Below are 113,894 nucleotides of genomic sequence, written 5' to 3'. Positions count from 1 at the left end.
AAGCACACCTGTGAATGTGCAGGAGCTCCGCCTCCATTCTCCAATCACAATCCCTCCATCCCTCAGGGGAGAAGGTGTTGCAGTGGCAGAGAGACAAAGGGAGGAGAGAAAGGCAGAGGAAGGAAGAGATTGAAGGGGAGATTTACATGCAACAGTTGACTGGAGTTTGAGTTAACCTTTTATTAATCACAGCCACACTAAACAAACTAGACTGATGGTGCGGGGAGGCTCCGAGAGAGTCTTCCAAAGGTGACTTCCTGTGAGAGCAAACACACCACTGCCTATCTACCTTAATGACACAGGACTATTTCTGTCTGACGGCCGCATGGGGTGTGGGTGGGGGGTGAGCAGCAGCGGAAATCTGTGCTGTAACACCGCACAGACAGACGGCTGGGCGGACGAACCCAGGAACAGCACACACACACATGCACACACAAAGGCTAGTGGATACAAATCAGCTGAGACCTAACACTTAAAGACAGATTGTCAATACTCCACTTGCCGCCATGGCGATTGCTGCGAGGATCACAGTTTGTTAAAGGACTGTTTATTCATCGCTGTTGCTCTTGGTGCATTATTAACTCGGATATGTCTACTTATTCTGTATCTCATGTCACATCTACAGACCTATGCTTGGTATTGTTTTAAATCACAGCCAAAAACCGAGAGAAAGTGTAAAAAAAGTAAAATGTAGAGTTTCTTGCAAAACCTTTTCTGGTCTTTTCACATTTTGTCATGTTACAATCACACACTTGAGAGCATTTTAGTAGCATTTTGTATAAAACACAAACACAAAGTACACCATAATTGTAAAGTGGAAGGAAAATAGTATGTGGTTTCAAGTTTGTTTTTTTACAGTCTACAAAGTGTAGCATCCAGTTATAATCACCCTGAGTCAATAGTTTGTAGGACCAAGTCTTTTGGGGCTCTTCCTACAATCACGGAGTATTAGTCATAATATTAAAACAAAAAAATTATAGAATTATGATTATAAAGTCATAACATTATGAAAATAAAGTCATAATATTAGGTCTACTTGAATAAAGGTGTAAAATTTTGCGAATAAAGTCATAATATTACGAGAATTAAGTAATAATTTTTTGAGAGCTCGAACAAGAAAGTCTTCCCCTTACGTTAAAATGAGGAATATTGAGCATTTTGTGAAGTTATACTTTTGTATCGGTTTAACAAAAAAGGAAATAAACTTTAGCACATCAGCATCAAACTATTACCAGTATCAGGACTTTTAAACAATTGTGCAAACAACTGTCTATTTCAAAGGAAAAACAAAAATTCTAATAATAATTTATCTAAGTCTGGCCCTAATACTCTGTAGTACTTTCTAGCTTTGCTAGCCAGATCCTGGCTTTTCTTGTACAGGATAGCCCTTTATTCATCTATCTTAACATCAACTCGGCCCCTGGTACAGAAAAGCATCCCCACAGCATGATGCTGTCAACCCCATGTTACACAGTTGAAATGGTGTGCTCAGGGTGATTTTCTGCCACAACCAGAGCACTTTCTTCCAGATGTTTGCTGTGTCCCCTACATGACTTGTGGCTGTCTAATGTGTTCCTTTGTCTCCCTGATGTGGTGTTTGTTCACAGATGTTCTCTAACAAACCTCTGAGACCTTCATAAAACAGCTGGATTATTATTATTTATACTGAGAGTCAATTACACATCATTTATGTAACTTCAGAAAGTATTTTCTTGCACTGGGTTTCAATTAGCGGAATCATTTTAAAGGGGAGGAGAATAAAAATGCACGCCACACTTTTCAGTTTTTAATTTGTACAAAATTATGGAAACCATGCATAATTCCACTTTGCATTTGCTCTGTCATGTAAAATCTTGCTAAAATTCATCGAAGTCTGTGATTGCAATGTGCTAAAATGTGAACAATTTCAAAGGGAATACCTTTGCAAGCCACTGCATGACCTAACATAGTTTACACTGTGCTTGAAAAGGGTAGTTGCGATCATGAATGAGGTATTATTTTTCACTTCGAGACCGATGCTTACTCATATTTACAGTAGATGCCTCATCCGACCTCCTCCACGGGGGAGAGAGATAAAGTCACAGGACGATTGTCGGGAATCACACCACTGCACACAGAGATGGAATCACGACCATCCCTGAGACCATCGTCGTGCTGACCTAGAAGACAAGACTGCACGGTGACTCATCGGTTCTGTTGCGGGTGATGTCGTTGTAACACATGATGGATCTCACACCAGGGTGCCGGTGCAGTGTATGAGCTAGGCAGAAGGAAAGGAAAATCAAAAAAAAGAGGAGGATGTAAGCAACTGGAGAAGCTTAGGTGGATGAATGGATGGATGGAGGGATGGATGGATAGCCCGAGGAGGGGGGGTTAACAAGAAGTCCATACAAGCTGCTTCTAAACACACTCGTGAGGAGTCTGTGTATCTCTTTTAATCCTTTTTCCACTCCCCCCTCCATTTCTTTTCATGGGACCTCTCATCACCATTCCTAGCTTCTATTTATAGGACACCAATGCCCCCCCCCATCCCCCCCGTCCCCCAGTCTATGTGTAGTGTGTGTGTGAATGTGAGAGAAAGTGTGCGTCTGTTTTAAGGGAAACCTCAAGAAAGCATTGTCTCTAACTCTTAATACCAGCCTGATTTGATCCATTGAACAGAATCTAGGCGGAAGCCAGGTGTGTTTGTGTGTATATAAAGGAAAGGCTAAATGAGCTTGATTTATCCCACCTTTGCTGTTGTTTCCGGCATGTGAGTGTGTGTGTTGATTCCCAACTGACTGCTGAAATGTAAACCACAAAGGCCTGAGAATGCACAAATCATTCCTGGAAAGTGCTTTTTTGTTTTGTTTTGGCTGGAGATGTGCCTGTACTTGTGCATATGCTAATTGTGAGGAGTCAAACGGGATATGTTGAGATTCTTTTTTTACCCACACACAGTTCAGTGCTGTACAGCAGTTTAAACGTGTGTGCTGCGGCATGGAGGCCCGGCGAGCCTGATGGAAGGCTGTGGTTATTGATTTATGAGCCCTGGTTTGTGGTCTAATCACCAACTGACACATTTGGTCATCAAACTATAAACTATTAGCTAAGACAGACATGCCGTTAGCACTTGCAGTGAATAATGGACAACTTAAATATATATCTAGGTTTTTCAAATAGGTGCATTTCAGCTATAGGTACAGTCGAAATCTTATATTTACATACACTGCATAAAAAAGACACATAACTATTGCTCTGACATTTAACAAGACAGGATTATCAAAATGATTTCTATATAAAAAAAGACATGTTTTTCAGATGTATTACTTTCTTCAAATTTAGAAGTTTACATAGACTACAAACATTTTGGGAAAGGATAAATTATGATGTTATGACTTTGTAAGCTTCTGACAGGATAAATAGAGGCACGCCAGTTGAAGTATTTTAAGGAAACCCTTCAAGCAAACTGCTTCCTTGTGTTTCAGCACTGGAAAATCAATAAAAGGGGTTCTGTGCAGTTTTGGTGTGAAATGTGTAAATCAGAACCCGTAGAACAAAAGTAAAACATTTTGTGAAGATGCCGGCTAAAGATGCACTGTGAAAACAAGTCCTGTACCATCATAGACTGAAAGATCACTCAGAGAGGATGAAGCCATTACTCTAAAAGCAACTTAAAATGCTGCACTGCGAATGGTCTCAGCGGCAAGGATCTTCATTTTGTAGACATGGCACATGGCCTGATGAAACTAAAATTGACACAAATTGGTCTTCCAAATGGACAATGACCTTAATCATACCAAGTTAGTTGCAAAATGGTTTAAGGACAACAAAGCCAATGCTTTGGTATGGCCATCACAAGGTACTGATCATACTCAGTCCCATAGAAAATGTATTGCCAGAGCTGAAAAGGTGTGTGTGAGCAAGGCAGCCTGCAAACCTGACTCAGTTACACCAGTCCTGTCAGGTTGAATGGGCCAAAATTCCAGCAAACTACTGTGAAAAACTAAGGATCACTGAGAGATTCGCTTTCTCATTCAATTCAACTGATTTTATTTACAAAATACTAACTAAAAGTCAGTATTTAGGAATTATAAGTTACAATAAAAATAATTTACAGCCGCTTGATCTACCCATGTTCTAAAATTATTATAACATAACTTCAAGTCCAAGATTTTTTTTACTGAACCAAGTACATCCCAAAAACCTAACATATTTAAAAATAGTACTGTAATTTAAAGGCTGAGCATTCTTTTTACCATGAAAGTACAATGTTATTTCTTGTAACATCTAGAAATGTAATCTCTTCAACTGCTACCCCCCGCAGCCTTTTGGCATGCAGCCCATATAATCAGACTTCCGCTACCGTGTGCCTTCCTGTTCAGAGCATGTGTTTGCTGGTTTTACACCCAATACTCCCAACTGATTTAGTAGGAACCTTTCCTCCAAGCTAAATATGTTAGTGAATATATCTTACACTAACAAGTATATTAATTATCTTGCAGTTGTAGTTGTTTTCCTTCTTGAACGCCATTATGTAATATCATTCACACTGTGAACTGTTGCAGAAATTCAGATTTCAGATTTGATTCCTCTGTTCATTCAGTTCAGTGTGGAACCCAAAGCTACATTAAAACAAAGAGATAGCACATGGGTTTTATAACCATGGCCACTCAATTAGCCAACTACAACACAGGAGTATGAGACATCAGTTTTATTTGAATGATTACAGTATATGAAGACTGTGTGTCAGTAAGTGCAGGTTTGTTCACTTCTATAGGAGATGGATTTTTAATATTGAAATATTTACACTATTTAATATATGCATTAAAATATTATATGGTGTTGCACACAATAAGGAATTATAAGATTTTTATGTGGATTGCTTGCTAAAAATGACTGCTTACTGCTTTGATTTTACTCTGAATATCTATGATTTGTGGTTCATCACAGTTTTGTGGTCAAGAAACAAACAAGAATCATAGTGAAGTTAGTGGCAAAAGAAGCATATTTTTTTCGGTATATGTCAAAAAGCACAACGTTTGATGTTGGAAATAGAATCCAAATTGTGCCTTAAACAGGATTTCTTGAACCTGTTATTTTTTAGTGCTGTGACATCGTGCGTGTCAGTTCAAGTCCAAAAATCACTTATTTCTGCTGTAAAATTGAAAACTTTGTCCACTTCCTGCTTGCATAACCTCACAGCCACAGCTGCAACAACACACTCACAGTCTGGGACATCCCAGTGGGTCATCAGCAGGTTTCTTTTATCTTTAAGCCCAAATTTGATAGAATAATAGATTGTATGGGTTCTGTAAAGGAACGGGAAAAGGTGAGAGCTGGACACAGTGCCCACGAGGACCCGTTATAGGGAGATAGTGAGGATTTAGATGAAGAAGAGATGAAGAAAAACATCGCACAGAGAGGAGCCATAGGAATCGAATGAGGAAGAAAGAGCAAATAAAAACAGAGGGTGTGTGTATCCTCATTGTGTGTGTCTGTATGTGTGTGCAGCTGTGCAGTGTCGGAGCGAAGGAAGGCGTGAGCAGAGGGGGTCCATTGTGGGTCTTTGTGTGGCTCAGATTATCCTCTTCTCTGGGAAAGTGGAAACTCAACACTTCTCTCCAGAGGTCTGGTTACCAGGTGAGAGAAGAGGAAAGAAAAGAGAGAGAGAGAGAGAGAAAAAACAGAGTGAGCGCGAGAGCTGCATAGGTGTGGAGAGAAACAGACACAGAGAAGGGCAGAGGAGATTCAAAGATTTGGAGCATGGGAGCAAGAAATAAAGGAAAAAAGGAAATTAAGGTAAAACAACAAGAATAAACATAGAAAGATTGGATTTTAATCTGAAAAAGCCCCCCCCCCCCCCCCCCCCCCAAAAAAAATAAAAAAACTCCAATTATGTTTATATTAGAATGTAGCAAGTTAAAATAAATGTCGGATTGCATTTAATGTTGTGCTTCCTATTTATGAAATAAGCATAAAAATCTTGTATTCTGCTAGAGTGAAACATAGCCATCAATTAACATTAAAACATCTGATTGTGTTCCTGCCTTACAATAATTACGAAAAGAAATGTTATTTATTACATTATCAATAACACATATTAAAGAAATGTATGTAAAAGGAAGTAAAAACTAATCCTTAAAACATTTTTTTCTCAGCAGTATTTTAGCAAATAGAAGGAATTTAACCCAGAGAAACCCACAGAATAGGTTTAGTCTGATTTATTATTTTGTTTCAGTGGTCTCCTCTGCACTAAGTGTAAATTGTAACTGTTGTCAAATAGCTCCTCTTAGTGGCGATTTGAGAAACGTCAATGACCCTTCAATAAAGCCCATTTTCCTTTCCAGGAAAAGATGTTCATAAAACCTCGTATCGAAGCAGAAAAAGAATAAAAATCCTATAAATCTTAAAAATGTCAGCTTTTGCTACAAATTATCTATTAATATGCAAAGCTGACCATATAATTGGTTGTGTGTGTTGATAAAGTAGATGTGGCAGAAGCTCATCTGTATGTTCAAGATGTGAAAAGCAAAGTATGTTGAGATGCTGCTGGTTTAACTTCTCCCCATATGGTAAAATGAAACAATCAGGACACAGTTTGTATCTGAAAATGTCCATTTATTGACTCTGTTCTTTTTTATTTTTACAAACTATATGTATTTATTTATATATGTATATATTATACAAACAGCTTCAACTCTGAACACTAACATTTTCACAAAGTATAAAGAGGAAATACACCAGTTCACTTGGAATAAAACAGAAAACAAATTCATATTCCAGACATTTATCAACTTCAAAAACATAAAGTTACAATTAGAGATGAAGTAATATCTGATTTAGGATCACTAGGAGAAAAAGGTTTAATAAGGAAGTAGTTTTGTTTATTTACTTGCAACAAAAGGACAAGAAAAAAGTCAAAGTGTTGAGAACAAAGTTAAAATACTGTAAAAACAACTCTTCAAGAAAAAAATGAATAGACAAGAAATATAACAAAATTTGAGATAATTAAACCAATAGCAAAAAAAATGCAAGAAAAGGAAAAAATGAGAAAAAATTGAAAACAGGAGAAAAAGGACAAATATGCAGAAAAGAAGAAAAGAAAAAGAAAAAACATTTATGTATTTCTGTAAATGAGCTGCTTTGATAAAACAGCAGTTTCACAATTTTGCCTTTTTTTCTTCATTTCCACTTTACGTTCAACATTTCGACTCATCATGAAATGAATATTTGACTTTATCAGCTTTTCAAGTTTTTTTAAAGATTATTATGCTATTTGGTGTAACTGATGTCCTGTGTCTCCAGGTCTCTCTTGTAAATGAGACCACCAGAGATTACCTGTCTAAATAAAAGTCAAAAAATAAATCAAAACATTCTTGAATGGGAAGGAATTTTCTTTAACACTTTATTACATTAAAACAAAAAACGCTCCAAAGTTTACTTATTTGTTAAAATTATATATATATATATATATATATATATATTTATATAATGATATATATATATATATATATTTATTAATCATATCAACACATGCATAATGATCAACACGCTCTGAAATAGGAAGGATTTTCTATTTCAAACTGGTGTTTCACCAGTTACCACTGGTCGTCATATGAATTAAAGCAGAGTTAGCTGTTACCTGATCTTGTTTCATGTTGCAATCAAACAGGCTCAAATTTAAAAGGAAAAAAAAAAAACCCTTTGATGAGGCTCAGTACTCGTGCGGACATGTCTTTTTGTGTAGAAATGAAAGGGATACAGAGAGGAGAATGCAGGGCTAACCATGTGTATTTGACATGCGTGTTTTTTTGTGGATGGTTTCTCTCCCCCCCCCCCCCCCCCCCCCCCCCCCCCGTCTCCCGTGATGTTGTCTGGAGTAGATTCTGGAGGCGGTAGCTCTGAGAACAGCTGCTTCTGACAAACACTATGGGTGCCACTTGGGGATTGAGCGTGTGTGTGTGTTCAGATATGTGTGTGTGTGTGTGATTTTAATAGTAGCTAGGAAACTTGAAAGGAGTCTGATCATCCGTCCAATTGCTATTTGACCTGTTTTAAACACATGTTACACAGCCACTAGTGATTAGCCCTCTTTTTAAGAATCAAAGAGATCTGTCAATGCTTAAAACTAGATAAATTAAGCAATGTGGAGCTTCTTCCTGTTTGTGTGTCAGTGTGAAGACTACCATCATCTTCCAGCAAAGTAAAACACACTGAAAATGAAACAAACAAATGGCATTAAAGCTTGACAAACACGAGCGGCAGCTCAAACAGCTGTGGGAGCGTGTGTATGTGTGAACGTTTGAGCTGAATGTTGTGCAGTATGCATGCATGTGTGTCAACAGATGAGAGCAGCGGATGCAACATCCAAGGCTGCCACCATCATTGTCCTCCATTGTAGGCGTAGTTTGCCTTGTTGTGCATGACCAGTCTATTGTCGACAAAATAGAAACTGTCCGACTGCGTTTCATAAGGACACTCCACCATCTGAAGCACTGCAAAACAGACAATACATGCATGTTAGCAAACCAGAAGTGGTGCTTCTGAACTTAAATGTAATGCAGATATTTCTGCTGTGGTCAGGCTTTAAATAGAAAAACTGCAAAAACCAGAGCGTGGATGGATGGATGGATTTGGACAAAGGGACAACAGTAACGTCTAGCAATCAAAAAATTTTCTTGAAACTATGTGGCTTTCCATACTTATCTAGATCCATAAAATTCTTAGATCAAATCCCATGTTTTTCCACCCTGCGTAGGAAATCTGTCTTTGTGCAGTGGGTTATAAGTCAAATTCAAAAACAAAAGCCTTAAGAAAGCTTTATTTTATTATTTTGTGTTTTATTTGTTTTTCAGTTGAACTGTAAAACATAGATGTCACATAAAAGCTGGAAAAAGTGATAAATTATTTATCACGGTCTCGTGTTATACATCACAAAGACCTGAGGAGACTTTTTTGATCTTCTGTCTGTCTGCACTTCTATTGTTTGCTTAAATGTCTAGTTAAAGGGGATTTAGCACCTCCTGTGGTGGGAGCTAAAATGTTGTAGTTATCTGATTCGGTGCTGAATTGAAGGACTATTTCACATTTTTTAGAACTCTGGACTACTTTTGATTATCTCTACTTAAATATCTACTTGGTCAGTTCTGAACTGTATAATTCTACACTTAACAGAGTTTCTGCAAAATATAATTTGAGATTTATTTCAACTTTATTCTATAGCTGAAAACACACAAAAAATAGTTTGTTTCGTGGATTAGAACCACATTGGATTGAGGGATGCATGAAAACCACAATACATAGACTGGTCAAACCTGGATTTAAATATTCTACACTTCTCATAGATTCCTTAAAATCTGTGATCAGTGATTAAATTTTTTTAAAAGCTTTCCAATAATTAGTGACAACAATAGAATAGAAAAGTATCATTCGCTGAAAGGGCAATCATGCGAGAACAGCCGCTGCGCTTGATTCGGGGAAGATCAGCTGTTCAACACACAACGGCTGCACAACATCAGGAAAACATGTTATTGCGATACTATTCCTGAATATTGATAGCAATCAACACACATTTTTCTGACTCTTTCCCTTCTTTATTTCACTGTAGCATCTCGGCCCAGGCGAATAAACATCAAGTGTGGACACTGAGTAAATGTCTATCCAGCAGGTCAAATATAATCTTAGCGTGCAGAATTTGCATGCATGGCATTCGAAATAATGTCCTTTTGCTTTGCAATATTGCACAGATTAATATTGTGATTACATTTGCTTACACCACTACATTGCTGTAGTACACCTTTTAGTTAAGACGTATAAAAAGAGGCATAGGGTGAACATCATACTACAAGAAGGGCAGAAAATGATCTTATCTAATATGACATAACTGATTGATGTGGTGCATTTTATGTAAGCCTAATATAAGCTCCAGTGTATGATCTGATGCACAGATATGGTTTGACTGGTTCCCCATACCAGCCTGGCTTGGTTACAACCCCAACGGAGAGCCGAAAACCAAAACAAGCGCGTACATGTCCACTAAATCAGATAGTTTAGGATTTTCCACGTTCACCTATTAATTATCGGGGGGGGGGGGGGGGGGTTCAACAGCAGGACTCACCCAGGCTGTCAGAAAGCTGGGGGAACTCGTAGATATGTTCACATGTGTTACGGCTGCTTGGGATGCAGAAGCCAAAGTCAAAGTCGAAGCTCTTGAGCAGGTGATCACGAAAGTAGTGCCTCTCGATCATGCGGAAGTTGTTCAGGGGCCGGTTCCCAACCGTGAATTCCACCCTGATCGAATGAAGAAAAGTGAAGCTGAGTCTTTAGCTGTATTTCTTTTAATATGACATTTTTTATTATTATTATTATCAGTGTACACAGAATAAAAATAAGGAATACAACACTTCACTGCTTTCAAGCTGCATGTGTGAGTCACTCACGTAGCTCCCACGGTCCTCAGTCGCAGGAAAGCCGGTGTAAACTGGTAGCGAACAAATCGGCCCGCGGTGCCATCTCCATCTCTGTGCTCCTCATCATCATCTGACAGCAGAACAATGATTTACAGCATAATAAACACGTTTTCGGTTAAATTTACAAACAAGCAAACGGCTTTGACCCATATTTATAAAGCTATGAACATAATGTTGTCAGAGAAGCCAGTGCATCTATTTTTAAGTGAAACAGAACAGAAATAGAACAGTGGAAACTTGCACCTGAATGCGGAGGTTTGGCAATCTCAAACAGGACAGTGTCGGTTTCCAGGTCTCTGATTTTAAAGCGTACAAAGTCAATGTTGTAAATATTGTCTTCAGGTTTACAGAGGTACCCTGCAACAGTAACACACAGAGGACACGGGTTAACAAACAACAACAACCATTATGAGAACAAATTAGACTGAACTGTCCTGTTTTAGGTCAGTTATTACAAAACATATTTGTGATTGCTTGATGTTGCCATAATGAGAATTATTTATAACTGTCTTCTAATTCAGACGTTTACATACATGTCCTTAGTATTTGGTAGAAGGGATCTTTCAACTGTATGATGGGGGTCAAATGTTTCTACTATCCACAAGCTTCTCACAATAGTTTGATGGAATTTCGGCCCATTCGTCCTGACAGAACCGGTGTACCTGAGTCAGTTTTTATTGCCTTGCTCACACACACCTTTTCAGCTCTACCTACAAGTGTTCTGTGGTAATGAGATGAAGACTTTGTGATGGCCACTCCAAAACATTGACTTAGTTGTCCCTAAACCACTTTGTAACTACGCTGGTGGTACGATTAGAGTCACTGTCCATTCAACAGACCCATTCTGCCCAAGATTTCACTGATGGTTCAATATTTTAAACATGCTCTTTCCTATTGATGCCAACTATTCTGTGAAGGACGCCTGTCCCTCCTGCAGCAAAACTCCGCAACATCATGCCGCCACCTCCGTACTTTACAGTTCTAATGGCCTTCTAAGGCTTGCATGCTTCCCGTTTTTTCGGCCAAACATAAAATTGGTCGTTATGGCTGAACACTTTAATTTTAGCTTCACCAGACCACGGGACATGTCTGAAAAAAAAATGTAGATCTTTCTCACTGTGTGCCTTCACAAGCTGTAATCTGGCATTTTATGTTGCTTTTGGAGTAATGGCTTCTTCTTTTCTGAGTGGTGTTTTTAGCCCACATTAGAACGAAAATCCTTTCATCGTGGAACTTTGCGCTCTCTTACCAGCCTCAGTCGGCATTTTCAGAAGGTCTTTTTGCTTTTATTCTGGGGATGATAAACAGATTTCACACCAAAACACTATCATCTCTTAAACACAGCGCTTGTCTTATAATGAATACTTGCTGGACATTCATATTGTGTTTTTACTTGCATATAGTTGTTTGAATAGATGAACTGGCATGATACACAAGGATGAATCAGGCTTGTGGAGGTCCATAATTCTCTTCCTGATTATCTTGCCTGATTTGTTTGTATTTTCCCAGGTTGTCATACAAGGAAGCAGTGTGTTTGATGTAAGCAGTGTGTTTGATGTGTTAAAATATATTTACAGGTGGGCCGCCAGGCTTTGGTGTTACGGCATTGTAATTTAAAGTATGTAACCTGTACTGCACTGAAGCTCAAATAAAATCCTGTTTAAACCCAGACAGACAGACTGACATATGAACCTACGGTAATAAATCTATAAAACAAAGTTAATAAAACCCGTGAGGCAATGGTCTCATAATTATTGAGTTACAGTGGACAACAGGGACTGGACCGGGGGTCCAGGGCTGCATGTGGGTCTTAACACCGCTTTTAGTTATGATAGTAAGAACAGCATTTCAAAGACAATGTTTCACTAATGGGACAGGAAATATATATTTTCTTGAGTCTTTGTATGTCATTGGGGTTTATTTATTTATTCATTTAGTTTTTAATTCATTTTACATACATATCCAAAGGACCTCATTCTGCTGAAATTATTTATTTTTGTTCTATTTTTTTGTTGTTGTTCTTAAGCCTAAAAATACATAAATTGTTATTTATTTTGAACAGGAAACATTTGTGTTTAATGCAGGCTTGTTATTTGTAAAAATTCAATATTTTGTGTTTTTTCGAAGGTTTCCCGGCTTAAGATACATTTTATGTTTTGATTCCTTGGTCCCAGAAAAATCACTCAAACTGAAAACACACCTTGTAATTATGCAGCCATTCTTACATTAGAGCCCAACAATTTAATTCTGCCTCCACAGCTTTAATAGCTGTAAATGTAGGCCACGACACAGAAGGACTTCACTATGATGGTGTAGAGCACTGGGAAGGCCTTGCTGCTCCCAATACTGACTGCAATGCCACTGTTTTCATCTCTGAACAACATGACATTATCATATGATTTCATCTGAACCACACTGAACCACAGGGATGGTTATCAAACTGTCGTAATTGCTCCTATCAATACACACCTAGAGTCCTCTGAGCGGTTTAATTATAGAAACAACAATAATTACCTATGACGTAAAAGAGTTGTTGGTGTTTCTAATTATGCCATTGTAATAACATCATACAGGGCATCATAGCTCGTTAGCTTGTCTCTATTTTTAAATGAGAGGTATTTAAGCCCTGTTTTTCTGTAATTCAGCGGGTTTCGTCCGCAATAAAAAGCGACCCAAACCTCTCGTAGCAACTCGCAGTCCTAGCACATCCTCCGGAGAAATGTGTCCATTCTTCGTCCGTAGCTCTTCCTCCGTCCCGGGCCTGCTCTCCACCTGGCTTCTACGGGACTTGAGCCTCTTCAAGACGCCTCCGCTGGGCTTTCGGTCCCGCGGAGGGGCAGAAGAACCGTGCCCGCCGCTGGAGACATTTTCAGCAACAGGCGCGTCGCTGCGGGCATTGGCTCCGCTCATCGCTGCTGACTGAATCTACCTCGGCTTCACCTGCGTCTTCAAACCCTGCGAATACCTGCTCTTCACCACCTCTTCTGAAAAAGACGCTGGAAGAAGAAGCGGAGGACGAGGAAGATGGCGTCGCAGATGGCGAATGTCGGGAGAACTGTCGGTGAACGGTCAAGCTCTTGTTTTTGTAAACACATGCTGGACGGTTGCCATGACAACTGGCTCTATGAGCCTCAGGGTTCTAAGCGTTTGCAAAAATGTCCACCAGGGGACGAGAGAATGCTGCTTTTAAGACATGAGCAGGAACTAAATAAATCAGTCAATCAATCAATAAAGTCGAATTCACTTGTTCTTTTTCTGAACTTTCTTCTAATGCCTTCAAACTTTTACATTGATTTAAATAAACAGTAACTATATTTGATCCTTTACACCAGGGGTGTTCAAACTGTTCACCAGGTCAGGACAAAATGTCAAGTCAAAATTAGTCGCAGACCCAAAAAAAAAAAAACATTATATAGGGATTGTTTTTTTGTTTTTTTTTTACCGCTCAATGATAAGCTAAACAGTATTTTAATCAAACAAATAAACTAGACAAATTCTTTAGGGAATGGATGTGTTAATTATTGCAGATCCAAATCTTAAAAAGGATTTGTATGTTTGCCTTATTAAAATGAAGGAATCCAGTCTGTAAATTATGTTGGGCACAACTTGAAATAAAGAAGAAGAAAATTTAGTTTATTGTCAGCAAAAGGAATAGGATTTGGGTGACTCTTTAAAAATGCATGCTGTATTTAGGAAAGGTTAATAAATTTGTTAAAAGCAGATTTGGGTGCACCAAGGTTTGCTTTTGAGTAAAAGTCATGGGATTAATGTGGTACTATTTAATCTGAAATTAAAGATGAATACTATGTGTTGTACCGACCTTTTTTAGATAGATAGATAGATAGATAGATAGATAGATAGATAGATAGATAGATAGATAGATAGATAGATAGATAGATAGATAGATAGATAGATAGATAGATAGATAGATAGATAGATAGATAGATAGATAGATAGATAGATAGATAGATAGATAGATAGATAGATAGATAGATAGATAGATAGATAGATAGATAGATATTTTTTAGCTTTAGTGATTTCTAACTTAAGATTTAACTTGTCTGATATAGTATAATATGTACTTGATTGTAAAATTGTTACTTAACTATTAATTATAGTATGAAAAATAATTTTGTACATTTTTCATTGTATTTATTTATTTAGTCATTGCTAATTATAGATACATCAATCATGTTTCCTGACATGTAGCCTGGTTATAAAACGCAACCACAACTCTGGTCGGCGATCATTTCCTCCTACTTTGAATTACCTAAGAAGTCTCTGCTTTTAAGATTTGCTGAAAGCTCACTCTCCTGTTTCCTGGTCCCAGGCGCATGAAAGCAACGCAAATTAACGTTGTAAAGGCTCAGGTCTAATGCAAATTCGTGTTTGCTGTGCTGGCTGACGGGCAACTCCTGCTGTTCAAAAGCCGCAGGTAGCCTCAGCAACATCCACAAAAAAAGCAAGACAGATCCTATTCCTTTTCACTTCTGGTGAGTAAAGTAGCCTTTCTTTACAATCGGAACCCGTTTATCCAGTCAATTGAAAACCCAAACTACAGGGAAGCTGAACATTCATACATACAACTTTTGTTTAGGCTTTTCAAAATAAGAGTCGGAGCTCTTTTTTTTTTAATTCAGACTTTAGCAAGCATTATTTATTATTTGTTGTGATCAATCATGGTTCGTTTACACCAAACATGGATGGTAATAGACCAATTTTAAAGAAGTAATATTCTAAAAAGTAAAATTTTAAACACAAAGGGACATGTATGTCATTTTATGTAGCCCTATTATTTTCGTATTGTTATACACTAACCTTTAGAGACATTTTCCTTTACACACAAATGAATAATGACATAGGTTTTAGAATGGTGATTGCCCACAGTTTGCACCTTTAACTGTTATGATTCTACTGTTTATAGAAGTGTTTATAGAAATATTAGAGCATTACTTTTAGAGATCAATTGTAAGATCAGACACTGATGCGGGGCAAGATAGGCTAGATTTATGTATGCTAGAGCAAGACTTTATTTCACTGGAATTTCAGAGCCAAGGTAGTCCGCTGAAAAACAACCCAGAACAATAATCATCGCTTCTCCAAACTTTAGAAAAGGGACATTATAGTGAGGAAAGCACCATTGTCTAAGCAACCTCCAAACTCAGGTTCATCTATCAGATTGCCAGATAGTGAAGTGAATTTCTCACTCCAAAAAATACGTCTGCACTGCTCCATTGACAGTCTGCTTCACACCACTGTGTCCTATCCATTCCATGGAAACCCATTCTGTGAAGATCTATGTGCACTGTCCTTGTGCTAATCTAATGGTCCCATAAAGCCTGGTAGTCTTCCACACTGCGCATCTCAGCATGCGCTGTCCACGCTCTGTAAATTTACATGGCCGTTGTTGCTGTTGTTCCTACTTGCCTGCACATAATTATGATACCACTAACAGTCGACTGTATAATAAGGGAAGATGCATAACCAATGGATTTATTGTACAGGTGTTATCACGGTGCTACACTTCAATTCACTTATCTCCTGAGAGATTCTTTTACAGATGTTTAAAGAAGCAGTCCGCATGTCTAGGTGCTTGATTTTCTATACCTGTGGTCATGGATGTTATTGAAACACCTGAATTCAGTGATTTTCGGGGTACTTCAGGGCTTTTGGCAATACACTGAATGATTCTACAACAAGAGCTATCGTTTAACCTGTCTCCTGGCACTTAAATCAGGAAGCGATTCATATATTCCACTGAGAAATAGGACACTCCTTCAACAAGACACATCAGTTCTAACTAAATATGTTCTCATCAATATGTGCTGTAAAAAGCAGTTAGCAATCCTGTAGCACACATTTTTATGCTTTTTAAAGAAGGGACAAAAATATAACCTGTTGACAAATAAATCTATTTTAATGTATATTAATTTTTGAAAAGGCTTTACTAATATACTAGCATATATATATATATTGGTCCAAAATAGCTACATTTAATTAGCGTACTAATCTTCTAATATACTTGGAGTATACTTATGACTAATTTGACTGAAAATATACGTATACATGTCAAAACGTTATATACATTAGTACATCATGTTTCACTAGGATAATATATACAAATGCATGAAACTATAAACTAGAGTGTATTTGCTGTTTTTAGTCCTGAGACAATATATTTTAAATAGATATTTACTACTATTTCATTTAACTTTATTTTATTGTTTGTTTGTTTGCTTGTGGAAAAAGGCATGAAATAACCTACACTTTGTAATGCTTGTGGGTATGGTAAAATGTTTTAATGACAGAAATATCTTATGTTTGCATTTTCTTTTTTTTTTTTTTTGGTTAACAATAAATAACAATAGTGTCAAACATATCTCTGAACACTTCAAACTAATCATTACAGGGGATTTTGTGTCGTTACGAATATGTTGACAGATGAAATATTTGCATTTATCAGGGGATTTGCAAGAGCAGCTCCGATCCCTTTGTTTTCAAGTGTGGTTAGTAATAGTTCGCTACGAGGGGCTACTTTCACTTAACCTTCCCTGTAGTCCACAAAAACAACTGGGACACCTGGGGCTAAAGAATGAAGGGCGAAGGGGTGACAGAGTAACGAGGTTTCCGCACTTTTATTTTGAAGTCGGAACACACTACTTCCTGTTTTGTAGCCCTTTCCCTGTGCATCTTGACGTCAGAGACGCTCGAGCTGAGGCTGGCGGGGCGGAGGGAGTGTCCGCTGCTGGGTGGAGGTCTAGCAGCGGACGGACGTCTTCTTACTGTGAATGACTTGAAAGAAGACAACAAATACAGGCAGACAACAGCTCAGTGGACGAGGTGTTCTCACGGAAACACTTTGGTCCCTGAACTTCTTCACACTTTCCTCCCGCGTTCACCTGTAGACCTGCGTGAGGACACGAGGTAAATAAACAAACTTAATTCCTGTAGTGATGTTTTATTGAATGAATAGCATTACAATGACGGACAGGAGCGCATCTTTGCTGGTATTTAGGTTAAATCCGGTGGTAATAACTGTGTTATTGAGGCTTCTCTCAGCTGACCCGCTTGAATTAATGTTACATTGATTTTTCTCACGTTTTGGAGGACACAGCTGGTTCAACGACTGCTAGTTCATAGTTTGTATTAGGAACTTATTAACAACCTGTAACAGGACAGCAGCGATGCGCACACAAACTGTAACTTATTATATCGCGACGTTTGCGTGAAACGGAACCCTAAACAAATCGGGCTCTCACAAAGACGTGAGCCCAACGTAAACATGGAAACCTAAAGCAGCCGGAGCAACACAGCCTTGGCAGGGTGACAGGCACCAAAGACCAAGATAAAGCAACCCAAAGGCCTGGCAGCAAGAGAGGCTGCTGCAGAGGGCTTTCCTCTGACAAATCCATTAAATCAACTCTACAGCAGCTTTATCTGTTTGTTGCCTGGGAATTCAAGTGTAAGGAAAACTAATGAGGTGGGAGAAACAAACAGGGCACGTTATTCTTATTTACCCCCACTGTGTGGTGTTCACAGCTTTATCCCAGGCTGATCCCATTACACAATATCACGCACACCCAAAGTGGTGTTTTTTGTTAAAGCAACATAACGTGTATTATGACAAGCAGGAACTCCCTCGGCGCACATGTACACTGTTGTTTAGGATTAAAACAGCCGGTGCCACCCAGAGCATTTTTGCAGATATTGCAAAGTGTCAATGTGGAGTTAACGTGGATTTACCGGTTTGTGCAAAACGTCTTACAAGCCCAACCCGATGCTGCATACAACGTGCTGTGGTATTTAGTGTAATAGATTTAGAAACATTAAGTTACCGCTTTCACATTGTGTGTCACAATCTGATCATCTTCAAAGCGCTCCAGTGCCAATCACAGAGCGGTTTCTGTATCATTTCAGTGCTCTTGGTTCTGTGGGAGAATTTGATGTTGTGTATTTTGTACAGTAAAATTGATGTGATGACTCATTCGGACTGCCTGCTCCAGTTTTTGTCAGTGACCCCAGTGTGACTTTGCGCAGAACTCAACCAATCTCACCGGTTATCAAAAACTAGATCTGCCTTTTTTTTTAATCAACATTCATTGTATCTTATTCAGTATTCTTAACCACGTTGAATCTTAAACCGTACCTACAAAAGTGACGCAGGTGTAAAGCCAGCGAGCCCTGAGCAGTTCTAGACGCAGCCGTCATGGGTTCGAGTCCTGACCCGTTGACCTTTGCTGCATATCTTCCCCTCTCTCTCCACCCAATTCCTGCGGTCAGCTTTCAAAATAGAGCCCACTAGTGCCACCAAATAAGAATTAGAAAAATTCGGCAATTTACTCAGTAAGAAATATCCTGCATTATATAAAGAATCTTTATCTGCTTCTAGAGCCGTTCAACAAATTGAATTTCGATTGCTGTTGAAATATCATGTGCAATGGTGCATTGCTTGGATGCAATATTTGGTTGGTTTCTATATTTCAAGTGCATTGAGTAATATATTTGGAAAGTTGAAGGGACTTTCACTGCCATTAATGCCCATATCTGACATAGATTTTACAGCTTGCCATGCTGAAGCTCATGAAAAATAGTGGTAGCATCTTTTGAGAAGAAGTACATGTTATCAGTCAGGAATAAAGTGCAGTGTCTAAGAGTTATAATGGAAATGGGACTCCTTTAGTGAGCTGATCAAAACCGCTATCTAACAGAAGATTGTTTTAAGGGTCTGATCGAGATTTAGGACCAGTTTCTAATCTGAGAAAGAAGGCTAGGATGGACGAGGGGAAGAAGCTAAATTAACCTTTTAAAGTGACAAATCCCCAGAGAATCCAACCTCATTGTCAGCTCAGGACATTTGAGGAGTCCCGTTAGAACCAACACATATTAAGGTCTCCAGTTGATGAGATCAGGGGCTAAACAGGTCTATACAACCCTGTTAAAATTCCAGGTTTTTCTTTTCATTTCAGTTTTTTTCTAAAAATAATGTAACATTGATCTGGTATAATTCAGCTGAAAAACCTCTTAGAAGGAAGAACAAAAAATTGTGAAATAACCCAGTTGCAGTGTGCAGACCCTTAAACTAATATGTCGTTGAGGTAACCTTTCGATTCAATTTTAGCATTCAGTCTTTTTTGGTAGGAGTCAATCTGTGACCAACATCCTTACGTGACAGTGTTTGCCCATTCTTTACTGTACAGTTTCTCCTAATCTATCAGATTGTGTTGACATCTCTTGTCCCTGTAGATTTTTTGTTAAATTTACTTCTGAGTTATGTCTAGAACGTTTCACAGCTTATGGTTCCCTGTCACGCATTCATTCTTTTGGTGATTGAGATGTATGTTTGCACTCACAGTGATGCTGCAAATAAAAACCCCTGTTCATCTTCTGCTTTGCAGCAGACACCTGAATGTTTTGAGTCAAAACTGATTGGTATTTAGGAGTATTCACAACTTCATCCGCACTGTAGAAAACCTTAATTACATTTGAAGAAAAGTAACCCCAGAGCATGATGGTGCCATCACCATATTTCCCCATATTTCACTATGGCCATGATGTTCTGCTGGGACTGCAAAAGGTGTTAGCTAATTATTTTAGTGCCATGTGTTCAGACACTCTATGCCAGTAATACATTTTCTGAAGTTATATATTGAAGCATAAAACGTTTTAGAAGGAAAATAGCTATTTAGGTTGTAAAGTCATTAACAAACAACACCTAAGTTGTTTCAGTGCCATAACAACACACGTCGATTAGAAGCAACTTTTTCAAGAAAACCTTTTTGTTGAGATGAAACAAAATCCTGGTCGAAAGCCTCTCTGCATTTGTGGGTTCTCTCTCGGTACTCTGACTTTCTCCCACAGTCCAAAAACATTAGGTTAACTGGTCAATCTAAATTGCCCTTAGGTCTGAGTGTGTTCATGCATGGTTGGTGTGCTCTGTGATGGACTGGCAACCTGTCCAGGATGTACCCCTCCTCTCACCTAATGACAGCTGGGGATAGGCACCAAACCTCTGTTACCCAGTGTGGCTTAAGCGGCTGTAGAAAATGGATGGAAGGACGGATGGATGGATGGATGGATGGATGGATACACTTCTCCTGACTGATACCTTTATGCAATGAGATCATTTTTATGTCTTGTAACCTCTCAGCAAATTATTTAGCTGAAGGGTAAAAATGAAGAACAGCAGAAATTTATTTCAGGTTTAACAGATTAAAGTTGATGGCAGTGTGAACTTAAGAAAATTGAATGCTGAAACTGAATCAAAATGTGCTTCAGCAAAGTGTTAGCTTTAGGGTGTGCACATTTTATACAGCAGTGTTTTGTTGGTTTTTCACATGAATTGTACAGGATATAGGAACAGGTCAAAGTATAAGCGCTGGTTCACACTACAGTTGCGTTGTCTGTTTGTAATATTTTCCCAAAGAGTGCTGTGTTAAAATGGAAAACTGAAGAACAGCCTGCTTTCTTTGGACCCGTTCAGTTTTAATTATAGCATGATATCTGTTAATGTTGCCATCTACACATTTCACCGAGCATTACCTCATTTAGCCCCACTCTTTATAAAGCACCCAGTGATAACTGATTTTTCGTCAGGATATAAACTGACTCTCTATCAAGACATGGTTTTTCTGTTGTAAAGTAGAACACAATGTTATCAGTGGATGAAAAGATTGGTACTCAGCTTGCTGTTTAGAGTAAACAAACATCTGATAATATCGGTTTATTGTCTAGATGTATATTGTGATTATGTGGTTAGTATAGAGACACAACACAGGGTAAATTGCAGATTATGATTAAAGATGTTACAGCTATTTTAAAAGTAGCATAAAACACAATTCTATATCTGACTGAATTAACAGGTCTTACCACTTATTAAAGCCATGAAAAGCTGCTTGCAACATTACAGTGATCCTCAATCAGTGAAGTGTCATGTCTTATCTATAATGCAGATGCTTATCGTGAAGACCAGTTTATTTTGAGGTTTTCAGTAATGAACGTTTTTTTTTTTTTTGGTCTTTGAGAAAAACTAAACAGTTTACTGACACCTAAGGAACACCCAAACTGAAAATGAGACCGGTGTGAGACGCGAGCACTGAGACAGTTCAGTGTTTGTTCAGTGTGATTGAAATGTTTCACTTTGTCCTTTCGGTAGAAATGTACTTTTAAAAAAATCTGGACAGACCAGACCCATCCTGTCCTCGTAGTTCCAACATAACCAGTTTGTTTTGTTTTAACTGAGTATGATGAAGATTTTCAGTTTATTGCAGTGGCTCATACCGCTCGAAGTTATAAACACAAACTTCATTCTGTTTTCTTGGGATTTTAAATGATCAACATAAAGAAAAGTTAAATTGTAAAGTGGATGGAAAAGGATGCAAGATTGGATGGGATGAAAAGCAAATTTTTTGGCCCATGCACAAAGCATTATATCTAGCAACAAACTAACTCTGAACATCACCCTTTAAACACCATTCTGCTGGTTAAACATGGTAGTGGCCCCATCATGCCTTGGGGAAGCTGATCAGAGGTATCAGGAAGATGGATGGAGCTAAATACAGGGCAGCCTGAATATTAATATGCACTACATTTTTCAAATTGATCCCATGTATACATTTATAAAACTACTTTATTTTGGTCAATCAAATAAAATCCCAAGAAAATAGAATCCAGTTTGTGGTTTTATTGTAACAAAATGTAGAAAAGTTCAAGAGATATGAATACTTTTTCAAGGCACTGTGTGGATTCCTGTAAGTAAACTCTTCTTCTCTCCCTTTCTTTCTCAGAGACAAAACAATGGACAATACCACTCAGGCCTCCCAGAGCGGGGGCCTGCCTAAAGCAAAGCCGACTCTGCCCCCCAAACCCGGTCTCACTCCCAAACCTTTCTCCTTGCAAAAAAAAAGCACAATTCGCTCCGTCAGTGCTCCAAAAACTGCCACCAAAACCGCCCCTACACCTAAGTCACCAACACCTCTGACCGAAAAATCAGAGGCAAAAAGTTACCCGACCAATGCTGTGATCACCCCTGCTAAGAAACTGCCTCAACCCACTTCAGCCTCAGCTCCCAAAACCCAACCTGCCGGTGTGCCGCCTAAATCTCAGCCAGAAGCAACAAAAGCAAGTGAAGCACCTCCAGAGAATAAAAGTGGTCTTGGTTCTGAGATGGTTGCTCCAGATCCAACCACCAAAACAACTCCACCTATAGAGGAACTTAAGTCAGAATCGGTCCAGAAAGACAGTGTCATCCAAACAAATCACAAAACATCATCAGAAGCTGTTGCTAGCTCAGAGCAGAAGGATGGAGAGGAGAAACAAAGTGAAACTCCAGTTCCTGTTACCCAAATGACTGAAGAGTCAAGCAGCAACAGTTTCTCAGCAAACAGCTCAGTATACAAGTGTGGCAGCACAAGAAAGCGTCTCCCTAAAGAGCTTACCTCAAAGTTTGAGTCAGGTGGTGTCCCTTTGCCCCCTCAGCCTTCGAAGGCCACTTCCAAACCCATCACCAAAGATGATTCAGATAAACCAGAATATTCTGATACACAGCAAAGCCCTGCAACACCAGAGCCTCCGATCAGAGAGAGTGATGCACCTAATGAGGTTTTTACCAGGGGAAACAGCATTAAAAAGAGAATCAGTCGTCTGTTTGACTCTGTGTCACAGCCGGACGTCCCGACCAAGAGAGAGGACCCAGAAATTTTGAACGGAATTGGAGGTGTGAAGGAGCAGATCAAAAACTGGGCAGCAGAAACAGGTCCAGAGGATCAGAAGGTTGAGAAGAAACCTCAGGCTGTAGCCAGGGTTCTCTCCAAGGGGTGAGTGAGGCCTTCTGCTCTCTCTGCAAGATCAGGCATGAGTTAAAGGAAAAATAAATTTCTTCTGCAGGTGGAATAAAGCATCACATTTATTTCAAAGTGTTTACATAAAGATAGCAATCAGCTATTGTCTCTTTTTACCATATATATTTGATTAATGACCATAATTTAAAACCAAAAGTCAGACTGGACTCATTTCCTTTGACAGATTGAATAAATCTGAAAATATTTCAATGTTTATCTCCAGTTTGTGCCAGTAGGATTTTATTCAAACATCACTGCAGCAGGAAACAGTTTACTTTTGCCAGTCATTGGTTGTTATAACTGAATCTAAAGTCTAGCATCGCAGCTGTGTTTTTGTCTTATGTTGCTGTGAGGAGGGTGCGAGTCTGGAACTGTTTTGGCTGGAAAGTTTAAGAAGTTCTTCTCCTTCTTCAGCTGTGATGTGTTAGGACATTAAAAAGGGTGTGCTCACTGTGTAGTGTAGCTTGTTTCATTCTTGCTGTGTCTCCATTTCTGTCCTTAGTTTTTTAAAGTTGGATAGGAACCATGTAATATGTCAGCACTTGCACCATGCAAGTTAGGACATTACACTTCCAAATTAAACTTTGAGTCTACACAAAGAGGCAGCATGAGAAAAGCTGAGTATTTGTTTTTATATGTAGCCTCTCTCAGGTTTGATATTTTTGCTGGTATGGAAAAGAATAGAATATTTCTTCATTGTCATTGCATATTCAGGTATACATTGAAATTGCAGTTCGTCTCCAGCAATATATAGAACACGGCAAAAACAGTAAACCTAGGATAATCAAACAACTTTAAAGGAATATCTTTATTTACATCATTTACAATTAGCACACACTCTGTTAGGCCTGCTTTGAGGCACCTGCACCTCCTGCCAGAGGGCATGAGGGTCAACAGGTGCTGTCCCAGGTGAGGGGTCGGCAGTGATTGCCCACGCTCTCCTGAGACACCGCATGGTGGCAATATCTTCTAGCAAGGATAGGGGGCTGCCAGTATTATGTTGTGTGTTGTTAGAAACCCTCTGAAGGTTCCCTCTTTCTGTCGCAATGCAGTTTGCATACCAAGCGTAATGCAGTATGTCAAGACACTCTCAATGGTGCTCCGGTAAAGGCTAACAGTTTTTCCCTAGCTGGTTCCTTCTGAGTATTCTTAGGAATTGGAGTCTTTGTCGGGCCTTCTTTCCCACTATGGATGTGTTTGCAGTTCAAGAGAGGTCCTCGGCTATATGTGTCCCAAGGAATTTGAAGGAATGACACCCGCTAAACACAGACTCCATTGATGCTCAATGGGACTGGATCCCCCTTGTGTGTCCTGAAGAACACCAACCTGCCAGTTTGTCGATCTCGTCCCCTCCGCTAATGAGGCCGATGACCATGGTGTCATCCAAAAATGTAATGATGGTATTTACTAATAATTATTAAGATTTTTTTTTTTTTTTTTATGAGGGCTGCACGGTGGAGCAGTTGGTAGTACTGCTGCTTTGCAGCAAGAAGGTCCTGGGTTTGACTCTTTCTGCATGGAGTTTGCATGCTCTCAGAGTTTGTTGGAGACCTCACCTCAAGATCCCCTCTTTAAATCTCCTCAGTGCTCCTCTAGCAGCTCCCCTTCGCTCTCTATTTTCATCATATTTCAACCATATCCTACGTTTTATAATAACAACTCACCTCTTCTCCTCAGTTGGGGCAAATTCAGAAGCCTAATATGTGCCTGTTTTATCCATTTAAAACCAGTTTTGATGTGTTTTTGGTCAATGCTTTGGATTTTGTCTGTCCATTGCTGATGTGAATCTCCAACCAACCTGTTTGCATTCTGAACTGGTTGATTCTGGCTGTCACATCATTAGACATACGTGCTATGAATTTTGAGTTATCGAGTTAAATGTTTGACCTCTGTTCATTATTTGTCCTCACCTTAGCCTTGTGTGGTTCACAATATATCTCAGTGGTGCATCATGGTCCAAAACAGTACTTTATTGTCTGAGAATGTGTTTAGAATTTTGCACAAAGGGTAAAAGAGGTGAAAGCATTCTGGTTTTGCCAAAAAAAAAGTGATTAATCCAATACATGTGCTCACAAATTTGGGAATTTAGTTCAAAGAATGGGGTTTAGTGTTATGAATATTGTGAAATATAATTTAGTGTAATGAGCTAATGTAAATGGCTGCCACAATTCTTTGTTCATCATTGTTAATTTTTTTCTGCACTTAATGATTTCTGTCTCTTCTGCAGCTTTCAGCCTGTAGATGAGAAGTCACCTGAAACATCAAGATTGGAAGTTCCTCCAGCAGAAGAAACAGCCACCCAGCCTGTGGATGCACATTCGACTGTATCTTCACCTACAAGGAGTCAAATTGAACCACCAAAGGAGGTGAGAACAGAAGATAAATACTTAGAAAATGCAACAGAGACACATGCAGAGTTCGACAAACCAAAGGAAGATGTCCAGCCACAGAGGAACGACGTCGTTGCTGCTGATGAGAAAGACTTGACCACTGACGGTGCACTGAAGAAGAAGAGGAAAGCCAAACGTCGCTCTGTTCGCTTTGGAACCGTGGTGGCAGATGACGGTGGACCTCCATTGATGCTGAGCCTAGAGCCTGAATCCAGTGAAGATGAAAAGCAAAAAGAGGATGTTGAGGCTGAAAACAAGGAGGAGGCTGTCGCTCCGATGCCCATCTACAGAAGAGTTGGCATTCTCCAAAGGAAGGATGAAGAGACACAAATACAAGAAACACTCAAACACCAACAGTTTCAACAAAGGCAGAAGGAGGAGGAGAGCGAAGAGGCAAGACTTAAGATGGAAGAGGCGCAAAAACAAATAGAAGAGGAAGAAGCAAAGGAGAAAGAGAAAGCCAAACAGAAGGAGTTGGAGAAAAAACAGTTAGAAGAAGAAAGAAGAGAAATGGAAAGACTGAGAGAAGAAAAGATTGAAAAAGAAAGGCAAATGGAGCTGCTGAGACAGAGACAGATAGAAGAGGAAATAAATAAAGAAAGGTTGAGACTGGAGGAGGAGAAGAGAAACGAGGAAATAATGAGGGAAGAAAGAAAGAGGCAGAGGCAGAAAGAAGAGGAAGAAAGACTGATCCAGAAACAGAAACTGGAAGAACGAAGAGAAACGGAGTTGGAGCTGATGAGGCAAAGAAAGGAGGAGGAGAGACTCAGACAAGAACAAATAGAACAACAAAAGTTAAAACAAGAGGCTGAGGAGAAGGAGAAGCTCAAGAGGCTGGAAGAAGAGGAGAAGATAAAAGGAAGGGAACTTGAGGAGCAAAGAATGAAGGAGTTGGAGCTGCTGAGGCAGAGGAAGGAAGAGGAGGAGAGACTCAGGCAAGAACAGATGGAACAACAAAAGTTAAAACAAGAGGCTGAGGAGAAGCTCAGGAGGCTGGAAGAGGAGGAGAAGATAAAAAGAAAGGAACTTGAGGAGCAAAGAATGAAGGAGTTGGAGCTGCTGAGGCAGAGGAAGGAAGAGGAGGAGAGACTCAGGCAAGAACAGATGGAACAACAAAAGTTAAAACAAGAGGCTGAGGAGAAGCTCAGGAGGCTGGAAGAGGAGGAGAAGATAAAAAGAAGGGAACTTGAGGAGCAAAGAATGAAGGAGTTGGAGCTGCTGAGGCAGAGGAAGGAAGAGGAGGAGAGACTCAGGCAAGAACAGATGGAACAACAAAAGTTAAAACAAGAGGCTGAGGAGAAGCTCAGGAGGCTGGAAGAGGAGGAGAAGATAAAAAGAAAGGAACTTGAGGAGCAAAGAATGAAGGAGTTGGAGCTGCTGAGGCAGAGGAAGGCAGAGGAGGAGAGACTCAGGCAAGAACAGATGGAACAACAAAAGTTAAAACAAGAGGCTGAGGAGAAGCTCAGGAGGCTGGAAGAGGAGGAGAAGATAAAAAGAAGGGAACTTGAGGAGCAAAGAATGAAGGAGTTGGAGCTGCTGAGGCAGAGGAAGGCAGAGGAGGAGAGACTCAGGCAAGAACAGATGGAACAACAAAAGTTAAAACAAGAGGCTGAGGAGAAGCTCAGGAGGCTGGAAGAGGAGGAGAAGATAAAAAGAAAGGAACATGAGGAGCAAAGAATGAAGGAGTTGGAGCTGCTGAGGCAGAGGAAGGCAGAGGAGGAGAGACTCAGGCAAGAACAGATGGAACAACAAAAGTTAAAACAAGAGGCTGAAGAGGAGGAGAGGCTGAGACAGGAGGATGAGGAGAGAAAAAGGAAGGAGCTGGGTAGAATAATGCAGCAAGAAAAAGAGCAAGAGAAGGAGAGGAAGATGATAGAGAAAAGAAAGATACAGATGGAGAAAGAAAAAGCAGAAGAGCTGAAGAGAAAGATGCAGGAGGACCTGGAAAAACAGCGAGCTGAGGAACCAAGTAAAAAGCTTAGAACAGATGAAGAGAATGACAAAGCAGGGGAAAATCTCATCAATTTTGACACAGAAGATTACTCTCAGAAGTCTGAGCCCCTATTCTCCCCCTCATCAAACATCTCAGAGAACACAAAGAGTCCCATCGACACCATTTACGATGACTTCTCTGTCCAGAACCCTCTGCTGGACGTGGACTTTGACGACTTTTCTGTCAAACCCAGAAGATGGACTCCCCTACCTAGGCTGGAAACTGCTCCCATCAGCAGCAGCAAGACAGTCGAACCTGTAAACAAAGACAACTGGCTGGTGCCCTTCGACAGTGAACCTCGGAAATCTCAGCAACAAAAATTATCAGAGCAAGCAGGAAAAACGTTGGTGCCCACCCCAGCCCCAGATAGCCCAAAGAAAGAGAAGCTGGAGCAGTTGTTGATAGATCTTGGTGTGAAGGAGAAGGTGGAGGAACAGAGGCCAGTTGAAGACCAGTTTGAGTCTGCAGAGATGAAGATGGAGGTGGAGGATGAGGGGGATGAAGAGGAGGATGAGGAGAAGATGGAGAATGGCTCAGAAGTGGCGATGAAGGAAGATGAGGATGAAGAAGAGGACGAAAAAGAGGTAAAAAAATTTTTTATCTCATTTTAATCAGTTGCAGCTTAATTTCCTCAACAAGGTCCAGAGAAATTCACTCACTAACACCAATTCTGCCAGAAAATACTCATATTTATAGGTAGCGAGGAAATTTGCTGGTACCCCTGGTGAATATGTGCAAAAATCCTTAAATAAGTTCTGCTTTTATTCTAGGAGCATAACATCACACTGAAAAATGTAGAAAATATGATCTTTAATTTCAGGCTGTTTATACTAAGGGGGAAAAAATCTATTTCTAAAAAGTCTGTTGTTTAATTAAATCACCTGCAGCACAATAGTTGGTCCTTCTGACAATCTTTTTAAAAAATAAATATAACTAAGGATTTTTTTATATATTCAACTTTTTTAAGTTTATTAGACTTTAGTTAGTTATCAATGACCTTCTGTATTCATCTTGTGGTATAAATATGATTTCTTTTTGTGACTGGCCACTAGGCTGGATGGGGACCCACTATGAGCACGATAATAAACAGTGGCATCTTGGGGTCAGCAAATCACTATAGCAACCACTGGACACCATATCGATGCCAACTACTTGTTTGATAGGGATGTGTGGGAGGTAGAAGCTTTTTGTAACACACCATCACAAAAGTAAACATGAAAAGATAGGTCACCCCTGAAAGGGCTTTAAGTGGAACCATTCGCCTTGGTCAGATGAGACTTGGTAGGAGCATTTTAGTCTCAATCACTCCAGGTGGATTTGGCAGAAAAAAGAGCATAAATATTTGGATGTGATGCCTATTGTTATACATGGTGGAGGATGTGTGATGCTGTGGGACTGTTTCTTTTCCAAAGACCCTGGGTTGTTGTTGGAGTACATGGTTTCAGGAAGTCCTTGAAATCCCAGGAAAGTTTAGACAAAATTAAGGTAGTCTCTTCCATAAAACTGGAAGATGGATCATCACACAACCCAAGGGTTGCACAAGGCATTAACAGCAAGGGTATTAATACATGTGTTACTGGGGATTTTGTACTCAAATCAAAGATTGGATTTTTGTAAATTTTTTCATTGTGTGATTATGCTTCTTTTACCTTTTATTCATCTTTTACCTTTATACCTTCGAATGCATTTGTGTCTGTAAATGTGTAAATATGATCTCTGTGTGCAGGCTTGATTTTTATGTGTTTATATCCAGTGTAGAAGAAGAGATTTGGAAATAGAGCTTGTTTTTAGAGGCCCAAATGCAAGCTAGTATTATTATGACATGCATATAATAAAAACTAATAATAAAAGCTCAGTCCTCGTTTGGCTCTGGCTACAGGAAATTGAGAGCTTTACTGCATGGTGGCAATTTGTTTCCTTTCTGGAATGGATCGATATCAGCTGACTGATTTGTTTTCCTGAGGAATATCCTCTGTTTGGTTGTTGACACAACATTTTAGGGGTTTTTTTAACCTCTTTTTGTAAAGTGATGTTCAGTCTTTCTGTTATCCAAGCAGGATGGCTCAGTGCCACTGGGGGTCACGTAGCTTATTCCATCCTGAGATGATCTCACCTAGTGCCTTTCTACTTAGATTTGAATACAAAATCTCTTAGTTTGAGCAGTTCAAGAGTGGCTGGTTTGATTTGCTTCCATAGCTCCCTTGCATCCAGGTTAGCAGCAATAATATCCAAATGCACAAGAATAACCAAGACCTATTACAGGTTTATTGAAGAAGAAATAGAAAGTTGTTTCAAATCTGTCTATCTTGCCTTTAAAAAAGATGGTTCTACAGATTTAGGACCTATCATTCTTCTACGCACTTCTTCTGAGCAGTGCCAGTTTTTCTTTCTACTTGTGGGAAAAAAACTTCACAAAACAGCTTTAGAATCTAAAAAAAGGTCCTGGCCTGCAGCATGATTAATTGCTTAATTATGAAGAGAGGGTGAGGTTGAGAGCAGAGATAGGAGTGAACAAGCAGATGTGGATGTTTCACCGCTGAATAATGTCAGTTTGGCAGTCACACACACACCTTTACCTGCACAAACACTGCCATTCCTGTAGCACCAGAAAATAATACTCGTTATACTTGCTTGAGCATGACTGAGCGAAAGAACCTGCAACGCTTGTGTCTCTTTGTACTTATAATGTTAAGTTCAGGGATCAGTATTAGTCTTGCTTTATGGTTTTGATTAGTCTCTAGGATCTGAATAGCAATAAGTGGAATTTACCCTGAGGAGATGTGTTTGTGTCAGATTGTAAATGTGACAAAAGGTGGAAGCTGTGTGGCATGAAATTGTCTGAATTGTTATGTTCTCCTGTTGAAACAGTATCTATATTTAATAATGGAAAGAATGAAGGACGTCAAGGTTGACTGGAAATTTAAGGTTAAGTTTAGATGAGTGACTGTTTATGTATCCACCACTGATAGTTATATGACTTTCAAACTGAATTAATCCCCCAGAAATGCTAACATCTGTGAAATGTGGTGCTGAGCCAGCTCAGTAGTGAGCAGCTAATAACATTTAGATTGATTGTAATGTAGTAAGCAGGCACCATATTACCATGGTTAATAGCCTGACTGGCAATAGATCAGCTCAAACACTATATATATATTTACAACACTATAAAATGCATCATTAGATGCGAAGCATGGTGAGAACCAAACATATTTGGGATTTTTTTAATAGTAAAATAGGTTTCTATGGGTGAGGGGAAATTGAACCAGGAAGTTTTCCTCCTTTCAGAAGGGAAAATCCTTTTAACCTATATTTCTGTTACTAATATGTGGCTCATTCAAAGCTCCTTTATGTTGGAGATCTGTGGTGATGCATGAAGTTTGAGATCATTTTAATATTTGTAACTGAAAGGAACGACCAGGGGTTTGTTTTTGTACACTCTTAGCCAGCAAACCATGTCTAAACAACTATCTGGCTGGATCCATAAGTAAATTTCTGTATTTACCTAACTGTTGGGTTACATCTTGTACATATGCAAATAGAACATGTAATAATTACAGATACTTTTGATCACTGCTCTTCCTCAATAAGACCAGGCAGCAACTTGAATCTGTTCAAGTTCTCAAATAGCAAACAGTTGTAAGTATTAAGTTATAACAAGGTTTTAAAAATCTTAAATTCCTAAAGTGCCGGAGTTTTCTGGTGCTATATGGAATTTAATGTAACGCAATACTCCCTCTCTGCCATCTGTTGCTGCACACTACTATTCAGCTGGCTAAAAAAGGCTCTCACTAGAACAACTTGGTTTCTCGAATATATTTCCAGTCACCAAAGTCACTGACAGACAGGGGACGGAAAACAAAAGAGTTGGCAAGCAACAATTGGCGCTTGTGAAATTAAACAGTGTAGGCTTTACCTGAGCAGATAACCAGCTAATATCACCTTCTTAGACTCATAGTCATGTTCTTTAAAGAGCAGAACAAACAAACTGGGATAATTTTCTCCAAAACACTGGATAATGTTCTGAAGCAATAAGCACCAGAAAACTGTTTTTAAACCTTGCAGGTGTTTATTCAAAAATAATAGTTTAAATAGTTTAAATAGTACATGTTACAGATAACAATTTTAAAACTTTAGAAATCAACAAGGAGGAGGATTTTTAACCAACAGTGAAGTCAAGACAGATTGCTTTAGCACCTGTTTGCACATGCGACTTCTTAGCAGCAGTGATAAATCACCAAACCCAGGAACCCTTAACTATGTAGTTGAATGTGTGTGTCATTGTGTCACCCTGCAATAAACAAACAAACAAACTATAAATCAGCCAATTTGCAAGTCCACTGTCACTGTGCTTTGCATATAACCACCTGGGTGCTGTGTATCAGGCCTTCGGGTGAACTGCTTTGCTCACGCAATTCTTCTTTTCACCACAGAGTGGTGCCAGTGCACTTGGAAATTATACTTCCTTAATCTGCACCACAGAAATCATTATTTTTTATTTTCTATTTCCCTGCAGTGCTTTTCACTCTAAAACGTCAGCAGTGTGGTTTTAAAATACTAGGAGGCCTCCTTTTTATGCTGCAATATAAAATTTTGAACAACCATGAAGGGAAACGTTTCTTAGTTTGTAGCAGACTGAGTAATATGTCTACTGGGCAAACAGATGTTATGCAGCCGACCATGCATCCTTATTCAGGGTACTGACATAAAGATAGATGGATGGATAGACAGATGGCTCTTATCATAAGAAGGTGTTTTGTGGTCAATGTTTCCACATTTGGATGTGTCCAACAGGGCAGCATGCCATAATGTCCATACATGGTGTTCCTACATGCTCTCGTTTTTTCTGTCTGTCTCCCTTCTCAATCTCCCCAACCCTCCTTTCAGACAAGAGGATGGGCTTGTGTGCAAACAAAAAACTTCAGCAGGCAGACGTCCATTCTTTCACAAACTTTCCTTTCACTCAATGCTCCTGTTTTCTGCTTTCTTCCCTGTTCTTTTTCCCTCTCACAAAGACCCGGTTCATTCATTGGCTGCATTTACCTACAGCAAGAGAGCACCGGAGGGAGGTACAGAACACACCTAGCCCTGCCTGCCACACCTACCTTCTGTTTTTCTCCCTGCTGGAGTTCCCACGTCCGAGCGCAAAACTTTTCCTTACTTTTGTTGTTTCTTTGAACTCATTTAGCTCTGCTACAGATAAAGGGATCGTCTAATGCTCATTACTCGGCATTGGATGTTTTGGTGTTGCAGATATTTGCCACGCTGCTTTTTGGGATAATTTTACTTTGGAAGTTTTTATTAACCTCCAAATTTTCAAATGGGGATCCTTAATGCAGACTTCTTCCAGTGCCTTTTAAATCTATGAAGATGTGATAATGGGAAAAATCCTTTTTTTGCATGCTGCATGTTCAGGATGCTATAGCTAAAACAGCTACAGAAAAAAACAGGCACTGGGTCAAATTTGCTTTACTTTCAGCGCACTTTGACTGTCAGGAAGTTTGTTTATGTAAAATATGGACGAAAAAATGGACTTCATCTTGTATCATGCTGACTTCCTCTCTTTCTGAACTACCTGCAATACCTTTCCATCTTCAACAAAGCTGAGACGCATTTTGTCTGGTGACCCCGTTCCCATGGTGACCCTGTCTGCTTTGTGAGCAACCATGCAGTACTTAGGAGGAAAGCTGTCAGCAGCCCAGCATCAGGTCGCCGGCTGGGTGGGTAGCTTCCGCCGGTCCGTCCAAGGAGCTCTGGAGTTGGTCTGGGGCCCCACAAATGAGAAGCAGGAGGTCGACGAAGAGGAGGATGTTGATGATAAAGAAAAAGAGGAAGGTGGAGATGGAGAGGAAGAGGGAAGGTTTCAGAGAGCCGTGTCACCCCTTCGTAACTTTGCCAGACGTAGCCGGCGTTCCCTGCAACGCCTCTCCGACAGAAGTCGGCAGCCCTTGCAGAAGAGAGCCACTGAAACCTGCTCTGTGAGAACTGATATCAAATTGTGTTCTGAACCATGTTATCAAGCTAATGAATATAAACAGGATATAAGAGCTTGGCTGTTTTCAATCATATAGGATAAAAAGAGGAGTCTTTTAGAGTTGTTTCACAGTCAGTTTTGCTTCTTATATTCTTTTATCAGTGATCACCCAGTCTAAACGCCCACTCCTGTTTGTTAAAAACCAACCATGCAAATCATGCAAGGAGTGTTTCAGACAGCGGCAGTCTATTTCAGGAAGGATATCTGATGAAGTTGCCTGAACGTGTGCATGTGTTGCCCTTTCTGTGTGGTGTGCGTCACAGATGTCGCAGTCGTCTCAGACAACTTTATCTGACAGGATTTTTATTTCTTCATGCATCTGCCTTGTGTTGCTCATCACGTTTAGTTCACATCTCACTTCTTCCACCAGCAATCAAGTCAACACAGTACCTTGCAAACGTAATTACACCCCTCAAAACATTTTCAGATATTGGCTCGTAAGAACCACAAACGTCGATGAACTGCATTCTATTAGGGTTTATGTGATAGATCAACACAAAGTTGTACATAAATATGAAGGAAAATGATACATAGTTTGAGAATAATTTAACCAATTAAAATCTGAAAAGTGTGATGCACATTTGCTTTCTGCCTTCCTGTGTAAATACTTTGTAGAACCCTTTTTCGCTGTAATTGAAGCTGCAAGTATTTTGGGGTCTGTCTCTACCAGCTTTGACAGTCTAGAGACTGAAGTCGTTGGCCATTGCAGAATAACTCAGTCCCAGTCAGATTGGATGTTGGATCTGTGAACTTTTCGTCATGTGGACACATATGGATTCAGTTTTGGACTTTGACTGGACCATTGTGACAATGAATATGCTTTTAATCTACTCCAAGCCAGATCATTGTAGCTCTGGCTGTATGTTTAGGGTTGTTTCCAGCAAGAACATGAAACTCTGCCTCAGTCAATAATCTTTCCCTGCTTCTGACAGGTTTTACTTCCAGGATTACAGGGTTGTGTGCTTTGTTAGATTTCTGCCACATGTCCCTCATGTTACACACCGAGCCAAAAGGTTAGGTCTCATCTGGTTTCATTTGACCAAATCACCATCTACCATATGCTTGATGCATCCCTCACATGGTTTTGGGCAAACTGCAGACATGTTTTCATGACTTTCTGCTTGTCACTCTTCCACTAAGGACTAATTTGTGGAAGGCACAACTAATAGTCCTCTCAACAGTCTTTGTGCATGTTTTAAGCGTGGGATATTGTTTCATATTCTACTCCCACTTTATATTTCTCCACAAGGTTATCTCAAACCTGTCTTCTTTGTTTGTTGTTCATTAGGGGTGCTGTTTGTTCAGCAAACCTTTAAGGACTTTGCAGTACAGCTGTATTTATACTCAGATTCAATTGCTTACAGGTTGAATCCAATTAATAAATATTTATAGACAGTTTCCTTGCACTGGATTTTATTTAGGGGTATCAGCTTGAAGGGAACCAAAGAAAGGTGCATGTCACACTTTTTAGACTTTTATTTGTAAAAACTCTTGAATTTTCATTCTGCTTCATACTTTTACATGACTCAATGCTGTTCCCAATACAAAATGCCAATAAAATACTCTGGAGTTGGAGGTTGTGACACGAAAAAGCATGTTGTGGACCCCCTTTCTTGTAATATGCACTTAAGATGCTTGTGCTTGTGGCATCTTGAGCATGTTATCTTCTCCACTTAGCTCCAAACCAGCTTTTCAAACATTCCTTTGAGTGCCACAAAAAATTGACGTAGGTAAAACATAAAGATGCTCTGCCTGGACTTGCATTTCTTTCTCTGCCAGTCTCGCAATCACACAAGGAGGTAGCTTTTAACTCATACGATGGCTGTGTCTACACTTGTTCAGCTGGTTTTGAGCTGGTAAAATGTCTCAAAAAACATATTTTACAAGGGTTTGTCTTATTCTCTCTCCATATATTTAGATAAGGGCACATGTAGCCTCAAGATCATTTACTGTTAATGTGTAAATATTTTTAAAAGTAAACATTTTCTTTGGCACGTAGCGTTCACTGTGTTCAGTTGCAGCGTAATGGTCAGGAATTACTTCATGGAAAGAATTAATAAAGCTCATCTTTCAGCTGTTTTAACACATTGCATTTGCACATAACAATGCTAAGTGATGACATGAGTTTTGCAGATAGTTGCATCTTCCATTCCTGCTTTGAAGGGGTCATCTGTATGGGTACATTCATGTGGATTTGTGTGAAGTACTTCTAAGTACATACTGTATCTTCTGTAGACAGCAGTCAGAATATTCTTGGTTTGGAGAATCAGGGAAAGGTTCTCATGGAGAAGTAGATCTAATCACTGCTCAGAACACGGCTGATTTAAGAGCAGATTGCCCAAATTCTAAATAACTCAAACCTCAATAGTTGTTTTTCAAAAATAGGTCATAAATAGCATCACTGCAGCATCAGATGGTGACTGCGACTGGGTCAATTTCATGACACAAAAAGTGTAACAAACAATAGTCTATACAACAATAAGTAAAAAAATATTTTAAATGCTTTGACATTTTTCAGGTTTTAGTTATTTTGCTTTTCAATGGACCCTGCTTTATTGTTGTTTTACTTCCCATAAAACATTTCTGTCAGCTGCAAGCGTTCAGATTTTTGTGTGCTGCTGATAAGATACTGACTACCCAGTCATCAATAAAATGTAACCAACCCTTTCCAGCCAGTCTTGTTGAACAATCATCACTACTCAGTGTTTTATTACTCATCTCATTACCGTTTCAGTTTCACAAAAACAACAATGCAGTTTGATGGCATGAAAAACATAACAATCTAGTTTCTGTTGGTTTTTTAAATTAGTTAAATGCCATCAATAGCTCTGTTTTCTGTTTCCTTTTTATTTTTATTGAAGGAATGTTTTGAATTTTTAAGAAGGGTTTGGTGGAGAGGATATGTGCAGTGATTATGTAACCTGCAGTAGAGAGATCTCTGAACATTAAGGTACTGTATACTAGTGTTTCCGAAGCAAGAGCAATGATCTATCTTTAAATGCTGCAAATGTGATGTGGCCCTTGGAAAGAAGAGTTCAGATCTGTTATGTTATGTCTGTATGTTCATTTTTATATGTAAAGAATACTTTTTCTGTTAACTCTTCTTCTGCTGACATTCCTGGTTTGCTTCAGGATTATTTTCTGAATCGCAACACAGTGTGCTCAGTACAGTAACTGCAGTGACTGCAATTTACAGGTATAAACGACCAATAAATAGAGATAAAAATACTTTGTTGTGCCTTTCACCTAATAAAATAAATTAATAAAATCTATGAGCAAGTCACTAAATGCCATAAACTACATACATTACAAGTCTGTGTAGGCATTCGGCATTTTTTAGAAAGGCCTAATGTGATATTGACTGTTCACGATCACTATGCATAACCCCTACAGTACAATAACCCTACTGTACTTAACCCCTCCTGCAAAAATAAAACAAAAGGTCTCCCTCAAGTAACAGTATGTATTGATAATATTTGCCTTGTGTGTCAGTGGGGGTTAACACACACTTAAACTGTCAGTGTCTGTAAAATATCTGGGTGCCAAACTTGTTTCTGACTGTAAAACATTTTGATGTAGCTTGATGGATGTCTAATTCATCACGTTTTGTTAAGTTATTCTGCTGTAGTCAAACTAAATATTTTAGCTATTTTGAGGCAAAAAGGAGATTTTTGCAGAGTGTTACAAGTAAAAATAACTCCTCTTCCTATCTGGTGACCCAGTTTTTACCTCAATCTTCCATCAACAACAAATAAACAGCCTTGTCACTGGGCCTGTTCCTAAACCTTGTTTTAATTTTTTTTTCACTTAGGAGCTTTTGTTTTGATTCAGCAGAAGCTATTGCAAATTTTAGGAAAACCACTTGATGTCTTGCTAGAATTAATACAGGTTACATAAAAAATTGTCCACCTGTGTTCAGCCTCTCTGATCCTGTTTGCTGCATCTGAACACAGGCTGTGGTTATAGGAAAATCACCAGAAGCCTATTCATGTGTGTTGCTATGCTGCTAGATAACAGGCTTTGTGCAAATTAAGCTGCCCCATGAGCCCTGAGCAATAAACTGACCCATGAAGAAGATGAGACGTGGGTGCTGATGTTTACTCGAGTGTTGCCTTGTATCCAGGTGACGGTTTCAGCTAAAACAAAAAGTGGGATGTGTCTCTTGACAAGCCATGAGGTGAGCTTAAAGGAATGTTTGCACAGAAGTGCACAGAGTTGATTTGGTTTGGTAACATGCTTGCGTGTGTGTGTGTGTGTTCCTATTTTGGCATCACAGTGAGAACCAATTTTCCGATTTCACCATCAAATTGAGGACCATTTGTACCAAAGTGAGGACATTTTGCTGGTCCTCACGACCTATTTTGCTAACGGTTAGGTTTAGGACTAAGGTGTGAATTGAGTTTAGGTTAAGGTTAGGGTTAGGCATGCACTGGTAATGGTTAGTTTTAGGGTTATTGTCAGGGTTAGGGCTTAGAAAGGGTTGAAAATTACTGAAAATAAATGGAAGTCAATGGGAGCCTACACATGGTCCTCACTACATTTAGCAAAACAAGAGTGTGTGTGTGTGTTTGTCCATGCATTCCTGCATGTGGGCGTGACATCATGAGTGTGTGTGTACGTGTGTGTATGTGTGTGGCAGTTCATGTGCCTGGTGTTTATTTAGGACAGCTCAGCCTCTGTGACCAGCTCATTAAAAGACGTATGCTTGGCTGATCCTTAGTCTTCTCCTCCCCCTGTAGTTTGCGATGTTGGCTCAGCACACAGTCCCCCTGCTTTCGCTCCTCTGTAGAAAAACTCCAACTTACAGAGCAGAGACGAACTGTTCTTGTAGAGCATAGGCAGAGTTGAATTAGAGGGTACCTGCACGGTGTTAACAATATATGAGTTGAGTGTTGAGATCTTCCCTGCAGCCCGCCATGTTAAAAGCATCTTTTGAGTTATTACTGGTTCTGTTGCATCATATGTCACTAAATTTTTGTTTCTATTCCCCAGCCACATGTTTACAGTTACTCCATAAACAACGAGGACGAACCCATTGAGGCTTTGTTTCACAGTGAACCACCACAACAGGATGGGATTTCTGAACAAACGCTCAAACCTGACAGGTAGGTAAAGAAGTTTTATTCTAGAATAAAATACAGGTCAATGAGAAAATAGGTTTAACCCAAGGAGCCTGAAGGAGAAATGTCTCCTATAAGGAATAAAGCATGCAGAGTGACTACATGTTTTGTGTCCTACAGCAGCGAAAACAAGAGCAGCTGGACGCAAAATTGTCCTATCCAATGTTTTCGAGGCTTGCCATTAAATCTCCCCCTTGTGGTTAATCGAGCACATGGCACTTTTAAGATTTTAGATTGACAACTTCGATAAAGATATAAAAATTTATATAATTAACATAATAAAAATGTTATTCAAGGCAAGTTTATTTATATGAGACCTCTGGAATACATGGTAAAGGACTTTACTGGAAAAAAGCAATGAAAATAAATGAAATTCTATTAAAATAATAAATGTAATGAAAGAATAATTGTAAGCATTACATCACATAAAAAAAAAGAAACTGTGGAATGATAATTTAAAGCAAATAAATCGATGATACTAATACATGATTAAAAATTAATATATAAAAACAATATTTAAACTTGTTGATTAACCTGATATTAAACTGCAATGTTATCAGTGCTGGTTTGAAGGAGTCAGCAGTTTTTGCACATCACAGGTTTTTCAAAGAATTCGTTTCAGTGCTGAGGAGCCTTGAAAGTTAGGTGTGGATGCTAAAAATTTGTCATGATCCGCATTTGATTTGTGTTTTGTTATTTGCACCCACCTGATTTCCATGTAGTTCTTCACATCTCAGTTATATTTAAGTTCCTGGTTACGGTCCCTTTCTTGTCACTTTGTCTGTTGCTGTCTCACTGGCTCAATGTTCTGTTACCGCTTTGGTCCTTCACAACCGCATATTATGACAAAATTATGTCTAAGTCTATAAAAACAGCTGGATTTCTTGCATGCTGCATAGTTTTGGCCTCATTGGGTGTAATTGAGCACTGACCTCTAAAGCAGCATTTTTGGGACCAAAAACTATTTTGGTCATTTCTTGATGTGGCTGGAGGAAATTCTGACCCATCCATTCACTGATAATATAACACACTCACCAGGTCAAAGTAAGGTGCTGTAGTTATTCAGTGACACAGACATATAAAACTGTTATCAGCACATGTTTGGTGAGAGATCAGTTCATAATCTGAGCTGGGGGAGCATTTAGATATTGAAGAAAAGGATTTTTGGATTGGCATATTTCAATTTAGATAATGAATACAAATAAGACTACCTATATTCAGTCTGCATGCAAGAAAATTCCCACTCTTTATGGTGATAGAAAAGTCTCCTGATAAGAACCTCCAGTCAGGTTTGCTGAAAACATGTTAAAGAACATCCATTTGGAGGTTTTCCTTATCTGCCGTTGACATGTGATCTTTGCCTTTTACCAATGCAGCCTGAGGGCTGTGTTGTGGCCAAAAACCTGACTGGAAATCACAATCATTTGTTGCTAAATTGCCTTTACAATTATATTTGTCAAAAACATAAAAAGGAAAATATAACAGTGGTCTTTGTTATTTTTATTTGCCTACAATTTAGCCCTAAAGAGGTTTTATTCTTTTCAGTCCAACGCCCATCTCTGACCCAGTCCCTGATGTCTCCTCTGAAGATGTCGATTGTACCGATTCTCAAAGAGAGCCAGATTTAGCTCCATTCCCTGAGGTTGGTAACACCTTTTGTCTGTCATAAAGGATTTTCCTCTGCAACATAGACATTGAATTTAGTTAGGATTAAAAAAAAAAACTACCTGAGAAAATGTTTTCTTAAGGTTATATTGTGTGAAAGTACCCCTGGTATTTACTCATGTATTTATGTTGCCCTCCACAGATCTCTACTCCTCTACTTGACACCAGCACACAGAGATCCAAAGCAGTTCTAAGTAGGAGGCGAACACGATCGCGTCCTTCTCGCTCACTCCGATTAGGATCGATTAAAGCTGCCAGAGTAGAATTGAATATCCATGACGGTAATGGGCATTACATTATATTTCTTAATATTTCATCTGAAATGAAAGCTGGGACTCGTTTGAAGTTCTATTTCTCTGCATGGATCAACTGATCGGTTTTTGTTTTCAGCTGAAAAAGGTGCCGAATCAAACGAAAATGAATCTGACTCGGAAGAGGAACACCCTAAATCAAAACCAGCTTCTTCTCCTCCGACATCTACTCAGAAAGTTCCTATGTTTCCAGGTCTTAGCCCTGCAGCCCTACTTGTAAGTTAACTAAAATGTTCTCTATTTGTTACCATCTTTATAAAAAGTCAAAGATGGATACCATTATGTAAAATATACTTAATGTTTCAGGCTGGAATAAAAAAGAAAACAGGTGGAGGAGCAGCTGGACCAGGAGAGAGAACAGCAAAAGACAAAGGACCACAAGAGAAAGAAAGTCAAAATAAGGAAGTGGCTTCATCTCTGTCACAGATCTCAGGATCTCCTCGCTTGCCGGCTCATCTCGCAGGAGCTGCACGAGTGCTGCCCCCCAACGACAGTAAGGCTGGAAGGTATGCTCAAATAATGACTATATATTTAAAAAAGTTCAAAGTCTTGTAAAGGATAAACATTTGGAGAAACCTACTGAAACACTAATTCTCTGCCGTCAGCGCTGCCTCGTCTCCTGCATGGTTAAAAGAGCTGAAGTCTAAGAAGCGTATGAGTCAGCATAACGGTGAAACTTAGACACAAGTAAGTTACAGAGCCAGTCAGAACTTACATTCACTCATCTTGGGCATAAATCATATTCATTTTGTGAAGTGATCATACATAAACCTACTTCAATTTTGAAAAAAAAAAAAAAAAAAGTGGGTTCACAAGTTTCTTTGTAAATTTTCTCTAATCTAAAAAGTCAAAAAGTATACAAACAGGCTCAATTAGCATAGGTAATAGTGTAACTATTAGTTAAATGTCTCCTAAATGCTTGCACCACAGCCACACACTTTTTGTAACCTTCAACGAGCCTGTGACAGCTTTTAGATAGACATTTGCTAAAATTGGACTGGCAAGGCAAGTTTATTTATATAGCACACATTTTAGTAGCAAGACAAGTCAAAGTGCTATATAGGAGAAGTAGGCTACATTACAGTGGCATATAGGTAAAGAAAATTAAAAAGATGATAAAAAGATAGGAAAGTTGGACTGAAAGCGAGAGTTCCTCCTGATGGTGAATAGCATTGGAGGGTGGACAGGCAGGCCAGGTAAAGCGAGGAGTGATCTTGCAATCTGATCTTGTGAATCCAGAACAGTCCTTGGACTGAGGGAAAGTCATTGAGTATTTACCATTGGGCAGGAGGCTGAACCACAGCGGGTTCTTCTGGAAGCGGGTTTGCTGACAGCCAGCAGGGTAAAAGCCAGAACAACACAGGATTTATCCAGAGCAGGCTCGTGTTGACAGCAACCTTCAGGGAGGAACGGAGCTGGTAAACACAGAGCAGGGTCTGTGTTTACCTTGGTAGAGTAAACAATCCAACACCTCCTCCAAGGTCTTAGCAGCTTTTGAAGCTCCTCAGGTGATTTCTCCTGATGCGGAACAGCTGTGCGACTGCACCTGCCTGTCGCCCCCTAGTGGAGGAATAGAGACACAGCACTCACAGCACAACAAACCTGCACTCAGCTCCGTGGCCTGACAAGCATAAGAACTAAAAGCTGCTTCTCCATGTTTGGTTCTGGTTCTGGGTATGCAGAGTAGATTTGAGCCAGAAGACCTGAGAGGTCTGGCTGGTTGATACACTGACAACAAGTTTGTAATGTATTTTGGTGCTAAACCATTCAGTGATTTATAGACTAACAGAAGTATTTTAAAGTGTATTATTTGAGCTACAGGGAGCCAGTGTAGGGACTTTAGAACTGGGGTGATGTGCTCCACTTTCTTAGTTCTAGTGAGGATGCGGGCAGCAGCGATCTGGACCAACTGCAGCTGTCTGATCGACCTTTTGCACCGTTGCAGTAATCAATTCTACCAAAGATGAACGCATGAATTAGTTTTTTCTGCTGAGATATTAGTCCTTTAATCCTGGAGATGTTCTTTAGGCGATAGAAGGCCGACCTTCTTACTATCTTTATGTGCCTCTGAAGGTTCAGGTCTGAGTCCATCACTACACCCAGGTTCTGAGCCTGATTGTTGGTTTCTAGCTGTATTAACTGAAGCTGTGTGCTAACTATTAAACGCTCTTCCTTTTGTCCAAAAGTTATTACATCAGTTTTGTTTTGATTCGGTTGAAGAAGGTTTTGGCACATTCATCCACTGATTTCTTCTAAGCATTTACCCAGCGCTTGAATGGGTTCATAGTCATCTGGTGACATCGTAACGTATAGCTGTGTGTCATCTGCATAGTTATGATAACTTACGTTATTGTTTATTAAAATCTGAGTTAGGGGGAGCATGTAGATATTGAATAGGAGGAGCCCTAAGATGGATCCTTGGGGAACGCCACATGTGATTTTTGTGATCTCTGATGTAAAGTTACCTACTGACACATAAATGTCGCTGTCCTTCAAGTAGGATTTAAACCAATTGAGTGCTGTACCAGAAAGGCCGACCCAGTTTTCCAGGCGCTCTAATAAAATGGAGTGATCAACAGTGTCGAATGCTGCGCTAAGGTCCAATAATACCAGCAGTGTGGTTCTTTCACAGTCTGCATTTATACGGATGTCATTGAACACTTTGACAAGAGCAGTCTCTGTACTGTGGTGAGCAGGAAGCCTGACTGGAAGACATCGAAGCGGTTGGTCATTATTAGGAAGTTGTTTAATTGCTGAAAGACAGCTTTTTCAATAATCTTACTGATGAAAGGGAGGTTTGAGATAGACCTGTTGTTCTGTAGTAGCAGCTTGTCCAACTTGCTCTTTTTCAATAGAGGTTTGATAATTGCTGTTTTTAGGGCCTGGAGGAAAACACCTGATAAAAGGGATATGTTTATTATTTGTGTTAAATCAGACCTTATGACAGGCAAATCTTTCCTAAGGAAAGCTGTGGGTAAAACACTGATATAGTAGGAATTGCTGTACAATTTCTAAAGTTTTTGTAGTTTATTTAATGACATTAAGAAATTTAGTCAAAATCAGTTCTAGTTGGAGACAGCATTGGTACTGGAGTTGATGTGGATGTGCTGACTGCCTCTCTGATCTTTTGGGTTTTTTCAGTGAAGAAGTTACCAAATTCATTGCAGGCCCTGGTAGAGTGGAGTTCAGATGCTACAGTTACAGGAGGGTTTGTTAACCTGTCGACCGTGGCAAATAAGGCGCGAGCATTGTTAATGTTTTTCCTGATGATCTCAGAGAAGAAGGATTCTCTCGCATTTTCAGTTGTAAATTATATCGGTGGAGTCTCTTTGTAAATGTTATAGTAGGATTTTCTTTGGTTAAAATCATAAATAAAATATCTCGACTTAAAAAACAAAGTATTGGTAGAGTTCCTTTAAATTAAAGGCCATGAATGTACAGTGAATACATTTTCTGTATTTTTAAAGTTAAGGCTTTCCAAAAGCTTTATGTTAGCCTGCTCTGTGTTATTAAAACTAGTTTTTTATGTCTGGGATCATTATGCTTTGGGAACCTGTTATTGTTATCAATACTGAAACATTTAGTACTGATATGAAGAGAAGTTAAAAAATGGCATCCTTTAATATTTCACCCTCTTTGTGAAAGAGTACCTATGGAAGCAAGACAGCCCCACAGCATGATGCTGCCTTCACTATGTTAAACAGTTGGTACTGTGCTCTATGGCTTCTAAGGCTCGCTTGATCGGTGCCAAAACCAGTTTTAATGTGTGTTTAGAATGATTGTCTGATTGAAAATCCCTATTGTGTCCATGTTTCAAACATCTCACCCAAACTGACACCATCAGATAAAAAAAGTTTGATTAACAGGAACAACCCAGTAACCACCAAAATTCAAACTTGCCACTAACTGGAAACTATTAAAACCTCAGTGCCTCTGTCCACAGTGAAGCAAGTTTCACAAGGCCATGGACAGAAACAAAGTAGGTACCAAAAATGAAGAACTTGTTTCAACATCAGCAGTTTCAAACTGAAATGTGCAGCTGCCCACACGGTCAAAAATTCTGAAAATAGTTTTTATAGTCAGACAATAAAAACATTGAGCATTTTAGCCAAAGTGATGAGAAGTTGCAGGAAGATAGAGGAGTCAAGGTGAGGCTTCCAGAACACTGTTCAAGTTGTCAGGTGGTAGCTGCATTATGCTGTGGAGCTGTCTTGCTGCCAGTACTACTGATGTACTGTGTGGAGCAGATCTAGTAAAAAAGAAGAACTATCTCCAAATTCTTCAGTTTCACTCTAAATAAACAGCTGCCTGGCAGAAACTTGAATACAGTCAGCTGTTTCAGCAGGAAAATTATCTCAAACACATATCAACACTGGCCTGACTTATGGCAGAAACTCACTGATAGCTACATAAAGCATCTGGTCAAGATGCAACTTACAAATTAACAAATCTAAATATTGTTTGGGGTGTATGTATATATTTGACCCTGTGTTGTTTAGAGAAAACTGATAACAGATTTTTACTTTTTTAATTATTTGAATGAACATGTATGTTGTATCATCTTCTCATCCACAACATTTCCAATAAATCGTGAAATGTCTGAAATATAAATGACATCCATGTCCATGCTGTGTTTATGTAAGTCCCTGAAGGCAGCTGTGTTTAGTTTCTTTTAAAAATGTAGACATAAGTGTTGTAGCTTGTGGATTGTTTTGAGTTTAGCAGAGCATGTCAAGATTTTAACAGCAACACAGTTCTTATCCATTATAATATCCAATGCATTTTGTTCTCTTTAGGAAACACAGCTTGATGCTCTTAATCAGGAATCGGATCACATCAGCTTCTTGCTGATGATTGCTCCATTCTGCACTTTGAGTGCCTTATTATGGACCGTTTCCAAGGGAAGAAGTCATGCTTTTTTCTGGACACAGATGCAACAATGACCTTTTGTATGTTAACAATGAAATATGGTGCCAAGGCTGTGTGCTGACGCTGAAAGGTGTTACTGCCAAGAAATATTTTCTCCAAGTGCTGTTTGAGAGCTCAGTGGGTGTTTGAGTGTGCTTTAGAGCAAACCCATTCTGTGTCTTCACATGTGAACGTGAAGTCCATCAGGCAGGGAATAAAGGCACGACACCTCAGCAGAATACTGACGATGTTTTTTAAAAAAAGGCTCCTTTTAGTATTTAATCCTAATCTAACATTTACAACTAAAAGTCTAATCAAATCTATTAAATCCAACGCTCCTACTGTAATTTTTAAGGGTCCCCTGAGTTGTGTGGGCTCAGCCAAAATCCTCACACAACAGAGAAAAACAAAGAAAAGCATAGAAATGTACAGACATACTAAATGAAAGTGTGTATTTAGTTTAAGTTGCACAGGTTTTTTATTTTTGTTTTACAGTATCACAGTCCTTCTCAAGGAAAGCTTGAAGCACTTTAACAAAAATATTAGCATATTTCCACCCATGCAATAAAACTGACCAATAGCAAAACCATATTTGAAGTTGTTTTCATGGAGGAAGAGGAGATTTTCTGTTTTTTGTTACAACTGTATCATATATATATATTTCTTTGGGAGCAATAACAGATTCAGGAAATGTGTGCCTGTGAGTTTATGTGTTTTTTTCTGAGTTTGTTAAACCTAGAAAACTATGTGCCTTTTCTTTTGCTTGAAAACTGTATTTTGACAATTATGGGACCATTTTTTTGGTCATTGTAGTGTATGTTTAATGGAAATGGAGGGAACTTTATTAAAAGTTTTTCTTGTCTGTAAAATAGGTTTCAGAGTGATCTTTTGATTGGAAAGTAACTTGTTTTGTGAAGGTGAAGCTTAGTTTTTTTTTATACTTTTGGATGAATCGATACTAAACAATATGCACAGTTCAGTTCAGCTTTTTTACATAGTGCCAAATTAAAACAACTGTAATCTCAAATTACTTAATAAAAAGGTCATAGGCAGACACCTACTCAGTCCAAATTCAATTCAAATTCATTTCATTTCAGTCCAGTCCAATCATGCAGTCACATTTAGATTCAATTACACATTTATTTTATTTACACATTGATTTTGTCATAATTATAATATGTAGTACAGTAGCTGATCATATGATGCCGGTTGTCGGCATCATATGATCAGCAATGTCAACTGTTGATCTTAAGATCAGAGGTAGGTATTACCAGCGGACAGCTGATTGCATCCAGTAGTTAATTTAGCAGCAAACCTACAGGTCCTTCTCAAAATATTAGCATATTGTGATAAAGTTCATTATTTTCCATAATGTCATGATGAAAATTTAACATTCATATATTTTAGATTCATTGCACACTAACTGAAATATTTCAGGTCTTTTATTGTCTTAATACGGATGATTTTGGCATACAGCTCATGAAAACCCAAAATTCCTATCTCACAAAATTAGCATATTTCATCCGACCAATAAAAGAAAAGTGTTTTTAATACAAAAAAGGTCAACCTTCAAATAATCATGTACAGTTATGCACTCAATACTTGGTCGGGAATCCTTTGGCACAAATGACTGCTTCAATGCGGCGTGGCATGGAGGCAATCAGCCTGTGGCACTGCTGAGGTCTTATGGAGGCCCAGGATGCTTCGATAGCGGCCTTTAGCTCATCCAGAGTGTTGGGTCTTGAGTCTCTCAACGTTCTCTTCACAATATCCCACAGATTCTCTATGGGGTTCAGGTCAGGAGAGTTGGCAGGCCAATTGAGCACAGTGATACCATGGTCAGTAAACCCTTTACCAGTGGTTTTGGCACTGTGAGCAGGTGCCAGGTCGTGCTGAAAAATGAAATCTTCATCTCCATAAAGCTTTTCAGCAGATGGAAGCATGAAGTGCTCCAAAATCTCCTGATAGCTAGCTGCATTGACCCTGCCCTTGATAAAACACAGTGGACCAACACCAGCAGCTGACACGGCACCCCAGACCATCACTGACTGTGGGTACTTGACACTGGACTTCTGGCATTTTGGCATTTCCTTCTCCCCAGTCTTCCTCCAGACTCTGGCACCTTGATTTCCGAATGACATGCAGAATTTGATTTCATCCTAAAAAAGTACTTTGGACCACTGAGCAACAGTCCAGTGCTGCTTCTCTGTAGCCCAGGTCAGGCGCTTCTGCTGCTGTTTCTGGTTCAAAAGTGGCTTGACCTGGGGAATGCGGCACCTGTAGCCCATTTCCTGCACACGCCTGTGCACGGTGGCTCTGGATGTTTCTACTCCAGACTCAGTCCACTGCTTCCGCAGGTCCCCCAAGGTCTGGAATCGGCCCTTCTCCACAATCTTCCTCAGGGTCCGGTCACCTCTTCTCGTTGTGCAGCGTTTTCTGCCACACTTTTTTCTTCCCACAGACTTCCCACTGAGGTGCCTTGATACAGCACTCTGGGAACAGCCTATTCGTTCAGAAATGTCTTTCTGTGTCTTACCCTCTTGCTTGAGGGTGTCAATAGTGGCCTTCTGGACAGCAGTCAGGTCGGCAGTCTTACCCATGATTGGGGTTTTGAGTGATGAACCAGGCTGGGAGTTTTAAAGGCCTCAGGAATCTTTTTTAGGTGTTTAGAGTTAACTCGTTGATTCAGATGATTAGGTTCATAGATCGTTTAGAGACCCTTTTAATGATATGCTAATTTTGTGAGATAGGAATTTTGGGTTTTCATGAGCTGTATGCCAAAATCATCCGTATTAAGACAATAAAAGACCTGAAATATTTCAGTTAGTGTGCAATGAATCTAAAATATATGAATGTTAAATTTTCATCATGACATTATGGAAAATAATGAACTTTATCACAATATGCTAATATTTTGAGAAGGACCTGTATGTCCTAAGCAAGCATGTGGTGACAGTGTGAAGGAACTTTCCCTTTTAACATGAAAAAAACTCAGAGAGAACAAGTCTCAGCATGATCACCCATCTGTCAGATAAGCCAGTAATGAAAACGGTCGTAAACAGGCTGAGTGGAGTGGAGTCGGCCAAAGTAGAGCCCATGGGAAAGGGGCACAAAATACTTGAACTCCTCCAGTTGGAACAAAGACTGACTCTGGACCCAGGGGTAGCAATCCACCTTTTTCCAGCTGAGAACTGAAAAAACATTGCAAGAAAAATAGAATAAAGATATTTGGCCAAAGCACTGAGCCGTGTGGTACTCCAGAACTAACTCTTGGTACTTGAGGAAGATTCTCAATTATGTCAGAGCAATAAGGTATAATCCAGTTTACTGCTGTTCCCTTAATCTCTAACACATGTTCAAACCTCTGTAAAATAAGCTTGTGATCAACTGTATAAAACGTAGAACCAAGGTCCAACAGTCAGATCTATCACAATCACCACACAAATGACAAGGTACAGTGATGAATTAAACTGAGGAATCCAAATTGTGAATTATTCAAATTTTGAATGATGGGAATGGGAGATAAGGGTAATAAAGCTGAAACATTTTGGATGCGTTATGATAAATGCAAAAAAAAAAGGCTGGATCAGTCTAATAGTGCTGAGTGAGACTGATCTGTGTTGATGCTCTTGGCTGGTGGTCAGTGCATTTTGCCCCAATAGGATCATGATGGGGATGGCAGCCTGGGCAGACCTGGCCAGTGGTTGCCACTGTGCCAGGGACAGAGGGCAAAGCTATTGAGATGCAGTGTGATGGACACAATGGGTGTGACAGACTTGCTGCATCAACAGGCTTTTTGCTGTTGTGGCCAGAAATAAACCATAAATACCCCCACTGGCATCCACCGACCGCTCGCCAGGCCTCCACAGCCACACACATCTTCACACTGAAACAGGCAGGAAGCAGAAAGACAAGACAAAAGGAAAGACGGAGAGCGTGGCTTGTTCGGGGTGTAGAAAAGCACAAGCCATCCAGGTAAAAACAATCTTTCTCAAGTTGCAGTATGGAAGTTTTACTGAAACACCTGACAGATCAAGAAGTGCATGAATATGTCAAAATATCTGACTTTTGTTTTGAAAGACTCACTAGCTGTACATTTACCAAGGTTTAACCTTAATATGTGTTATATGAGGAAGGGGTGGACAAATGGCAAGCAAACTTTACTAAACCATGTAATTGTTTTTTTTTTTTTTTTGGTTTCTAGAGGAAATATGACAGAACAGCAGGGAACCCCAGACCAGCTGCCTGCACAGAAGGGCCAAGGAGGGGCTGGAGCCTCATATAAGGTGCTATCTGTTAAATATCAGGACATAACTGGTTAAATTGCATGTAGTGGCATTTGGACCTCACCGTTTATTAACCTTCACCTGTTGCTTTTTCACAGCTGGTTGTATTTGAATTTGAGAACTTTCGTGGAAAAAAGGTGGAGTTGTCTGGTGAGTGTGAAGACATGTTGAAGAAGACCCAACGAGTCGGCTCGGTCATTGTGGAGTCTGGACCGTGAGTGACTTTCAGTTGCCTTTGAATATCGTTCCTTGTTTTGAGTTTGCTCATATTAGTCTTTTGCAGTTTTATGTAATGCAGTATGTCTGTACTGTTAGATGGGTAGGATTTGAGTGTCTGGGTTTTGCGGGAGAGCAGTTTGTCCTCGAGAAAGGAGAGTATCCTCGCTGGAGCACCTGGACCAGTTGTCAGAGTAGCTACACCCTGAGCTCCGTCAGGCCTCTAAAAGTGGTAAGTAATCATTGAAAGTGACTCTTTTGCAGATTTTAAGTGCAACATAAGCAAGCATGTTCTTTCTCTTCTTAGGAAAGTGCAGATCACAAATTGCACCTGTTTGAGAATGCAGCATTTGAAGGAAGAAAGATGGAGATTGTTGACGATGACGTACCCAGTCTTTGGGCTCATGGTTTCCAAGACCGTGTGGCTAGTGCAAAAGTTATTTCTGGAACGTAAGATATACCTTCATAGTCAAAAGAAATAATGGAGACGTACCGATGGCCTGAAGTGTAGAACTGAAGAATTAAAGGATTGGACCAATAAGACAGATTTCCTTAAAAAGTATCTAAGCCTTTGTAAATTGTGAATTGTTAGTCATGATTGGTAATTTACAGATTATTCTCTTTCTTATGAAGGTGGGTGGGATACACGTATCCGGGCTACAGAGGGCGCCAGTACATGTTTGAACATGGAGACTTCAAGCACTGGAACGCTTGGGGAGCCACTGCACCTCAGATCCAGTCCGTCCGACGTGTGCGGGACATGCAGTGGCATAAGAGAGGGTGCTATATTCCTTCCCCAGCCCCTGCCCCAGCACCTGCCCCTGGTCCTGGTCCAGGTCCTGCCCCTGCCCCTGGTCCTGGTCCTTCCCCTGCACCGCCCAAGCCCAACCCCAAGCCCAACCCCAACCCCAATCCTAATCCTGAACCTACTCCCAAATCCCAAACTAAACCCCAGCCTTAACAGCAAATCCCTGACAACACCCACGCTGACTGGGGAAAGCTGAATGCAGCTGGCCAATACCCAGTTTCTCCTCCATGCTCCTTTTTAGGCGAGGCTTCCTGGCCATGCAGTTTTGAAAAACTGGAACTGGCAATATTGAAACGTGTATCTCTGATGGAAATAAAGGCTTTGGCCCTGACTTTGGGTATGTGCCAATTTGTTTCATGATACTTCTTATGTACTGTATATTCAACTGCTTGGCAGGTCAGCTGATAGGAGAAATAAAATGGTAATTTCTCTAACTGATAGACATACACAGTTACCTACATGAAAGAGGTAGAACACTGAATTCTGAAATAGTCTGTGGATGGGACACAAAACTGGAAAAACATGAGCTTTTCAGTAGTTTGTTTTTGTCTTTAGTTTCCCTTCCAACGTACTTATTCGGCTGATCTTTTGCACATATTACACATTTTAACCTCAAACTTCAATGTATTTTATGTGACAGATCAAAAGGAAGAGGATACACATTTTATGCAAATATAGATCCAAAACGTGTGGCATTTAGCCCTTTTTACTACTCTTAGGGATAGAACACACTCCCGCCCCCCAGGGGTGTGTTCTATCCCCACTCCTCTTCTCCCTGTACACAAATGACTGCACCTCATCGGACTCGTCCGTGAAACTCCTAAAGTTTGCAAATGGCACCACTGTCATTGGTCTGATCCAGGACAGTGATGAGTCTGCATACAGACAGGAAGTGGATCGGCTGGTACACTGGTGTTGTCAGAACTACCTTGAACTCAACCCACTCAAGACTGTGGAAATGGTGGTGGACTTTCGGAGAACACCACCCCATACACCCCCCTCACCATCCTCAAGAACACCGTAGCAGCTGTGGACCACTTCAGGTTCCTAGGAACCACCATCTCTGAGGACCTGAGATGGTCCTCACACATACACTGTTCGGAAGAAGTCCCAGCAGAGACTGTACTTCCTGAGGCAACTCAAGAAGCTGCTGGTCATCTTCTACACTGCCATCATTCAGTCTGTCCTGTCTTCATCCATCTCAGTGTGGTTTGGCTCATCCACAATACAGGACAGGTGCAGACTGCAACAAATAATCAGGTCTGCAGAGAGAATAATCAAAGCTGACCTTCCCTCCATCCAGGACTTATACAGGTCTAGGGTCAGGAAAAGAGCTGCTAAAATCTCTGCAGACCCCACACACCCTGCACATAAACTGTTTAGAGTTTTACCTTCAGGCCGCCGCTACAGAGCACTGTTAACATTCAATAGAGTACCAAACAACTGCATACTGAAGTTGTAAATGCACCTTTGTATATGTGTATATTTACGGACATAAAGATATATGCATAAATATATTTCAAATATATTTAAAAACCCAGAGAGCAAAGTGTACCGGAGACAAATTCCTTGTTTGTATGTACGAACATGGCAATAAAGCTGATTCTGATTCTGATGTGGAAGAGGATTCTAGTGGCAACCTGTGAAGCTCTAGTGAACTCCGTGCCCGAGAGAGTTAAGGCAGTGCTGGAAAATAATAGAAGGTAATAGAAGCCACAAATAATATTGACACTTAGGGTACAATTTGGACATTTTCTCTTAGGGGTGTACTCACTTTTGTTGCCAGCAGTTTAGACATTAATGCTGTGTTTCGAGTCATTTTGAGGGGACAGCCAATTTACACTGTTATCCAAGATGTACACCAACTACTTTACATTGTACCAAGGCGTCATATCTTCAGTGTTGTCCTATGAAAAGAAACAATAATATATTCACAAAAATGTGATGGGTGTTCACTTTTGTGAGATACTGTTGTTGTGCAACAACATGTTTGGCTTGGATATGAAATACTTAATAAGTGCCAAAGGCAGTTATTAACAAAGTTAGTAACTTGGAAAGTCAGGGCACCACCTGATTGTCAGGAGTAAATAGCCAAGCAGCTTTCAGTCTCTGTCAGTTATTGTTTTATGAATACCTGCCTGGTGAGGTGTAGTTCTATAGAACAATCGATGGAGTAAATTTGTGCACCGATGTTCTCGAACAGCACGCCCTGCACACATATAATAAACACAAAAAACATCTCTCCAAAATATGTGTATTTATAAACAAAATAATTCAATTTCAAGTAAAAAAAAAACTTCAATTAACAAACTCATTAATAAAATAATAAAATTAAACTAAAACTAAAATAAAATAAAAAGGATGAGGAAAACTAATAAACCGTTAAGAAAAGGGAACAAAGGAATAAACTATAACCAGTAAAATGATGCAGTGATATCCCAGTCCAGTGAATACGTCTGTTTCAGAACCAGGGTTTGTTTTAAGAATTTGGACTGAATTCAAATTAGTTTTAAAACTAATTAAGAATAACAGTTGCTATGTGCTCAAACAACCAGTTCACAATGCAAGCCAGAAGGAATAAATTATTATTCCTATAATATAATATAATTATTATATAATATTATTTTAATGAAATAATATTTTTAAAGTATTTTTTTGCTAGCCTCATAGCATAATTGCCTAAGTCTTATTTCAGTGTTTTTGGAAAACAAGAAAAAACAATTTTCAGCAATCACATTGTATTTTTTATTGATATTGTAACAGTAAGCCAAAATATGACTTAGGCAATTATGCTATGAGGCTAATAATTTGCTAAATTAGAAATCAACAAAGTTTTGGACAATTGATTGTTAACGTTGTTATCAGTCTATCACAGTGAATCATTTTTGAATGGAGTGATGGACTACTAACTACTTTTTATGAACCTTACTATGAATTTCTCGCAAGTTCAGGTCGTTTGTCTGTTGGTATTTGCATTTGGGTTGATATTTATGAAAAAATGCATGTGAAATAAATGTATTTTTTGTTGTTTTTTTTTTCGTTGATTTCTTAGGATCATAATTTTTAGGCTCCAGACCCTAATTTTGGGTAATTCACAAACTGTTCTGAATCTGATTAACATTTCTGGCAAGGCAAGTTTATTTATATAACTCGTCAGTAACATGACAATTCTAAGTGCTTTACATGATGAAAAACAGTTCATTGCAGTGACAAAAAACATTTAAATAAAGTACATTACAGTGGCATGACTAAGGAAATAAATAAAAAATAATGACAAGTAAAGAAAGGTTGCACTACTGACTAAAATTAATGACACTTGATGCTTTTATGCCCATATTTTCTTAACATAAAATCAAATGATTCTCTCTGGGGAGCAGGCAACTCCTTAGAACTGTTCTGACCCATTATGCATCTCAATGAAGAGGGAATATTTATTTTAAAACTGGTCCATGCCTGGACCACGAGTCAGGGACTTCCTGGTGCTCTGTGCCTTCCTCCGAACTTCTTCTAGGAGAGCCCAGCTCAGCCACGGTCTGTCGGGTATGGGTCTTTTACAGTGAACTGTGGACAGCGAGGTCCTTTACACTCTCTGTTCCAAGGTGTAAATATCCTAATTAACCTTTACCCCCAGTAGATACTTTTACCAATATTTTTTAGTTAGTAGTTTAAATAGAACAATCAAAAGCAAATCTAAACATATTTTGTACCGTGTTTTAAAAAAACTAAGGGATTCAGCATTTTTGCTGGAAGTTTGTTCCAGGTTAGTGAAGGATAAGAACTGAATGCTGCTTCTCCATGTTTGGTTCTGGTTCTGGGGAGTAGACTTAAACCAGAAGACCTGAGTGGTCTGGAAGGTTAATATAACAACAAATCATTCCTACTTAGAGAACCCCTTTGGTGAGGTAGGTCATCAGGGATTGGTCAGAAACAACACACAGACCCGCCCAGGAGAATGAACATCCAATCAAAAAACACTTCCAGTCACTGGGCTGGTGGGAACGCGCAAAATTTGAAAGTTTACCCGGAAGCAGCAGCGGGATTAGAAAGGACGAGTGTACTCTTGAGCGTATTTTTGCATCTATGTTAACATTGTATTATTAATATCTGCATGGCAGGCTGGTGAGTATTTACATATCTCTGTGCGTTATTTATATATATATATACATATGTGATTTGAGCATAGCTGGGACTGAGGTGTTGTCGTTAGTTAGCAAATGTAGAGAACAGGACGTTAGCTACCGTTGCCTCGTAGCGCGAACGGAAGGAACGGGAGAGTTGACATTTTGCGACCGGGCTCTTTATTAATCATCCAACGTTAGCAGCATTTAAACTTCGAATAACTGTGTGTTTTTCACCAAGGTTATCCGGGGTTAGGGAGCCATGTTGAAGTTTAAATACGTGAGTCAGGGAGCCCTGAAGACACCTTGTTCCTCTACTGACCCCATCACCAGTCGCAGCTTGCGTCTCAACCAGGTGTTTCAGGTAAGGCCATGTCTAACTAACGTACTTTTAATCAGCTGCCATGTGAGTATTATTGCGTCGTGTCGCACACTTTCAAGCGGCTGGGCTGTACCTGACGTCTTCTTCCTGTTTTTTTGTGCTGTCCCCAGGGAAGAGTGAGCCTCTGCGGCGGGCAGCAGGGAGGATGCAGCGTTGGACGGGAGGAGTTTCTGGAGGCTCTGTTGCTGCTCTACCAAGAATGCACATCCCCGGAGCTGATGAAGATACAACATGTGGCAAAGTTTGTTCATAAATGTAAGTAACTTTTAAAATGTATATCTAGAGAGAAGTCTTGATACTTATTCAAAAAAGAAAACTGGGAACTATGTGTTAGTTAGACTTTATTCCTTGTTTAATTATTTAAAGTCCTTTTATTTTTTATTTTCCACATCACATCATTTTTTTTTCCAACTCAACATCTGTTTTCTTTTTTAAGTTACTGACAGCTAACACAGAGATAATTTTACACTAAACCATTACAAAAGGATAATTACACACTTCTTTTGACCTGTAGGATCTCATAGATTATGTTTTTAAGTGTACCCTTGTGATTGCTACTGGGCTGCTCAAGATGCCAGATAAACAAAGCTTTGATAGATTTATGTTAAATAATCTATACATTTTACACAATAATGAAGTCCAGATTTGAATAGGCTATCGATGAATTTTCTATGGAGTTTGGAAAAGTGTGGAACTGCATTTAAGTATTTTTCAGGTCTCTGAACGTTTCAGAGGAAAATGTGTATTTTCTGTCTGATAGTTAAATCCACGATTTTTGAAGGTTCTACATTTAAAGTTTTAATTATTGGCTTGAAAAATGTTTGTAAAGCTATTAGTATTTGTGTCACAAAATGTTGGTGATTGTATGTGTTATAAATACTGAAATAGAGCTGACCTAATTTGGTCCAAATGTCAAAGAAGCAGTGAAATAGTCCTTTACCAGATTGCTATATTTGAATCTTGTCTTTTGATGTTCGGTGTAACATACAGATAATACAACCCAGTTAGTTAAATATTTTGTACACAAATGTCCAGAACATTATAAAAGCAAAACACCTGGAAACATTGAGAAATGTCTTGGAAAGTATGGAAAATATTAATTGTACATATGTAGGAACCCTAAATATCTCATAATGAACATGTTTTTCTTGCTTATATCCTGGTGCTTGTCTGCAAACAGTTGCCGAGGTGGTCTCAGAGCTGCGTGCCCTGCAGCCAGCGGTTCATGACTTTGAGCTTTGTGCAGTGGTCGGCCGTGGTCGCTTCGCAGAAGTCCAAGTAGTTCGAGAAAAAGCCACCGGAGATGTGTGTGCACTGAAAGTGATGAAGAAGAGCGCGTTGCGCTCTCAAGAAAATGTAAGACACACTCTTTTGATTCACCTAAAAATATGTGAAAGACTTTAGACAAGAGCTTTGAGGAAAAGTAGGTAGGTGAAGTAATAACACCATTCAATTGTTGGTGTTGCGTATTATACACTTGGTGTTTTGGAGCTGCACTCCCAAAAAAGGTCCACAGGGGAGCGCTGTAGGGCTAAATACGATTAAAGAAAAAAAAAAGGTCTGGGTATGGCATTTCACTGCTGTGGTCTCTGGCATATGACTAATAGAGCAGATTTCTGTCACAACAGTACATGAGGAATGGCAGGGAATGTTGAAAATGGAGCAACTAACTGCATGATTTTGAATGAACGAGTATTGATTTGGTAATGCCACAGGAAACCACTTGTTTGCTTTAAATGACGTTTTTAGCATAAAAGAACAAGAGAATACTTAAAAAAAATGGTGGAACTTGAGATCATTTTAAAGTTTGATATCTTGTACAGTGAGGTGGGTTTTTGAGTGGCCAGTGCACATTTACAGAGCCGAGTGTTTTATGGTGGCTATGTTATGGTCATATCATTTATACTTTATTATTCCCAAAGGGAGATTAAATATAAAGTATTTAAATTAAACACTCCTATTTTTTAAATAAAAATCCATCTATGTTTTAAAGCTGTTCTGTAAATGGACCGACCACTCAGGCCATGCTTACCCGTTCTTGCACTACATGTCACATTCACTCATTGGCATGCAATTTCACACAGAGTTTCGCAGATCAGTGGGCAGCATGGAGTCCTGTGTCGTATTGGGGAAGCTGAAATGAAACTAACAGCCTCCCAGTTACCAGATTACTCTTCCCTACGTTTTGGTTCAGTCTCACCAGCTAAACTCTGCCCTGATTGCTGCCAGACTTTTAACAGCAAAGAATCCCCTAAATACAACCTCCCTAACAACATGAAGTAGACCGAAAAATAGCATTTGTAGGAGAGTTACTTCACTGACTCAACACAAAAGCTGTTCTCACATTTCCCAAACCGAAGCTTGATGACGGAAAGAACATCATACCAGCTGTCAAACATGGTGGTAGTATTGTGATGTTCTAGGGTTACTTTCCAGCTTCAGGAACTCGATGACTTGCCATATTTGATGTAACCATGAATTCTGCTCTCTACCAGAATACCTGAAGAAGAATGCTACGCCATCAGTACTTAAGTACTCTTGGGTTAATGCAGATCTTCAAGTCCACCTCTGAATGGCTCAAAAAAAAAGTGAAGGTTGTGGAGTAAATAGGCCTCGAAAACCCTGTCACAGAGATGTGGAAGACTCATTCCAGTTATCACAGATGCTTGATGGAAGTTGTTGTTGCCATAGGCAACACAACCAGTTATTAGGTTTCTCACTTAGGACCAAGTTGGCTTGAATAGCTTTTTCTTTAATTAATGAAATAATCTTTTGAAAACAGCTTTTTGTATTTATTCATGTTATACTTGTCTGACAATAGAACTCAACATCTAAATGTTTGGTGATCTGAAACGTTTAGGTAAATATACTTCTTGCCTATGCTTTTCTTTTGGGGCGACGGTGGCGGCAAATGTAGGAGTTTGTGTTGTAACCAGTAGGTTGCCGCTGCGAATCCCCACTTTCTGTCTCAGTCGTTGTGTCCTTGGGCAAGACACTTCACCTGCCTTGCCTGCTGATGGTGGTCAGAGGGCTCGGTGGCGCCGATTGTATGGCAGCCTCGCTTTTGTCAGCCTGCCCCAGGGCAGCTGTGGCTACATTGTAGCTTACCACTGTCAGTGTGTGAATGGGTGGATGACTTATTGTAATGTAAAGTGCTTTGGGGTCTCTGGGGACTTGATAAAGCAGGCCATTTACCATTCTTTTACTTCTTTGCAGGTTGTTTTTCACGAGGAGGAACGGATTATTCTGGCTTTGAATAATAGCCCATGGATTCCACAGCTTCTTTATGCCTTTCAGGACACAGATCATGTCTACCTGGTGAGATTGTAGCATGTTTAATTCAAGGGTTAAGAGTTTCCCTAGATTATGTTTGCCTAACTCTTACTGTGGTTGTTTGGTGGTCATGTTGCTGCACCAGAAGAATGTAGCCCAAAATACAATGATTTGAAAATCCTGCCTGTTCAAACTACAGGTCCTTCTCAAAATATTAGCATATTGTGATAAAGTTCATTATTTTCCATAATGTAATAATTAAAATTTAACATTCATATATTTTAGATTCATTGCACACTAACTGAAATATTTCAGGTCTTTTATTGTCTTAATACGGATGATTTTGGCATACAGCTCATGAAAACCCAAAATTCCTATCTCACAAAATTAGCATATTTCATCCGACCAATAAAAGAAAAGTGTTTTTAATACAAAAAACGTCAACCTTCAAATAATCATGTACAGTTATGCACTCAATACTTGGTCGGGAATCCTTTGGCAGAAATGACTGCTTCAATGCGGCGTGGCATGGAGGCAATCAGCCTGTGGCACTGCTGAGGTCTTATGGAGGCCCAGGATGCTTCGATAGCGGCCTTTAGCTCATCCAGAGTGTTGGGTCTTGAGTCTCTCAACGTTCTCTTCACAATATCCCACAGATTCTCTATGGGGTTCAGGTCAGGAGAGTTGGCAGGCCAATTGAGCACAGTGATACCATGGTCAGTAAACCATTTACCAGTGGTTTTGGCACTGTGAGCAGGTGCCAGGTCGTGCTGAAAAATGAAATCTTCATCTCCATAAAGCTTTTCAGCAGATGGAAGCATGAAGTGCTCCAAAATCTCCTGATAGCTAGTTGCATTGACCCTGCCCTGGATAAAACACAGTGGACCAACACCAGCAGCTGACACGGCACCCCAGACCATCACTGACTGTGGGTACTTGACACTGGACTTCTGGCATTTTGGCATTTCCTTCTCCCCAGTCTTCCTCCAGACTCTGGCACCTTGATTTCTGAATGACATGCAGAATTTGCTTTCATCTGAAAAAAGTACTTTGGACCACTGAGCAACAGTCCAGTGCTGCTTCTCTGTAGCCCAGGTCTGGGGAATGCGGCACCTGTAGCCCATTTCCTGCACACGCCTGTGCACGGTGGCTCTGGATGTTTCTACTCCAGACTCAGTCCACTGCTTCCGCAGGTCCCCCAAGGTCTTCTCCACAATCTTCCTCAGGGTCCGGTCACCTCTTCTCGTTGTGCAGCGTTTTCTGCCACACTTTTTCCTTCCCACAGACTTCCCACTGAGGTGCCTTGATACAGCACTCTGGGAACAGCCTATTCGTTCAGAAATGTCTTTCTGTGTCTTACCCTCTTGCTTGAGGGTGTCAATAGTGGCCTTCTGGACAGCAGTCAGGTCGGCAGTCTTACCCATGATTGGGGTTTTGAGTGATGAACCAGGCTGGGAGTTTTAAAGGCCTCAGGAATCTTTTGCAGGTATTTAGAGTTAACTCGTTGATTCAGATGATTAGGTTCATAGCTCGTTTAGAGACCCTTTTAATGATATGCTAATTTTGTGAGATAGGAATTTTGGGTTTTCATGAGCTGTATGCCAAAATCATCCGTATTAAGACAATAAAAGACCTGAAATATTTCAGTTAGTGTGCAATGAATCTAAAATATATGAATGTTAAATTTTCATCATGACATTATGGAAAATAATGAACTTTATCACAATATGCTAATATTTTGAGAAGGACCAGTATATGCAATTGAATACAAGACATTTAATGTTCAAACTGATAAACTTTATTGTTTTTTGCAATTCACTCAATTTGATGCTTGCAACACGCTCCAACAAATCTGGGAGAGGGGCATGTTTACCACTGTTACATCACCTTTCCTTTTAATAGCACTCAACTGGTAACTGAGGACACTAATTGTTGAAGCTTTGTAGGTGGAATTCTTTTCCATTCTTGTTTGATGAACAACTTAAGTTGCTCAACAATCTGGGGTCTCCGTAGTTGTATTTTGCGCTTCATAATGTGCCACGCATTTTCAGTGGGAGGCAGGTCTGGACTGCAGGCAGGCCAGTCTAGTCTAAAGTTATCTTCCTCTTTGGCACAGAGAACATGACGTCCATGATTTCCAAAAGCAATCTGAAATGTGTGCTCTTCAGAACACAGCACAATTTTCCACTTTCCGTCAGTCCATCTCAGATGAGCTCAGGCCCAGAGAACCTGGAGGCGTTTCTGGGTGTTGTTGATATATGGCTTTCGGTTTGCATAGTCGAGTTTTAATTTGTAGATGTAGCGACGAACTGTGTTAACCGACAATGGTTTTCTGAAGTGTCCCTGAGCCCACCTGGTAATATCCATAACAGAATGATATCCTTTTTTAATGCAGTGCCTCCTGAGGGATCAAAGGTCACAGGCATTAAGTGTTTGCTTTCAGCCTTGCCGCTAACTTACAGAGATTTCTCCAGATTCTCTGAACCTATTGATAATTTTATGGACTGTAGATAATGAAATCCTTGCAATTATATGTTGAGAAAGGCTCTTAAACTGTTGGACTATTTGCTCACAGAGTTGTTCACAAAGTGGTGACCCTCACCCCATCCTTGCTTGTGAATGACTGAGCCTTTCCTGAATCATGAAATCATGAAACTCACTTGTTTCCATTTAACCTGTTCATCTGTGAGATGTTTCAGAGGTTTTTTGATTATTCCTCAACGTTCCCGGTCTTTTGTTGACCCTGTACCAGGTTTTTTGGAATCAAAGCATATTTCCAAAATAGCATCAAATTCAAAATGAGTGAAGATTTCCACTAAGAAAAACAAAGTATATCGGTTTAGGGGCTCTATGCATAATTTTGACACTGTGTGGGTCAGAGAAAGAAGAAAAATTCAAACTTGTTCACCATGATCTTGTTTTTAGAAATCACTGAAATGTTACATTTTCCATTTGAGGTCCAAACCCTGGGAAACAGTTTTATTTTTTGTTCATTCATCTAAGGAAATTCAGAGACATGTTAAGTGATTAACATTAACTAATTTGTCTAAATTGTCTACTCAGCTCAGACATGAGACTGAATCATCTCTTTAGACAGGTTGCGTTTTTTCCCTTTAATGATTTTTGAATTGTTGATAAGTGGTTTAACAATTTAGAAAGGATGGGGGGAAGAAGGCCCCCGATAAGACTGGGCTGAAAAACTAAAGTATGTGCAACACCTCCAGGAGTCGTCTTTCTTACAATTAATGACATGACTCATGCTATTCTCTTCACTGCATCAATCTGCCAAAGTGTGGCTGGTTATCTTTTTGAAATGTCCAGCTTTTCTTTTGGCCAGTAAAAAAAACTCAGTTTGTTTTTGTCCACAGTGTAGCTCTAAAGTTTATTAAGATTATTAAGAATGAAGGAAACTTTTCAGCAAAAAATGTTTCTTTGGCACCCTCTAAAGGGCCCATATTTTATTCCTTACACAAAACAAAATCTGACCCCAGCCTGGCTGAGGTTGAAGGAAATTTTTCTGCGAAGCAAAGCTGAGGTTTCTTTCTGTCTCCAGCTTATATATCCTACCTCATGCCCCCTGCGTGTCGGTCTCAATTCTTCTTCGTCGTTTTTTCACTCCCCCTCTTTCCCACCCTGCTCACTAACCGAGCATGGACAAAAATACAAAGCATCCATCTTTATCCGTGTGTCAGAGAGGCTCCCAGTCTCTCTGTTGCTAGGTAACGCTAGAGAATGCTCCTGTTCATTCAGACTCGCAGACCATTCATGCGCCAGGGGCTCTCTCTCTGTGTGTGTGTGTGTGTGTGTGTGTGTGTGTGTGTGTGTGTGTGTGTGTGTGTGTGTGTGTGTGTGTGTGTGTGTGTGTGTGTGTGTGTGTGTGTGTGTGAAGGAAACCAAACCGCTCCAATCAACTTGACTAGTTTCTTCCTCCTCAAGGTGCAGAAGGCTGTCAGAATAATCTTCAATGATTTGTGTTTTTTAAGATATCGTTTCCGGCTTGTTGGTTTCACCGGATAAGTATTATTTTATGCTTTGATCACAGCAAAACAAACTGCGTAGGGATTTTGCGGGTATTCTTGGTCTATTTTTAGCAGTGCTTTGACTGCAGTATCGGAGATAAACCTGTAATAGCATCTGCTCCTTATAGAAGGAATTTATGAGAAGTCCCCTGTGAGCTTAATCTGAACATGGCTTTGATGTGAGCTCAGATGCATCATATGTGGCCCTACAGTTGTTGCTGTCATATGTAGTTCATAACTAAAGTTGTATCGTGGGATCCTCCAGTGATTGGAGTAGGCCAATTTTCATTTGATTGGCTCTGGCCTGTCTTCAGCAGCTCAAATACTGTACAAAGTTTCTTTTCCCCCTGTGTTTATCAAATGCACCCAAACTGAAAACTCCTGTAAATCTGACGACAATCAACTGTTTTTGTTTTTAGTTTAGTAAAAATCTGAGGAAAATTAGGAACATATGCTTTGATACATATGGATTTACCATGCAAATCAACAGTCAGTCTTGGCCATTTGGTTGGTGCATCTCAGATTATACGTTAGGTCTTTAAACCCTGGAAATAAATACTGGAATGGTAAGATCAGTCACGATTAACCCATATTTTCTTTACTACCCTCTTTCTTTGCTGTCGTCATTCCAAACTTTCTGAGCTTTAAGGTGTTTAGTGTGTTTTAGATCTGAATCAAGTGTGGATATACAGGAAGGTGAAAGTCTATCAGGGTGGCCAAATATGTTTTCAGCAAGCACAATGGATGCCAGCTGAAATATTATATTCTACCAAATATTGCATTTTGGTAGTCCTCTCATTATTGCACTATTTAAAAAAAAAAAAAAAAAAAAACTTGGAGGGGAGGAGGAGCAGAGGGGTGGGATATTATGACTGGGATTATATGGTTAGGGTTATATTTTGTATTCCTTTTATGTTGTATATTTCATTATATTTTATATTCTAGTATATTATTTAATAAATGAATTTCTGCCGATTTCTGTGTCTGTCTGTGTGTGTGTCTTCAGGCCATGGAGTACTTGCCAGGCGGTGACCTGATGTCTCTGTTGAACCGATACGAAGATCAATTTGACGAGTCAATGGCTCAGTTTTATTTGGCTGAGCTGGTAGAAGCCATTCACGCAGTCCACCAGCTGGGTTACGTCCACAGGTTAGAAACCCAAAGATATATTCATCTCTTCTGTGCTTTTCCTTCCGCACGTGGTAAAGGAGAGCACCACCAGAGCTTCTGAGTCGGTGTCGCTACTTTGTTTTCCCCTAAATTGGTTTTGACTTCTAAATCAGACAGCATGAAGTGTAGAAACAATGCTGATGTTTCATAATGTGCTCCATTAAACTTAGAGTAGCTGACACGTTAAAGTACCGAGGCAACAAAAAGCTTTTTAAAAGCAGTATCAAATGTCCTCTAAAATACTCCTTTGCAGAGATGTCAAACCGGAGAACATTCTCATCGACCGGACTGGTCACATTAAGCTGGCCGATTTTGGATCAGCTGCCAAGTTGACTGCAAACAAAACAGTAAGTGGATTACAGGGTTTGGGCTTAAGTGTTATTGGCTGTGAGAGTAAAAATTTCACAGCATTACCGCGAAGATTAAAAATCAAATACATAACATGACTAACAACTATAATTTAAAATATACCAGCAACTCTAGTTTGAAAGCAGCTTCGTCCTTAATAAAAGTGATGTGCAATGCCTCTTCAGTTTCCACACCGTCATTGATTTTCAAGATGAAAACCTTTCTAAACATTCCAAATGGTCTGTTCTGTAAGAGTGAGAAGCACATTGTATCCTTTTTTTTAGCCGAGTGATCGGCAGTGTGCAGCAACAGGTATCGGAGAGGAAGTGCTGCATTACTCTAGGCTTTGAACACACAGCAGTGTTTCCTCTAGGATTTTTTAAAATCGTGGCCAAGGTGGACTGCCAAGGTGGGTTACGTCCTGCTGTTCAAAACGTATCTGAAATATTACGCATTAAGGTAAAAGTTATTTAATTAACTGCATTACTGTCATTCGAATGCAACATATGTCCGCTCCAAGTTCCTTGGAGCCCGAAGAAAGCATGCGCGAGACACGCACAGTGGTTGACCCGGCCGCAGTCAGACGGACCGGAATGGACCAGAAAATTGGAGTTGTTCTGTAATTTGACGGAGAGCGGGTCCGTCGACGGTGACATTTGGAGTAGTCACGGAGGATGTGGGACCGTTCTCGTTAATTAACAAATCAACAGAATCAGTCTGTCAGTCGGAACAGAACAAATCAGGAATGGAGGATGTGGAATTCTTTCGCTGCCCTCTACCATACCTTCAGAATAAAGTTTATTTTTTTTAAATACATATATTATATGTATTTAAATACATAATAAATACATATACATATATATTTAAATACATAACTATTTCTATCATGGGAGAAGAAGTGGAGGTGGTGGAGGAGTATAAATACCTCGGTGTTCACCTGGACAACAGACTAGAGTGGAGATGCAACTGTGAAGCCATCTACAAGAAGGGACAGAGCAGACTGTACTTCTTGAGGAAGCTTAGGTCCTTTGGTGTTTGCAGCAAGATGCTACATATCTTCTATAAGTCTGTTGTGGAGAGTGTGATCTCTTCTGCCATCATCTGCTGGAGAAGCAGCATCAGAGCCAGGGACTTAAAAAAGCTCAACAAGCTGATAAAAAAGGCTGGCTCTGTTCTGGGGACTCCTCTGGAACCTCTGGAGATCATTGTGGAAAGACGGATTCTTCATAAAATGAAGAACATTATGGAGAACCCTGAGCATCCTCTTCATCAGACTGTCCTACAACAACAGAGTGTCTTCAGTCAGAGGCTTCTTCAGATCTGCTGTAAGACGGAGCGCTACAGGAGATCCTTCCTGCCCACAGCCATCAGCATCTACAACGGCTCTTTGAGGAAACCATCATAATATGAGCTACAACAACATTTAATTTCCCTTTGGGATGAATAAAGTATTTTTGAATTGAATATATATATATATATATATATATATATATATATATATATATATATATACACACTTTATTCTGAAGGTGTGGCGGCTTTTATTTTGCCGTGGCGATGCACCACGATCAAAACTCAGGCCTCTTTCTCTGGCGTCTTATTAAAAGGAATTTAAGTAAAGGGTTTAAGACTAGGCAGTTTTGAAAAGTCTGGAATGTTGTAGCGAAAGGTGTAGGAACCCTGTAAACCCTGATGGAAAGTTTTAGCAGTTTTTAAACTAATTGCTTTTGATACAGGAGTTTTTACAATTTTTTTCAGGTAGCCACTGCCACAGTACCTGTTGGAACCCAGGACTTTCTCTCCCCGGAGGTCCTGACTGTAATAAACAGGGGGTCTCAGAGCACCTATGGGACTGAGTGTGACTGGTGGTCCCTTGGGGTGATTGCCTATGAAATGATATATGCCAAGTCGCCTTTCTCTGACGGCACATCTACCAAGACCATTCACAACATTCTTAACTTTCAGGTAAATAGTTGGGTTGTCTGGTATGGCGGTCATTTAATAAGAGAATAATATAATTGAATGTCCATCTTGTTTGCCTCCAGCGTTACTTAAAGTTTCCAGTGGAGCCCCATGCCAGTAAGGAATTTGTTGACTTGATGCGGAGCTTGCTGTGTGGAGCAAAAGAGCGTCTGGATTACCAGGGACTGCGGTGTCACGCCTTCTTCTCAAATGTAGACTGGAACAACCTAAAACAAGGTGTGGGGTTCCCTTCTTTTGACTGTTTGTTTTCAACCTCGTAACAATGGTTTAGACACATGGTAAGACTGGCTGTCAAGTTTAGATATTGTTTTTAAACATATGCAAATGTGTGTTGTACTTTTGTGTTTGTATGTAAGCGACAAAGGGTAATTGCACTGTGAAAAGCATTCTCCGTTGTAAAATAATGAGATGCTGGGAGCCGTTGGCAGCGGGCCAGCTCCTTCTGTGGATGGAAAATGGGAGGAAGGCTGACGGTAAAGATCTGCAACTCATCTGATGCTAAACAGACGAAGCACAAATCCTGTACGCAGGCTACTCCAGCATGCTTTTCGTGCTACAAATTCGTGCACGGCGGTTTGACGTGGTTGTTTTTGTTCAGTTTGACATCGTCAGCCGAGCAGCTTTCAGAAAACACAACTGTGACTCTCAAATACATGTTTACTGTCAAAAATGGCAACATTTATAAACAACATCCCACGTTTCCTTTTAATTATACATGCTTTGACAGGAAAAGGGGCTTTTTTTTTGGTCTACCAAGTCATGCTTGTGTCCTCAGATGACTTAACCCACTTGATCCGATGCAATTACCTTTTACAGGTGTTATTTATAGCATAAGTTGTTTTGAAAACTGAAATGTGTTGATTATTTTACAAAGAAATTCTCTAAAGCCTTTATTTTTTTTATCATTCTGTTTGTTTGTTTTTTTTGAGTTGATGTAAAATACTCTTCAAGAAGTATCTCACATGTTTGCATTGGATATTCATTCCTTGCTTATTGACAGTTCAACACAGATGGAGCTTTTTGCTTCATTCTGTGACTCCAGCTGATTAGCTTGCTCTGCTGCAGTGAGGGAGAGCGAGCGAGCATGTGTATGAAAGGAGGAGAGAGGAGGAGGGAGGAACAGAGGTAGCATGTGCATCAACGCGCGACTTGCCGCACTCTAGGCTCCCACCGCTCTGCTCCACCTCCCCTCCTTTCTCTTTCCTTTCTCCTTGTTTTTTTGAACATCTTTTGTTTTTTTTTACTACCTTTTGTTTTTTTTTTGTTTTTCTTGCCCTCTCCTGTTCCCTCCTCTCTCATCCCTTTTACTCTTGCAGTTCTGCCGCCTTTCGTTCCTGCGTTGCATGCTGAGGATGACACTTCTAATTTTGAGGAGCCGGAGCAGGCTGCCCCCTGGCCAGCCCCAGCAACCCACCGAGGAGCTGTACCAGCAGGCTTCTGGGGCCAGGATCTGCCCTTTCTAGGCTGGTTCTTCAGCAGAGCATTAGCAGCATTGGCCAAATCTGAGTAAGTACTACCTGTTTGTGTTTTGAGCCTTTTTTAATTCAAAGTAAATCCATAGTAATCATCCTTTGCATATACGTCTGTATTATGATTGTTGTTCCCCCATATTAACACTGGGTGTTTTGCTGCTGTTGGACTTTACAGTTTGCTGGTGACCCAGCATTGTGGCCTGGCCAGCTGGTCTTGTCTGTGTCAATAGTTTACTGCCTGTTGGGGCTTAGAATTCATTTGAGCATATGATGTGTGAAACAAGCGGGGAAGGAAAGGAGGAAACCACTCATTTCAAATGCTTCATTCTTATGATTTTTCTTTTTTTTGCTTTTTTACTGTGTTTTGAGACCACATAAATTAATCTGATGCGTAGGCAGATTAAATAAATGAACCAGCGCATGCTGGGCTGCATTTCCTTTCCATGAGCACTGATTGGTATGCGGCTGAGTGTGTCAATGAGGTTTGCTGAGACGTGGAACCCCACACACAGGCACACTCCCACCATCACTGCTACTGTTGTGGTTTCCTCATGTCACTGTGAGGCATAATGAGCTCCTGCCTTTAACGACATAAACTCGGAATGTATCCTAATGGTATTTGGCTTCTTAACCCCTGATAATAAAGCAGGAGGATGGGTTTTAGTTTTCTAGCCCCCTCCCTGGGCCGGTGCTCTCACCGGTAAATGGTGCTGGAGACTGCGGATCATGACAGCAGCAGCAACAGAAAGGGAAGGAAAAGCGTTAGCAGATTAGACAAGAGAAAAGGCTGAGAGCTCAGATTGGGGGGGAAAATCTATCGCTATGGTTACTTCCGTGATGTTTTTTTTTTTGCCCCTCTTCAGCCCCCACCCCCATCTTTACCAGTCTTATCTCCTCCTCTGATTTTCTCTGTCTTCTAATGTCTCTGTCCCTTGCTTTTGCAATATCACTCATCTGGTAGAGCTGTTTAACTGAAGCCAGTTGTTTTGTTTGCTGCGTTTGACAAAGAGAAGCTCAGAACCCTGATAGTCTTTCAGTATTGTGTGGGTGCATCCATATGCATGTCCACATTTTTCATTCCAGTTAAAAAAAATAACCGAATTAAGCCAAGAATCAGGCATAATGAAATGCTAAACATGTGATTTGGGGTTTCCAGTCATGATTTATTTGCTTTTTATTCTTTTTGACCTTGATTGTCCGACTCCTCATTAGGAAAACGCGACAACAAATCCCCTTAACAGCTTGTCTCATATTTCTAAAAAGCCTTCTATGGCAAGGCGCCATCAAAATAATTGTTACATTTCATTGTATTCTATGCTCATCAGTTTATCAGTAATGTGTTTGGAGTTTCCCTTGTCTACTGATGGTTGTGATTGACTAAAGTAGAGTAGAAGGTTTGCGTGGTCTGTCATCTAACACTTTGAGAGCACGATACATTGACAGCTCCTTATTAAAATTCCCTGAATGATGCCAGGTGGTTGGCAGGGTGTAAAGTTTTCTTCAGTTTCCAGAGGATAAGTTCAATTCATTTAGCTGACAGTTTAACTCTCATCAAATGCTGGAACATGGTGTAAGGCTGCTGTTTGAAGAGCTTTGTTGACAGCTAATGCATGCTTTTTTGGAGATATCTGCTGAGGACAGTTGGAAGCTTTGATTTCCAATGTTTTAATCGAGCTTTCTCACCTACCTCACAGCGCCACCACAAGGCCAGATGCCCCACTTGAACATAAGGGGGGAAAAGGCTCATAAAGTGAAACTCCTTATAAGGCATTGGTTTCTCACATTATGGTAACCTTTAATATAAACACCACAATATTGCTGCATTAACAAAAAAGTTTAAAACTAAATATATAAGTGCATTAACTTAAAACAGAAAAGTAAACAAAATCAGAGACTAAACACCTGCTAAATGTAATGTTAGTTTTCAAGAGCACAGAATAGGGCTGCACAATATATAACGAATATATATCCTCGTTGTGATATAAGTAAATGTTAAAAATCAGAGTGATGGAAGCACAGATGAGAAAGGGATGAAAAACGCACAATCATCATAATATTTAACAGTATTATCACCGTCGCATGATATTCTAATATTGTTCATCCCTAGCAAAGAATGATCTAGCTTTTTGTAGAGTAACACAAGTAGACCAAGCTAAAACGAGCTGTTAGTTACTCAGGCTCTCTGCTCGGGTAGCCAGTCTGCAGTCAGCTGTTTACCAGACAAGTCGGCCATAGTTTGCCAACAGATACTTTTTAATACAGCGCTGCTTCAATAAGAGCGGTGGTTGGTGCTACTTTAGTTTCCCTACCATGGTTGTCTATGTTTTTCACTGTCAGAAATTTCTCCTAACCTCTACAGATGATGTTTTTTTTTTTGTATGCCTGGGAAATGCTTTTATGAAGGATGGATGTTGTTTACCTAAAATCTTCACATTGTTTGGCTTAATTTGTAAAAACAAGACAGGATAGCAAATGATGAGAAATTCACCTAAAGCAGATTTCTAGGATTCAATTCCCCAACTATTGCTTTGTTGTTCATGATTTCTTGCTGTTGGGAATCGTGTGTCTTTAGGTGGATTTACTTTATATTGCGTATTTCTCTTGTGTTATAAATATATTCTGTGTATACACCAGATCAATGCTAATAAGCCTGAAACATGCATACCCTCCGTGTTTTCCTGTCTTTCATTGATTCGCCTCGGTAATGCAGTCTGCACTGAGTCCTCATTTATTTTTCAGCCACAGTTCAAAGAAATGACAACCACAAAGTTCTTTAACTACACAGTATTTTCTGTCCTGTATGTTTTGTTGTTTGTTTTTATTTTCTCCTCTGCTCACAATATGTTAGAGCTGCAGAGAGTTTGGCCTTTACTTCAAGACTATTTTTACCCAAAGTTCCATTATAAAAGAAACCACGAAGAAGAAGTAAGTAGGTTGAATGTTATGAGACAGATCTCTGCCTTCCTTTGATTTTGTTAGTTTTTTTTGTCACTTTTATGAAAGACAGAAAAACCATAGGCCCCCAGTCCATTAAACCCCAGCTGGATACCTTTTTAATCACTGCAGTATTTTAGTTAAACTGTTCGACTAAAAAAACGGTATAATCTGAATTAAACTCCTAACACGATCTTGTTAGCTCCTTGTTAGCTTTCAGTTTTAATCAGGATTCCTGTGAGATTAATGACTGATGTGGTGTTTCAGGTTTTTTTTAATTTAGCAGAGCTGAGTGTGTGTGTGTGGGGGGGGGGGGGGGGGGGGGGGGGGTCCTTCTCAAAATATTAGCATATTGTGATAAAGTTCATTATTTTCCATAATGTCATGATGAAAATTTAACCTTCATATATTTTAGATTCATTGCACACTAACTGAAATATTTCAGGTCTTTTATTGTCTTAATACGGATGATTTTGGCATACAGCTCATGAAAACCCAAAATTCCTATCTCACAAAATTAGCATATCATTAAAAGGGTCTCTAAACGAGCTATGAACCTAATCATCTGAATCAACGAGTTAACTCTAAACACCTGCAAAAGATTCCTGAGGCCTTTAAAACTCCCAGCCTGGTTCATCACTCAAAACCCCAATCATGGGTAAGACTGCCGACCTGACTGCTGTCCAGAAGGCCACTATTGACACCCTCAAGCAAGAGGGTAAGACACAGAAAGAAATTTCTGAACGAATAGGCTGTTCCCAGAGTGCTGTATCAAGGCACCTCAGTGGGAAGTCTGTGGGAAGGAAAAAGTGTGGCAGAAAACGCTGCACAACGAGAAGAGGTGACCGGACCCTGAGGAAGATTGTGGAGAAGGGCCGATTCCAGACCTTGGGGGACCTGCGGAAGCAGTGGACTGAGTCTGGAGTAGAAACATCCAGAGCCACTGTGCACAGGCGTGTGCAGGAAATGGGCTACAGGTGCCGCATTCCCCAGACCTGGGCTACAGAGAAGCAGCACTGGACTGTTGCTCAGTGGTCCAAAGTACTTTTTTCGGATGAAAGCAAATTCTGCATGTCATTCGGAAATCAAGGTGCCAGAGTCTGGAGGAAGACTGGGGAGAAGGAAATGCCAAAATGCCAGAAGTCCAGTGTCAAGTACCCACAGTCAGTGATGGTCTGGGGTGCCGTGTCAGCTGCTGGTGTTGGTCCACTGTGTTTTATCAAGGGCAGGGTCAATGCAGCTAGCTATCAGGAGATTTTGGAGCACTTCATGCTTCCATCTGCTGAAAAGCTTTATGGAGATGAAGATTTCATTTTTCAGCACGACCTGGCACCTGCTCACAGTGCCAAAACCACTGGTAAATGGTTTACTGACCATGGTATCACTGTGCTCAATTGGCCTGCCAACTCTCCTGACCTGAACCCCATAGAGAATCTGTGGGATATTGTGAAGAGAACGTTGAGAGACTCAAGACCCAACACTCTGGATGAGCTAAAGGCCGCTATCGAAGCATCCTGGGCCTCCATAAGACCTCAGCAGTGCCACAGGCTGATTGCCTCCATGCCACGCCGCATTGAAGCAGTCATTTCTGACAAAGGATTCCCGACCAAGTATTGAGTGCATAACTGTACATGATTATTTGAAGGTTGACGTTTTTAGTATTAAAAACACTTTTCTTTTATTGATCGGATGAAATATGCTAATTTTGTGAGATAGGAATTTTGGGTTTTCATGAGCTGTATGCCAAAATCATCCGTATTCAGACAATAACAGACCTGAAATATTTCAGTTATGTGCAATGAATCTAAAATATATGAATGTTAAATTTTCATCATGACATTATGGAAAATAATGAAATTTATCACAATATGCTAATTTGTTGAGAAGGACCTGTATATGCTCCATGTATTGCTGTGTTTTAGAGAGGATCTCTCCTCACTGCAGGAGCACAGAGACAGCAGGGCTTGCTTTTGTGGTGATTTATTTTTGTTTAACACAGTGACTCAGGCTGAGTCAACTTTGTTATGTTTTTTGTTGTATTTGTAAAACCATTCATAACAACCTGTTCATTTAATCAGAAAGCTGCTATTCACAGTTGTCTCGTCTCCAGCAAATGAGATTAAACCGACTTGACTGTGTGCTTTTAGGATTCCAAAGGAAACAATTGAGGAAAGTTGTGAGCTTTAAACTCACTGCAAAGTTAAAGATGGACCCCTGGTAAACAACAACACCGTCAAGATTCTCCTGTCACATTATTTTGTCAGAGAAAGAGGAAATATTTCCAGGCTTTCATCACTTCTTATTTTCTCTGCAGTTTGTTTTTGTGCTGAATAACCCATATTAAAAAGAAAATACACTTTATTCCCTCCTCTGAAAGGCTCCTATGCTCATCATCTGTTGGCAGGAGTGTTATTGTTGGACTAAACATGCCTCTAAATAGAAAGAATAAATTTGAGGCAAACCTTGATGTTGTTTGCTTTTGATGATCGTTTTTTTGTGTCTGCATTATGACAATTTTTTTATTATAGCTACAGCATTATAAAGGCTTCCTGTGTGTGTCCTCGCTGTTACAAGGAGTTATAACAATGATGATGCAATAATTTCTAGACACAGTAGGGGGTTGGATGCCATCCTTATGTGACTCGGGCTGAATCACATCTCCGTTAACTTCAACCCCTCCCCCTGTGTCTTGGCACCTAGGTAATGTAGTGGTAGTTTGTTACACAAAGAGCAAAAATATGCTGCCAAATGCAACCCAGGAAAATACATTGATACATTAATGTATTTAAGATACATTTACATTTTATATCTTGCTCTGCCAATATACAAATACATATATACTGTAGGGTTTATATACTTCTTGTAAAATTTAAGTATGCAAACCTTCAAACATAATTGACGTAATTTGAAAATTTGTCCAACTTTAATACTTTTCCAGCATTTATACTGAAGCAGAGTTTGCTACACATTGTACATGTACTTATTTCACCTGCCTATGCTAATACACCAATATACATCAAACTGCAACTTAACTCTATTTATTTATTTATTTGAGCATTTATTTTTTGCTTGTTCACAAGAGCTTAAATAAAGCACATTAGTATGCATTAAACTACACAATACAGTATATTTTGGTCATTGTGGTAGTAAAACATTTTAATTAGAAAACTATTTAATTTGCTTTTTTTTATACTGGACAAACTAATTATAACAGTGAGACTAAACTAGACATTACACTGTAATAAAACATGTTACTTGAGAGAATAACTGTTTATTGGATAACTTTACCCCTTCATTTCCAAATATGCCCTAACAGTGTTTTAAGGGCTACAATGGCGTGCCCCTTTGCCCTCTTCCTCCTCCAACAGAAACAGTTTAAATTCCCACGCCTTAGAAACATCGGGTTGACGGCTAAGAATGAGGGTTAAAGGGTGAAATTGTTTTCAGCCTCATCTTTTTGTACTCACCAAATCATTTCATTAAAGCCTACTTTGTTGCGTTATATGGCACGTTAAGTAGTTCAAATGTGGTTGTGACCTTTTTGTGAAAACACACATGAAGAGCAAATGATGCTGCCGCATTGCATTGAGCAGCATTTTGATATTTGCCACATTAAAGGTCAAGCCAGTCTGAAGGTTCTGTGTTTTACTTCAATGCACTAAGGACCCTCTCCGTATGATGTTGTCTCAGGTCAGTGTCTGCAGGCCTCAACTCTCCTGCTAAGACCAACTCCATGGAAAAGAAATTTCACCTTAAAAGCAAAGAATTACAGGATACTCAAGACAAATGCCATAAGGTAGGAGAGTGCAAAGCCATGTTTCATGTTTTCATCACGGTTTTTTGTTACCAAAAGGTTCATTAATATACTCTCAAGGGTGATTTGGTAAATAAAGCTCTTCTTTCCACAATAGTGTTATAGAGCATCCTCTTGAAAAAGAAAACCAAAGTGACTGATTCCTCATTGGAAACTGAAGTTCTGTTTGAACAAAATCAGCCCAAAAATGTGGGTTTTATTACCAGACTTGTTGTTTATTCTAGCAGACTGGTTTAACACAGATCAGAAAAGCTTCTGTTTGTGCTTTAATAAGCCAAGATAATCTTCTTGTTTGTACAACATCACAGCTTCGTAATTTGCTGGATTCATGGTGGTGCGATGGGTCAGAGAAATCACTTCTAATCAGAATCAGAATAAGCTTCCCCGGCCAACTGCAAGTTGGCATACAGGCATACTGCTATTCAATTTTAAATCTCTTACAGTGGATGTTGCACAGTTGGAACATAAAACCACTTTTTCTTTCTTCAATGTTTTAAATGTTCCACCCTCATTTGAAAACAGTGTTTTGTTTTGTTTTTGCCTTAAGATGGAGCAGGAAATCTCCAGGTTCCAGCGTAAAATGACTGACCTGGAGTCAGTGCTTCACCAGAAGGATGTGGAGCTGAAGGCGTCCGAGACTCAGAGAAGCATCCTGGAGCAAGACCTCGCCACCTACATCACTGAGTGCAGCGTGAGTCATACTACCAGCTCATTCAGAGATGTGCTCGTAGGCTGTCAGAGAATGCTTGAATGTGATGTTGTTAAAGGATTGATTGCTCATTCAGACATCTGTGCGTTTTTTACACCACTAACTTTGTTGATTGGACCTTGTGTTTACATGAATGTGTCTGCAGAGCCTGAAGCGAAGCTTGGAGGAGGCACGCGTCGAGGTCTCCAGAGAGGACGACAAGGCCCTGCAGCTGCTGCATGACATAAGAGAGCAGAGCAACAAGCTGCAAGAAATTAAGGAACAAGTATGTCCTGAGGAACAAAACGAGAAGGTTTCATTTTCCATTCACAAAGTTGAGGTTGTTTTCAAGCCTGCTGTCTTTTTTTTTTAAGCTTTGTTTTAAGCCCTTACTGATAGTGGAGTGACTGAGGAAGCAGTGAGATAATATTTCCCCTCTGTGTGTGTCTGTTACACAGATGGGGCTTCCCCTCTGAGCGTCCAACACTCATAAAGGTCATCAGAGCAGATGGCATCCCTGTAAGGGTCAAAACATGAGCAATTGACCAAGAGGTTCTCCCAGCCACCATACAGAGAGAGGGCACCCAGTAATTACACTGGCCTAAAATAACTTTATTTGGATCTCAATCTATATCAGACGTTCTGCTGATAAACCAGCTATGTCTCTTATTGTTGTGAATGTATAGAAATCATTGAGCTCAAGAAATTTCTCGTCAAAAGAGAAAATCTTCCAGTTATTTGTAACACGATTCTAGGAGAATAAAGCGAATGTTGTGGGATGTCGGGCTTTTTGGGTTTTTAGCTTTAATTATTGCACTTTTGCTGGAAAACTGTCACAAAGAGCTGCAGTTTCAGTTGATGACTGCACACTGAAATAGTGTCAGCAGATCTGGGAGATATGTCTTTGTGTAGCACTGGCTGTCTGCACTTAGATCTCAGTTTCTAACTAATGCCACAGAAAAAGCTTTAAAAAAAAAAGCTTTAAAAGAAATACAGCACATTTAATCTTTTCTTCGTTGAAATCCGCTAAGGATGTCCAGAGACTGAACAGTCATGTAGGAATAAATATTTGCCGTTACTGAGTCCCAGTTCTGGACACAGCAGTATGTTTTTTAAAGACGGATGGACGGATTTTGTCCTAAGTGACGTTTCTGCAGGGCAGGCTTGAAAAGATCCAACTGACTGAACACATACAGCCACGGTCTTCAGTGAAGTCTGATTTAGTTCCTGCCTATGTCTTTATATATGGAGCAATTTCCTGGAGTGCTAAGCTAGTCTGGATATGGCAGACAAAACTTAATGAAAAATAGTGCTCTCCTGATTCAGAACATCATAAAATGTAACAACTAGCGTTTCAGCTGCTTTCTGTGTGGCTCTTTCCCATTTAAACAGCTGTTTAGGAATGTCAGCACATCATGCAGAGCAGGTCATGTGACAGACAGGAAGCAGCAGCAGCTGATACAGTCTATCCTTTACTGTCGATGTCATTTTAAAGGGTGCAAAACAATTTGTCAGGGAGAGGCCTGAATTATTAGATTGACAACATAATGCACATGTCCTATTCTGCTATTTTGCAAGCTGTGTAGCTGAAAATGGGCTGTTAAAAATGACTTGCTGGCTAACTGGGAGCAGCTGGCATAAAATCAGATAATACACTGACAATAGGTGTGAGGAATTAAAGTTAGTCAGGCACTCCAATATTAACCATTTAAAATGACTTGCCTAATTTCAACTTTATTGATTAAAATTTGTTTAAGCAGAAACCTGCCATCAAGGGTCTTCGTGGTGTTATCAAGTTACATACGGAGCTGAAACCAGATATTTACACATTGTAGAAAAACACAACGATGTTTTTATCACTTTCAGACAATTAAACATTTCCTGCTTGTTGGAATTATTAAACGTACACCTGCCATGGGTTTTAAGCAAATTTGAAAAGACCAGATGATGAGGTCATGGCTTTGTAAGCTTCTGATAGATTAATTCACAACATTTAAGTTAATTGGAGGAACACATGCAGTTGTATGTTAAATGATCACAGTCACTCTGCTTCATTGTGTGACATGATGGAAAAATCAAAAGACGTCAGAAAGAGAAGTCTGGTTCGATTTCCAGGCGCTGACAGATGCCACATTCATCTGTTCATACCATTACAGGTCCTTCTCAAAATATTAGCATATTGTGATAAAGTTCATTATTTTCCATAATGTCATGATGGAAATTTAACATTTATATATTTTAGATTCATTGCACACTAACTGAAATATTTCAGGTCTGTTATTGTCTTAATACGGATGATTGTGGCATACAGCTCATGAAAACCCAAAATTCCTATCTCACAAAATTAGCATATTTCATCCGACCAATAAAAAAAAAGTGTTTTTAATACAAAAAACGTCAACCTTCAAATAATCATGTACAGTTATGCACTCAATACTTGGTCAGGAATCCTTTGGCAGAAATGACTGCTTCAATGCGGCGTGGCATGGAGGCAATCAGCCTGTGGCACTGCTGAGGTCTTATGGAGGCCCAGGATGCTTCGATAGCGGCCTTTAGCTCATCCAGAGTGTTGGGTCTTGAGTCTCTCAACGTTCTCTTCACAATATCCCACAGATTCTCTATGGGGTTCAGGTCAGGAGAGTTGGCAGGCCAATTGAGCACAGTGATACCATGGTCAGTAAACCATTTACCAGTGGTTTTGGCACTGTGAGCAGGTGCCAGGTCGTGCTGAAAAATGAAATCTTCATCTCCATAAAGCTTTTCAGCAGATGGAAGCATGAAGTGCTCCAAAATCTCCTGATAGCTAGCTGCATTGACCTTGCCCTTGATAAAACACAGTGGACCAACACCAGCAGCTGACACGGTACCCCAGACCATCACTGACTGTGGGTACTTGACACTGGACTTCTGGCATTTTGGCATTTCCTTCTCCACAGTCTTCCTCCAGACTCTGGCACCTTGATTTCCGAATGACATGCAGAATTTGCTTTCATCCAAAAAAAGTCCTTTGGACCACTGAGCAACAGTCCAGTGCTGCTTTTCTGTAGCCCAGGTCAGGCGCTTCTGCCGCTGTTTCTGGTTCAAAAGTGGCTTGACCTGGGGAATGCGGCACCTGTAGCCCATTTCCTGCACACACCTGTGCACGGTGGCTCTGGGTGTTTCTACTCCAGACTCAGTCCACTGCTTCCGCAGGTCCCCCAAGGTCTGGAATCGGCCCTTCTCCACAATCTTCCTCAGGGTCCGGTCACCTTTTCTCGTTGTGCAGCGTTTTCTGCCACACTTTTTCCTTCCCACAGACTTCCCACTGAGGTGCCTTGATACAGCACTCTGGGAACAGCCTATTCGTTCAGAAATGTCTTTCTGTGTCTTACCCTCTTGCTTGAGGGTGTCAATAGTGGCCTTCTGGACAGCAGTCAGGTCGGCAGTCTTACCCATGATTGGGGTTTTGAGTGATGAACCAGGCTGGGAGTTTTAAAGGCCTCAGGAATCTTTTGCGGGTGTTTAGAGTTAACTCGTTGATTCAGATGATTAGGTTCATAGCTCGTTTAGAGACCCTTTTAATTATATGCTAATTTTGTGAGATAGGAATTTTGGGTTTTCATGAGCTGTATGCCAAAATCATCTGTATTAAGACAATAAAAGACCAGAAATATTTCAGTTAGTGTGCAATGAATCTAAAATATATGAATGTTAAATTTTCATCATGACATTATGGAAAATAATGAACTTTATCACGATATGCTAATATTTTGAGAAGGACCTGTATACGCCTGTATAAATCACATGGGAATGTCCAGCTGTCATACTTTTGAGGAAGGAGACGGATTCTCTGTCTCTTTTGTTGTGAAATGTGCGAATCCACTCCAGAACAAAAAGCAAAAGTCCTTGTGAAGGTTGTGACTGAAACCGGTAAGAGAATGTCATCATCCACAATGAAATGAGTCCTGTACACACATGGCGGAGAGGCTGAAATGTCCCTCGGAGAGGAAGAAACCATTAAAGTAACAGTGAAAAAAAACAGATTAAAGTTTACAAACGGGTTCAGGTAGAAAGACCAGTAAATGGAAACATTAATGCAACATCCCAGGACATCAGCCAGTAAGTTAAAGCTTGGCACACATGTGTCTTCAAAATATACAATGACCCTAAGCATACCACCTAACTAGTTACACAGTGGCTTAAGGAAACTAAATAATTTCTTTAGAGTTTCCACCTCAAAGCCCTGGACTCTTTACCATAGAAAACCCTGTGGGTGGAGCTTAAAAGGTGAGCGCAAACTTCTGAATTTGAAGAAATTGGAAACAAATTCTGTTGCTAACTATTCTGGCTATTCGGGGGGACAACCTAAAATGTCTTGGGGGGCCACTAATGCCATTTTGTTTCAACCGTTGGATAACTATTCACATCTGCAACTTTTTTTTTTCCTTGCTATTGTCCTCCTTCAGGAGTACCATGCCCAGCTGGAGGAGATGCAGGTGACCATCAGACAGCTGGAAGAGGACCTTTCAGCCGCAAGGCGTCGCAGCGACCTCTATGAAGCCGAGCTGAGAGACTCCAGACAAACAAGCGAGGAACTTAAACGAAAAGCAGTGGAATACCAGCAGAGAATCCAAAAGGTTTGTTTTTTTCCACCAAAATAAACTATTTATTGTTCATGTAAAGCCGATGTTGAGTAACAAATCCTTGTTATTTATTATGCTCTACGGTGTCATTTGCATTGGAAGAATTTGGGTTAATTCAATATAAACCAGAGGTGGTTTACAAGAGCAAAACTGTTGTACTGATAGCTGTGGGTACGTTCCTGCTAAATAATCAATGTAGACATCCATATGATAAATTTCAATGTCACTAAAAACCACCAATAAAATACCCTGCAGGTTTTTATTTCTCAGAAGTTTAACCCTTTTTTTAGTAAACTGTTTTCAGTGGGAAGATGTTGACTAATCTGTTCAGGTTATTAATTTCTTAGGCTAAAGAGCAGGGAAAAACTGAAGTGGAGGAGCTGCTTTCCAAACTTGAAAAGGTAAGTGAGGGATCAGTCTGCTGTTTATTTTTGCATAGCTAAAGTTGTAAAGTTTGATGACTGAATTCACGGTTTCCTTTCTTTTAGACCAACTCTGAGCAGCAGGTCAAAATCCAAGAGCTCCAAGACAAACTGTCTAAGGTAAATTTGTCTATGTTGTTTCTTCTTTCTCAGTCAGTCAGTCATTTTCTACCGCTTATTCCGTATTGGGTCGCAGGGGAGCTGGTGCCTATCTCCAGCAGTCTATGGGTGAGAGGCAGGGTACACCCTGGACAGGTTGCCAGTCCATCGCAGGGCAACACACAAACAACCATGCACACACTCATTCATACACCTAAGGGCAATTTAGAGTGACCAATTAACCTAACAGGCATGTCTTCTTTCTCAAATAAAATAAAAAACAAATCACGTACTGGCCTTCTATTAAAAACTTAGGGATTTGCTTCAATGCAAGCAGATCTGTCATTTTTACATTTTCCATAGAACTCAGTTTACTCATCAGTAGCATTTTATGTCCCCCTGTTGGCCTCCATGGGTAAGAATTGGACTAGCATATCAAGATGTCTGTCTTGGGATCCATCAGCAGCCTTTGACCTTCTGATTTTTCCCCAGGCAGTGAAAGCGAGCACAGAAGCCACCGAACTGCTGCAGAATGTCCGACAGGCCAAAGAGCGGCTGGAGCGGGATCTGGAGCGCCTGCGGGGCAAAACGGACTCCAGTGATACTTTGAAGCGTCGTCTGAGAGAGACGGAGGTACCAGCCTAAATCTACATACAATGTCCAGTGCCCTGTAAGGGTATTTATATGTTTTTTGAGTTTTCTTATGTTACAAACACAACTTCAGCATATCAGGTTTTTATGTCTCTGTCCAACTTAAATTACATGCTGGACAAGGAAAGCAGTTGTCAGGAAAAAGGTTGAGAACCATTTGGTAACTCTGGAGGAGCTGCAGTGATCCAGAACTCCGGTTGGAGAATCTGTTGAACAGCCAGTTGGTAGCTGTTTACTCCATAAATCTGGCATTTTTCGAAAAATGACTGGTAGAATAAACTTCTAATGGCAAGAACTCATTTAGGGGGTACAGCAAACATGTGGAAGAAGGTATTCTGGTCAGATAGGACCACAGTTTACATTTCTGGTCTACTTCCAAAACACTGTTGCAGAAAACTATCACCGTGAAACACGGTGATGGCAACATCATACAGTGGGAATACTTTCTTCAGCAGCGACAGGGAAGCTAATCAAAGTTGATAGGAAGATGGATGGAGCTAAAAAGAGGGCAAGCCTTTTAGAGGCTGCAGAAGACCTTAGACAGGGTGGAGATTCAACTTCCAGCAGGACAACGACTTGAAATACAACCAGTGCGTTGGAATGGCCCTGTCAAAGTCCAGACCTAAACCCATTTGAGAATTCTTGGCAAGACAAGAAAGACTTGGACCGTTAATTGCAGCTAAAGGTGATTTTACAAAAGAAATGGTGCACGCACATACACCATGTATAAAATACCATGTCTCTTTCTTAGGTCTCTGTGTTGGTCTGTCATATAAAATCCCAATAGAACACACTGAAGTTTGTGTTTATAAGATAAGTGATGAAAAAGTTCAAATGGTATGTATACTGTTGCCAGGCACTGTTTTGTTTTTCTTTCTTCTATGTGGATTGACATCACCATCACCACTTTTCTGCACTTACTTTTTATCCTGGATTTTGTTTTTGTTGTCGTGTAAGCAGGAGGGCAGGAAGACTCTGGAAAACCAGGTAAAGAGGCTGGAGATGGTCGAGCGGCGGGAGAATAAGCTGAAAGATGATATTCAGACCAAATCCCAGCAGATCCAGCAGATGGCTGAAAAGATTCTGGTAAGAGATCCTGAGATAAAGCTCATTATACTCTTCGCTACTCCACCCCTAATTTCCCCACTGCTCTGTGCCTCCCACACATCCAACACCGTAACAATCTAGTCTCAGTCATTAATGGTTGTAGGAAATAGGCATAGGGAGCAGAGCCTCACGAACAGTTTAAAAAGATTTGGTGTAACATTTTCAACATGAACAGGCACCGCTACAGTCAGCTTGTGGATTTCCAGCTTTTTAATGCAAGTTTGGTTTCTCTTGTTTGTGGAGTTAGAGTAGATTTATTAGCTGCCTCATTCTGTCGTCATTGTTTTACTTCAGATATTGTTATAATGTTTTGAATTTCCACAGGAGCTAGAAGAGAATCTGAGGGATGCCCAGTCAACGGCTCAGAGGATGGAAACTCAGCTGGTTCAGAAGGAGAGGCTTTTTGAAGATAAGATCAAGGTGGGTCAGAAATTATTCTTCTAGCACAAAGTTGTCTTGATGCGGAGACTCGACAATGCTTTATTTCAATTTTTCACCCCTACGTTTACAGTTATACCATGAAGTTTGTGTTTATCTTGTAGCAGGTTACTGGTAATAAGTGAAGCATGAACGTGTCTTAATAAAATCTGACCCGTCTCGTATTTTCCGGCTCGGACTGATCCAGGTACTGGAAGCCCAGATGAAGACAGACATGTCTGAGAAGGAGAGCCTCGAGGCCAAAAGGGCGCAGCAGGAGGAAGAGTCGAGGGAGAATTGCAAACTAATCAGCGAACAGAAAGCTGTAAGACAACAAAATCCTTGAAGTGGATTCAGAACCTTATCATGTCTGCTTACTTAGGAGATGTATGTTCTTAAGGGACCTATGTGAGAACGTACAACAATTTGGTTGTTAGATTATTTTTTTATTTATATTTTTTCAATTTGCTTCCTGGCACTGTTGGTTCTTCTACCAGTTTGACTGTGTTGGCATGCAGTGCTACAGAAGACAAGTTAATTGGCAGGATGTTTGTTGTTGCTCAATACAGCCTGGGCTTAAGTTTTAATCTCATTAATATGTTAGACTGAGGGAGCTAAGAAGCTTTCTTACATAGTCATCTCACGTTGACATATCAGCCAGCTACTAAATTAATTCAAGTAGGATTTTGTCAACATACAGCATTGTGTTAACCATCTGATATTATTCTTAATCTGATTTTTGTCATAAATTATTGAGAAACCTGTTTTGGGTCAGAGTACGCTTGTTAGACCTTGATGCACAGGGCGTTAATTGTATCAGCCTTCTGCTGCAGACCATTAATGCTATGGATTCCAAGATGAAGAACCTGGAGCAGCGCATCGCTGAGCTGTCAGAGGCCAACAAACTGGCCGCCAACAGTAGCATCTACACCCAGAAGAATATGTGAGTGAACGAAACATCCTGCACATGCCAGGTTCTCACGGAGATTTTTACTCCAGTGTCTTCACCAATGTACACTTAAACAATATTGGGCCTTTCTTGCTTATATGCTGTGTATTATCAGTATTTCAGAATAATATGGCTCAATTTTTAGTGTTTTTTTTTTTTTTTTTTTGTCTTAATTAAATAAATAATCAGTGGTTGATCACACACACGTTTTTCAATTTTGTTGCCATATCATAATCACAAACTTTAACGCTTTATCTTGAGATTCATGTGAGCAACAAACACAACATAGTGCAGAATTGTTAAGTGGATGGAAATGTTTAAAGATTTTCCATTGTTTTTATAAGTAAAAATATAAAATAGGTTGTATTTTTGTTCACCCCCCTTTTACTTTGATACCTCTAAATTAGAAAACAAACAGCATCATGAAGACCAAAGAGGTAATGCGCTGATCAGATGAGAATAAAATGTAACTTTTCAGTCTACATACAAAACACTGTCGCAAATTCTGCACATTGCCCTGAACACACCATCCCATGGTGAAACACGGGGATGGCGGTATCATGGGACAGGGAAACCGATAAGTGCCACTAAATGCATGGCAACGCATGAAGACGGCACCAGTGGGGCTGCAAAACATTTCGTATGGTTTAGGTGAACGATGACTGCAAGCCTGCAACTAGAGCTGCAATGAAATGGAATGGAATATCCTACAAAGCATATTCAGGGGCCCGTATAACCCAGACCTAAATAAATGAAGAATCTTCAGCAAACTTGGATGTTTAAGTTTGTTTTTTATCTTTTAACGAAGAATGTGTGGATATTTTGACCTCTAGGTGTGCAAGACTGGTAACGATTTCAGACAAAGGTGGTGGCAGAGGGCGGATTTCACATGCATGCCAACTTTTAAAATCTTTATTTTAAAAGAATTAAAACCATGTATCCTTTTCCTTTCACACATTTCCACACAATTATGGGCTACGTTTTGTAGGTCTATCATATGAAATCTCAATACAATACATAGAAGTTAGTGATTGTAATGGACGGAAGTTTAAGAGGCGTTAAATTTTGCAAGGCACTGTTTGCTGTGGTACTGTAGTGTCTCTTTCAAGAGATGAGTCAAATAAATACATAATAGCCATATTTGGTTTTGCTTTTCTTGGCAGGAAAGCCCAGGAGGAGATGATCTCAGAACTTCGTCAGCAAAAGTTTTATTTGGAGTCTCAAGCAGGCAAGCTCGAGGCTCAGAATGCCAAACTAGAGGAGCACCTGGAGAAAATGAGTCAGCAGGAGCAAACCAGGAGAACCCGGCTGATGGAGCTGGAGAGCAGGCTGCGGGAGGTGAGGCAAACGGAGCTAGTGGTGCTAAATCTGTAAGCTCCAGATTAAGTAATTCACTTAAACCGGCCCAGAATCCAACCTTGCATCATTACAATGGACAGAAGGGATTAACGGTCTGATCATCTAGTCGGCTTTTATAGCTTTCGTGGAAATGAACCAATAGACACAAGTCTAGAACGACGGCCCTAATGGGAACAGAGTCAAAATCAGCTTTATTGGCCAGATTAGTGCAAACAAACGAGGTATTCAACTTCAGTGCCTAATGAACAGATATTTAAATAAAAATCGAACAAAAGGACCTGTATGTATACATATACATGTGACACATTCTAGGCAGGTACTGCTTGTACTTTTTGTCCATCACACTGGGAAACTGATCGTAATGCTCCAATGTTTAGTTTTACGTATCATTTGAAAAGAGATTGAGAACTACGGTCTCCTCTTAGTTTCGATAGCTTGTCTGGAGATGTTGCTGACAGCCAGCCTGCTGACATGTCTCTGCCTCCTCACACTCTGTCCTGAGACAGGATACACAGCCTATCTCTAAATACAAGGCCCCGCTGTCCTTTAACTCGCAGACACCTTTCCACTGCCGTCTCTGAGACAAAGATGTAGGAATCTGGCAGATATAATTTGCCATCGCATTTGTTTAACAGAGAAAATGAAGCAGATTTTTGTGGCCGAATTCTGATCTTTGGTTTTTGTAAAGTGCTGGCCCAACCTGTACTGATTTTAGCTGATTTCTCTTTAAGAGCTATATTTAAAAGAATTCAAAATATTTATCTTTAGCCATCCTCTCATTTATTATTTTATTTAAATTAGGAGCAGAGGCAACGTCCAACCATGTGTCTGAAAGAGCTGTCTCTGTTTTTAAATGAGCGAAACCTTGTTTTAATAAGACGAAATGTTAGAGTAGACATTGTAGACACTATTTAGCATCTTTATATTACCGATCAGTGCAATTAATAACTGTAAACATCAGTCTATGCTTGTACCTCAAATATGAGATTTCCAAATTCACCAGGCTGCATGACTGACAGGTTTAACGGTCCAAAAGGAGAAGAGAAAGCAGCCTTTAACAGTAATCTGTTCAGTAGGGCGCACTTATCGATTGGCGATCAGCCGATACTTGCATGTAAAACCGATTCTATCTACCTCCACAAAGGTCTGGAAATCTGCCACAGACCCCTTTTGCTCTGCTGTGAGAGACGGCTAACCGATAGACCCGGCCACCAGATCACGTCTGCACGTTCGCGGTTAACAATTGTCTCCCTACTGACAAAGAGTGTTGTTGTTCACACAACCTGGTAACGTTTAGGTATGGTTTGTTTACTGATCAGCTAAAGAGAGACATTTTGAGTTTCAGAGCAGCTGCTCAATATGAAAATCAGCTAAATACTTGGTGCACCTGTATAAAAGATAAGTCTGCTTTTCACCTTTTTGTCTGGATTTATTGATTTGTTTTGCAATATAAAAAAAAAGCTATAAAAGAAAAAAACTGCTTAATCAGCTTCTTTTTTCTTCTTGTATTTGTTTTACAAAGCCAGCATAAAATTACCTTTGCTGCTGCTCCATTACTATAGCGCTGGCTTCCTAAAACGCGAGTCCAGTTCTCTGCACATATTCAAAAAGGCTGAATGTATGTGAATACCATCTCCTACAAGTATTGCGGCATACATGTAAGACGTTAAAACGGTCTGCAAACGTATGGATTGTTAAAATGTTTTTGAGGTCTGAATAAGTATGGAAAAGAAAACAGAGCATGGAAACACGTTTGTTAATATTTCCAAACTTTTTTCTGTTATCCATTCTCTAAAGGTTGTGCTCATCCATTTATTTTTCATCCCTCCATCTGCCTGTCAGTTTCATCCACACACTCCTTTGCCCATCTGTTTGTCAATCCATCCATCCTCTTCACTCTCCTTTTTTTTTTTTTTTTAGGTTTAATTTTTAAAGCCAGGCCACGATAGAAATATCTGCCATAAATTCGTAATGCTAGCTAAAAAGAACTGAAAACTGAGTTTGGAGAAGTATGGAATTTTGATACGAAAGACGAGCAGCAATCCTGTTATGAAGGCAGAATTAACTTTGACTTTGTTTTCCATGTAGATGGGCCTTGAACATGAAGAAGAGAAACTGGAGATTAAAAGACAGGTGTCGGAGTTGACCCTGTCTCTTCAAGAGCGCGAGTCCCAGATCAGCAGCCTGCAGGCAGCACGCCTCGCCCTGGAGAGTCAGCTGCAGCAGGCTAAGACGGAGCTGGAAGAGACCACTGCTGAGGCGGAGGAGGAAATCACTGCACTGAGGGTAAGAGACGCTACTGCAAGCAGACAAGGGCAAGCTCTCAAAAAGTTACTGTACAGTAAGTTTGGCATAGAGGGGAGGAGAGCAGCAAATATCCTGCAGCAAAATGCCTTAGGTCTCTATCCAAAATGCCAACCCAAAACCGAATAGCTGGTTCCATGTATTGTTTGAATGAAGGATAATCTTTCAGTCTAAGACCTTTTTTATCTGGAAAATTTCAGATTTACACATTTTTACATTGTACATTATTTTTTTGTAATTTTGCCATCTTTGGGGGTTTTCTTTTTTCTTCTGCAGAACCACAGAGACGACATTCAGCGCAAATTTGATGCCTTAAGGGACAGTTGTTCAGTAAGTGCTGCCGTTGCTTTCTTTTCTCTTTATTGATCATGACTAACAGATATCTGGCATAAGATTTGTGCAGTATGACAATTTATGTGATGCACTGAGTTGCACATATTCCATTTACCAAAACAAATATCTATAGCAGCTTTTACTTTGGACACTTTTATGTACGGGTTTAACACCTCCACCTGTCTGTTTTGCTTCAGGTGATCACTGACCTGGAGGAGCAGCTCACGCAGCTGAGTCAGGAGAACGCTGAGCTGAACCGCCAAAACTTCTACTTGTCAAAACAGCTCGATGAAGCTTCGGATGAGAGGGAGGATAAGATGCAACTCAGCCAGGAGGTGGACCGCCTGAGGAGGGAGGTGGCTGACCGTGAGATGCACCTCAACAACCAGAAACAGGTTAAATGAGAGCAGTTAAATTATCCTAGAACTTCATTAACGGCCACAGAAAGTATGTTGTAGCATTACAGCCACTTAAGACTTAATAGCATTTACTGTTGGTGAAAATACAGTGAGAATAATAGCGTGATATTGCCAAACCGTGTAAATGTTTTCTTACATTTATGCTCTTAGAACATTGAGACACTGAAGACAACATGCAGCATGCTGGAAGAGCAGGTGGTGGAGCTGGAGTCTCTGAATGACGAGCTTCTGGAGAAGGAGAGACAGTGGGAGGCATGGAGAGGAGCTCTGGAGGATGAAAAGAACCAGGCCGAGAGACGCACCAGAGACCTGCAGAGACTACTGGATAATGAAAAGCAGAACAGGTAAAATGTTAGCCTCTTGAATGTTCTTCTTGTTCACAAACATGCAACTTGATTGTTGTATGTCACTGTCTTTGTATATATTTCAATATTATAAAGACAACCTTCTGGTTCTGATCACAGGCTTCGTGCAGAGCAGCGCAGCACTGAGTCTCGTCAGGCAGTGGAACTGGCAGTCAAGGAGCATAAGGCTGAAATACTGGCATTACAGCAGGCTTTAAAGGAGCAAAGACTGAAAGCTGAAAGTTTGTCTGACACTGTAAGTCTCCCACCAATCTACAGTTATGTACCATACTTCTTACTTCGTCCAGACTTATTTCTAAACCTTGTACGGTTTATGTGACAGAATGTGTGCTGGGAATACACTCCAGATGGTATGAATTGCTGCCTGCAAATACAGTACTTGTTGGAATAGGGCTTTTATAGATGCATTTGAACATTGCCCTGTTGGAATACCACGTTATTTTATCCAAACTGTTGCTCCAAACTAGGCTCAACTGAATTATTACTGGAAGATGCTTGAACACCAGTGACACTAGCCACAGTAAGGCCACTTGAACATTAGCATTAACTGAAACTGCCTACCAACACAAGCCCCTGATCCTAAAAGGAGACCCTCAAGTTTGACAGATTTTTGCAGCTGCCCACACAGACAATCCAAATGCCTTCTGGAGATGTTTTATGATCAGAGGAGACAATTGAGCTATTTTGACTCCAAGGTATGATTGAAGGAGTCATGGTGTCCCTTTACAACCTAGGAACACAATATTGATTGTCAAGTATAGTGGTAGCAACATCATGCTGAGGGTCTGTCGCTGGACGGTTGAAACTTGGACACATTTAAGTGTTCAAACAGGATAATGATCACCAACACATCCAAAGTGGTATGGAATGGATGTAGCAGGCAAGGATTAGGCGTCTGATTTTATGGATAATTAAAAAATGTTATTGAAAAATTCATATATATATATATATATATATATGTATGTATGTATGTATATGTGTGTGTGTTTTTGTTCTGGAAACATCTTTGGTATGAAATATTTTTAAAAAACAACTCTAAAAATACTACAGGTATTCTAAGATCCAGTGAATCCATGTGAACATACTCATGTTCTTTACATAAAGATAGACAATGAATGTACTTTTTCCATAGGATCATTTTATATCCATCTTGGTCAGACTACATCAGCACTAGTTACACTTTGAAAGTTTGAAGCACTGTTCTTTTAAACTGTCATTTTCTTCAGCATCAGCTCAGTCAGCCTGTAGCTTTATTTCTTAAAACATGTTTGTGACTGGCTTTTGTCACATTCTGACATTCACTCATATGTTGTCACAGCTCAATGATCTGGAGAAGAAGCATGCAATGCTGGAGATGAATGCTCGCAGCTTACAGCAGAAGCTGGAGACGGAGAGAGAACTGAAACAGAGGCTGATGGAAGAGGTAGAGATTGATCAGCAGTTAACTAGAGTAGCATATCTGCACATGTTAAAGATATTGTCTTCAAATGTGTTTTCTATTTTAACTGTGTTTGGATGTTGGTGGTGCCCCTATAGCAAGCAAAGCTCCAGCAGCAAATGGACCTCCAGAAAAGCCACATTTTCCGTTTGACTCAAGGCCTTCAGGACGCCCTGGACCAAACTGACATGCTCAAAACCGAGAGGACAGACCTGGAGTACCAGCTGGAGAATATACAGGTGCTCAGTACTGTACCTCTTCAGTCGAATGAAATGTGATACCCCTCTAGAGAGGAAGACGCTCCTACTTATTAAATACATTAGCCAGAGCTAAAAGTGTCTCAATGGACCGATGATGATAAATTCTGATTAGTTTTCCCAAACCGACTTGTTTTCGGAGCAGTTTTCTCTGAGCGTTTCCTTCTCTGAGCCTCTGATTTCTGCTCTACAGGCTGTATACTCCCATGAGAAAGTAAAAATGGAGGGCACCATCTCCCAGCAGACCAAACTTATTGATTTCCTGCAGGCCAAAATGGACCAACCCACCAAAAAGAAGAAGGTACGGAAAAGTATATAATAGTTTACAAAACCATACCACAATCTTAGTCAGTTTTAGGGTAAAAACACATTTATAGTAACAATGTTATGCTAAAATCTTAACAAAAAAACTGATTGCCATTTCTCCTCTGGTACAGGGTATCTTTGGACGGCGGCGTGAAGATGTAGGCACGACTACTAATGGTGCTCTGGCTCAACAGGCCCAGCCTGCTGTCCCCATGCCGTACGGTGACATGAAACTTGCTTTGGACAAGGAGCGCTCCCGGTGTGCAGATCTGGAGGAGGCTCTACAGAAGATGAGGATAGAGCTACGGTCCCTTAGAGAAGAAGGTAGGGATGGTTATCTTCAAAGTTCTGGGCTCTGACTTAAATTATTTGTTAATAGTGATAACAATAGTAATCCCCTATTCTTTTGGAAACATTCACATATTGTACTAATCTTGTTGTATTTGCATCTGGTGTAACAGCGGTTCATTTCAAAGCCCAGGAACACGTGGCTTCTTCCACACCAGCCCAAGCTCGACACCAAATCCTCATGTCAGCCATCGTAAAATCTCCAGAACATCAGCCTAACCCCAGTAGCCTGCTCAACCCCTCCACCCGCTGCAAAGAGACGTCTACACCTGAAGGTTAGTCAGACAAAACCCAACTCACCGAATAAACAAATACAAACAGATAAACAAGTGCTAATCTGTTACTCTGTGTAAATATGAACCTTGAAATTCTTGCCTTGAGATTAACACATTTCCCTCGCAGTCGCTTTCAACCCGATTCTAACAAGTGGACTGTTTTTGGCCATCTCTTTTGTCCATGTCCTGTGTTGTATGTGTTCTCCCAATGACCCTTTTCACAAAGCAAGAACATCATGTGAAATAAAGGTGAATAGCTGAGCTGAGACTAACTTCTAAATGAACATTACATGAACTAAAACATAGTATCAAATATTATTAACTAGTTTTCCAACTATGGTTGTAACATTTTTGCTGTATCTCACAATATAAAGCAGCAGGTAATTACTAAGGTCTCACAGATGCACCAATCAGGAGATGGCAATCTGGCCATTTGCCCTTTGGTGACCTCTAAGAGAGACCAACAGCATGTACTAAGACACACTGAGCAACCACTTCACAGTTTTTAAAATTGGGGGATCTCCTGGATCAGCTTATGCCCCCCCATCAACCGTGGGACCCAGAGGCATATCGGTTTGGTGCATAAATAAGAATAATCTTGTAATTTCTTTATCTGTGGGATTCAAAACTAATATTTGTATTAAATTGGAAACATTTCTTTATTTTGTGAAAAAAAAAATTTATTCGTTTTTATCTCAATTGACAAATCAGACCACATAGAAACCGGAAGTTTAAATCAGCAATAAAAAGTTTGATCGGTGCATCACTTTTAAGTAATCCAGGCTCGCTTCTAGCTTAAATCAAAAACACATTATTGATGCAGTTTTCGCCATGGAAACTGAGCCACTGCTGCTTTTACCATGGCTAGGTTGAGTGAATCCCAGCAACAGTTGTAAACAGCTCAGTGATCACCTAACGAGCTTTGAGGAAAATGATCAAAACAGGATAAAGGAATAATATGCCATGTAAAACAACCACCTTTATGTGGAAACAAACCAACGCAATCATCTAGGACTCAACAACCTGTAGGAAAGCAGGTAGAATTTGTTGCTCTTGCTTTGTGGTGCAGGCTCCTGGCATCCGTGTGTTTTTCCTTGCATTTAGCTATTGTTAGACCACTTTCTTCTTTGTGTCTCTTTCCTTTTGCTCCTCACAGAAAAGAGGAGGGTCACGTTTGAAAGTAAGTTAGCCACCATCAAACACCTGAGCATGCTGTACGCTGTGGAAACTCTTCATTATCACTGTGTTCATCTGTTTTACCATCTAATTTGACTAAAGACTGCTTTCTTCCTTGAGTCATGATATAAAAAATATTGTGGAATAGGTAGCTTTTTACTCAGAAGCATTTAAATACATTTCATGCTTACTAGCATGTGCAATCTGATTTTAATTTGACTGTTTTAAGGTCCTGGAACGCTCATTTATACCAAATTCTCCAAGCTCATTATTCAAAATGCCTTCTAGTGCTTGAAAACAAGGCATATGATACAAGTCTTTGCTTACCCCCACAGTTATTTATCCTCTAACAGAATATTAATGTAACACTTTCCCTCATTTCAGTAACTTCTTTTTCTGCATCCTTTTTGCATTGCAGAATTTGGCCGGCGTGTGAAGGAAAGAATGCACCACAACATTCCTCATCGTTTCACTGTTGGCCTCAACATGCGGGCTGCCAAATGTGCCGTCTGCCTGGACACTGTTCACTTTGGACGGCAGGCTGCCACTTGTTTAGGTCTGTATCACGCTTTTCAACGGCACAGATGGAACATAAAAATAATTCAGAGGACACTTTACTGGCAAGATATGACAAAAATACCGGAATCAATTCTTGCAATGCAGCCTTCAAATGGATTAATCTGGCTTCTCTCTTCCTAGGTAGGTTTAGCAGTTTCACAGTAATTGTCTTAGAAAAGATAGTGTCCAAATTGATTAATCGATTGCTGGTCAGGAGTTTACGTTTAGTCCACTCATCAGCAAGAACATCTTAAACATTTTGGGCTTTTAACGGTGCATTTAAGCTGGTCACCTAATAGTGACCTGATAGTACATATAATACATACTTAGTACACCTCTATAAATATCACAGTTTCTGCTATGTATAAACAGGCTTTTGGTGCACAAGTTTGAATTTATTGGGGCCCAACAACACAAAAGGTAAAGTTTCAGCACATTTGTGTTGAAGTGTGTGCATTAGGGCTGCACCAATTGCAGTTTTCTGGACAATTACCGAAAGCCTGACCTGTTGATTCCAATTTTGGCCGATAACATTATTATAATTATTATTTATTTTTTTAACACTCCTAGTATCCACTTGCCAGCCTCTGGCTTCAGTAGAGCTTTATTAAATTGGTTGGTTTCCAGGCATCAACCAAACCTTTAAACATAGTCCACACATTTCCAGTAATGTTGTCTCTTAAACAATTTTAATGCCTTTATCATTGTCCTGCTACACCCAGTACTGTTCAGGTTCCAATCGACTAATTATTCATTTTAGGTGAAGCTGAAGAATTATAATTATTCCTTAATTATTATCTTAATTGTTTCTTCCACTCTTTTGCCCACTGAGAGTGGGCAAAATAGACCCTTATCATGATTCATCCACTACTATGCTTTACAGTGGGTATGCTGCTCTGAGGTTTGAGAGCCTAATGAATGTGACATGTAAATGCACATAGCATATCCCTTTTTAATAAATGTATGATGGGACATTTTAAAGGATTTTTTTATCCTTCTCTTGGGTTCACTGCAGAGTGCCACACCCTGTGCCACCCCAAGTGTTCCCCGTGTCTGCCGGCCACCTGCGGTCTACCAGCTGAGTATGCTACTCACTTCTCAGAGGCTCTGTGCAGAGAAAAGGCAAACTCACCTGCTTTGCAATTGAAGGAGGCCACTGGGCATGTTCGCTTGGAAGGATGGATGAAGCAACCTAGGTAATAGTCTTTCCCAGTACAAGTATTGTATAGCCTTACTAAAAATGTGTTTATACAGCACTAATAAGTATTTAAAAAAATCATATTTCATTAAATAGAAATGGCAAACGTGGCCAGCAAGGATGGGAGAGGAAATATGTGATTCTGGATGGAACCAAATTATCTGTCTATGATACTGAGCCCACAGAAGGTCAGTAATTCAGTAATTGGTTTTTTTTCTGTGCATTGCATTTTTAAAGAAATATTATTCTGTGAAATTTATAGTAATGAGGTTTTGTAATACTTTAAGTTCGGGTGTTCCTGTACAGATCACAGTAAAACCACAGCTGTTTATTTTCCCCTAGACTCTCTAAGGGCTGAGGAGGAGTTTGAGCTGTGTTTACCTGATGGGGAGGTAGCTGTTCATGGAGCTATTGGTGCCACTGAGCTCATCAACACTGCCAAGTCAGGTAAAAAAAAATACAGCTTCTCATATACTGAAAGATTTGTGTTTCCTTTTTTTTTTTCTAAAGAAAAGTTCAAATATTGATGCCTGATGGCTTTATTTATCTCTAGGAAAAAAGTAATTTAGTTACAGTTGATCACAAAAATTCAACCTTGCTTGACTCATCAACTAAAGTCTGTGTTCAAATTGAGGAAAAGATTAGGACAACCTGCTGTCTAATAGTTAGTTTTTACCCTTCTTGGTTAAAATACCTCTAGTGAAAAACATCTTGTAGCCATCTACCAGTCATTGACCTCGGTCTGAGGAAAGCTGGCCCCACCATACACTTTCAGCTGTGAGATGTTTGAGGCGTCTCACGTACAGCCCGTTTCAAGGGTCCCGTTCTTCATCACCTCTAATTTCTCAAGCACCCTTTGATACACAGTAGAATCAGGGTTTCTTCCTTTCTTCTATCCCTCCTTTCATGCCTAGCTTCATATGTTGTTTTCATAAACTGTAAAATGCTGAGTAATAATGTTCTAAGCATTTACTTCTCATATGATGTCCACAGACATCCCATATGTGTTGAAGCTAGAGTCCCATCCCCACACCACATGTTGGCCAGGCCAGGTCCTCTACTTCATGGCTCCCAGCTTCCCTGACAAGCAGCGCTGGGTGGCAGTGCTGGAGTCGGTTGTGGTTGGCAGCCGCGGATCTAAAGACAGAGCAGAAACTGAGGCGGTGAGTATCCTTTAGAATGTTTATACATCATTTTAGTATTTTACCATGTTCAGTATGTAATTATTTTTGTAAACAAGATCTATGAAAGCAGCCTGCTGCTTTGTTAATAGTAGATCACTTTTAAAATTGTAGTCAAAAGCTCTTAGTCTTGTTTGGGGCAAAAGTTGGAAAGGTAAAATAAGATGATTTTTATTCCTCATCAGCCAGCAGCTTCAGTTCTTTTTTTCTCTCCTCCTTCTTTCTCTCTCTTTGCATGTTTTCAATATCTTCATCCTGTACTTATTTGTTGTCCTTCTTTATATGAATGACTTGTTTGTACGTATGTGATTGTGTGTGTGTGTGTATCTCCATTCAACTCGGTTATGTGAATCATGTTATAGGCAGGCGTTTCTAAAAGACAGAAGAACCTATCACCTCTGGTTCAGGTACAGTAAGTGGCTGCACGAACGCTCAGCTTCAGTCGTCCGTCCGACTGAGCATGTTAGCTGTTCCCCTACTATGCAGAAAACTGTGTACATGATAGTTCAGGTCAGCACAGTCCAGGGTCAGCTACTCATTATGGTTGATCAGAACCGCTGCCCTGTAAAACAGTTGCAATCAGTCCTGCATACATTTTCATTAATACGTTTCAATGACATTAATGCATGGACACGAGCATGCTGCTGCAGACATTTGTCTTGGTGTTCGATGCTTTCTTGCATGCTCCTGCAAAAGCTGTGCTTTAGCCCTTTTCAGTGAATCACGACGTGATTTCAATTTTTGCAACAGCAGACATCATGGCCTGGTACTTTCTGTGTTCTACAAACGTTTTATTTCTCCCATCTTGTGCTTTCTTTGTACAGGTCCTTCTAAAAAAATTAGCATATTGTGATAAAGTTCATTATTTTCCATAATGTAATGATGAAAATTTAACATTCATATATTTTAGATTCATTGCACACTAACTGAAATATTTCAGGTCTTTTATTGTCTTAATACGGATGATTTTGGCATACAGCTCATGAAAACCCAAAATTCCTATCTCACAAAATTAGCATATTATTAAAAGGGTCTCTAAACGAGCTATGAACCTAATCATCTGAATCAACGAGTTAACTCTAAACACTTGTAAAAGATTCCTGAGGCCTTTAAAACTCCCAGCCTGGTTCATCACTCAAAACCCCAATCATGGGTAAGACTGCCAACCTGACTGCTGTCCAGAAGGCCACTATTGACACCCTCAAGCAAGAGGGTAAGACACAGAAAGAAATTTCTGAACAAATAGGCTGTTCCCAGAGTGCTGTATCAAGGCACCTCAGTGGGAAGTCTGTGGGAAGGAAAAAGTGTGGCAGAAAACGCTGCACAACGAGAAGAGGTGACCGGACCCTGAGGAAGATTGTGGAGAAGGGCCGATTCCAGACCTTGGGGACCTGCGGAAGCAGTGGACTGAGTCTGGAGTAGAAACATCCAGAGCCACCGTGCACAGGCGTGTGCAGGAATTGGGCTACAGGTGCCGCATTCCCCAGACCTGGGCTACAGAGAAGCAGCACTGGACTGTTGCTCAGTGGTCCAAAGTACTTTTTTCGGATGAAAGCAAATTCTGCATGTCATTCAGAAATCAAGGTGCCAGAGTCTGGAGGAAGACTGGGGAGAAGGAAATGCCAAAATGCCAGAAGTCCAGTGTCAAGTACCCACAGTCAGTGATGGTCTGGGGTGCCGTGTCAGCTGCTGGTGTTGGTCCACTGTGTTTTATCAAGGGCAGGGTCAATGCAGCTAGCTATCAGGAGATTTTGGAGCACTTCATGCTTCCATCTGCTGAAAAGCTTTATGGAGATGAAGATTTCATTTTTCAGCACGACCTGACACCTGCTCACAGTGCCAAAACCACTGGTAAATGGTTTACTGACCATGGTATCACTGTGCTCAATTGGCCTGCCAACTCTCCTGACCTGAACCCCATAGAGAATCTGTGGGATATTGTGAAGAGAACGTTGAGAGACTCAAGACCCAACACTCTGGATGAGCTAAAGGCCGCTATCGAAGCATCCTGGGCCTCCATAAGACCTCAGCAGTGCCACAGGCTGATTGCCTCCATGCCACGCCGCATTGAAGCAGTCATTTCTGCAAAAGGATTCCCGACCAAGTATTGAGTGCATAACTGTACATGATTATTTGAAGGTTGACGTTTTTTGTATTAAAAACACTTTTCTTTTATTGGTCGGATGAAATATGCTAATTTTGTGAGATAGGAATTTTGGGTTTTCATGAGCTGTATGCCAAAATCATCCGTATTAAGACAATAAAAGACCTGAAATATTTCAGTTAGTGTGCAATGAATCTAAAATATATGAATGTTAAATTTTCATCATTACATTATAGAAAATAATGAACTTTATTACAATATGCTTATTTTTTGAGAAGGACCTGTAATGCTAGGCCATCTCTCAACTTTGTCAGCTTTTTCCCAAAATTATGCCCCTGCCTCCTCTATGTAGAAACATCACATTTATGTTACTTTCTAACCTCTACTATCATTACCATAAACTGGAACGTGTTGTAACATTTACTGTGCTTTTCTAACTTTAGTTAGACCTGTCAATGTCATTCGTGACGTGAGGTTTTAAGGGTGCACCGATTGGCCGGCCAATATGTCTACCCTTACATGTGAAAGCAATCTTTTTCACTGATCTTATCTAATTGAAAACCCGTAGTGCAAGTTTTGTTTATTTTTAAAATGTGAAAAATGAAGGACTAAAGGAACTGCAATGCTCTAAACGTTTCATTTATGTTTGAGAGCACTACCTTATGTGCGGTTGTAATATTTTACGGGTATTGTTGAATGTTTTTCAGTAAAATAAGATTGGAACATTGGAGGTGTATTGTGACCTTATATCGGCTGACAGTGGCCGTCATGGAAAATCTGTATCGGCCAAAATCGGAATCAGCCGGTCAGGCTTTTTAAAGATCGGTAATCAGCCAGAAAACTGCAATCGGTACAGAAAATTGGAGTTGTTCCGTAATACGATGGAGAGTGGGTCCGTCGACTGTGATGTTCGGAGAATGTGGAACCATTAATTAACACAACAACGGAGTTGCTCCGTCGGTCGGAGCGGAACAGAGCAAAGCATTCTTTCGCCTCCCTCTAAGAACAACTGTAGCAGCTTCGCAGGCAGGAAGGAGCCGGCAGTGCTGGTTTTTCAAAATAAAGTAAATTTTAGGGTTTCATGATATTTAAATTTCGAACTCTGATTATGATTAGTATAAGTGCGTAAATAAAAATGAACAAAACAACAATGATAGATAGATAGATAGATAGATAGATAGATAGATAGATAGATAGATAGATAGATAGATAGATAGATAGATAGATAGATAGATAGATAGATAGATAGATAGATAGATAGATAGATAGATAGATAGATAGATAGATAGATAGATAGATAGATAGATAGATAGATAGATAAACACACAATGCATACAACACTTAGCTGATTCAATGGAGGTGTGACAAATTGTGTGCTTCATACATCCCCCTATATGTGAATTAAACCTCCCTATAACTAATGAATTTGTTTATAAAAGCTATCTGGCTGCCATAATCCACTCCATATACCTGCCTCTGACTCAACTAATGTGCAGATTTTTTAAAATCTTTCTTTGGCTCTTTTTTAATTGTCTTTATAGAAACTTCTGGGCAACTCTCTGCTGAAACTGGAGGGGGATGACCGTTTGGACATCAACTGCACCCTACCCCTTACAGACCAGGTACAGTAATGGAGATTGTTTAACCTTGCTTGTGGTTAAAAGGTTTGCCTGACTGCTGCATTTTTCTGATGGCCCCCTTCATCTTTTACTGCAGATTGTCTTAGTTGGCTCTGAGGAGGGTTTGTATGCTCTCAACGTCATAAAGAACTCTTTGACGCACATCCCTGGACTGACTTCAGTTTTCCAGATCCAAATCCTGAGGGAGCTTGACAAGCTGCTTATGATCACCGGTACGGCATTCTCCCTTTATGATAACCTTATGCAAAAAAAAAAAAAAGGCCACAATTTTTATGATTTGTATAAAAATACTTTAAACAAAGCTGTGAAATGATCACTTTAATTAAGAGAAAAGCAACAATTATTCCTGCTGCAGGGAAAAAGCTAAAACACAGATTTTAACAGTTATAATATCTGCAACATTTGCTTATTAATGGTTAATTAGTTTGTCTATCTGCCCTGGTTGGACTACCTGCAGTTTGCTGTAGATCATTAATAAGAGTACTTCCACTGTCTGTGTTCGTCCTGGCTGGAAATATTTCCAGTCGATTGTGGTATCTTTGTTGTGAGAACGGGAAACCTTCTTTCAGCCAGCTGACCATCAAGCTAGCAGCAATAGGTGGGGGAGGGACTTTGTAATCTCTCTGTTTCATATAGCCAGAGGAAATTCCTGTCACTTTTTCTGGAATCCTATTAAAAGGACTTGAAACTTTTTGATTGGTATGATGGAAACAATTAGCGATTTATGAACCATTTTTAAAGTTTTGGTATACCTTGGTACCAGGCAACCAGCCAATGGCTAGATCAGGACATAATGGTCTGTCTGTCGTCCCTGGTTTTCCTTGTATGAATTTTGTTTTATGGAACGGGCAAAACTTGCTCTGTTGTAAAACTGTTTTATTCGCACAGAAAATTATTCAGCCATCACAGCAAATAAGTACCATATTTTCCGCACTATAAGGCGCACTTAAAAACCATTAATTTTCTCAAAAAATGACAGTGCGCCTTGTAATCCGGAGCGCCTTATATATGGATCAATTGGTTAATTGGTTGATCCATACTGGTTGTACACGGCGCTCTGTCAAAATGTTTCAGTACGACTGGTAAACTACAAAGCCGCACCGCTTGCAGCATTACGGCTACCGTAGTCAGGGGTGTCGCCGAAGTAATAGCGGTAAACACCTGTACTGTGCTTACTCCTAGTCCAACACCACTTGTGTGTGTATAACGACCCCAAAATTGCACCTTTCAAGAGACACCCTTACGATGCTGAGTTCAAACTCAAGGCTGTCAGCTACGCAGTCGAACATGGGAATAGAGCAGCAGCGAGAGAATTCAACAGTTAACGCTACTATATTGTGAATGTACTAACGTTTGATTTAGTGCATCAAACTGTTTCTTTTACATGTTTACTGAATCAGGGAAAAGTTCCCTTTCACGTTTTAACTAACGTTTGATTTCAACTTCAACTTCATAGACTCCAATGCATTCCTAACGTGCGGTTGGCTCTATTCAATAGATTTCTATGTAGAGGAGACCTTACCATGAGAGTGAATGGAGTTATCAGAACGCTGGTTTGTAGTGTATTAATAAAGTTTGACTGACTGACTTATCTGACTGTTTTGTTGACATTTTCTTTAGCACAGCTCCATCTAGTGGATGCATAACGCAACCCAAGTCAAACGTTTGACTGCAGTAGCTTCTATTCTATGCGCCTTATAATCCGGTGCGCCTTATAGTGCAGAAAATACGGTAGCTTTTTTTCTAAATATACAAGCTAGCAGCTGTTTACCATAAACGCATCAAATTAGAATAACTTGTAGTTCAACACAACTAATATTCCAAGTGGTTTCCTCAAATTTCTGGGTGAAATTTCAATCCTCAAAGTTCAAATTGTCTCTTTTAAAGACAAGCGCTAGCTTAAAATTATTTAACCCCTGCATGACAACTATGTTTGGCACCTTTTGCTTTTATGACCTGCTGTAAACATCAATCATAAATTATGTTTATGACTGGATCCCAGCCCGGCAGCGTTCCTGAGGGAATCTTAGCCCACTTCTTATGGATGAAGGCCTCCAGATCATGAATATTCTTGGCACTGCATGCTGCAGCCGCCTTTTTAAAATCCCACCAGAGATTTTAGAGTTTAAGTCAGGCAACTATGATTGCCACTCTAGTGTCCTTTTTAGGACATCATCTGAAATCAACTCTTGGTGGGCTTTGGGATGTGCTTTGAATCATTTTCTGTTTTAAGGTCTAATGACATTTCAGCTTCCTCACAAACATTATCTCCAAGGATTTTTTTTCACGGAAGCACTATGCTTCCTTACTGTATTTCTAGCGACATTTACGGCCTGTATTTTTGTATCATTTACTTTGTTTGTACATAGCAAGGATCTCTGCTCCTAACTTTTGGAAACAGTCCTGTTTAGAAGCCACATTTTTTACGTTCAGTGAAAGGTTCCTGTCAACAGTCCTGGTAGTTGAGGTGTTTTGTCTCAAGCCCTTTGACTGGTTTCGCCACGTTTTCCTGAGACCTCGCCTGATTTTCAGTTGTGTACTCTAATGATTACTGTTCAAGTTATTTTGAGACTCCATTGGTCATTAAAACTAGGATTTAGTGTTGAATTTGGATACTATTCTTGTAAAATTAGTTTATTTACCTATTTAAACAGTTCGTGTGTCATGTGTTTATTGCGAACATCTGAACAATTTTGAATTTTGCTAATCAACACAAATTGCAGTGGGGGATTGAATAATCTTTGATGTATTCATGGCCGTGCGCTCTAAAACAGCAAACACTAACCTACTATTTATTGTTTAACAGAGGTGATACATTTTTACAATTTAATACATTCATTTGACAATAAACAAAAGATTTACTGAAGTTTATCAGGGTTAGCCCAATCTTAAAGCCATATTTAAATATGTTCAATATTAAGTCATATATACATACATTCTTAAGTCCTATAATGTATATAAATTTTTTCTTTGATAATTCTTCTGTTTACAATAAGCAACTATTGATTAATGAAACTGATGTTTAAAATCAAAATGTTCTCATTGGCTCATTTAATATAAGCTTCGTCTTTGGAAAGAGTTTATTTAACCAGGTTTCGCCTTAAAACTGTGATACTACTGGCTAACTAAAACACGTCATCAGTAACTGTAATGAAGCTTTCTGTAAACTAACTTGTTGACAACGTTGTGTATACCTAATAATTGTTTTGTCATACATGTTGGTCTTAAAGACATAAAAGTCTTAAAAGCAGTAAATTTAACTTTCTAAACCCTGATTTAGTTGCTTGTATATCTTATAATGTGTGGTATGGTTGATGTCATTCAGGGGAGGAGAGGGCGCTGTGTTTGGTGGAGATCAAGAAGGTGAAACAATCTTTGTCACAGTCCCATCTCCCAGCTCAGCCGGACCTCAATCCTTTCATCTTTGAAACAGTGAAGGGATGTCACCTCTTTTCATCGGGAAAGGTGAGTCAGTTTGGTGATTAAACGGAGCTAGACCCTTGAGGACCATCATCCAGTCACTTAATGAGCTGATCTTCACAGTAACAACACAGCGGTGTGCTGACTGGCTGCAGGTATTTACCTCTGTCCTGATTAGAAGTGTTCTGTCTTTACAGATCGATAACGGACTCTGTATCTGTGCAGCTATGCCGAACAAGATTACAATCCTGCGACATAATGAAAGCCTCAACAAGTTCTGCATCAGAAAGGTGACTGACCAGCGTGGAAGATCTGTTCTGCTAGAACACGTGTGGAATTTAAAGATGTTTTTCATCCATTTTCTGTTCGTATTTGCAGGAGATTGAGACATCAGAGCCATGCAGCTGTATCCACTTCACTGGATACAGCATCATAATTGGCACAAATAAGTTCTATGAGATCGAGCTGAAGCAGTATGTCTTGGAAGGTATGCGTCATAATTGAAACCGTTATTTCTTTATAACCAGATGGTTTTACACAGACGTTCACAGCAGAGCAGTTTTGTCACTGCAGCGTTTGAACGTTCACACCTGAATGAGCTAAATAACTGGGGGGGGGGGGGGGGGGGATTTGTTTCTGCAGAGTTCTTGGATAAAAACGACGTAACGCTAGCTTCGGCTGTCTTCGCCGCATCCTCCCACAGCTTTCCCATCTCCATCATCCAAGTCACCACAGCCCCGCAGAAGGATGAATACCTGCTGTGTTTCCACGGTTAGTCATTTATTCGTGTGGTAGCACATGTTGAGTACACTGTTTACAAAGTTGGGCAGGTCAACCAAAGAGGAAAAGCTAAAAATGTAGCACTAAAAATCTGCCGTCGTTTTATCTAATGCTTTCTTTTAGATGCAAATGCATTTGTGTGTTTTTACCCGTTGCTGGATTTTTGCCTTGCAGAGTTTGGTGTGTTTGTTGACTCGTATGGCCGCAGAAGTAGAACAGATGATATCAAATGGAGCCGCCTGCCTCTCTCATTTGGTAAGTGTCAACTTTCTTTTTTTATTTGTTGTATTTGTTTTTAAAGGATAAAAAACAGTAATAATGATGGATGCTATGTTGGTTTTTCAGCCTACAGAGAGCCCTACCTCTTTGTGACCTACTTTAACTCATTGGATGTTATTGAAATTCAGGGACATGCTGCTCTAGGGTAAGATTGTTTTGTTTTTGTTTTTTTAATGAATTGTTTGCTATTTTTGCTTTGACAAAAAATATTTATACTTTGTATTTTTCTACTGTTTTGCTGGTTCAGACAAATTAGATTGAGTCGAAGTTCTTTGGATTACAGCTGTTAGTTGCTACTGAGATAGACAAATAAAAAGTAACTTAACTTGGATTAAGTGCCTTGCCCAGGGGCACGTAGACATGTGGCAAGAGGAAGCTGGAATCGGACCCACAACCTTCAGATTGCAACAATTTCTCCACCCACTAAGCCACAGTCGCTCTGGTGTAACGCATATGATACAAGTTTCTTCAGAGTTGTTGTAGGTGGTGATGGCCGAGGGCAGGAAGGGTCTCCAGTGGGGGTCAGTATTACAGCGGATCCGAAGAAGCTTCTGACTCAAGACACGCTGTTATGAAAGTCTGATGAAGAGGATCCTCAGGGTTGTCCCCAGAAAGTAAATGGTTCTGATGCTGCTACCCCAACAGATGATGGCAGAAGAAACTGGACTCTCCACAACAGACATATATGATAGACATACAGGGGTTGGACAATGAAACTGAAACACCTGGTTTTAGACCACAATAATTTATTAGTATGGTGTAGGGCCTCCTTTTGCGGCCAATACAGCATCAATTCGTCTTGGGAATGACATATACAAGTCCTGCACAGTGGTCAGAGGGATTTTAAACCATTCTTCTTGCAGGATAGTGGCCAGGTCACTACGTGATACTGGTGGAGGAAAACGTTTCCTGACTCGCTTCTCCAAAACACCCCAAAGTGGCTCAATAATATTTAGATCTGGTGACTGTGCAGGCCATGGGAGATGTTCAACTTCACTTTCATGTTCATCAAACCAATCTTTCACCAGTCTTGCTGTGTGTATTGGTGCATTGTCATCCTGATACACGGCACCGCCTTCAGGATACAATGTTTGAACCATTGGATGCACATGGTCCTCAAGAATGGTTTGGTAGTCCTTGGCAGTGACGCGCTCATCTAGCACAAGTATTGGGCCAAGGGAATGCCATGATATGGCAGCCCAAACCATCACTGATCCACCCCCATGCTTCACTCTGGGCATGCAACAGTCTGGGTGGTACGCTTCTTTGGGGCTTCTCCACACCGTAACTCTCCCGAATGTGGGGAAAACAGTAAAGGTGGACTCATCAGAGAACAATACATGTTTCACATTGTCCACAGCCCAAGATTTGCGCTCCTTGCACCATTGAAACCGATGTTTGGCATTGGCATGAGTGACCAAAGGTTTGGCTATAGCAGCCCGGCCGTGTATATTGACCCTGTGGAGCTCCCAATGGACAGTTCTGGTGGAAACAGGAGAGTTGAGGTGCACATTTAATTCTGCCGTGATTTGGGCAGCCGTGGTTTTAGGTTTTTTGGATACAATCCGGGTTAGCACCTGAACATCCCTTTCAGACAGCTTCCTCTTGCGTCCACAGTTAATCCTGTTGGATGTGGTTCGTCCTTCTTGGTGGTATGCTGACATTACCCTGGATACCGTGGCTCTTGATACATCACAAATACTTGCTGTCTTGGTCACAGATGCGCCAGCAAGACGTGCACCAACAATTTGTCCTCTTTTGAACTCTGGTATGTCACCCATAATGTTGTGTGCATTTCAATATTTTGAGCAAAACTGTGCTCTTACCCTGCTAATTGAACCTTCACACTCTGCTCTTACTGGTGCAATGTGCAATCAATGAAGACTGGCTACCAGGATGGTCCAATTTAGCCATGAAACCTCCCACACTAAAATGACAGGTGTTTCAGTTTCATTGTCCAACCCCTGTACATCATCTTGCTGCAAACACTGATGGACCTACGCTTCCTCAAGACGTACTGTCAGCAGTGACCTTTTTTTCTTGACAGCTTCAATGTTGCGCCTTTAATCCAGTCCAAATGATTGATGAAAATATAATAATCAGTGTTGGAATATTTTTACTCTCCCTTCTCTTCAGGTCACACTCATATGCACACTTGGACATCCCAAACCCACGTTACCTTGGCCCAGCCATCTCCTCTGGGGCCATCTACTTGGCTTCATCCTACCAGAACAAACTGCGAGTCATTTGCTGCAAAGGCAACCTGGTGCAGAGTCAAGAAGGTGGAGGAGACCTCCAGCGCAACGGCTCCGGACGCAGGTAAGAATACACAGCTTGATTCTGCTCCAGCTCACACTCTCCTTCAGTTATGTCTTTCGTTTCGGTACCACTTCACTGACACGTCATCCTTTTAAATCCTGCTGGTTTCTATTTATTTTGTGTTGTGGAAACAAATTAGAGGAATTAGATTCCGGCCTTTTTTCAGTCAAAGGAAAATTGATTAAAAAACACATGAAGAAGAAAAGATTAAAAACTTAAATTAGACGTAGGGAATAGCAGTTCTGCCAAATAAAGATTAAGTTTCAAACAAAATAAAAGATGTAATTTGTTTCCCTATTGAGGTTTATTTGACTAACTGAGTCATCAATGAACCCAGATATTTACATACTGTAGAAAAAGACTATTTTTTTCTCTTAGTTTCTGACATTAAGTCAAACTAAAACTATCTTGTTTTAAGGTCAGTTTAGAATTACAGCTAAAGCTGGTAGGAGAGTCTTTTCATCCACAGTGAAACATGTCCTTTACTGATATGGGCTGAAATGCCACTCAGAGAGGAAGAAGCCATTACTGTTTTATTAATCCTAACTGACCTTAAACAGGAAAAGTTTGTTCTGATATCGGGACGTTTTTATACAGCGTATTTAAAGATTTGGTTTCAGCTGCACATCTATTTGTCGATGCAGTTTAGTGCTCAGAACAAGTTTAGAGTAGCGAGAGATTTCAAGTCACACTGTCCTGTTTCTTGTATGTGGTGCTGATGGGTCACTGGGCGTAGCTGGCACTGAAGGACACAGGTGTCGGGTCCACATGTGGTGATGGCTAGAATAATGTTTTAAACTTGTGAAAACGAGAAATTAACTTTTAGTTTTTTGTTTTGCAGGAATCGGGGTGCATTTTTTATCTGTAATAAATTTTAAATCATTTTTTTCCTTTTTGTTCAAATACCTAAATGCCTCCTGTGAATTATAAAGAAGAAGCAAAATAAAAATGGTAATTTTTGTGCTTTCTCATTAAGGCTTTCTGTATTTTGTTGTCAACCACTAACTTGAATTCAATGTAGCAGACTAAATGGAGTTGATGGGTTCAAATAACAATACACTTGTTAACCAAATCAATTAGCGTTAGTATAAATTCGCACCCTTTCACCGCGTCCTCTGAGCAACCTGACTCCTGCAGTGCCAAGCGAAGCCATTTCCTGACGCATGTTTTCCTTCATTTAATGATGCACCATGCCTGTCTTTACTGCTGGGTTCCTCCCCACAGTCCTAACAAGCGTGGGCCACCCTCCTACAATGAGCACATCTCTAAAAGGCTCGCCGCCAATCCTCTGGCCCACGGAGACCCAGGCACACCCCACCGCTACAGAGAGGCTCGCACGGAGTTTCGGCGGGACAAGTCTCCCAGCCGTCCACTGGAGAGAGAGAAGTCCCCGGGTAGGATGCTGGAGAGCCGGATAGTGGGTTCTCCAGGCAGGGCCATGGCTGACCCCAGGTTAGAACGTTCCCCGGGCAGGGCCATGGCAGACCCCCGCATGGACCGCTCCCCTGGCCGGATGATGGACGTTCGAAGGGAGAGGTCCCCTGGAAGGTTCGAGGAGCGTCAAAGACTTCATACTGGCTCTGGGCGTACACCCATAAACCCTATTAACAAGGTTTGTAAGGTTGATGCTTCTTGATGTTGTGCTTTAATAAAATGGTGTGACTTCTCTTAGAGTACACAAAACTTACAATACCACAAATATTTATGGTTCTAAAGGTATGTTGTTGTTGCTGATCCCATGGTGTGTTGTGCAGTTTTACCAGATAACTGTAACTAACATTTTCAAGGGAAATTACTCAATAACCTTTGGTATGAAGTTGTCCAATAACTTTTAGATCATCACATTTGATAGTTATCATTTTGAATGCTTTTTGAAAGTATTCAAACCCTGTAAACATTTCCACATTTTGTCTCATTGCAACCACAAACATGTAGGTATTTTGCTGGGATAGTACTTGGTTTATCAACACGCAGAAATGCATAGTTGTGAACTACAAGCAAAATGGTTCCCGTTGATTTTTCACTAATAAAAATCGGAAAAGTGTAGTCTGTCCCCTTGGGTCAATACTTTGTGGAAAGATTCTACTTTGTTAAAATGGATGGGGTGGGTCTGTGACAATTTTCAAGTCTTGCCACAGATTCTCAGATTTAGGGCTGGACTTTGACTGGGCCTTTCCAACACAGGAATAGGCTTCAATCCAAACTGTTCCACTGTAGCTCTGGCTTCCTATTTAAGGTCCTCATCTTACTGGAAGGTGAAGCTCTGTCTCTGCCTCAAGCCTTTTGCAGCCTGTAACAGGTTTTCTTCCAGGAGGAATGCCCTGTGTTTAGCTACATTCATCTTGCCATCAAGTCTGATTAGCTTCTATCGTTTGATAACCATCTATCCATTACTTTCCATTTCTAACTTATTCACTAATTTGTATTGGTCTATAATAGAGCTGCACAGTATATCAAATCGCAGTTGTCATCGCAACATAAAGATGTGCAGTATCTCAATTAGAGCCGACTGCCTCAATGCAATATTTGTGGGATATTGTGAAAGTTATATCTTTTTAGTGGCTAAGATGCTAAAGCTGGGTGGTGGGGACATTATAAGGAAGGAAAAGAAAGAATAGGGTCACAGGAAATGGGGGTTTATATTAAAAAAATCTAATAATCTCAATTTTCAGCGATGGTATTGCAATTGCATCAGATATTGTGCAGCCCTACTCTGTCACATTAACCCCCAGCAAAATACACTGAAGTTTGTGGGTTTAATGTCACAAAATACAAAAAATAATGGGGGTGTGAATACAAGATTCCTCAAATATTCCAGCATTTGAAACGCTAAAGTGTATATTTCTGACTTTCTCCTGCAGGTGTGGGACCAATCATCTGTTTAAGGACGTGCGGAGCCACATACCCATCATGGAAGGAGAAATTCATTTTTTTCGAAGAACCAGTGTGAAGGTTGCAGATTCATATTGAAACACTGCCTAAACTTAAATACCTACTCAGAAAAACAATTGTAGCTGTCGAATAATAAAGGTAGCACTAGAGGAAATAAATATATTTCCTTCAGATTAGGCTATATTTTCAATAAAGAATAAGAAAATGTCATATTTACCAAATAAACATGGTTTTTATGACATTTTTGACACGTTAGTGTTTTGCAAAGAAAAGCTGAGATGTGGGTTTTCACATTAAGCCTGGACTTGGTGGGTTTTGCTACCTTCGGATACCTTCACCACTCTTCTTACTACATAAGCACAGTAATAGAAACTTTAGCATAAAGTCATTCGCTGCCACCAGTGACGGATGGTGTAAGCTAGTTCAAATCAACATTGTTTTATGCGGCTCCGTTCCTCCTTAAACTCCGTAGCTACAGATCAGGGCAGACGTATGGCAGGTCTCCTCCGGCTCCAGCCTCCACACCCAATCAGCATCGGCTAATTACAACCATCTTCAGCTCGGTCGTCTGTCGACGCCTGACAGGACTTGACTGCAAAGTCCCGAGTACTTGAAGAGGCCTCCCTGTAGAACCACACTCTGGATCACTGTCTGCCCTCCTGACAGGTCAACACTAAAAATGCACTACCCACAGCCCCCAGCAGCGATGGAGCAGTACCTTTCTAATCTTTCAGAACACAATCTGAGTGTAAATAGATGAGACATAATTTTATATATATATTCTGAGAGGGGATTTCAAGGCTGGAAAAGCCATGTCTATTTTTGTTAAAGAACAAAGTGATAAAAGTGTCCTCTTGAATGTCCAATGAGTATTCTTTTAACACTTCCTAACACGTCTTTATTAAGTGATTGATTGTATCTGGATCCAACCTGTGTATGCACTTCCATCTGTCAAAAGGGAAAAACCTCCGTACTGAATCATATGAAGGAACGCAGGGGGAAAAAAGCAATCATTGTTTGAAGTGTAAAACATCAGTACCTGAGCATTTCTTTTTGTACAGTGTTCCTTACTGTTGTATATAAACTGAAAATGTTCAAAACGAAGATAGAAAAAAGATTATTTTTTTTTTTGGTTCTCCCCTGATTGGTAAATGGCATGGATACGTATATCTGAAACGAAACGGAGTGTCGTCTTCTGCTTCTGCCTCATCAAGTTCCACAATCTTACAACAAAGCACGTGAATATTAACTAACCTGTGTGAACTATCTGCTCAGTGAAGTCGTGACGATGACCAAATATTACCCTGTTTTTTATTTTTTATTTTATTTACACTCTTGGAGTTGAGACATCCACTTCATTCTGAAAATCAGCCAAAACATCCGTCCTTGTTGATTCAAAACACAGATTTATTTCTGAACATTTTAATTTTCAGTTTTTCAGTCATGGTTTGCGAATGTAAGCAGATGAGATACCTCACTTTAACTTCGCCCAGTTTTTCTCTCAGCAGTAAGACGCTCAGCTCCAAGATATTTCTGGATTTTCTTTTTACTCCTTTATAGATTTAAAAAAAAAAAAAATACCTTCCTGAATGTATTAAAGTCAAGAAGATGGAGCTGATTTACCAGTGTTAAAAAAAAAAAATGCAACAGATTGCACAAATTTTCAGCTGGTCTCTGTACAAACGGGTTGCCCACCTATTTTAATTTTTATGATTCCATTTTATCATCTTTATGCTTTACATAATCCTGGTCACAATGCTCTTATGCTGGATATGATATTGTTGTCTGCTAACAAATGTTTAATTAGCGTTTCCTGTAGAGATTTTGTCACAGAATAATAAATATAACCATCGTCTTTCACTTACGATTTGTACTGTTTTCTTTTTGGTACTTGTCAGAAACCGTAGGGGGAAAAAAACTTCACATTGTTCATTTACAGCCGTGCTTCACATCAGACTTGGATTGGTTTAAAATAAACAATTATTACATAAAGAATAAATCTTAAAGTTATTAGGTAGTTGGGTTTTCATTGTTTAGATTTAGCTTTTTCTTTGAATTTTATTGCATGAAATAAATATTTGATACAATAGAAAAATAAAACTTAATATTTGGTACAGAAACCTTTGTTTACAATTCCAGAGGTCAAATGTTCCCTGTAGTTCTTGAGGTTTGCAGACACTGCAGCAGGGATTTTGGACCATTCCTCCATACAGATCTACTCCAGATTCTTCAGGTTTCAGGGCTGTCACTGGGCAATACGGACTTTCAGCTCCCTCCAAAGATTTCCGATTGTGTTGAGGTTTGGAGACTGATTAGGCCACTCCAGGACCTTGAGATGCTTCTTACAGAGCCACTCCTTAGTTGCCCTAGTTGTGTGTTTCGGGTCATTGTCATGCTGGAAGACCCTGCAGCGACCAGTCTTCAATGCTCTAAAGGGCCTAGGTTGTTGCCCAACGATGTCACATGGCCTCATCCATCCTCCGTTGGGCAGGCTGCAGGATTTTAATCCATGACGGTGTCAGTGGTAACCTTTGAGACTGGTCCTCCTTACACAGTTCTTTGGTGTTGCAACTGGTGGAGAGGTTGGAGTCTGAGTGTGCAGACAGGTGTGTTTTAGACAGGTAACAAGTTCAAAAAGGTGCAGTTAATACAGGTAATGAGTGGAGGATCGGAGGGCTTCTTAAAGATGGGTTGACAGGTAGAGCCAGAAATCTTACTGGTTGGTAGGTGATCAAATACTTATTTTATGGAATAAAATGCCAATTATTTACTGAAATATGAAACCATCTGATTTTCAGGATTTGTTTTTGTTTTTTTAGATTTTGTCTCAAAGTTCAAGTGTACTTATGATAAAAAAAAATCAGCCCTTCATTCTTTGTTGAGGGTAAATTTAGGAACATTGTGCATCTACATGATCATACAGTAAATGAATCCTAACAATGTTGCTGCACAACCTTTGGCCTGTAGTGTACATCTGTCAATTAGAAAATGAAACTGATTTATTTCAGTAATTAATTCAAAAACCGAGACTCTTAATATATGGATTTACAAACACTGCATTAATTTCTATTAATTTGGATGATTATGGGTTACAGTTGATGAAAACCCCAAAATAATTTTCTCAGAAATTTTTGAATATGACAAATTTAAAATGTATTTAAAAGTTTGTGTAATACATTAAAGTCAAAGCAAACAGTCCTGAGGAAGTCATGCTGACTTTAACATTCAGCTGAAAGCTTCATAGAAACAAAGTTGCTTTTGGTTCAAAGGCAGTACAGGTCCTTCTCAAAATATTAGCATATTGTGATAAAGTTCATTATTTTCTATAATGTAATGATGAAAATTTAACATTCATATATTTTAGATTCATTGCACACTAACTGAAATATTTCAGGTCTTTTATTGTCTTAATACGGATGATTTTGGCATACAGCTCATGAAAACCCAAAATTACTATCTCACAAAATTAGCATATTTCATCCGACCAATAAAAGAAAAGTGTTTTTAATACAAAAAAGGTCAACCTTCAAATAATCATGTACAGTTATGCACTCAATACTTGGTCGGGAATCCTTTGGCAGAAATGACTGCTTCAATGCGGCGTGGCATGGAGGCAATCAGCCTGTGGCACTGCTGAGGTCTTATGGAGGCCCAGGATGCTTCGATAGCGGCCTTTAGCTCATCCAGAGTGTTGGGTCTTGAGTCTCTCAACGTTCTCTTCACAATATCCCACAGATTCTCTATGGGGTTCAGGTCAGGAGAGTTGGCAGGCCAATTGAGCACAGTGATACCATGGTCAGTAAACCATTTACCAGTGGTTTTGGCACTGTGAGCAGGTGCCAGGTCGTGCTGAAAAATGAAATCTTCATCTCCATAAAGCTTTTCAGCAGATGGAAGCATGAAGTGCTCCTAAATCTCCTGATAGCTAGCTGCATTGACCCTGCCCTTGATAAAACACAGTGGACAAACACCAGCAGCTGACACGGTACCCCAGACCATCACTGACTGTGGGTACTTGACACTGGACTTCTGGCATTTTGGCATTTCCTTCTCCACAGTCTTCCTCCAGACTCTGGCACCTTGATTTCCGAATGACATGCAGAATTTGCTTTCATCCGAAAAAAGTACTTTGGACCACTGAGCAACAGTCCAGTGCTGCTTCTCTGTAGCCCAGGTCAGGCGCTTCTGCTGCTGTTTCTGGTTCAAAAGTGGCTTGACCTGGGGAATGCGGCACCTGTAGCCCATTTCCTGCACACGCCTGTGCACGGTGGCTCTGGATGTTTCTACTCCAGACTCAGTCCACTGCTTCCGCAGGTCCCCCAAGGTCTGGAATCGGCCCTTCTCCACAATCTTCCTCAGGGTCCGGTCACCTCTTCTCGTTGTGCATCGTTTTCTGCCACACTTTTTCCTTCCCACAGACTTCCCACTGAGGTGCCTTGATACAGCACTCTGGGAACAGCCTATTTGTTCAGAAATTTCTTTCTGTGTCTTACCCTCTTGCTTGAGGGTGTCAATAGTGGCCTTCTGGACAGCAGTCAGGTCGGCAGTCTTACCCATGATTGGGGTTTTGAGTGATGAACCAGGCTGGGAGTTTTAAAGGCCTCAGGAATCTTTTGCAGGTGTTTAGAGTTAACTCGTTGATTCAGATGATTAGGTTCATAGCTCGTTTAGAGACCCTTTTAATGATATGCTAATTTTGTGAGATAGGAATTTTGGGTTTTCATGAGCTGTATGCTAAAATCATCCGTATTAAGACAATAAAAGACCTGAAATATTTCAGTTAGTGTGCAATGAATCTAAAATATATGAATGTTAAATTTTCATCATGACATTATGGAAAATAATGAACGTTACCACAATATGCTAATATTTTGAGAAGGACCTGTACAGGCATTTACCAGGAAAGTTCAGAACCGTTCATGCTTCCTTCTGCTTATGAATATGTTAATTTTATGTGGCAGCACAACTTGGCACCTTGGGTGGTGTTGGAAAATATTCATGCTATGCTTATAGGATTGGTATGGCTATGCTTAAGTATGTTTAATAATGTGTGAAATAAAATGTATTGTGTAACTTAGAGGCCTCCAAACAGGCTTATATTAGTGTGTGTTGGACTTAGATATCATCTGCCCAGTAACTGAAGATATTTTTATATGTAAGACTTACTTCTGCCCAGTGACAACAGATGTTTTTATATTTCTACATATGTAAATAAAGGTCAAAAGTAGAAAAACGGGAAGTGTCGAAAAGTTAGCTGAATGGATGTCAGACAGCTCCATTTATGAAATCAGACAGTCGATTAAAATGTATGTTTTTTCATGTACAAGTATACGCCTGGCCTTTGAATAAAGACTGCTGTTCTTGGGGAAGTAATCAGAAGTTTCAGAAGGATTCGGACGATCTTCTCCCTGTACAGGCATCTAAAGACTGCAGTCTCCGTGTTTCTTTTATTACTTTGTT

General features: G+C 40.0%; 4 protein-coding genes across 12 annotated transcripts; 3 read left to right on the top strand and 1 right to left on the bottom strand.

Annotated features, from left to right (window-relative positions):
* Positions 1-7,827: 7,827 nt before the first annotated feature.
* LOC124856325 (protein unc-119 homolog B-like) lies at positions 7,828-13,618 on the bottom strand. Its single transcript, XM_047346661.1, has 5 exons — positions 13,130-13,618; positions 10,695-10,808; positions 10,422-10,521; positions 10,100-10,272; positions 7,828-8,477 (listed from the first exon to the last, which is right to left on the bottom strand). Exons 1-5 carry the CDS (start codon positions 13,359-13,361, stop codon positions 8,365-8,367), a joined length of 732 nt encoding a protein of 243 aa, XP_047202617.1. The 5' UTR covers positions 13,362-13,618; the 3' UTR covers positions 7,828-8,364.
* Positions 13,619-17,177: 3,559 nt separating this feature from the next.
* On the top strand, positions 17,178-46,574 carry LOC124856845 (trichohyalin-like). 2 transcript variants are annotated; one of them, XM_047347744.1, is made up of 11 exons: positions 17,178-17,375; positions 22,235-23,263; positions 25,515-28,254; positions 37,825-37,878; positions 38,694-38,806; positions 40,367-40,463; positions 40,629-40,767; positions 40,877-41,013; positions 41,104-41,303; positions 41,403-41,484; positions 45,594-46,574. In XM_047347744.1, the coding sequence occupies exons 2-10, from the start codon at positions 22,245-22,247 to the stop codon at positions 41,476-41,478; spliced, it is 4,575 nt and encodes a 1,524-aa protein (XP_047203700.1). In that variant the 5' UTR covers positions 17,178-17,375; positions 22,235-22,244; the 3' UTR covers positions 41,479-41,484; positions 45,594-46,574. The 2 variants fall into 2 exon arrangements, with proteins under 2 accessions (XP_047203700.1, XP_047203701.1); XM_047347745.1 differs by lacking the exon at positions 37,825-37,878.
* A 2,858-nt stretch (positions 46,575-49,432) lies between these two features.
* Positions 49,433-51,346, top strand: LOC124857171 (beta-crystallin B3-like). The gene is made up of 6 exons (XM_047348316.1): positions 49,433-49,680; positions 49,910-49,991; positions 50,090-50,205; positions 50,307-50,439; positions 50,515-50,657; positions 50,841-51,346. Exons 1-6 carry the CDS (start codon positions 49,448-49,450, stop codon positions 51,166-51,168), a joined length of 1,035 nt encoding a protein of 344 aa, XP_047204272.1. The 5' UTR covers positions 49,433-49,447; the 3' UTR covers positions 51,169-51,346.
* Positions 51,347-54,999: 3,653 nt separating this feature from the next.
* cita (citron rho-interacting serine/threonine kinase a) lies at positions 55,000-110,298 on the top strand. 8 transcript variants are annotated; one of them, XM_047347676.1, is made up of 50 exons: positions 55,000-55,134; positions 55,375-55,497; positions 55,626-55,770; positions 56,696-56,871; positions 58,732-58,833; positions 63,814-63,956; positions 64,231-64,324; positions 66,084-66,290; positions 66,371-66,524; positions 67,625-67,814; positions 74,405-74,510; positions 75,076-75,219; positions 75,383-75,502; positions 79,662-79,832; positions 80,186-80,239; positions 80,327-80,380; positions 80,852-80,992; positions 81,971-82,096; positions 82,442-82,537; positions 82,743-82,859; positions 83,368-83,477; positions 84,647-84,821; positions 86,931-87,128; positions 87,423-87,476; positions 87,677-87,874; positions 88,049-88,242; positions 88,363-88,498; positions 89,582-89,686; positions 89,800-89,940; positions 90,152-90,259; positions 90,396-90,588; positions 90,726-90,887; positions 92,044-92,067; positions 92,482-92,619; positions 93,637-93,817; positions 93,916-94,007; positions 94,162-94,266; positions 94,813-94,982; positions 95,363-95,407; positions 98,646-98,726; positions 98,821-98,956; positions 102,070-102,209; positions 102,362-102,454; positions 102,543-102,651; positions 102,807-102,935; positions 103,119-103,199; positions 103,290-103,368; positions 105,360-105,542; positions 106,767-107,154; positions 108,404-110,298. In XM_047347676.1, the coding sequence occupies exons 2-50, from the start codon at positions 55,396-55,398 to the stop codon at positions 108,425-108,427; spliced, it is 6,414 nt and encodes a 2,137-aa protein (XP_047203632.1). In that variant the 5' UTR covers positions 55,000-55,134; positions 55,375-55,395; the 3' UTR covers positions 108,428-110,298. The 8 variants fall into 8 exon arrangements, with proteins under 8 accessions (XP_047203632.1, XP_047203631.1, XP_047203635.1 ...); XM_047347675.1 differs by having other exon boundaries at positions 81,968-82,096; XM_047347679.1 differs by lacking the exon at positions 95,363-95,407.
* Positions 110,299-113,894: the final 3,596 nt, after the last annotated feature.

This window comes from Girardinichthys multiradiatus, chromosome 20 (assembly GCF_021462225.1).
Source record: "Girardinichthys multiradiatus isolate DD_20200921_A chromosome 20, DD_fGirMul_XY1, whole genome shotgun sequence".
In the NCBI taxonomy this organism is placed as follows: Eukaryota; Metazoa; Chordata; class Actinopteri; order Cyprinodontiformes; family Goodeidae; genus Girardinichthys; species Girardinichthys multiradiatus.
Note: the sequence above shows the minus strand (reverse complement) of the source record. Positions and strands in the feature narration are given on the sequence as shown.

Bases quoted from the DNA above. Each gene is read 5' to 3' on its own strand.
- LOC124856325 (XM_047346661.1), bottom strand. From the start codon at position 13,361: ATGAGCGGAGCCAATGCCCGCAGCGACGCGCCTGTTGCTGAAAATGTC. The intron at 10,809-13,129 runs GTTTGGGTCGCT...TTACTGTTGCAG, and splicing joins ACTGCGAGTTGCTACGAGAG to GGTACCTCTGTAAACCTGAA. The intron at 8,478-10,099 runs GTGAGTCCTGCT...TCTGTTTTGCAG, and splicing joins CCAGCTTTCTGACAGCCTGG to TGCTTCAGATGGTGGAGTGT.
- LOC124856845 (XM_047347744.1), top strand. From the start codon at position 22,245: ATGGACAATACCACTCAGGCCTCCCAGAGCGGGGGCCTGCCTAAAGCA. The intron at 28,255-37,824 runs GTAAAAAAATTT...CCTTGTATCCAG, and splicing joins AAGAAGAGGACGAAAAAGAG to GTGACGGTTTCAGCTAAAAC. The intron at 40,768-40,876 runs GTAATGGGCATT...TTTTGTTTTCAG, and splicing joins AGAATTGAATATCCATGACG to CTGAAAAAGGTGCCGAATCA.
- LOC124857171 (XM_047348316.1), top strand. From the start codon at position 49,448: ATGCAGTGTGATGGACACAATGGGTGTGACAGACTTGCTGCATCAACA. The intron at 50,206-50,306 runs GTGAGTGACTTT...CTGTACTGTTAG, and splicing joins GTCATTGTGGAGTCTGGACC to ATGGGTAGGATTTGAGTGTC. The intron at 50,658-50,840 runs GTAAGATATACC...TTTCTTATGAAG, and splicing joins GCAAAAGTTATTTCTGGAAC to GTGGGTGGGATACACGTATC.
- cita (XM_047347675.1), top strand. From the start codon at position 55,396: ATGTTGAAGTTTAAATACGTGAGTCAGGGAGCCCTGAAGACACCTTGT. The intron at 63,957-64,230 runs GTTAGAAACCCA...ACTCCTTTGCAG, and splicing joins CAGCTGGGTTACGTCCACAG to AGATGTCAAACCGGAGAACA. The intron at 87,477-87,676 runs GTAAGTGCTGCC...GTTTTGCTTCAG, and splicing joins CCTTAAGGGACAGTTGTTCA to GTGATCACTGACCTGGAGGA.